This window comes from Anguilla anguilla, chromosome 3 (genome assembly GCF_013347855.1).
Source record: "Anguilla anguilla isolate fAngAng1 chromosome 3, fAngAng1.pri, whole genome shotgun sequence".
Taxonomy (NCBI): domain Eukaryota; kingdom Metazoa; phylum Chordata; class Actinopteri; order Anguilliformes; family Anguillidae; genus Anguilla; species Anguilla anguilla.
In genome coordinates, this window is record NC_049203.1 from 36711090 (window position 1) to 36855268 (window position 144179).

The 144179-nt window shown below is 38.2% G+C and overlaps 2 protein-coding genes and 1 pseudogene across 3 annotated transcripts; 2 read left to right on the forward strand and 1 right to left on the reverse strand.

Moving 5' to 3' along the window:
* The first annotated feature begins 23498 nt into the window (after positions 1-23498).
* Positions 23499-25207, forward strand: LOC118223195 (annotated as a pseudogene).
* A 24371-nt stretch (positions 25208-49578) lies between these two features.
* On the reverse strand, positions 49579-56020 carry LOC118222780 (nuclear receptor subfamily 4 group A member 2-like). The gene is made up of 8 exons (XM_035408615.1): positions 55866-56020; positions 55127-55225; positions 53900-54768; positions 53133-53262; positions 52689-52849; positions 51949-52151; positions 51602-51780; positions 49579-51482 (listed from the first exon to the last, which is right to left on the reverse strand). Exons 3-8 carry the CDS (start codon positions 54764-54766, stop codon positions 51226-51228), a joined length of 1797 nt encoding a protein of 598 aa, XP_035264506.1. The 5' UTR covers positions 54767-54768; positions 55127-55225; positions 55866-56020; the 3' UTR covers positions 49579-51225.
* Positions 56021-71167: 15147 nt separating this feature from the next.
* Positions 71168-112450, forward strand: gpd2 (glycerol-3-phosphate dehydrogenase 2 (mitochondrial)). Of its 2 annotated transcripts, XM_035409687.1 has the most exons (19): positions 71168-71304; positions 73166-73211; positions 74728-74834; positions 77469-77477; positions 78879-79050; positions 83152-83276; positions 84398-84495; positions 86739-86902; positions 96837-97001; positions 97867-98011; positions 98751-98944; positions 104045-104179; positions 104714-104889; positions 106453-106584; positions 106919-107077; positions 108491-108603; positions 108710-108788; positions 109355-109453; positions 111016-112450. In XM_035409687.1, the coding sequence occupies exons 3-19, from the start codon at positions 74733-74735 to the stop codon at positions 111139-111141; spliced, it is 2193 nt and encodes a 730-aa protein (XP_035265578.1). In that variant the 5' UTR covers positions 71168-71304; positions 73166-73211; positions 74728-74732; the 3' UTR covers positions 111142-112450. The 2 variants fall into 2 exon arrangements, with proteins under 2 accessions (XP_035265578.1, XP_035265580.1); XM_035409689.1 differs by lacking the exon at positions 77469-77477.
* Positions 112451-144179: the final 31729 nt, after the last annotated feature.

Here is a 144179-nt window from a genome sequence, read left to right on the forward strand (position 1 = left end):
ATGATATATCTGACATAATGGCAGCATTCTGTATACTGCACAGTCATTGTTTTATATATGAATATTCACATGTACTGCACATACACAGATATTCAGGAAATAAACCCATGATGTTGGATTTCTGCACTGAATTGAAGAACAGATGCCATCAAGAAGGATACATAATCATAAAGAAAACATATGAAGTAGAATATCAGACTTATTTTCCCCAATAGTGAAAGATGATGTTGGCATTTAGAAAATAAAGATGTGGTATGCTTCTTTCCTTGGGGCACAGGCTGTGATGATTGATGGGTATTCAGAGAAAATGTAAAAAGAAAAAGAAAAATGAATTTGGATCATGTTTTAAAGGAAGATTTAATGATTTAATCATTAAGGCAACTGGATTATTATTATCCATATTGTAGCCCTAGTAATGGCTAATACAGACAGCAAAAGAATGCATGCATATATGAAAAGTGAGCTTTACACTTTTTTGTGTAGCAACAAAGTGACCTTTTTTGATCATTCCCAGAGTTACACATAGCATATTATAGCTTTGCTGTTAAGGGGCACTTCTTAAAATGAATCAAGTCTCCCTTGGCTTTGTTAGCTTTCACAGGGTGTTGCCTCACTACCATAGCCTTCACCACCTGAAAAATTAACAGCAGAATTTGACTGATTATAGTGCCGCCGTTGCTTGTTCCATTGCCTGTTCTAAAAGGGATACTCAGCAGAACATGCATTTTTTTCCCGTCTCATTTTGCGCTGTCTGCATGAGTAATTACCCCCCTGATTTCTGAGATGCAATTGCATAGCTCCTACATTGGAAAAACCAAAGATTGATAGAGGCCCCTCTTCTAAAGGATTAGTTTTATGTTGTAATCCCACAGTGTAGGTCACTGAAAAAACAAAATGCTTAAAACTTTAATTTGTCCTTGTTTAAAAGCATGACATAACCATATCCCACAATGAAGACATAAAAGGGCTATATGTATTTTATTTTATTTTTAAGGTAATTTTGGTTATATTCCTGTGAAAATATAATAATGAACCTAAATGAATGTGTGTGTGTGTGTGTGCGTGCGTGCGCATGTGTGTCTGTGCATGAGAAAATGTGGATTTACAATTCACACTGCATACATACTGTAGGGGTAAGACAAAGACAAATGGCAAGGGCTCCCATCTCCATAGTGTGGTAAACCTTTTAATCATAACGACCAAACAATGAACATCAGTGGGGCAGTGGAGGAGGAACAGACAGCACAGAGATACCTTATTCCCCATCATGCCTTACAGGGATGAGTAATGCACAAGAGGTCACGGTATAAAAACGCTGGCTGAGGTCACCACAGCCATGCTTAATAGTTTTTCTTGTCAAGTGTCACTTTCTTGAAATTTTGTGCTTGGCCCGTTTCACCATTGTCAGTTGTAATCCCCTGCCTGACAGATACATTATGACTGGATGGTGATCGAGATCCATTGTGTTTTTGTATTGCCCCTACAGTATGTTGCACAAACACATAATATGTATACAGTGCATGTTATGTTTTTTTTTCCTCCTGTACTTGTCATTTCCAGTTTTTAAAATAACATATCTCATGTTTCGATTAATTGATTTCTGTTCTTTTAAGCACAGTACTCCCCACTGTAAGTTTAAAACCAAGGACAAAAGGCGATTAACAGATGTGGTGGCCTAATGAGGGTAATGATATAAATGTCAGCTTAGGCACTTAACCAAAAACATGTATAAACTGCTGGAAATACTTAATATAATTAGATAGCACTTTCATATGTAATTTGCTAAATTGAATTTATGGAACACCCTATACATGCATTAATCATAATCATATGCTTTTTAGCCACACCATGGTAAATGTTATTATTTCTCCTATTGTGGCTATAAATGCCGCTATATACCTCATACCAACCAGATTTTGGATATTTTTTATCAGTGTAATCAAAAAGAATAAACAGTATGTGCCTCCCTGTCTGATGGTGGGTTTTTCAGTTATAATTCCACCCTCAGATTTATTGGTCCTCTGTATCTCGCTACAGTGAAAATGACCAATTTATAGTTGTCTTTTTCTACTGAAATAGCAAGCATCTGTTGGTGCCAATGCATTGGTGGGGCAGCAAAGGAAAATACCATATTCGTATATAGAGCAATTATATGACAATTATGTTTCAAATTCAAAATTTAATGTACAAAAATGCCATGCATATATACAGGGCCGGCCCGTGGCATAAACGCTCTATGCGGTTGTTTAGGGCCATAACTGCTAGGGGGGGCCACAGGACCACCAGGGGGGACCACAGGATCCAATGTTTATCTAAGGTAAATAACGTTATTTTCGTAATTATGTTATTCATCCCCTATCACGGAATTAGTGGTATAAATTTAAAATGGAATGGCAAAAGAACATTGCATAACTATGTAATGTAAGAAGGATTTTACCAAGGGACCACCAAAATCCTAGGGCCGGCCCTGCATATAAAATATATAAAACAGGTTAAACTATACATGTCCTGGAACAAAAACTGCTTGACCACTCCACTCCTTGAAGTTCTCAAAATATAAGGGTAGAAATGTAAAACTACGAAAGATCAAAAGCAAAAGGTAAGCAGTGTACCCAGTGTCTCCAAATCTATTCAAAATGTCTAAATTATGCATTTCTGTAAATCACAACATAGTCATGTATTTCACTACAAATCAACTGTTTTTACTCCAGAAACTCACCCTTTAAAAAACTTTAAAGTGGGAATTACAAGCTTCAGTACAGTGGTCTAAAATATCTAGGGGTCAGAAACATATCCAAAATATCTTCAAAAATGTATTAAAATGCTTTTTGTCTATTATAAAGCATATAAATGAGCCCCGTATGAAGGTTTAAGATGAAACATATTTATTTATTTAGCGAATGCAAAGTCCTCGAGCCAAGCAATTGCCTCCTGATCTGCTGTATGGAGGGTGACTAATCCTCCTTTTAGTCTTTGGAGAGGGCAAGCTTCAATGATGTGTTCCATTGTTTGCTCCTCTCCACATGCACACAGTGGGCTTGGGCTGCTGCCCCACCTGTGAAGGCTGGCCAAGCAGGGGCCGTGGCCGGTCTTGAGTCTGTTGAGGGTTGACCACTGTCTCCTTGTGAAGTTGGTGCCAGGGACCTGTTGAGTGGGGTCTGACACCAGATGTTTGTTTGGGGCATCCTTGGACTCCTATTCCTTTTCCCAAGCAGATTGGGTGGTAAAGTTGGCTGGTGGGGTTTTCTTCCAAATTGGTCGTCTAGATGGGAGACGGGCAGTAGGTGGATTGAAGATGTCTGTGTGGATTGGTAGATGGGGGGAGTATTTAACCTTTTGGAGCATCCTTTGAGTAAGTGTGACTCGTCGGATATGTGGGGGGGTTATGTTGGATAGGACATAAACCCCCCCCCCCCACATATCCGACGAGTGAAACATAGGTATCAGATTTAAAAAGAATGCGAAAACATTGTCACACAATGTGGTACAGTACCTAAATGTGTAATTATTAACTCTCGTATGTATTTCTGTACTCTACAGTATTGAATGTTTTCTTGTATGGGGATGGGACGACATTAAAACAATATTCAACCATCCACCATCTTTTGGCGATGTTCCAGCTTTCACGTCATATCTGGTGCATGAAACACAAAAACTACTAAGCTACCAACGAATGCTTACATTACAGTGTGAAATATCCTCATTATAAAATACCACTAACCTATTTAAAGACACTCAATTTCAAAAATAACGTATATAACCGAATATTTTGAGAAGTAATACTTACTTAGCAATGATAATATGTTATCTGTGCTCAGTGGATAGAGGCAGAAACAGTTAACCAATGGTGTCATTCTCCTCTTCTGTCTTACTCAAGAAAACTATGTCAGCTAGGTCTATCAGAAAACATATGGCTTAGCTATGCTCAGAAGTCCTCAATAATAATAATATTTTCCAAGAAATGACAAAAATCATAGACAACGTTTTTTCGCCAGGTGCAGTGTCTATTACTGCTACCACAGAGTGAATGTATAAGGCAGGGATGGTGAGAGAAAACCTTTGGTTAGGCTGGGCTATAAAACGCTATTCCAAACAAATGGGCAACAACACCATAAACAACGTGTGGTATTACACACAGCTATTCTGGAAGGTACCCAGGTGTCACAAATGCGCATATATTTCACAAACTGATTGTCCAAGACAATATATGACCACTCAGACTCAAAAGGGACATATCTATGTGTAAAACCAATGGTAAGGTTGTATATTTATTCCATATTTAGTCCCAGATATTGACTGTAGAATGACATGGTATAATTTTAGAAAAAATTGTCTTGTTCATTTTGTTATTCAGTGAGCAGTGTTTTGACTGCGGTATTGACATATCTTAGGGCTATTGTTGGGTTTATCTTGTTGCTATGATGAAATACAATTTTTTAGTGGTGAGAGAATATTTTTACGAATCCCCAGATAAACACTATTGTCTATTGTGTCATGGATGGGGGGTGTCGTTGCAGATGAGACTAGAGGGGGGGGGTGCTTGTTAAATGAACGACTGGTGTGACAATGGTGGCGCTGCAAAACTCCGTATTTGGCATAGTTGTAGTGTATTGTCTACTAATGAAGCTAGAACAGAGAGTTTCTGTTTTCAATTCATAGTCTGGTTACAGGAGCAATGAATGTCGGAGTTGAGCAATCTAGGCAATCTAGGCGTGCCGACCACTAGGGGGATTGCGCAAAGTTATTAAACATACTCAGGAGGGCTCTATCTTACACCCGGCGCAAAGCGGCGCCAAGCACAACGCAAGTGTCTTTGCTAGTTTCAGACCGACGCAGTTGTCATTTTCCCGTCCAGCGCCCACATTGTTTAAATAGAAAATGTACTTGCGCCAATCTGAGCGCCCATGGGCGTGTTGGTCTTAAAATGAGGTGTGGTCAGGCGCATTGTTGGCGCATTGCTATCTTGAGGCAGCGGAAGGCGATGGTGCGATTGACCAACAAAAACCTGGTCTTAAGTCAATGGCGCATTTCACTTTGCGCACGAGCAGATCCGTTTCCTCTGCAGAGAAACGTTCTTTCCTACTACTTGGCAAATCCGCCATTATAATAGCAATCCACCAGGTGCAAGCGCACCTGGCTTTTAAAGGGAATGGGAGATGACAGTCTGATTGGTTTATTTCTTGTTACGCCCAAAACACACCTATGATTAATAAAAGACTAAGTACAACCCCTTTAAACCATGCGCCTTACTTTACGCTCAGATTATTCGCCGTTAAACTAGTAAAAGTGGATTTGGACACACCCTAAATGCACTTGCGCCATGCACTTTAGACCGTGAGCTTAGATCGTTAAAATATAGCCCTGAATCTTCCAACCTGGGTATGACAGTGAAATGAGACTTGCCTTGACTAGCAAAGGCAATTCTTTGCAGGTGCCACCAGGCCCTTTCACCTCATTCAGAATGCTGATTCTCATTTTACTTACAATCAGCTAAAACATATGCCATGTCACACAACTCTTCAGTGGCTACAGGTGTTGGAGCAAGTAAAATACTGGTATAGTCCTGGCCTATGGTTTAACAAGAGATACAGAGCCCTCTTACCTGCAAACTAATATCAAACCTTACATGTCTACCACCTACAACCTATATTTGTCATTTTGTACTGAATAAACATTAATAAATAGGTGGCATTCGAGGGCATGTGAAAACACTTTTCAAATTTTTGATCCTGAAAAGCTTATCTGTTATTGACCTGTATACATTTGTAGTTCTCAGGGGGCTGGTGGATGGCTGATAGTGGGGTGTGGGTGACAAAGCAAGGTTAAATATAACCATTGTTTGTTGGAGATTTACACAGACAATAGGCAGTGTTAAATGAGTACGTACAGTATATATACCATGGAAGCACTGTCAGATGTTAAATAAATCTATGGAACACTATTACTTTGTATATTGATTTACTGTATCAAAGATTAACCTCCATGAGACATGGACATAATTTTAGTCCAGTGAAACACCAGGTAGAAATTGACAGATGTGCTACAGAAAATGGGAAAATCATTACAAATTAAATTATAAGTGTCCACTAGCTCCCGAGAGCAGCCAAACTTTAATATTGCTTTACCATGTGACCAACTAACAACCTGCACAAGCTCTGAGAAGCGCATATGACTTTCCATTACAATAGATTTTTTGCAACCAAAAACATATTCTTAAATCAATGTGATCAGAAGTGACTCTTTAAATAAAGATGTAAATATGTAATTGTGGCCCTTTGTGCTGCAATGAAAAGGAAACCAGAATTTGAATTAGGAAAGCCTTTTCAAAAAAATATTGTACAGAAGACAATTTATAGAAGACAGCTGTTTTATGGTCATGCTGTACATTTTGTATTTATTTTATTTCAGTCAGGACCACTCATCAAAGTAAGATCATCAAAGTAAGATCTTTATTGACAATAAAGGCAATACAGTTATATTTGGCGGTATGGCTCAGTTCTGGAGCTCTCCCACCAACCACGCAGCCCGCGTGGATAAGGCCGGGAGGCCAGCAGCCAAACCCCCCTAGAGGGGTACACACAGAACAGATCCAGCAGCAATGCAATTTCTTAACACATAGGGATGGAGCAATGAAATTCTTAACACATAGGGATGGAGCTGGTGTGGTGTAGGGGATTTACAAAGCAACGTGCAGCAAGCTTGCATGCAGGAGGAGCAGGCGAATGAGTAGAGGGGGGCTGTTCAAGTAGACCGCCCTGTTATGTGAATGTACTGTGATAGGTGAACATCAGCTGATTCAGCCGGAGCGCTTGACTCTCGTGGCCTGCCAGAACTAAGCGATGCTCCATTTTTATTTTTACAAGAATAAAAAATAATGTAATGTGAATAATTAACTGCATTAATTATTCTTATTATACTCATTTGGCCAGATGTATGTGCATTAAATTTGCAGCACAAAATGCGGCCTCACAAGGGTATGTTGGTGCGTACGCAGTCTGCGTGAAATTAATGTCTTATTTACTAAGGCCACAGCTAATTACACAACCAGTGAATGGGACTGTCTACTAATCGCATTTTGTGAATGAAGCAGAGCTTAAAAGGTGCTGTTAAAAAAACTCCTGTTCAATGCATTAAATATCTTGATTGGTTGAAGGGAAATTTATGCTCCTTCTGGTGTGGCATAAGCGTGTATCCAGCTCTACTGACAGCACAGGACAAAATGTGAATTGTGATATTCCAGCAACGACGGTTGATTGAAATGATTCTCGATTGCTGGGATTGAATGGGAATGTTTTGTGGACCTTTCTAGGACATTGTTTATTTCTTCCAGAAGAGTAATTATTTATATGGCTGGGTGTTTGTCACAGAAGTCACAGGTGCCACTGATTCCATGTTTTTGTATCCTTTTTTGGTAGTTCTACAATTTTAGGGCTTTCTGTAATTGTCTGTTTTTTTATGGTAACTACAATGCAACGTGCAGTCAGTTGTTGCAATTAGATGTTTGACAGCACCTGTCAACAATCTTGATGCTTTGCGCTTCTTGTGCTACAGGTGCTCCATCAAAGACTCACGCCTCGCAACGTAGGCTACAACATCCAAATCTACTACCAAATATAACTTTAAAGAAATAAAAACTAACACACAGTAACCCTAGTTTTGTAATTTACTAATGCAGTTTGAGCATGCTGTGTTTTTAACTATGTTCTGCTGAAGGCAAAAAGCATGCTCTTTCCATGATGGAAAAAATAAATGCATTTATTCATATTTTTTACTAGCAGCAACTGCCCACAATTTTTTTTGGAACTTCAGGCACTACTGTTATGCATGCTACTTCAATCATTTCCCACTGCTGCACATGAGATCTATTGTTTAATTCATATCATTTTTTTAAATACTCAGTGATTTCTGCCTCTTTTTGTGACTGCTCTGTGACATTAGCCATGACAAACACCCTGTATTTCTTTTTTTTTTTGGTGGCTGCTTAATTTGTACTATTTAATGATTTCTTACTCTGGGACTTGAAATAGTGTGATTCCTGTTGCAAAGATTCTCTCTTTGCATCTTCCAGGCCTATACCTGTATCTGTGTGTTGCTTGCACATTGATTTACGCCTGCTCTTTAAAAGAGGAGAAATTTCACACAAAAATCGACCCTCGTTAATTGTGTGAACTTTCGTAAATTCAATGGGATACACCCTCAGCCACACTTACAATATCTCAGCCCGTTATTTGCACAATCTTCCTTTAAATCCATATGCAGTAAGGAGAGAAGTGCAGCTTGCGATGACTCATGGCACATGGCACACATACTGCGCATCCATCCCCACACACCTGTTTGATACATAAGGCGCACGTTTTTGGGTCGGAATGCGTCTGAAACTATTCATAAAAGGCTTAGTAAATTTGACCCATATATTCATTCAGACATCAAAATGAAGCAAAGAAGTATTCTTTGGCATGAATCAGCAGCCCATGAATCAGCATAAGGTATAATTAGTGATCACTGCATTCAGTTAACTGCCTCATTATAATTCACATTATATGATAATAAAGCATGGACGATTTGCATGTTAGTCTCCATGTCTCCAAAGCAGCTGTAGGGATCACCCTGTGAACACTAGCCAAACAGATGGACCAGTTCAGAAATGGCACAAAATATTGGGCCATTCCCCAAACAGTGTCAGACAAACAAGTACATTAGCAAATCAGCATACAAGCTATTATTAGCAGTATTCTCTCATACAATAAAGCACATTTCAAACTGAGATGATGTTTGCATACTAGATATAATTACAGTATTCAAAAGGAACTGTCACATGCCAGTGCCAGCTTTCCCTGTCTCTGTTCTCTCTTTAACTGCATTATCGGTGAAGCAGGTGGAATGATAGTGAAGCTGCTTCTCTCCCAGTCTAGTTCTGTCAATCCTGGCAGTCAGCAAGGGAACAGTTCAATATTTAAACTGGAGTGTACAACTTCCAGGTTGGCACTACTTGACCTTTGATCTCAAGTCTTGATCTTGCTATCTTTGTTTATCTGTCTTTGCATGTATACCGATTCTGTGATTTGGTTATTGGTTTTGCGTATTGGGTTTCATTGTCGGATTTTTATATTTATATTGTATAGTTAGGTTGGTACTAATCACAAATAATACTGTTTTTTACACCCCTGTACCCCTAGACCACTTAGGGGGTGCAACAGAAATGTGACCTTTTATATTTTTTGGTTTTGGGCACATGAGTGTCAGGTTGTCTGAGGTTAATTATTTGAAACTAGTTCAAACTTTGCAGGAACATTAAGCTTTCAGTTGTGCACACAATATAGAACTGAAATGCTCTTGTATCTCCAAAATGTGTTGTTTTACATAGAATGTATGCATATTCTGACTAAATCCATATAACCCATAAGTAATATATTTCACACACATATGGTGCTACTCTGGTCCCTATCGAACTCATATGTACTCTGTTACAGTTTTTAGAGAATTAAAGCTGGACATTTTACTATTCCATATCCCACAATACAAGATGCCCACTGTACTGCTCCTATTATATTTTTTGTATAATGAACACTGTTAACAGCACTGTGACAGCACCATTGGTGGTGGTTGAGGAGAGTTTCCCCCTTATAACTGTAAAGCACTCTGAGTGTCAGAAAAACATAGATGTACGGAAAGATGTACGCTATTGTTAATTAAATAATTTTCATTTTGTATGGTCACAAAGCAATACTGGCTTCTACCTCCATAATGAGCATCTGAATATCACACTCTGTGGACATTCTCTTCTTTGTTTTGCAGTCTGACTTCCCTGACAATGAATTGGAATGTCACATTAATTTGTATGCATATTGTATTCACATTGGGCATTCCATTAACCATTTATGGTCAATCGTGCAAATTAGCAGGGCAGGATAATACGCTCATGCATGTACACAAAATTTCAAGTTGATTGCAAGAAAATTGTATTTGGTAAGCATAGGTAGCAGCATTGATTGTTTTAGTCAGAATAATATTCCTGGATGGTTTCTCTGTAATGAACGTCCAAAAATTACTGGTTGTACAACATACTCTGCTTCCATGTAAATGCTATCATATCTATCAGGTTTTGGTAGGTGTCCCTCACAGTGCTTGGATCTTTTCTTCACTTTGTTTGCCTCGGTGGGTTCCCAAACTGCCTTGATTTATTGAGTTTAAGCTGTCATTTCCTAGCCCTGGTGAATGACTCAAACACAACACACAATAATACACGAAAAGTAGGATAAAATAATCCTGTCAGGACAAGAGAAGTTATGGTTTGGTGTCACAGCATTCAATCAATACACTAATTCCACAATTTATACTCTCTGCAGCAATGAAAGACAGAAACCTTAATATGGGATTTCTTGGCTCACTGAATAACTCTGACCTTCAATGTGTGTGTGAAAAACCTGGATTAGGGTGTTTTCTGCTTAAAAGGAATCGCCTATAAAAATTGGGAAGGAATTTTTGACATTTAAGTTCCAATCCAAACCCTACACTGATTAATTCCACAGAGTGCCACCTTGTGCACTCTTACTATCTTCAAGGCTATAAATCTCACTGCAGAGTGAATAGATGACATGAAATGTTTGGTACTTTTGTGAAATTCCTCTGCTACTTTCAAAAGGAAATTTATACCCAAAAGCATGTGATCATTGAAACCAGAGGTTGTCATTTATGGTGGTGCTGAACGGTGGTGCAAAACCTCAACAAAATTAGGACCAATCTGTAAAATTGACATGACGCTCAACACTAGATATATGGTTAACACACAATACAGATTAGAAGAGAGCCCATCACAGAATTAACTTTATTTACAAAATTTTACGAAATACGTGAATATCATAGAAAAAATATACAATGATAAAAATGTATTCAATGAGTTAATTTTGTGATGTGTGACGACCCGGCTCAAGGCCCGACACATGAAAAGACACGGACACAAAAGCTGAAGGAATAACGGATATTTATTTAAGAAAAACTAAAAAAAACTAATACTACAACCCAAAGACCTAACATGTCAGTATCAGTAGTCAGTGTGTATGTGAGTGGTGCTGGGTGCATGAGTGTTGTGTGGACCAACCAAGAAAATACAAATGTAGGAGAAGACGTCCACGCTGGCTGGAAGCAGAAAAAAACTGGTTTAGTCTCCAGCCTTTTTAAACACGGTCTCAGCTGGAAGCAATTAGGGCGGTCAAGGAAGCCACGTCTGGCTCCGCAACCCCCCCTGCTGACCAACAGAGACATCACACACAAAAGGTGAAAACAAGGGGGCGGGCGCCAGGCGTGACAGATGGGTCTCTTCTAAATAACCGGTATTGTGTGTTAAACCTACGTACTTATACCTTATGTATCTCATAAAATCACTGCATGTCATAATGATGGCCAATTTTAAACAAAGGCAAGGGTTTTGACTTAGTTATTTCACTTGTGCCTACTCAACTATTGCTTGTTTTATTTGCATAGACTGCGTTGTTGCTGTTTTTCTTGTGTTAATCAGATTAACCTACAGGGTCCAAGTTAAACTATGCGGTGGTGTACTTGGAACTGTACTTCCCTCTAGGGTTTTCAACATACTTGTTCCTGGTTTTGGTTATACACTTTGTTGTACGTCGCTCTGGATACGTCTGCCAAATGCCTGTAATGTAATGGTTTTGGACTATGCATGTATTGCAAGCTGGTCTCTCAACCCATTTGTATTTATTCAATTAATTTCCAGTATCCTAATATTAGTATTTGTTCTGTGACAGAAGACCTCCTCACATCAAATGACTGGATAAGTTTCTCAGAATCTATAATAATATACACTCACCAGCCACTTCATTAGGTACACCTGTTCAACTGAAAACTGTACCCGTTAACGCAAATATCTAATCAGCTAATCATGTGGCAGCAACTCAATGCATTTAGGCATGTAGACATGGTCAAGACGATCCGCTGAAGTTCAGACCAAGCATCAGAATGGGGAAGAAAGGTGATTTAAGTGACTTTGAACGTGGCATGGTTGTTGGTGCCAGGTTTGATTATTTCAGAAACAGCTGATCTACTGGGATTTTCATGCACAACCATCTCTAGGGTTTACAGAGAATGGTCCAAAAAAGAGAAAAGGCATTGAGTTGCTATGTTGCACATTGGTCCAAAATCTCCCATAGATGTTCAACTGAGTTGAGATCTGGTGACCTTTGAAGGCCATAGCATATGATTCTCATCATTTTCATACTCATCAAATCATTTAGTGACCCCTCATGCCCTGTGGATGGGGGCATTTTCATCCTGAAAGGGACCACTCCCATCAGGATAGAAATGTTGCATCATAGGATAAAGGTGATTGCTCAGAATAACTTTGTATTGATTTGCAATGACCCTTCCATCTAAGGGGACAAGTGAACCCAGACTATGCCAGGAAAATGCCCAACCCCCCCCCCCCCCCCCCCACAGTGCAACAGAGCCAGCAGACCCCCTCACTGTAGGGGTCAAGCGTTCAGACCTGTACTGTTCTCTTAGTGTACGCAACACATGCACTTGCCCACTTATGGAGAATAAGGTGAAGCATGACTCATCTGACCATACAACTTTCCACATCTCTGTGGACCAGTGCCTATGGTTTTTGCACCACTGAACTCTCCAATGTTCATTCGTCTTTGTAATGAGAGGTTTATGCACTGCAACCCTACTATAATATCCCTTTCTATGTAGTTGTCGAGGGACTGTTCTTGCTGACACATCTTTTTCTGCATTAGTATTGTCAGTCACCAGAGGAAGAGTTGCTCTTCTGTTTTTCCTTACATATGCAGGAGGAGCTTCACGGTCATCAAATGTGTGCTTTTGACCACAATTTCTGACCCTATTTACTGATGTCGTTCCCATAGATCCAAATGCAGATTTTGCTTTAGTCACTGTTCCTATGGAAACACTAGCGAGTTGAACAGTCTTTTTGACTGAAGCTTTTGCTCCTGTCATTCATGCCCCAATAATGAAGCCTCTTTCAAAGTCACAGATCTTTTCCTCTTGCCATCTTGATCCAAAATTGAGGTCAAATGGGCCTGCTCAGCATTTTTATATATGCCTCAGAGCATGATAGGTGTTAATTGGTTAATTGTATCATGCAGTACACCTGTATGGAAGCATCTGCATTTGTTATGTTTATCCACTCATTTATTCAGGTTATTCCTTTAATGTGTCACCCATCATGTTATTTAAAAGATTCAAATGTAGCAATATGAAGAACAACTAGTTACAGTATGAGAATCCATTCTAATCTGTCAAACATTTTACTCAGAAACAATAAATGGCAATTTAACTTGCATGTTGTGACACATATCAGAGAAAGGGTTAAAACAGCTATGATTTACCAGTCAAAGGTAAAGAGCACAAATGGTCACCCTGTGTAGTCATTTTTTCTTTGTTGTAAGTCTGATCTGCCTCAAAGACTTGATAGTGGCAGATATCAAACTAGACCCCGGTACAAGAGTCATGTCAGATTCTTGACATTTAAGTCCAATTATGAAATCATATTGACAAGAGGTGGCAATGTGACTGTGGAGATGGCAGACAGAGGGTGTCATTATGATCAATAAGTGCCTGTGTGTGTCAAATACCATGTGATTTGCAAGGCAGTGCTTTACCTTTACTGCTCATAGCTTGTTCTTCTGAGGGTGAAGAAACAACTTTGGTTCCACAGATTTAAAAATAAAAACGGTTTCCTTTCATTCCAATGCAGAAATTTTCTAAATTGAGAGAGAAATATGAATAATCCTCATATTGCATTTTTCAAAAGTAGGATATCTGATACCAGCACACAGTACAGCACATATGTATTTGGATTGTGACACAATTTTTAGCATAACAAAGCATTACAAAATCTGGAAACTTTGCTTTCTGCCATTATTACCTATCGTTGCTAACAGCTAGTGTTGCTATGCCACTGTTTGTAAACTTACAGGGTAGCAGTGCTTACGTGCTTTTATTAAGTACCCAGATGTGAGTTGCAGAAAGTTGAAACTGAATTGAAAGAACTGAATCTGAATTAGAATTTTTTCTAAGGCATACTATGCTGAATTTTTAATTTGAAAATATTATAATATAACTATGCTAAAGCATATCTATTATCTCAGTTTTTACACACGTTCATCAAATTTGTGCACCTTTTACTTTTTTTTTGTTATTATAAAATGTGTTTGGGACGTTTATGGGCGTGGTGCTCTTTTCTGTGTGGGGACGGGTGGGTGTGGCTACACAGCATGTCCCATAAGTAACCTGTTCATGATGTTACCCCAAAATCTAATAACAGACCAATATACTCATTGGTTCTTGCAGAGATGCACACGCGGGTCAATGCATATGCAAACCACGTACTTTAGATGCACTGAAAAAGGGAAAACAGTTATGACAATATGACAGTTGGTGATAACCAAGGGTAGGCATTTCCAATGGTGCTGAAAGATAAACATCTTATTTACAAAACAAAACAAACTTATGAGTGCTATTCTATACAAAAAGACTACAATCTAACAAACTAAGACATAGAAAAGGAACACAAAGAATGTACTGATGTATTCCCAAAATGCTCATATGAAAACAAGCCTTTCACATTACACGCTTCCTTTTCTTTGCCAAAATAAGGTCTGGATAGGAACAGGCCTGTAACACCCTGCCCCACCACCAAGGGACCCCCTTTTCTACTCCTCCAGGAAGAGAGAAACTGAATTTTATACTCTTCCATATACTCCCACATCTATATAAAAATATTCTTTACTTTCTCCTCCATACATGCTTGGGATCATAACCTCCCTATAGCACCTCATAAAAGCTCAGTGTCTATGTATCACATAACTCCTTGATATTACAGATATTTCAGTTGATACTATTCCCAGTCCACCACATTTATCGTATCATTCCAAGTTATTTACATGCACAAACATATAATGCTTTTTTCAGTCCATAATGTGGGTAATGGTCAGCTTAGGTTTCTGCCTGACCCAGGGGCACCTGTGGGAGTCCTGGCCAGGTGTATTATTCTCGTTCCTCCAGACTGCGAGTGTTGGAAGGGTGAAAAGGTTGTGAGGCTGTCCCACGGCCTGCAGGTAGCTGTGACCCTGATTTATTGTCTTTCCAGCTGCAGTTTACAACCTGTAATATTTACAACTCCACAGGCAATGGAATGGTAGAATAAAGTGAAAAAGGTGAAATTTGTTTAGAACAGTCAAAATCGCACCTTACAGATCCATTCACAAACACACATCGAAATACCCCAACCTAAATATAGACATATATATGCAGATATCTAAATGAAAAACCTACTCTTGAGGATTTAAAAAAATGAGCTATTCTTGTAAATATTCATGAGTGGATTTTTAACTAGACGTTTGGGTCTGGTTCGGATCCCTGCCAATTGCCTCAGGTCTCACTCTGTGTGTTAGTACACGAGAGTCACCTTCCCAAGTAAACAGTAAAGTGTAGGAATTCAACAGAAATTGTTTGAATTCCCAGTTAAACACATTCATTTTTGAGGGCTCAAATTCTTTCTAGTGCGGACACTACTGTCATAAGGGCATAAGAAGAAGACATCTTCATACGGATTTGGGATTTTGACTGTGTAGTTCATTACAAGAAAAAAACGGCATATATGCATGCTTTGGTAACCTCACAGACTTTAAAATATTGAACCAATTCTGTATAATCAACAAAAAAAAAATTTCCTTTTCATGGTTCATTTCAAATTCTTTAATTTTTTTAACTACTGAAATATTTAAACACTTGAAAAACCCTGTAGATATGTATTTTTTATTTGCCATTATAAATTAAATTAAATTAAATTAAATTACCCTAAGCTAAACAGCTTTGGTTAGAGAGCTAGTTTGGCTAGTTTATTATTAAAAATGCCAAAACTGATTCAGACACAACTCCTTTTGATTGCATGTACAGCCTGCCATTGTGTCATCGAAATAGAACTCTTTTAGTAAAAAATGTTTACAGATAGCAAAGCACATTCTGTATGGACCAGTATTTCCACATGGACTGTACTGACGTAAATAAGAATGTGCCTTCTAACAGTGTATCATCTATCAGTGTATCAAGCTGACAACTGCCTTTCAAGCACTGGTACCTCTAGGAAACCTTGAAACACACTTCACAAAGGCAGCGTGCTCAGCAGGTGAAAACCAAGGATGGCTTATCACCATGCCACTACATGATTATAACCCAGGTGGAAGGATGCCATATATGTAGAGGTAGGCTGTTCTCACCTTTATAGTGGAGTTGGCAAGCCCACTTCTCAGAGAATCTGCTACCCACCAGGCAGTCGTATGTCATGTAACTTTTTGTTTCATCCAAAATTATAGTGGTTAGATGGAGAGAAAGAAAAAATGTTTTTTTTTTTTTTTTTTTTCAAATAGCCAGTTTTAAACTGATCGTGTTTGTACTTGTCATGCTACCAACATTTATGCCAAAAAACACTATTTTCATTGACTGTGTCTTTAAACCTGTCATTATTACATTTTAAAGCATTAAACCATTGTATTAGTGAAAAGGTAAGCAACATGCATTTTGTATTTACTTCTGTGTTCCACTTACTTTCTTCATGACATATATGAATGTAAGTAATGTAATTCTGCAATATGGTATAAGTTTTCCCAGTGAAATAGTCTGACTATAACATAAATTAGACTTGCATTTGGCGTATGACTACAATACAGCCGTGGCAATGGTAATTTTTCTGTTGGAGGAAAAATTGGAAGATCATTACTGTCTTTCATTAGGGTTGCTGACAGATCTTTGAGACTATTTGTGTTTCTGCATGTCTTTGTGGCAAAATCAACTGATAAACACAACAACATTGTATAAGTTGTCATTCCGCAGATTGTTTTTTTTTTTTTTTTGCTGTATTACATAGTTAATTATCACCTACGGAATGGAGCTTGGTCTCTGTTTTTATCTCTCTGGCTTCATGTAAATATTATTTAGACCCAGTACTGCATTTCTTCCAGTCTTATATATTGTAGGGATTGTAAGGCAGAGGAGTTAAACCCCCTTCAGGGACATTGCAGGTTAAATATTGATTGCAGACATTTTTTAATTACTTCCTTCAGTTGAGCAATTTTGGTATTCCCACTTGGTATCCTGCAGATAAGCCATGTAGGATCCCAAACCATCAAAGACTAAAGGAGGAAAGCATTAACAAATGGACCCTTCTAGAATTGAATGTGGGGATCCATCAATCATACTGGATACATAATTCATTGATGAATGGATCAGGTGGTCCAAACAGATCGGGGAGTAATACTGGACCACGGCAAAAAGAAAAAGAATACGTAGGATGCCTCTAATTGCCATTTCCCATGTAATTTGTCTTCTGCACAAATTATGTACAACAAACAGAATATTACAACACAATGATTGTTACGAACTGTGGATGGTGAATAAAAATTCCCTGCAATGCCATAATTCAGAAAATATTGCATCCCTGAGCATGCCCGTCTGTTTCTCACTCTTAAAGGACCATACCAGTGTTACCACATGTCATTGTCCATTGTCAACATCGGCCACATAGTTTACATAAACCTCAACCAAAATTGCTTCATTTTTGAGATATCGTGTTTGTTTACGTTTTGTCCAGACATTCCCTGCCATTCATGTTTAAACGGTGTGAAAAAACACTCTACGAGACTTGAAAGTTGCTAGGCATAGATAATTCACACTTTTGAAAATCACTATGCTGTTGTATTACTCTAATACAAGCCATTCTGATTCGCGCATAATATCAAGTTCAAGATCGTCTCATTTATGCCTACACCGGCCTCAATAACAAGCACAAGCATCGAGGTCAACGATTGGCTGAAAGTTACACCTGATACTTGTGTCTTTACCGCTTCCTGGTTACAAAGTCCAATCAGTTTTGGCCAATGATGTCATTGCAATCACTCCCAGAGCAATTTTTAGAAAGTTTCAATAAAACGATAACATACGTTTAACCAGAGGTGGGTAGTAACGCGTTATATTTACTCCGTTACATTTACTTAACCCTCCTGTTCTGTTCATTTTTTAGGTACAGCAAAAATGTTCCCGGGTCAATCCCCATACAGGGGGGGTTTGCAAATACATGAAATGAACCATTTTCATTTAAAATGTTGATTACACTAATTAAGGCCAGTAGAAGAAGTTTCATACTGAAAAAATAATTTTAAGTATTTTTCCTAGATTTTCAAACTTTAAAAAGGGTCAATTTGACCCGCAACATAACAGGAGGGTTAAGTAACTTTTTGAATAAATTGTACTTGTAAGAGTAGTTTTAATGCAACATACTTTTCACTTTTACTCGAGTATATTTGCGAAGAAAAAATGTTACTTTTACTCCGTTATATTCGGCTACATTCCGCTCGTTACTTTTATTTTTTACCCATTTTTTATTCAATGCACGTTCTGTTTGTTTCATTCTCTCAGAGAGACTTCAGCCAAAGAGGCTGACTGGTCTTTGCTTTGGCTCTGTCACAGCCCCAAATGACTCCGTTTCACCAATCAAACGTAGCCAGTCACAGCACACAGAAAGATGAGTGGGCGACAACAATGGCTGAAACAACGGCGGGTAATTCATAGGAGGCAGAACACCCCTGGCCTCACGTTCAAACTATGTTTTACTTACAGACTACCAAAAACAGTAGTTACATTATGCGCTGCCTTCTTTGTCTGCCTAGAAATGTGGACATTTCAGCCTACAAGAACTCAACTTCGAACTTGAGAAAATATGTGGCGGTAAGTTGTAGGTTAGTTTTGGCTGTGGATAGCTAACTATTTGACTGAGTGATCATTTATTGTCTTGGACAATCCGTTTGTGAAATATACGCGCATTTGTGTACCTTCCAAAATAGCTGTGCCTAATACCACACGCCTTGTTTACGGCGTTGTCGCCCTTTTTAGTACAGTCTGGCTTGATTGACAATTCATTTATTTAGTAGGTAAGAGTATAAGCTTTCTAACGATGTATAACATGTCTAACTTTGCTATCGCGTTTTCTAGGTCAGCGTAACCGACATTTTTCTTATCATCGCATTCACTTATACATTCACTCACGAAAGGTGGTCAACTATTATTCGTAATTTCTTGGGAAATACTATTATTATTGAGGACTTCTGGGCATAGCTAAGCTGCATGTTTGCTGATAGACCTAGCTGACATCGTTTTCTGGAGCAAAACAGAAGCGGATTGAACTGTATTGTTGATTTACTGTCTCTGTCTCCATCGACTGAACAGAGATAAGATTTCATCATTGCTATGTAAGTAGGCTATTATTGTTCAAAATACTTCGGTTATATAAGTTATTTTTGAAATTGAGTGTGTTTAAATAGGTTACTGGTATTAATGTGGATATTTCACACTGTAATGTAAGCCTTAGTTAGTAGTGTAATAGTTTTTGTGAAGCATGCAACAGTCGTGAGCGCTGGAACATTGCATAGCATACATAAAGTTCGTTTACGCTAAACCGGAAGTTCGGCATCATGGGACTTTGGGATATTGTTCCCCAGGGCTCAGTCCTTGGTCCCGTTCTCTTCTCCATGTACACCAGATCCCTTGGCCCTGTAATATCTGCCCATGGCTTGTCCTATCACTCCTATGCCGACGACACGCAACTCTTTCTCTCCTTCTCCCCATCGGACACACAGGTCCGTGCCCGCATCTCCGCTTGCCTGAGGGACATTCAGAGCTGGATGGACAATCACCACCTGAAGCTCAACCCGGGAAAGACGGAGCTAATCTTTATTCCTGCTCTATCCTCTCCCCTCCTCGACTTTTCCATTTCCTTAGGGGACACCGTAGTGACATCATCACCCTGCGCCAAGAATCTCGGAGTGATGATGGACAACAGGCTGTCCCTCTCCAACAACATTGCAGCAGTAACCCGGGCATGCAGATTTTTCCTATACAACATCCGCAGAATCCGCCCCTTTCTCACCACCTACTCAACCCAGCTCCTGGTCCAAGCAATGGTTCTATCCCGCCTGGACTACTGCAACTCTCTTCTGGCTGGACTACCGGCATCTGCCACCAGACCCCTGCAGCTCATTCAGAATGCTGCGGCTCGTCTGGTCTTCAACCTCCCCAGACACTCCCACGTAACTCCCCTGCTCACTACCCTCCACTGGCTGCCTGTTATAGCTCGCATCAAATTTAAAACATTGGTCATAGCATACCAGGCAGTCAAGGGATCAGCCCCAGCATACCTCCACAAGATATTCAAACCCTACATGCCAGCCAGATCCCTCCGTTCTGCTACCTCAGGACGCCTAGCACCTCCCCCTCTACGCACCTGCACTTCCAGAACACGTCTCCTGTCTGTTCTGGCCCCACGATGGTGGAATGACCTCCCTGTGGAGGTCAGAACAGCTGAGACTGTGACCCATTTCAAACGACGACTGAAGACCCACCTCTTCAGGCTGCACCTCTCCCCATCCCTCCCCTCCCCCCTGTAAATGACTAAACTTAGGGTTGTAACTAGGCAGCTGTTTCATAGGTGACTTAGGCGCATCAACTGTCTTAACGACTACTTGTATTTTTATTTATTTTTATTTTTCCATAGATTGCGTTGTTGCCGTTCTCGTTGTTAGTGTTAATCAGTTTAACCATCAGGGTCCAAGTTGAACTGTGCGGTTGTTCCCTGTACTTGGACCGGTACTTCTCTCTAGGGGTTTCGTCATACTTGTTCCTGGTTATGGTTATACACTTTGTTGTACGTCGCTCTGGATAACAGCGTCTGCCAAATGCCTGTAATGTAATGTAAAAGTGCATCATAAGGTACAATAATGGTGCGACAAAGCATTATGTTTTCCACAAGTTTCTGTTTGAATTTGAGCAGGCTCCTCTTTGTTGTGATGATGAGTCTATTTTAATGGATAAATCCCCTGTAGCCTCATTGATATTTTTTCTGTCAACGGAGGGTTCACCCCAACAAACTGATGAGGTATACAGACTTAATAGAGTACAACAGAAAGCGAAAATCCTCCTCTTCTGACGAACCTCCTGTGTATTGTTTTATTTAAAGGGATATGGTTTAGGCCATATTTGAATTTGCACATGGCTATTTTATATTTTCTTTATTTCTATTGGACAAGCATTTACAATTTTATATTTTGGACATTTGGATTTTTACGTTCATCTTGCTCTGCTTATTTCAACATTAAATCAGATTATATGAAGTAACTCAGTACTTGAGTAGTTTTTTCACAAGATACTTTCTTACTCTTACTCAAGTAATTTGGATGACTACTTTTACTTCTACTTGAGTCATTATTATTTTAAAATAACAATACTTCTACTTGAGTACAGTTTTTGGCTACTCTACCCACCTCTGCGTTTAACCAGTAGAAAGATTAATTAAAAGTCAGTTCGAGCTAGCTCCAGCAACGTTAGCTAGCTACTAATATTACGCCGTTGATGATGTGTTGTGTAGCCTACATTAACGATCAAAAAGTTCTTTGTGTAGGTGCAATACATAAATGTATAGTTTTCGTTACCATCATCATTATAGGCTACATCTGTTCTATGTTTTATGGTTATAGTTGCAGTGTAGGCTAAACACTGCTATCGAGATGAATTAGAACCATTTATGGTTCTAATTCATCTGGATGGCAGTGTTTACACTGCAACTATAGCCTAACCATAAAATTTAGCTTAAAGTAATAATCTTGAAGATTTTAATTTAAACAAACGTATGTTAAGTCACTATCTATCGCCAAATTAGGTAACACAATGGTGATTGAGTCTATTATTATATTAATTTATATTAGTATTATTATATTAATTTATGATTATGAACTGGGTGTCTGTGGCGACATTCCCGGGGAAAATCAGAAGCAGTGCACAGTTAGTGACGCGTTTCCATCACCCAGCAGTGGTTGGTCCGAGAGGGTAGGCAGAGCTAACGCAACAGGCTCGCTCTTCAACTCACTTGTGTGTGAGCAGCGTACTGTTTTTTCCGGTCTCTGTTAGCGCTGCGCCTGCGAGTAAACGGTTATTATGGCCGAACAAAGAAAAGATCGATGACTACAGACAATGAAACTTCAAAAACAAGTGCAAATCCAAAGAAAAAGAAACAAATTTGACGTTCAGATGAGATGAAGGCAAACAGTCAAAAAAGCAAAGCGTCCGTCAGTAAGGAAAAACCAGAGTTACCATCGGCGTTGCCTTGCCAAGTTGGAGAGCATTGAATGAAGAAAAGGGACTGAGGGGAGATACAGATGTGGCTCTCTTTCTCTTGAACTGGTACGCACCGCTAACGTTTATAAATATGAAATCTACTCTACCTAAATTGTGGACCATTGTTTTGGGGTGGAATTGAAGATTGCCTGTTTGTTTGTCATTAGGTTTGAAAACAACGAATGGGACCGTTTCGGGGCTAATTTATTTTCTCTGTTAGCGAGCTAGCTACTGGACCATGTTAAGAAAGGCAACATTAGTTTAGACAACGTTGCGCACAATAGCCATCTCTTATATCAGGTAACATTACGTTAGCTAGCTAATGTAATTAACATAATCTAATGTCAGCTAACAATTCGAAAAAACGCTAGCTAACACTACCGACTGGTACCAACCTCGCAAACCGTCTCTCGAATTCAACGCTACCTTGTAATGTTTTAATGTAGCTAACTAACGTAACCGTTATTTACATTGCCATCAAGTTCATCAATATATTATAATGATCGGAATAAGTTAACCTAATGTTAGACAATGAATGAGTATGTACATAACGTTACTTTTATAACAACCATTTTTTATTCAGTAAATAGTAAGTGTTATAGTTACCGTCTCATTACCGTCTACCGAAGACATCATTCCCTTTTCGCTTTCATGTTTCATAACATAACGTAAGATGACAACAGGTTATTCAGCCCAACACTGCTGGTTTATTCCTACCACTAAAACTGTATTTAATGCTTAGTTTACCTAAAAGCTAGATAGTATCTAGCACTGTATCAAGCTGGGCCTTGAATACCCCCAGTGTTTCTACCTCCACTACATGTCCAGGCAAGCTATTCCACACATTGACCACTCTCTGTGTGAAAAAATATTTCCTAATGTGTACTAGTGACCACAAATTGTTATGGAGGCGTGGCCCAGGTGCCAACTGACTGACATCACACAGGCAACACTGTTTGGATCTCTGGGAAGTGAGGTGCAAAAACACACCTGCAATTCCCGCTAATTGCCATACGTGCCACCGAAGACAATGAGACGGAGATCTTTGAGATTGTTACTTTAAAGGGCCATTCCCAAGAGAACAGGGCCCGTATTCACATAACATCTTAAGGCTAAAAGTAGCCCCCAACTTGCTGATTTAGGAGAAACTCTTAAAAATAATGGGCGTGTCAGTCCTAATTTTAGGACTCCTAAATTTTTGGTATAAGGGTATTTCACAAAGTGTTTAGTGCTAAAACTAGCTTCTAATTCTGTGAAAACTCCTAAATCACTAAGACCAAATCACAAACAATCCGAAAATGGCTGCTGCCGGCAATCCGCCTCGTAATTGCGTCAACATTTTAGAAGCATTTAATGATACTGAGCTTTTAAAAAGGTATCGCCTTAATCGTGAGGGTATTATGATAATAGTAGAGCTAGTCAGGGATGCAGTCACTTCACCAACAAACAGAAACAACCCAATAACACCAGAGATCAAGGTTCTGACTACTCTACGCTACTTGGCCACAGGGAAAATGCAGCTATGCAGCGCAGACGAACTAGGTATATCTCAGCCATCTGTCAGTAGAATATTACATCAAACAATAAATGCCCTCTCCAGACCCCACCTCCTCCGACAATTCGTACGGTTTCCTTTCGATGTCCGCCAACTACAAAGAAACAAAGCCCGGTTCACGGCCATAGCTGGACTACCCGGTGTAGTTGGTGCTATAGATGGGACACATGTCAGAATTATTGCGCCATCACAAGATGAACACTGATTTGTCAACAGAAAAAAAAATCATAGCATCAACACACAGGTGGTTTTTGATGCCAACTACAATATTCTTGACATTTGCGCCAAGTGGCCAGGCGCAACACATGACTCCCGGATCCTACAGGAGAGTGGCCTGAGGCTTCTTTTTGAGAGGCATCATGTCCCAGCTGGATGTCACTTGTTGGGGGACAGAGGCAATCCCTGCAGGACGTGGCTCCTCACGCCTTACATCCACCCACAACCGGGACCTCAGTTCAGTTACAACAGGTAAGCTCACAAAATGCTTTCCTTTTTAAATTATATTGGTCACACAAACACCTTAATTGTGAATAACCACATAGGATAAGAAGTCTTTTAAAAAATGTTACATATAGAAACAATTGCCTGTATTGAACCTTTCAATATGTATTCACAGTGTCACTCAAGACGTTATATGTTTTAGAGCCCACAAGAAAACTCGCTGTATTGTGGAAAGGGGCATTGGGCAGATGAAACGCCGTTTTCATGCGCTACATGGGGAAATCCGGCTAACTCCAGAGAAAGCAAGCAGGATCACCACTGTCTGTGCCATTCTGCACAACCCGTGCCAGCAACGCAATATCCCACAGCCAGAGGAGTATGAAGATGATGATGATGATGATAATGCTGTTGACGATGACAACAATGTTACTGCCGCTGATGATGATGAAGGCAGAGTGGCTGTTCATGTACTACGAAGTGGATTGGCATACAGGGACCACTTCACCAATACTCACTTTGGGTAAACCATCACAACAACAATATCCTGCTGATAAGAGCAGAGAGTAATGTCACTTTTCAGTTTGAATAGTGCGATAGTGCAGTGTGGATACATGGACCCTGGCTTACCAAGCCATAATAAGTATTTCAATTACAATTATTGTAGCTTTACCTTGCATCTACACAAATCAGTTAAAACACATGTTGTTGTAATATAATATATTTATTCAAGAGATTCTCTGTCTTAAAGCATATTCAGTTTCTGAGAATAGTACTCCTCCTATAGGTGGAGGAGCCTCTCCTGTGTGTCGAGGAGCCTATGCTTTTTCATTAATAAACTAATTTTGAGCTCCAATTTCTGTTCCAACAGAGATGCTGATGGAGCAGGACCACCATCAGCTGCTGCAGGACTGGCAGGAGCAGGGCCTGGAGAGAGGGGGGCAGGAGCCAGGGGTGCAAGAAGAAGGGGGGCAGGAGGGAGGGGGGCAGGAGCATTGCTATGATTGGCAATAGAACTGTTGGCCCTAAAAGAGAGAGAGAGTTTTGGTATCCTATTTTGTCTAGCCTATGTATCTTTGTGAAGCATTTACAAAATTATTATTATTATTATTATTATTATTATTATTTGGAAAGTCATTGTAATTATATAATTCTGTGACTTTGATTAAACATGAGAATCATTAATGATAATGTGTTTGTGTCCCATCTAATTATATGAGGCAAATCTTCAATTAGAAAAACTTACCCATCAAGTTAATTCAGCAATTGCATTGCAGGGTCAATGCTCCCCTCCAGCCCCGTGATGCTGGTGTCTGAGTGCCCGAGGACACTGTACACCACTGAGGCAATAGGCGATAGAGCCTTGGGTGCTGAGCCTCCTCCTAATAAATGCAATTAATATTTCGAATTAAAGATTACATGTTAATATAATCTGCGACGACATGTATAGCGAGGTTCATTTATGTATAAATACATTTATGTTCATTTTTGTATAGGCTAAATACATTGAATGATAGAGAATAAAACATTGTCATCTAGTGTAGTTGAAAATAATTGGCCTACTGTCTACCTGTGGCAGTTGTTTGTCGCTTGAATTCTGCAATCACTGCCCTTGCCTGAGACTGCAAAGAATACCAGCACTTTTCACGGTCATCGGTGATTCTGGACAGAAGTGGGAAAGCCGCATTTATTTGCTAAAATACATTTTCCCACGCTTTCTTTTTGGTTTTTGAAGTTATCCCAACTCCTAATTTTCCTTTAATAATGCCCTTCCTTTCATGCACAAGTTGGGCAAGAAGGAAAAGCTGTTCTTGCGTCAACTTTTGCAGTTTCGTTTTCGTTTTCGTTTGCAGTGCAATGTAGCGTCACACGTCTTATTATTAGCCATGGTTATTCTAGATAATTAAAAGGCTGCTTATATGCATATCCACTAATTGTTTACAAGATACAGACATGTAAGAGGCTGCTGACAATTAGCTGAACATATACTTGACTAGTCAATATATTATTCTTGGTTTCATGTTTAATCAGTGACACTTAGCCTACATTTTTATTTTAAAATCTTTATTTGAATATGGCAACATGATACCTCTTTCTACAGTATTTCTATGCTGAAATCATATAAATTGTGCAGACATCTTTTCACTATGATGAAATCACTGACAGAGACCCATCCCCTATCAGCCAATCACTGTGGGCATAGTAAGTAAGCTTGTTCATGAAACATGACATCATCCATAGCAACGTGGTCAACCCCGCCCTTTCTCTTAGCTTAATATTTCTCCCCATTCCTTAGTAAAAGTTGGTCTCAGCAGCTTTGTGAATAGGTTTTAAGAGGAAACTCTTAACTAGATACTTTTACTGCTATTTGGGAGACCTCTTAGTGGTAAGATAAAATGTTTTGTAAATACGGGCCCAGATCTATAATGATGATGGTAACGACTATACCAAGAAAGTTTTTATCGTTAATGTAAGCTACACACATCAGCAACAATGTAATATTGGTAGCTAGCTAATGTTACTGTAGCTAACGTTAGCTCGAACTGTTGTTAATTTATCCTTTCTACTGGTTAAAAACATTTTATCGTTTTATTGGAATTTTATAAAACTCGCTCTGGGAGTGATTGCAATGACATTGTATAACGCCATTAAAGTGCAGCGTCATCAATGTAGTAACTAACTTAGCATTGAATTTTACACGCTAACGGTACTAATTTTAATAAAATACGCTTTCTCCTGGACACCCACCCGTACCACTTAACTCCTGGACACCCCCCACCCCTGCCACTTAACTCTCGGACAGACTTTTGAATGAATCGGCGCCTCATGATTGTGTTTGTACGAACGTCTGACCAAGCCAGAAGTAACGCTGCTGGGGATTGAACCCGGGTCTCTGGTGGTCGGCGAGTGCTTAGACCTCTACACTATCCTGATGGGAGTGGTCTCTTTTACTATTTTAGGATATAGTATGGAAAATCAGGTTAAAAAACTAAATCTTTTTTCATGACAACTATGTATTTAATTAGCTCATTTGTTTCATTTTAAAACCCCCAATATTTCTTGTGGCATTGGACAAGCACGCAATCTCCTCTTACCTTGTTGTACACAGTTTAATATCTTTTATCCTACAACAATTCACTGCATTGGGCACTGAAGTAAGAATTTTATTTAGTATACTACAACAAAACATTTAACATTTTTTTTGAACAAATTCTCTTCTCTGTTCTGTTGCTGTTGAAGGTTATTGACTTTTAATTGCAGAATGTGGAATGTAATGCTTTTTTGTTAGTTTTCTGATTAACGATGAAATGAAAAACATCTTTGTAATCAAGTCAGTCTGTTTACTTTTCAGGTGTTTGTTTTGAATGATGGAGTTACATTATGTTTAATAGACCCTATTAATCTTATGTACTGTATTGTAATCTCGCAAGTTTCATGATGTGACACTTTAACTTACCATTAATGAGAACACATTACTCACAAAGAAAAATATTGGTTTAATACTTGGTTCTTTCCAAAGCTATGAGGAAGGGCATGCAGTATTCTGTGGATAATTTTCTGATAGGTATTTATGGAGAATTCATAAAACTGTGTGGACATGGGCTTTTTTCAATGTCCATTAGAAAAGGGCTATCCTTAAACAAAAACAGATGAATAAATAACACCTCAAAGGGGGAATTGCATAGATTTTTACAAATTCTGCTCACATCACTATATAAATCCCTGTGATGTTTTCCAACCTCTTTATGAGTATTACATTTGCATACAATACACAGAGCAGAGAAAGAAACCAATCCTGTGGTCTCAGTGGTTATATAGTACTATAGGCTGGATAGGATTCTTGAGCTTTGCCTTTCATATAAGCTTGCTTTTGACCCAGAAAGCCTTGAGTAATCAGCCCAGCAGACACCAAGAATTTCCCATGTGTGGATTCTGATAAGTTGCAACACCTTTCTGACTGCAGGCGGGAATCCTATCACTCCCTCAGTTATCACGGCAGGCTACTGCTTCAAGAGCAATCTTGGCCCTACTCCAAGCTCAAAGAGTCCATCAGTGCCTCACTTCTCTCTTTCATCTGGGAGTGCACATAAGCTTGTGAAAAGTGGGAAATAAACTGCATCTGTCTTTTAAATTGTGATGCTGTCAATTATGTTGCTCTGTATTTAACTCTTTTTATATATAACATCCAAAACTCAAAATAATTTCTTTACCTACTTACATCTATGTTTCTAACAAGGTGGGGATTCTGTAGTCTACCAAATAAGCTTAGAGTGAGTTTGGGTCTTGTACAGGGCAAATAGTAATTCCCTCTGCTGACACACCATTTACCTGTATTATGAATGTAATGCCCATTTTATGAAAAAGAAAAATGGCATGTTCTGTTGAAATATAATTTTTCATGGCTTTTCCCTTTCAGAGAAATTCAGAGGCCTGCAGATATTTATTTTTAATAGGAACAATATTGTTGTTGGGTTATTAGTTATATGCAGGTGTACTGTGGGCTCATTATATAGCACATATATTGTTAACGCTATTATGCAGCTGCTGCATGGTTCATATGAGAAGGTCTTCAGGACTTCACAGAAAAGTGATGGCAAAATTACCTTTGCAATGAAATCAATGAAATAATGCATACAAATTTAGCAGCCAAACAATTATTATCTCTTTATTTGCTCTATTTTGAATAATTGAATGTCATATTTTTTGGGGTTTGGTATAGGCTGTGTCTGATATTAATAAAAATAACAGATTTTAATGACCCCAAAATGACTACAAAAAAAAAAAACAAAGCAAAAAACAGCCAACAAATTGCAAAATATGTTTTACATAGGATAGCAGTAAAAGGTTTACAGCTTGAAAAAGACAATCTATGCGGTAAAGCCACATCAGTCAATAGATTGTAATTTTTTTGTTGTTGCAATATCATATCAGTGCTTACCATGCCATTAATCAATAGGAGTACACTGCCATTCCAGAAATCAGGAGTGAAACTGCTCAATATGTGCCTGATCCTTGCATTATATTATAGCATACATGTTTTTTTTACAATTAACATGCTAAACTTGTAGCAACTTTGAATTGCATTATACGTATTTGCTGTTGCTTTCTCCAGTTCAAACTGTTGAACTTTAATTAAATGAAGACAGTGACAGGGAACACATTACTGACCACTGATTCTGAAGAAATAATATGTAGTAATCTTGTATACCAGTATGTTTCTTATTTTAATTTATGCTTTAACAAATTAATCATCAATAGAATAACCATAAGTTTAGTATTACTACTACTTAATTTTAGAGATATGAAGTTAGCTTGTTATGGGTTACCACCTAATAATTCTCATTTTAGACATTTAGCTAAACAGCTAGCCATGTACTGTAAGTGAACTAATTTTAGATAAGTAATTTTAAGAAATTTAGGGGCCCTAGGCCACACTAAAACTCATTGGTAAATCCAGTTATAAATTCATGGAACAGACTCAAAATGTTGAAATTAGAAACTTATTATTATATAAATTTTATCAATTATTCTTCAGATTTTTTATACATTTTTAATTAGCACCCAGCATTACTTGGATAGTGCTGACTGAAAATATCTTACATCTTATATCAGTGTGGCGCATTAAGATTTACTCCATATAATCATGCCTTTAGCCAGGTTCTGCATCTTGTCATCGTGTCCATGGCTTGAACTTGTCACAGTGAGTGGTTAAATGGGCATTTCTCAGTCAAAGGGTCAGAGATTCATATGGTAACAGCTGTTAACCACAGAACCCGCAGGTTGTAAAATGCAGTCCATCCCATTGTCAATTCTACCGGTTAAATATTCCAGGAGGAATTTCCTACAACACGGTGATACATAACAGTTGAGGATGAACCCCCCCAACACCAATATTGCTCTCAAATTGGCAGCGGGAGAACAAGGGACATGAAGGATGATTCGCTGTGGTAACCTATCCCTCTTGCCCCCCTGGGAGCCTGTTGGCCAGCTTTCATTCTCATAATTATAATAAATCTGACATTTCATAGATAATATTGATTTCTTTATTTTAGCATTTCACCACAGGTGACAGCATAGCATCAAGAATGAAATTTCTATTGATCTCCTGCACATTAATCCCTTATGTGTATGTGATCATTTTTATAAGACCTTTTACTGCACATAAATCAATATTTCATATTTCCAGCTATGCCAGAAGAGATGTCATATTTGTAAACCAAGACTTGACACCTGCAATTTCTTTCCTGTTCAGCAGCAACTGTGCAACACTGGTCGGTTTTGTTCATGGTAGGAGCAAGGATGCAGAGAGAAAAGGTAAAATGGAAAATGGAATTTGTAACATCCAGCTTTAGAAAGCCTGGAGCTGTGCTCATGAGCTTATGTGATACAAAAATAAATAAGTTGAAATTCATAATTTTAAAATCTTTTTTTTTTTTTTTTGGGAGGATCAGAAAATTTACAAAAAATAAATAATTTCCAGGAACATGGTGGTCCCCACTGTTATGCAGTGGCGAAACATAAGCAGAATTCCATACTTTTGGTATAACACCAGTTCAGAAGGTCAGATTAAACATGTGTGTATGTAATCAACTCAGATATTTAAGAAGACCCGGGTCTAAGCTGGCAGCACCCATGTATTTTTTGGTATCAGTAGTTAAAAGTGCACTGTAGACTTCTGTGGCAGAGAATCGACGAAAGGAGAAACCCTGACCCACATTATCTGAATTTTACAATGGAATTTCATGATAATTTTCCTGGGTGTTCAATGTCATTTCATTATCATTTTTATGTAGGCATTGTAGTGCTATCACAAATATAACCAGATTAAATAAAAAGTCATTAAAATCATTTAAAATATTATGATTATCAGTAATGAGACCTGCCTCGGAATGGATTTGAGGGGAAAGAGTAGAGGATGAACCTGCCCTAAGTTATTTTACAGTATTCCAGTATTAACCTGGATTTCCAGTACACTCCGAAAATACTAATAGTACTAAGTACTAATAAAATAATCAGATTTAGCCTTTTTGACTAGTTTTACACAACAATTTCGTTTGGAGCATGCTAATCCAAAATTCCACTGAAAATATGAATACAGTAGTACAGTGCTAATTCTGGGTCTGATATACCTATATCTAAAGTAGTTCCCAGTTCACTGGTATTTATGTAATTTAAGAAGGCCTGTTCATTAAAACCTTCAAAATTTCTCTTGGAGATTAGGCCTTAGATTTCTGAGTTTTCACATTTCTAACACACACTATAGGACAATGATCACTACTGTCAAGTGAGACAACACATGCAGAGTATCTCTCAGTAGTATTTGTTAGTATAAGATGAGAGGGACCTTTCTGGGTTTCTGAGGCTGGGCCTAGTAGGTGTTGTTATCAGATGTGACAGATTAGCACACATATTTAAGACCAGCAGAGGCAGAGAGAGGACCAATTCCGGATTAGGTCTCCCATAATTTAATAAACTGATAAGTAAGTAGCATTTTTTTAAGTGCACCAGTATGAGCAGAGGGAGCTCTGTAAATTACTTCTGTAATTAAATTAGTGTTTAGACTCAGGTCAGTTCTCACAGCAAGTAATTTGAAATGATTTGCAATATAAACTGCATTGAGCACAGATGATTTCTAACATAAACAGCACACCACCTCCTCTCCCCTGTCTGTTTGCTGAAAAATACATTACAACCTTCTATGCCAATTTCAGTAACTTATTTATGGAGTATTTAAATTACCTCCATCTGTGGTTTCCAAAACGTACAAAAATGTTCCAGAGGGGAAAAAACTCAATTACATCAATTAAATACATGGTTGGGTGTTTGTCATGGAGATCGCTGGTGACACGGATTCTGGGATTTTCGCCATTTTTTGGCATTTCTGTGATTTCCTCTGTTTTTAGTGTTTTCTGTGCCTTTTTGGTAGTTTCGACCTGAACATTACATTACATTACATTTATTTGGCAGACGCTTTTATCCAAAGCGACGTACAAAAAGTGCATTTCGTGGTCATGGACAACTATAAAACACAGGTTCAATAAGAAGTATTGTATTGTATTTTGTATTTTGTGCAGCTATTTCGAGCCAAGAACACAGTTTAGTTCACACAGTGAACACTATTCTGATCTAACCTCTGCAAAGCCAACTAGGCAGAAGAATAAGCTACAGTATTAGGACAAATACAAATTACCAAAAAGTGCTGGGATGGGGGAACATGTAAGTGTCATGAAAAAAAACATAGCCTACCAGGTTTATTCATAGCATATAGGCTAGGCCTATATCATTTAAACCATATTGCCAAATGCTGGGAGAAACAATGTGCAACAATGTAGATTTTATAATGTGCTGTGGGATCAAGATTCCAGTCCTTGACAGTCTGGGGTGTAGTGCACCCAAAACATTTGAGGGGGCACAAACTCAAACAGAATGTGGATTGCTTATAGCTAAGAGTGATAGTATTATACTTCCAGCAGTAACAAGACACAACCTAAAACTAAAACACACAAAATATTTCAAGAACATATTGTGGTATATGGTGGTGCTGTAAAATAGCAGTGGTAATTATATTTGGTTCCACTGATTCAGTTGACTCTGCCCAGTTGCAAGGACCAAACGGTTTGGAAAAATGGATAAAAAAAGATGTAGCCAAATGCAGCATCAGCACTCTAGTTTCTGTAATATTTTAACCAGTTATAGCATAATGTCTGAATAAATTATTACTTTTTTTACAGACACATAGGCTACCTCACATGAAAGGAGTTCTCTTGTATATCCTTAAAGCGAAATATTAATGATAAAGCACCAGACAGACCCACCTATTCAGCTATATTTCTTTGCATACAAAGTTTGTTTTTGTGACATCCCTAACGTTGTTGGCCATATCACATGAATATATGCTGCAAGTACAATACAAGCTTCCTTAGGTTATTGGTGAGCAAGTAAAATCATATTTGTAGTTTCATTTAGCAAGGCTGTCCTACATTCATTTGTTTAAATTTTTTGTCAACTAATTTATAGCTACTGGGTATTTAAATATAGAAAGTGGTTTGCTTGGATTCACAGGAGATTTGCGTTTGACCAAACAGTGATGTATAGGACTGTTAGTTTCACCCAACAGTTCCTGTTACCTTTTTTGTTGCCTCTCTGGTAGGGTAGTAAAATTTAGTTCAGAGAACTATTCATGGTATGCTTTGCCGACAATGGAACTGCATCCAGAACCCATGATCAAGGTTTCGTGGCACGGTACGGTACGATACAGCATGGAAGTGGAAAAAGGGCTTTTGTGAAACATTTCTCACGTTAAGATTACAATATCTGCACAAGATAGGTTAAGTAATAGTTATTTACTTGTGTAGAATAAAATACTTGTTCAGCTATTACAATTGCTATTATTGAATGTTCATTTTTACTAGAAAAAGTTACTTTTGTTTAGCCATGGTTCAGTATAGCCTTCTTGATTCACCCCAAATTATCAGTTTAATATGTTGCTAATTATATTTCCATTGACATATCAGGATATTTCCAATTGGAGTGGGAAAAAGTACCATGTTAGTAGCTAAATACATTGCTTCAACATACTCACAATCTGCCCGCCATACCAAAGGAAGTCGTTGTGGGGCCTTATATACATTTTCTTATATAATATTTTTAGTGGCTGTTCATTGACTGTTCACTAGCATGCAATGGGAGTGCTTTCAAACTGAACTGTGGAGAATTTGTTACTGTGGTGCATTGTTCCATTCTGCACCATGCACACACGTCCAATAGTGTTTCAAAAGTGTCTTTCAGTTCACTGTACTTAATTCTGCATTCTACATTACAATTACATATTCAGCAATGTCTGTCAACATTCACTGTTTCAAGCTGATAACTGAGGTTGAGTGAACAGAATATAGGCAAGGGCAAGTAGCATGTTACAGCAGCCTGATTGGTTGCTGTGTAAATATCATTTTCACAGCTGCAGGAGGAGAGGTGCTGTCACTTTGCCAAAGGTTAGAGTCTTGCTTAGAGACTTGAGCCTACCATGAGGCTGGCTTTACCATGATTAAATAATAAAAAATGTTTTTATTCTGACAGTTTTGTTATTATTCCATCTCATTAAAGAAATTCAATTGGTTTTCATAGGATTCCCTGGGCATGCAGGATGCCAGTTGATAATGCGGGTTTGTCTTACTTAAATTGCAGACAATGGGCATCAAACTTAAGTCCTGCAGAGCAGTGTACATGTTTTTTGTGATTCATTTAAGAGAAAAAGATCACCTTTTGGTCAAAGATCAATCTTAAACCCATGAAAATTCTTCTTTACAGTTACTTACTGTTGCAAACGATGAAGCAGCAAGAAACTTACCATAGCTAAATATTGCTAAAGTAAGGAATTCAGACACAATCAATAACAAATTCTTATTTTTATATTATATTTTGTCCTCAATAGTGGAATATTTGTCTGAGAAAAAATTATAATATTCAGCAGATTTTGTGACTACATGTTCATAATCTACATCATTTTTCTGTCAGTAACAAAGAACAGGCATGTGAACTTATTTCTTGATTGATTTCAATTCATTTATAATGCTATGACCTTTATAAACACGATTTCTCGAAATATAATACTCTTTTTTTTGCTAAAGGACAAACATCTCTTACTAAGCAGCTAGATTTCTGCTAGATTCATTTAAGCAGCTGCTTTGCTATCCTTTGATGCAATTGTACATGAACAAACATGGACAAATCTATTGATTCACTTCTCCATATCAAGATAAATTATATGTAAATACAGTATTTCGGGAAATAATTTAATAAAAATGTACATATTACATCATAGGCCTTGGAAGAATGACAGCAATTGGATTTGGCAGACAAGAGTTAGATATCTTTTGATCCTGGGGTTCGCATTAAAATCTAATTGTGTCTGACATCGAAACAGTCTCTGCTAGGATGACAATATCTTTGGCAGTTTACTCTCAGTATTAGTTCTACTCTTAAATGGTAAACTGACAAATGATGACAAGCATGTCCGTTTGGATTCATAGCCATTAATATATCCTTTGACAAAAACAGATGTTGAAATTCTGGTATTGCTCCCTCAACCATTTTAAAATCCTTGTTAATTCTGTCCTTCTGGTAGGGTAATCACACTTATAAGATGATTCACAATAAATTGTAGTAAAGTGTCTTCCTGAGATTGTGCTGGGTAATTAGATGTTCTTCAGTGCCGGTAACACACTTCCACACATTTATAGGGCCCATTGTAAATTTCCTCTGGACACCACTCAATCTGCACCTTATATCTTCTGTGCTGCTGCTCCAGAGACATATCACAGAGGATAGTGAGTCACCCACACAATCCCGCAACCTGCATGGACAGCACAGTGGGGCGGCCCTTAATTGGAGCTGTTCAAGGTAGTTAAGTAGTGCTGTCTGTGTATGGCCCATAATAATGGGCAGATAAGCTGACAATGGGATATGCGGGAAAGCTTGTGTCTCATCTTCCCCGTATTCTCTCTTCTTAACATGCCACTGATGTGTTCTTGATGCACCATTTCCTGGCAACATTGCCTGTCCCAAAATGCCTGTTTTTAAAAAATATATATCTCTAGTGCTAGATTGGGTGCTTTAAAATGTTAGGCTACACATGCTTTACGAGTGTTTTGATTGTGGTCCACTTTGTGTGTGATAGTGTATGTGGGGCTGGCAAGTGGAAAGAAGTGGCCACTGGCGTTGGCATTAGAGGAGAGTCTGTGTGGTTTTGCTGTCCTCAATTCACAGCATTACAAAGGCCCTATGTCTGAGATGGCCAAAAAGGAAGAAAGAAAAACTAGGAGAAAAGAAATTTGGTGAAAGGTAGAAAAAGCAAGAGAGTGTATTTCCTGGACAATATAAGTAAATCAAATGGAAGGCAAGCACTTTTAAGAATAGAGGTGCACTGTTTAACTTCAGCTATTCACCCTCCTCGAAAAAACACCACCCTTTGTTAGGGGCAATAGTTGCCCTGATAGGTTGGGCCGTATTTACTAAGGATTTTCAGGGTTTTTATAGATGCTAAAGAGACAAAAAGCATTTGTCCATATTTAAAAAGGTGCCGCACCTGTATCAGGCGTTACATTTATGGTAACTCTCTCCTATGTTTGTAAAAGGAGATAATCTTTTAAAATCTTTTTTAAAACACATGGCTCCTGTTTTTAGGAACAGTTGCCTGTTAGAGAAGTAGAGAGATTGTTACTCTTGAGATTGTTGGCTATTGGTTATGGAATTAAACAACTAGAAACATAAAAACGATGTTCTGAAGCTTTTACTAATGATATGTGTTAACATTTAAAAGTGACAATGCCTGCCCATTGCATCTATGGATCCTGACACCTGTCCAAAACCCAACTTCTCCAGAGATGGAGCGGTACAACAATGTCGCTTTCCTTTCCATCTTAAATACCGACAGTGCAGTTAAATGAACTCACTGCAGCTGTGCTCATTTACATAACTAGTTTTAGTAAATACCCCTCTCAGTTCAAAACATGACAATGTCAACAACAATGATGCATAATTTTGAGACCCTAATGGTAATTTGTGGCATGCTAAGTAAATATGGCCCCTTGTATTTTGTGTAGCCTACATCATGGTCAAAGTGTGTGCTGATGTGTATTTGAAGGGGTTGGGATATTGAATTGTATTCCTGCACAGGGCTTAAAAATGGCTAGGGCCGGGGAAGCATACTGTGCAGAGATAGACTACAGATAGACTCTTGGAGTGCTCTGCATTCTCATGTCTAGCATCTTTCATTATAGACAAAGCTGTGCCCGCTATGAGCAAGGCAGCTCTCACTTATAACACATGGGCAGAAGATATACTGTAGTTTTAAGCCCTGTTTGATGAATCTGAGCACAGGTCCAGAGGGATAGCATATCTTAAACCATGCTCTTTTACTTTCTAATCCTGAATTGATTTGATTTGTACTTGAATTCAGCTGCTTGCAAACTCAATGGCAAACAAGAGACTATTTACATAATCTCATTGCTGATGTGGGGCAGGTAGTACCCCCTCCGGTGAACAGAACCTTGCTGTATTTTTAAAAAATTATTTACCAAATGGCTTCATAGTGCTCAATATAATTCTGTTTGAACTGAAGGCAGATTGTTTCTTCTTTTTTTTCTTTTTGTTCCACTAGAACCTATTTTCTGATGCACCACTTGACAAGCTTATTTCAGTGTATGAGGGGCAAGTAGTTTTTGCTAAGGTTCTGCTTTGGTCTGAAAAGTATATAATCATGTATATTTAAATATCATAGATCATAAAGATCATTAATCGTATCAGGTAACAATACCATAAAACTAATTGTTTAAAAGTTTACGTGATTAGATTTTCTTTCTACGTGAAATGAGGCACAACTTGGATTATGTCTTGAAGCTAAAAAAGTATTAGGGTAAGAGACAGTCATTGATTTTGGACAAGCCAAATAATTTCACTTTAAGCGTGACATATATATGGTATATCCTTATGTATTTTGATATAGTTTTAATATATTGTACAATATTTCATTGCTGTATTTGTATGTCTTTCACAAGCGGTGTATAACAAGCTTTAAGGTTTTAAAGGGGACTGAACAGAATGGCTAATTGCTTAGCACTACCCACAGCTTTCACTGCGACAAAGCTGAAAGTGAAAGTGTTCATGCACTACAGCAAAGAAGCATAGTAGAGATGTTGCAATGTGGGTGGGGTTGGGCTTTGACCCCCTCCTCACACATTATATATGCCAAAGCTGTTTGTGGAAAATGGGTAACCCCCCTTAAAGGCATACTATGTAGGATTTGTACCTTGAAAATATTATGAAATAACCATGCTAAGGCATATCTACGTTGCACTGGCAATCTGTCTGTGCACATTTGCCAAATCCATGCTCCCCTACTTATATTTCTTCTTATACTGTAAGATATGTTTGGGGATGTTTCAGGTTGTGAAGCTCTTTTCTGTGTGGGGAGAGGTGTGTGTGGCTACAGAGCCTATGGGGTGTGATTAGGTTTCAGCGGAGCATTTGTAGCTAGCAAGCAACAACAATGGTGGAGGTGAAGAAATTAAACAGGATAGTGGAGGGCAGTGAAAGTGTTGGTGATATTAGAGACATTCTGGGTGAGGGGAAAGGATCAAGCAGGGTTTATAGGGCTGTGGTGTAATACCTATTGGAAACGGATTTGGGGAATAGGATCTGACTACTGCTCCACACTCCAGCACAGTAGGTGGCAGTAATGCACCTTTCATGAAGTTGGCTGCCAATGAACACCATCGTAAAAGAAGAAGAGGTGAAGCAGTACAAGTACAGTGAAGCAAACCGACAGGATTACAGGACCAGAGTCCACCTTGGAATTGTTTTCCTCGATGGTGGCACACATGCTATTGAAAAAAGGGTATATAAAATTAAAGCAGTATAAAAATGGAGGTGAGTGGACAGGGTTGAGGATGGAGGAGGAGGCTTCTTTGATTGTAAACACAGGACTACAGAAAGGGGAAAAATCCTGAATAGTATGCCGTTAAATCATAATAAATTCAGAAGATCTATATCAGTAAAATGGGAAAACAAACTGAAAATCCTACTTGGTATGCCACCCCCCATGTTTTATTGCCTGTTAAAAAAGACTCACAATGTTATGTGAATAATGACAGTAAATGCATTATAGAGTGTAACAAAATCTTGTTTTATTATAAATCAATTCCATTGATCACAAACAGTACTGGTTTTTCAATGCATTTTATGAAACAAAAGTCTTGGCTCTAAGATCTAAATAGCTCATTTTGTGGTTATACAGTCCAGTTCCTGCTTGTCATTGATTCAGACCAATCAAGTGGGGGGCATCTTGAATTCTCAGAAATAAATACACTTCTGTTTTACCTTTGGGAATGAGTCTCTATCCTTTCTAGTTCAGTAACCACTGAGCAGAACATTCACTACACTGAATCAGAGAAATGTCTGCCCTGAGAAAGGTTACCTCTTGGTCATCCTTCTTTACGGAGGAGATCACAGGAGAAGTACAAGTCACATACAGTGCAGTCCATATGTATTTGGACAGTGACACCATTTTTGTTGTTTTGGCTGTGTACTCCTTTCAGTGAAGACTCCTCAATTAAATTAATTAATACTAGGTTAAAGTAGAGACTGTCATCTGTAATTTGCTGGTATATACATCCACATCGAGTGAACTATGTAGGAATTACAGCCCTTCTTATATATAGTCCATTTTAAGGGATCACAAGTAATTGGACAAATGAACATGATCTGAAATAAAATTGTCATATTTAGTACTTGGTTGCAAATCATTGCATTTGCATTTGATGACTGCCAGAAGTCTGAGACCAATAGACACCACGAGATCCTGGGTATCCTGCATTGTATATTCTTGTATATTCACTGTAAATCTGTGACATTAACCGAATTTGATATAATTTGATGAGGTAAAGTGGGGGAGGAAATTGGATCCTTTAAGATTCAGTCCAGGAATATGCTGGATCACAATTAGAAAATAAATTCAAATAATACTATTTAGCTTTTATGGCTAGGCTGGAGCATTTGTTTCTGAGCTCATTGAAAATTAACCTGCTAAAATCAGTAAACCTGGCTTTAGCCCTTGCTATATTGCTCTCTTACTGTAAGTATTTTGACAGTTCTGTGGAATACCATGAATTTGTTCTTCTTGAATCCGTGGTGCCTTGAACAATCCTCTGTTAAGTATCTCTAGTACAAACAAGAGGACAATGCTCACATGTTATTTGCAAAGATGCCAGTGAAAGGATATCTGTGAGGTCTATTAGTCACTATAAGATCAATCAGTGTAGATTTTGACAGATCCTGTCAAAATGTGGGTGGTGGGGTAAGATATTAGTTGTGTCAGATTTAGCTCCTAGCAAATATCCTTTAATTAATCAGATGAATATGTCTGTCTGTCTCAGTTTAGGTCTCCTAGAATTACAAAAACAGAGAGTAGATTAGAAACTTCCTGAAGAGCATGTGGTACTGGTGGGGGGTGGGGGGGGGGGGGGGGGGGGGGACTGGTGTATCACCTTCAGAGAAACACCAATACAGATATATAATACAATACATTCAAATTGTTTAGAAATGGATGAGGAGAGTAATTCAGATACTTGTAAGATGAGTTTGACATGGATGGCCACACCACCATCTCATTCATATGCAACAAACCAAATCCGTGTCTCTGTTTAAAATCATGAGGGTTTCTAAAATTTTATTTGTTCACATATAAATTGTGCCTTTGCAGGCAAAAATGGAACATGGACCAAATTATTTACATCTACACCACTAGCTCATTGAACGTGGCTATAAGAAGTGGAGAGAGTGGAGACTACATTATTCTGATAAACCTTTATTGGGCTTATTCGCGTGTGTGGTCCCTATTTAGGACTATTTTCCTTGATGCTGTCCCTGTGTCTAGGCCTATCCCCCCCTGTATAAATAGTAGTTTCAAATGTAGTATGTCTATTGCAAGGGTTTAGAAACTCAGTACTATTATGGAGATGGTTTAATGGGAGACAAAAAGAAAAAAGGGTTTGATGTAAGTGATGGTGAGCTGTATATTTATTGCTAAAATACGTGTGCTAGACCTAATAGGGTGCAGCCCATCGTGACTGAACAGTTAAGATCAGTTGTCAGCATGTGGTACAGATACAGAGATACAGCACAACGATAACCTTTGAGCCAAGTGTGGAGCTGCCTAATATGACTGAACTTGGCATCATCACCATACCAGGGAGCAGGTAATGGTCCTGAGACAATACAGCAGTTGCCAGAGTCCAATATGGTTTGAATAAGAGTCTTAAAATCTTCTTTGAATAATTCAGATTGTTTAAATGAAATGTCATTCTTTCAAAGGTGAATAATAAGAGATGAAGCAGAGGATTGATGGTGAAGAATGGGTGGAATGGCAAAATTAATGTCCATACCCGAGCACCAGGATGACAGATAGCTTGATAGATAGGTAAGAGATGGCAAATCGACTGAAAAATGGGCATTCATATCCTTCGAAAAGCGGTGAGTAGTAGCCTACAATTAAAAGGGGACTGTGAAGCGACTTTAAAAACTGCGGTATTCTATGAACCCCTGTAGCCAGTGATGTGATAGTCGGTCTGTCACAGCACTCTGGCAATTTTTTTGCGCTTACAGAGGGCATTGAACTGTGAGGTAGCCAAGAAATAATAAAACACAAAAACAATGTATAATCTTGATAAATTAGGCCTATGTTGTATTTTCTATTCATACAATCGTCATCTTTGTAATTGACAAGTTTATCATCTTCATCATCACCACTTTACCTTAATCAGCACCATAATATCTTCTGAAAAATAATTTGAGAGCAAATTAAATATAACCCTTTTCAGTATCGATGAGTCTCATACTCGTTCATGCGCAGGTGTGCCCGTTTAAGCAGTTGCACGCACTGTGACGTAAAACCATGCAGACCAAACTAGAATTAAATAAATCTTATAACGTGTTCTGTGGGTTCTACATTGTCTTCTGTGGGGAAAAGATGGTGCCTGGAGAGTAAGAAATAAAAAAACCTTAAAAGTACTGTCCGAAATAATTCTATTTGGCCAGGTTAAATTTGTAGTTCTGAATGGACTTCAATGGGGAAATTTGCTTTTTGGCACCAGAGGCTTAATAAACTGCAATATCTTGAGTAACCACTGGAGTTTATGAGCTTCACAGAGAATGCCAATCCCTGGTCCTCTAGATTATATAGATCGGGTGCTGCTGACAAACTCTTTTGTAGACCATAATTGAACAAGGGGTTTACCACATCGTGGTCTGGTGGGGTGTCCTGTGCTGGCAGTTGGCGGAGCATTTGTTGTGTAATTGCTGTTAATGTTACCTGGTCTACCACATTCGGCTGCAAGTGTTTCTATAAAAATATCATTGTCTGAAAGGGTCTGAACTAGTTTACTGGCTCCATCAGCCATCGAGTACCATTTAATAAGAAGAGCCAAGGCATGTTTACCCCCTAAGCAGCCCATCAAATGGAGTTACTTAGGAGGACACAGCATATATTGGCTTTGTCCCAAACAGAGCCCTTTGGACTCACGGTCCATGGACTCAAAGACTTTAATGGTGTATTTCTTAGGATGGGCGAGTCCACAAGTTGACAAGGGCTTGAGGGGTATACAAAGGGTGAAATTGGACAAGACTTCTGACATCACTGAATATGTGACTGAGAGCCGGAGATACAACCTTACTCAAATTTATATGATAACAGAAGAGGCGAGTTATTCACCAACTGAACTAGGTTGCAGGGGCAGTGCACAGTTGGCTTTGCATCACCCAAGGGATATATGGGAGGGATTCAGTGGCAGTATTCATTGCTTGAGTGACCCCTGTTGTCTATCCAGGCTCCCCTGGCTTGCTCTATACACATGTGTATGATTGGGTCTCCTCCACCCCTGCTCTGTGTGGGCACAGCTAGTGACTGCAGTCTGAAAAGAAGCAACTGGCTGACACCACATGCTTCAGAAGAGAACCACAAGTTGTCTTCACTCTCCCCAGCTGGCAGCAGGGGCATATATGAGCATGCTTGTATGCAGTTTGCAAATTGGACATTATATTTGGGACAGGTAAAAAAAAGAAAAAAAAGAATGCTTTGGCTTAATGTTTTGAGTTAATGAAAACACATATAGAAAACATGCTATCCACTTGTGACTTTCTGTGAGAATCAACTGAGAATAGCTTGTGGATGTGCAAATCAGCCCTTAGAAATTCATTTTTTGAATCGATGATTTGATTAGACTGAATGAAATGTACTAGACGTTTTCAACTGTGGGCAGTACGATGGTGCAGTGGGTAGCACTGTCGCCTCACAGCAAGAAGGACGTGGGTTAGAATCTCGGCTTGGGGCTTTTCTGTGTGCTTGCATGTTCTTCCTGTGTCCACATGGGTTTCCTCTGGGTACTCCAGTTTCCTCCCGCAGCCCAAAGACATGCAGGTAGGCTAATTGGAGACTCTAAATTACCCATAGTTATGGGTAATGTTTAAAAGTTGATTAAGTTAGATAAGCAATTATATAAAATATCATATAGATCGTATGGTAACTTGATTAACTGAGAATGTACTTTTAAAAGTCTATATACGTATCTAAGTGTACACTGTTTTACCCCATGCCATGTTGCTGTTGCAATGTAAGCTAGAGGAGACTCCAGCTGTGGTATATATCAAGTGCTTTGGGGGATTAGAGGACCTCTAGGCCTGCATGGTCAGCCTTGATATGGACTCCCTGATCCTAAATGACAATTGGCTAAATGGAATCTTTGCATATGGTGATTAAATGGATCTCATAGGCTGGAATGACAGTTCTTTGTCTCTGAAAACTATATAAACTTATGTATTGGACTTAATATTTTTCAATTTTTGAAGACTTGTACCTCTTCCTGACCGGTCGTATTATTAAATTATATAAAGGAGCTCCTGACTCTGTCGTTTGTTATCTTTATCTTCAACACCATCATTTTTGTTAAAAAATTCCTACAGTAGGTATGAGTGTTTGAGTGAATGGTGTGTGTGCCCTGCGATAGATTGGCAGGGTGTATTCCTACCTCTCGCTTAATGCATGCTGTGATAGGCTCCAGCACTCCCTGTGACCCTGCTCTGGATAAGCAGGTATAGATAATGGATGGATGAATGGATTTTCAATTACTTTCCATTGTTTTTTATTAAACATTATCAACATAAGTATATTATTGCATATTATTGCAAAGAATACCATATGTGCTGACGCTGGAGTAGCATGACCCGGAAGGAGTGTAGCACAGTGGGTAAGGAACTGGGCTTGTAACCGAAAGGTCGCAAGTTCGATTCCCGGGTAGGACACTGCTGTTGTACCCTTGAGCAAGGTACTTAACCGAAATTGCTTCAGTATATATCCAGCTGTATAAATGGATGCTATGTAAAAGTTGTGTAAGTCGCTCTGGATAAGAGCGTCTGCTAAATGCCTGTAATGTAATGTAATGTAATGGAGTAGTGGCGCACCAGACCACAGCGCAGCATTACTTACACAAAAATGATCTGCCTGGAAGAACTTTCAGAAGGAAACCTTTCCTGTTATTTCATCAAAAATGTCAATATATGAAATATACAACACAACACTTTGATAAGCCAGAGACTTTTTGGGATAAAAATGCTATGGACTGATGAAACTGACAAGGGAAGCATTTGAATTAAAGAACACCTGGCCAACCATTAAGCATGGGCGTGGCTCTATTATGCTTTAGGGTTATATGGCAGCCAGTGGCACCGGAAATATTGTGCGGGTGGAATAATGGATTCAACTAAATATCTAGAAATCCTAGAAACTAGTGTCTCCGAGTCAGTCTGCACAGCCCCTAGACCTGAATATTATTAAAAATCTGTGGGGAGATTAAACATACAGCTTATGTAGTTTATGACCTAAAATATTTCTTAACTAGAGTTCTGCATGGAAAAGTGGATAAAGCTTCCTAAGGCAAGAACAGAAAGACTGTTAGCTGGCCTCAATAAATGTTTGGAAGCTGTGATTTCTGGCAAAGGAAGTGTTACTAAGTACTGACTGACAGGGTGCCCAAACCTTTGCACATGCCCAATATTTTTCAGTCTGTTAAATGTAACAAATAAAAAGTAACTGAATGGAAATTGACATAAATATGTCATGTTAAGTTTGTTCCCGGCAGAGGTTGTGTACTTTTCACTTCAAAAGTCAACAAAGCATGCAAGTTCACCAGGAGTGCCAAAATGTTTGCATACCACTGTACCATATGCATGTTTAACATACATACACTGTTTTAAACCATCCCATCAGTTTTAACCTGACTTAAATACTCAAACCTACAAAAACCTGTGAAAAATCCGCTTCTCCATGTTACTAACTGTTTGGAAATAAGGTGAATGTAATTTTAATGTAATGAAAAAGTAGTTCTGTAAATGTTCAAAAGTTAACAAAATTGTATGTAAACACAATATATCTCATAGTTGTCTTGTATCCTTGCCTGAAGGTAGGATTATTTAATGAGAACTGGAGGTAATACAGAAGCTGTTGGAGCAGTGGAGCTATACAACAAGATAACTGCCAAGTATGACAGAAGAAGAAAAATACGAAGAAATTCCTTGCTTGTGAGTAGGCTTTTTAGATGTATGCAGCTCTACTTTAGCTCACGTAATTGTAATATACTAGTCTTTTCCTTCAATCAGCTCAGCTGGAATACAGTAGAGGGAAAAGAAGTGGAGGCTGGCTGTACTCATCCAAAATGAGTACAGCCAGCCTCCACTTCTTAGCATGCTAGTGTTTGCCCTCCCAAATTGACAGGGGATTTTGCAATGATATTCCAGGCCTTTTACCATGACTGGACATTGAAATTAGGAGAAAATAAAAATGGGAGAATTAAAATCAGTTTTTAAGCAGTTAAAACAATTTAGAAAAAATGAAATGTGAATGTGAATAATTTGCTATATTAATACAATTATTTTGGAGGTTGACACTACCTACTGTGCAACACTGGCACACATACATTTGCTTTCTGATGTGCTTTGGCACTTAAATCATTTTATTTTTGGATTCTTATGCAGTCCTGCAAAATGGTTGATTAAAGGAAAGAAATGGTGCTCTGGTGATGCTCATTACACTAGTGGTGAAAACCAACCAGGCATGGTTTGTCAAAAATTGGAGGGCAAAAACTTTCCAGAGAAAATAAAAACATTAGAGTGAAATTAAAAGTGTGGCATTACCGCAATCCAAAATTTCTAAAGTCAAATTGCAGGACTTGGAAAATATTTGTGGATTCAGGATCATACACAGTGTATCAGTGAGTTCAGCATTTAACTTATATTGTGCAGAATGTCATTTATAGTGATTAAATAGGATTACTATAGTGCAATAGTTGGTTACATGTATTATTTCTGATCATTTCAGTAAAGATGTGGCAGAATACTGGTTAGGGAGCTGGGGGTGCACACCTTGTAGGTTCAAGGGTTGCAGTTAGGGCACTGCTGTTGTACTCTTGAACAAGTAACTTAACCAGAATTGCTTCTGTGTATATCCAGCTGTGTAAATGGATTGTATGTTAAAAAAGTAAACTGTGCAACTTGCTCTGGTTAAAATGGTCTAAATGGAAATGGCATAATACCTTTTGGTCAGGAATGTAACCCCAATATAACATAATATATACAGTATAAGAAAATCAGATTACTCTTATTGCACCTTTTACTGGTGTAATCTCACACCATTTGACCACCTGTAAGTAAGCTGTCATATTCATGTTGAATAAAACTGTCAAATTTATCCCTGTGTTACCTTTACAATGGGTCTTCATGTACTGGGCCGTTTAGAGGAGCAGATGGATTTGCACTTGCCTGTTAGTCTCAGTCTACATCCCCTCCTGAAGAAACAAAAGAAGTGTGAAGCTGATAAATGTAATGGGATCATGATTTTGTGATGTTGTATTATTTTGCTTTAAATTTGCAGTCCATATATTTTTCAGTCTGCATACACATAATAAAATTCAACTATGAACAAGATAAAAATGGCTTCAACTCAAAGTGGAAGAACTTGTTAGTTGTTGTTTCTTTATCAAGCCTCATCAGGTATATAGCCTACTGCTACATTACCACGTTCAAATTTGATTATTTTTTATTATTTCCATTTCAGTGACCTCTGTTCCATGACTGAAATATTATGTCATTTCACAAAATGAACTGAAAACAGTAAGCTTTTTAAAAAATTTTTTTATTTTTTATCAATTCTTCAGTTGAATTTAAATTCAGTTTGTGAATTGACTGAATTTAAAATTTTAAGTTTACCCCAGCCTGGAAGGCACTTAATCACCACACTTTGTGATAAGTTGTCAACTGAAACATTGTTACATTTTGAATAAAAAATAAAAATAATGATCTCGTAATATCACACCTTCAGAAGGGTATAGGCCTTTCAAAACCATCTAGCATGTGTGTCCATTTTAGGCAGTAGGATCACAAGCCTCTTTCCCACTCCCAGATTCTGAGCAACAGGGACTTGAACTATGAAACATGAACCATAATGCTTACAGGGTCTTTGATTGTATTTCCATTACATTTTCTCAAGCCCGTCTGTTCACATTCTCTCCCAAAGGTGATGTCTCTACATTTGGCATTATTCAGCTTAGACCAACATTGCATGCTAAATTCTCTCTCACTGCAGTGAGAACAAGGTTTGGAGGCACTAAAAAACTACTATTGTGTCTCCTTACAGCTAGTTATTATTCAAAGATCTAAAAATTAGGAAATATGAGTGAATATCTAGCAACAACAATATCAATGGGGATAAAAATCTATGATCATTCTGAAGTATTAAACACGGTTGCTCTGTCCCAACAAAATTATTGCAAACATCTAAGGATTGGTTTATTAGGTTCACTCAATTGTATCTGGGGCACATGAGAAACAATAACAAATAGCTCTTTAACCAGTGATGCACACTAAGTATGCCGCAAGAAGTGGGAAGCAATACTGTTTTAGGACACCAGCCAATGAGGAATTACCTATGGTGTATTTCTGCTGTTGTAATTTCCTCTCTTGAGCAGGACATGTGCTGTAACCTGCACCAGAATACGCAAGATATTCAGTTTTTAAAAACCTTCAAGCGCCTCATTAATGCGGCAAATATGAAACCCATCCGATATCTGTGCGACATATTTTATAAACAAATAAATCTAAAAATGACGATGAAAACGTTAAATCTAAAACAAAACTGTCCAAATTTTCTGTTTCGCACATTCATTTTTGTCGTTTGCAACAGTTCATACAAAAATCTAAATTTTAAAATTTGAAATCCTCGCAATCTGATTGGTCAGTTAGGTGAATAATTATACTTTACACGTAGGCTAAGCTAAAGGTTTCTCTACAGTACATATATAGTAATAGTGGAGCCTTGTCATTAAGACAAAACGTTACATCTTATTGTTCTAAAGTAAATTTGCTAAAGATTTCACTAAATTTTATTACCTCAACAGTCTTTGTCAGCCCAGTGTACAGGTGTTATTGCAATTTAGAGCACATGACTAGGCCCACCTAATTTCTTTCAGCATTAGTCATTAGGCACATATGCGCATTCCTGCTGTACATTTGGGGTCCTTATGAAACGTATTACGAAAATTAGATATAGATTCATGGTTAAGATAGTAAAGTAGCCTATACTGTAGCCTACCTATTAGGCCTATGGATCTTGAGGGAGCTACTTGAAATTTTTTTTTACAGTCCCGTTGTCGTACATACTCAAACATGGCTGTTTCACAAGTCATATTTGATAATATTAAACACCTAAAAGCACCATAATTTTGAATCCGAGAATCAAATAACATTGTATGGTTTCGCAGTGGGCTAAATTAGCATATGTGCAACTCCGATTTTTTAAATTCTTTTCAAATGAATTATTCCCGGCCCACACGCCGGCTACGCAGTGATGGTTTAGTTGAGTTTTCTTGTTTTCCGGTCCTATTGGGCAACAAAAACGCGCGCTTCAAGTTGCTTGTCGAGAAGCTCCACAAACAGAAATCGAAACAAGGCAACAAAAAAAATCCCATGTCATAATCGGAACTAAACTGCAAAATCTACAAAGCAGAACCTTCTATAACAATGTTCCAAGCGCATAACACATTTGCCTCTTTGCTATTGTCCAAAGTCCAAAATGTTCTCGACTCCATGGCTGGTTTTATCAGTCATTTTCTACCTCATGTGAAATTATAAAAATATTTTAAAATAATAATAAAATAAAAATATATAATGCATAAAAAATAATTTCACTCCACCCTTGACCAATTTTAAAAATCGCAATAAATACTTAATGCCAAACAGGACTAACAAGCCATTTGGCAATATAAATGATGGTCGGCTTACAGTGAGCCGATTACTTAAAAGTAGTTTTTCCGAACTTTTTATTTGCGCATTAACCTATGTAGTTTTATTTTTATATTAAATATCAAATTCGTGAATAACGGCACGAGTATAAATATAGAATAGCACTGGAAGGAACGAGCTATTTAAAAACATGAATTAATACATTTCGTTTTCTAATTACATTGATTATTATTGAATATTTTATCCAGCTAGTTTGTGGATAAATATTTTGCATTCTCCTTAAATGATGTGGTGGTCTTTTTAATACATATTATTTTTACGGCTCACATTCTCATTGTAAAAGAATGAAACATACATAAACATAAGTAAAACTTTAATATGACGCTCCTACACACGATACGGTCTACTGTTATATACTCTTGTTATTGTGCAAGCTCTATTTTTGTTCTTTTTATTGTATTTTAATTTTATTTGCTGTACCTTTTTTATGTTCTTATTGTTTCTGTGTGATACTGCTTATAGTGTGACATTGCTTGTTAGTCGCTCTGAATAAATATATCACCGTAGTAATAATACTAATGATAATAATAGTCATATGTACATACATACATACATACATACATACATACATACATTTTTTGGAAGTCCGACCCCTTCTTTGAGATTCTAGATATTTTATTTTGGAAGATTAGGCACCGGTTACAGTTTGTCGGATGTTTTTCTCCATAGATGTTCCTTATTTGGAATATGACACATTACTAATATGAAGTAAGTCATTCTATATAGCTTTTGCACTTACTTTCTTCTTTGATCATACGTATAGAAATTAGGCTAAAGTAACACAATCTAACTTTAAATGCATTTGCTTTCTCTTCTGTTCCTAGTAATGGACATTCATTAATTCGTGTTATTTAATTCACAGCAATCCCCAACTACAACAGCAAATTGGCCAACTAATAATAAGAAATGAAGCAAGTCAACTATTACATTTATAATATGTTTTATTGTAACTTGAACGATAGGGTTTCGGTTAAAATGAGCCTACAAAAAGCCGCTTGATATTTTGCCAGTCTGTTCTTTACAAGTACTCCAAAATGAAAAAAAAAAAAAAATGTTTAGGGCGCAAATATTATTTAACAGTTTTATTTGTAAACATTAAGTATTTCTTTCAAAAGGAGATATTTTCCCAGTTCGGCACCTAATGCATCGCAGCTCTGTAAAAAGGCAGTGGACTGCATTATGTACTGCACACATATTTATGAAATATACATTAAATACTGTTATAGATTTTTTTAAACGTCACTCAAGTAAAATAATATTAATCGACTAATTGCTCGGTTTCCGAGAAGACATAAAATAAAGACAAAGTGCCAGAAATAATCATGTAGCTCTCAAGATTATTTAAATTGCAGCATGCAAAATGTAGTTCTTGACAACTAAATAATAAATAGAAGATTTTATATTCAACAACAACAACGAAACATACAGCACATACAGACAAGGAATGCCGGACTGTTTTACAAACATCGAGTATGTCTTCTCGCTTATACAGATATATTTTCTTCACATTTGTGCAATACACAAAATTTGTCCAGAACTCCGAATCTTTATAAAATCTATCAGACTACATAGTGTCCGGAATATAATGTGTAGGACAGACATTATCTCCATTGCAAGTGTCTAAAGACATCCAACAACGTGCACTCCCTTTTTTGAAGACTTTCCTGTCTGTAATCCAGACAGAAACACACCGCCACAAACATAAACATAAGGGAAGTCAGTCATTTACGCGCTTCATACACCTCTTATAAACGGACGCATTGGACGCGTCACATAATTTATTATATATTAATATATAAATTGAATATATTACATTTAATGACGTATTTCCCAGACAACATATTTTGTTTGACAAATAGAAATACAGCTGTTGGAAAGTGCCTGACTATGTCAAGAACAGTCCCAGTTCAGTAACGCCGTTGCGGCCAATCTGTCCCCTAAAAAGGCCGCTCATTCACCAATAATATTAGAAGTGATAATGAAACAATACCATTCATTTGAATTCAGACTGGTCCTCCGCGTGAAATACTTTCTGAAATAGTGTGGAATCGCCTGAACACAAATGTCCCAGCTTTAACAAGCATATCTGCGGACGTTGTTTGATTTCGCTCGGAAATGCCATTGTCAATTATTTAAAAAGGCAATGTGTCTAGAAACAGTTTGTCAATTATTGCTGGTGGTGGAACCAAGTCTTCAAGCTTCAGGTAAAAGATACGCTGTAGACCTTGTGTGCATAGAGTGCGAAGTTCAGGGAGTTTCCCCAACAGTTTTGATAAGTAGTTTGGGCGAATCAGACCACCACAATTAAATGCCACTTGGTCTTTTAGACAATTTACAATCTTGTTTTGAAGATCTTCTACCCTCTTGGGCTCCTTTAGTCCATGTCTCTCTGTAATGAGAACATTTATTAAAGTCCCATTAGAAACGCGTTGGTAAATGTCAAAGACCTGTGGAACAAGTTGGCTGTAAGATTCAAAGGAGACAAATTAACTTAAATGTTCCTCTTACCTGTTACCATGGCAAGGGCAGCTATGCACGAGAACGATGAAATGTCTATATTCATGCTCTGGAGGTTGGAAGAAAACTCCACAATGGAGTCAATCCATTCCCCGAACCCTCGGACGCACTGGAGCCTGTGCAGAACCACTCCGTTGCAAAAAATGAGTTTACCTTCCGCTGGGTTGGACCTGAAATAAATAATTACAAAACGGTATGAACTGTAGCCAGAGTAAGACCTTAAGATTAAAAAAAAAAAACTCATTAGGCTACATAAGAGGTGAATTGTGTTCGACGGGGTGCTTTTATTTATTTCTTTTTACTGTTCTTGAAGTCAATAGACAATATCAAGAGCTTACCTATATGCCAGTCGTAGAACAAAAAGTTCCAGGAAAGCGGATTCAAAGAGGAGATCCTGGTCGTGTTTGGGGAGATCAGCAAACCCCGGCATCTTTTCCGCCCAACCTCGGATAATCTCCATGGATCCCGTCAGGAGATCATAGAATTGTTGGATGTGCTGGGTGTCATCTCCAGTCATTTGGTAGTCAGGGTTAGCCTGGAACTGGAATTTAATTTAAACATCACTTAATGAGGTCCTCTAAAATATATAACCCGTGAAATTACCAAGCCATTTTCTTGAAGGGGAGTCAGGGTTTAAAAAAAAAGAAAAAATCAATTAAATCCTCTTTGGGCATTATTAGGCTGGCTGTTTCAAGGCAACATAATTTCAAGTACGATGTTAAACAATCTGAAATGCCCACTTCGGAACAAAGCGGAAGACAATATAATTGTAGGCTACATTCCTGGTGCCCATTATTTGCTATAGGGTAAATATTTAAGTGTTAGGTTATCTTAACGGCAGATACACAGGGACCACTTATTAGACATTAATAGTAACATTTTAACATTCTCAGTAGCCTACTTCTATTTTTGCATATTAAAATAGTTAGTTTTCGCACAAAGTTATGCCAGTAGGCCATTGGTGTTTTCCGAGTTCGTCTCTTCAAACTAGGTTTAAATAAACACAAATGCTGTTTATAGTAGCCTTGTCAGAAACACGATCAAACAGAAGAGGATCTGGCGTATTAACCCGACTTACTTTTGAGTAGTCCAAGCCTGACATAGATGGATTTGATTCCACGTGGGCCCTCACTAGAGCGCCAATGAGACTAACTGGCGAGGGAGGTTGGGGCTCCTGAGGACTTTTAGGTTTAGATGGGAGACGACCTCTGCGACCCTTTAAACTGGCAGTCCGAACGACTGAAATAAAAGAATAAAAAATAAAAAAAACATGTAGGCTATGCTATTGTTAGGTAGGCCAACTATCAAGTTCTGTACGCTTTAACACAGTGGCGGTATCCGTTTGCTTAAGCATAAGTTAGCCAATGAAGATTTAGGCTGCCTTACTTTCATTTCGTGGGGCATACGATAGGCTACATTAATCAAATATGACATGATATTTTCCCATTAACATGTATCGCAAAAACGACAGATATGTCTATTTGAGGTCAATGTAGAAATTGCAACTAAAAATAAGTCTTACCTTCTTTCACCATCCCAACAACAAGGCACTTTTGGAAACGACAATATTGGCATCTGTTTCTGCGCCGTTTATCAACTGGACAGTTTTTGTTAGCCAAACACACATATTTGGCATTTTTCTGAACAGTGCGCTGCAATAAATAAATAAATAAATAAATAAGACAAGATAAAACTTTTAAAATAACAGAGGTGCTATATAAAGCCACACATGCGCAACAGAATCCAACCAAACAGGAGCACACAGCTTCGATTTTGTAAGGTTAAAATAATAAAATGTATGGGATAGTAAGTATGCCCGACATTTTATATTCAAGTAGCGGGGGCAGTAGCCATTCAGTAAATACAAATTCGTGTGCGTTCATATTTTTACCTTCCACTGAGACCATGTCTATTTGAAGTGATAAGCTTATTCAATCGGTTTTGTGAAATGAACAGACCACTTAATTTTACCACTGGGAATTTTGTTCCACTTGGTTAGCCAAGACACGGTTCTCTGTTCAAGCCAAATTATTTCTGATGGAAAGCGCTATCAAAAACGTACTCAGGTCCGCAATTATACACTATGGTTATATTTATCAGCCTAACTACAACAAATAAAATAATTAAACAACAAATTAGACACAGTTGGCTTTCGGCACATACGCATATCAGGTTTTGATAGTTTTTTTAATGAAAGGTTGTACAATTTCCTGTTTTCAGTGTTTCCTTTTTGTAATAATTTGTTTTCAGATACTAACAGTGATTTGTAACTGACAGCCAGGTGCCTACCTTAAAGAATCCTTTGCAGCCCTCGCAGGTACGGACTCCATAATGTTGGCACGCGGCATTGTCCCCGCAAACAGCGCACAGCCCCTCGTTAGAAGGCGATCCTCTCGGTTGAGGTGATGGAATTTGGCTGTCCATTAACTGGTGTCCATGTCCAAAATGAAGGGGGTGAGGAAATCCTATTCCTGCCTGCTTTCTGATAGCACTGGGCACACTGAAACTCTGACTGTCAAGGCCCCGATGAGCTCCTGGGCTATCAGAGTTAATTGACACGTGAAGAGGTCCGTCAAATCTCATCTGGCAACTGGACACTGGGGTTCCAGGAGGAGACTGTTTGAAGGAGAAAAACGATAGCCTGGACACCGGATTCTTGCGCTGTTCTATGATGTGTGTAGTCGCTACATAGTTCTGATGGAAACTGTGAATGGACCCAGAGTCATCCCACATATGGCTGGGCTGAACCTGGAAGTTTGCTGTTGCTGGAGTGTGGGGCGAAGACGACTTGTAGTATAATGGCCCAGAATGGGACAACATCTCTTCAGACTGAGATGGCAGATGACTCTGTTGGTGGTAGCCGTGCACATGGATATCCTCCACTTTGATGGAGGACTGTTCTCCAGAATGGGGCATCTGATACAGGCAAGGGGGCTTCACGTCGTAACTGCTGTTGTAGTTGTCCATGAACGTGCTGAAACTTGGAAGAGAGGTGGTGGCTGTGATCTCGGTGTTGGTTAGGTCCATGCTAAACTTAACAAACTCGGGCGTTAGGAAATCACAGCTGTACTCTCCAGTGGTGTGGTAGCTGTAGCTCTGAGAAGCGGGACTCGCTCCTTGCGGTGATGACCCATACTGAGCCTGAACGCAGGGCATGGCTGAAAATGAAAGTGGCATAATGATCATATGTTCATATTGCATAAAAAGCAACCTTTGAACAAGTCACACCACACAAATACATAAAACATGGTACTGTTAATGTAGTAATGGACTATTATAACCATACTGATATCTGCATTCAGCCAAATATATATGCAAATAAATTCCAAAGATGTATTGGCAATAAACACATGACATGTCAAGAGTAGAAGTATCACATATATAAACAAAAATGTAATCGACACAAGGGCATGGCCCTCTTCATGGCAAAATATTTTACTTTTTGATTAAAAGAAAAGTATATGTCAAAAATGTAACACTTTAACTTGCCCTGAGAAAAAAATAATATGTCCATACCTTCAACCAAGTGATTATTTTTCGTGACACTTGGATAGTGCTATTGGAGGTTGTTTATGGGTCAGTTTTAAGAGAGCAGCTCTCCTTAGCAATCTCCAACTAGAAAATGAAAAGAAAACACGAAACTGGAGGCTTTGTATGGGCTACTGTCACCGTCAATTAGCTAAACTTTTCCTTCTGCACGTAAGAGATAGCCTACACTCAGATCAGCAGCCTGGCTTTTAATATAAAAGTCAAATTATCTTTAAAAAAAATATGCAGTATTATTTAGTGTATGGAAAGAGTAGGCTACAACGCAAAGTTCTGTTAAGTTAAACCTGTTTCAATATGAAACGCAACATTTTCTAATTTATGTTGCGCTTAGTTCTAATAGTTTAATGAAATTGGCAGTAATAATACAGTTACCTACAACTAATATAGTTTGTTTTAGTTTATCAGGTAATTCAATATGGGGAAAAAATAGCGATTTAAACTGTATCAATCAATTCATAACAAATAGTTCACGTCAGCAATGTTATAGTTTACAGCAGTTGCTTACATTGTATATTAGGCTGTTGTACAAGTAGGCTATGACCAATCAATGCTGCAAATTCGACTTCTCTCAACTACTGCCCGAAGCATAATTGAAGACTTGTAGGCACCACCGGCAAAAATTCTGTCAAGCAAAAACCATGCTGAACCGTGGTGATCTAGTGATTCTGGACTTTTCAAGCCACAATGAAATGAATGAATTCAGTACCTTATATTGCCATCAAAAACGCCACTGACAATCCACGAAGATGCAGCAAATATCGTATTCTTCAATACACGCGTATAAAAACGCGCAGAGCTTATGCCCCAAAAAGTGTAACCAACAGAAGAAGACCGCCTTATTGCGTACAGCACCATATGCTGTATCGGTACAGACTGGCATTGTTTCTAATGTGCCTTTGTTTATGTGAGCTGCGAATACCTCAACCCACGTGTCTGAAAATGTTACGTCATCAGTACCGTCAATGATCAGCACCAATCCCTTTCACCGAGGGACTGGCTTTCTCAGTTCTGCCGGCCAGTTCTTTGGCACACAGTAACATGGAAACGGGTTGACTGCCGTGGAACCCAACCCTTCTTTCAAATAGTGTCATTTATATTTGTGGATAGATCGCCGAAATATGTGCACATGTAAGTTAAGATATATTCTGCATTTTAACATTGTGATGTCTATATTCATTTTGCACACCTAATAGCATGTCACTCCCTTGCGTTTCAGCATACCCAGCAGCCAGGTACGAAGAACAAAGTAAGTTCCAAAAAGTCTTTATTGGTCACAGTAGAGCATGATACTCATCACAATTCTTAGGCCCATACAAAGAAGACATAGTCCAAGTAAATTTTATGATGTACTTTTTTTTCAAGCCATTTCAAAAAAAAATAAAAAAATTGGCGGTTCATTCGTAGAGGTTAACATCTTCTACGTAATTGTACTTGCATCTGCACAAATGTATGACGAACGTTCTCGAGTGAGCTATAAAACATGTCACAGAAATTTGTCTTGTAGGCCTAATAGTCCATCTCGATGTTGCTATCGTTTAAACACCTATGTTGTATTGGTCACAGAAAAGTATTTCCTCACACACACACACGAATATGTGTCTGTTATTTTTGGTAAATGTCTAACAATCTGGGATCAAATATTATTCTGTTATTATTTCGTTTTCACAGACCGGGCTGCTTTCCACGTGTTCCGAGTTAGGCACAAGGGTGAGGGTCCATAGTATACCTTTTTTATTACTGCCGTCATTTACTGAGCTGCTTGGGTTGTGAGGGCACACAGGAGCCGTGCTGCCTTCAGTGAACGATTTCTTCAAGGGATGGGACGGGAAGGGGAAAAGCGATCGGAGATGGCAGAATGGTAGTGACGCAGAATACGCTGTTTTGACGCACCTGACGGCCTGTGCCAGATATAGCTACGTAGTCCTTTCTTGTCTGCTGTTAGTTCCTATTATTATAACTGTTTGAGTATGTTACTGATCTGAAAATTGTATCGCTGGCTGTCGGAAACAGAGTAAAGAAACATGGGGCTATTTTTAAAGTAAGAATGACTTTTATACATCTTACTCTTAAGAGATTATGATAAGGTTACACCCAGCCTGATTACAATAGTACTATTTTCCATTATACCTGTGAAAGATACAGAAGAAAAACACCCCTCGATCCAAAACTAAAGTACTTGGAATTGTGCACGAAAAAATAATGAAACATAATTAGAAAGTAGATCTTTCAAAATGGTGCACTTATTTGTCGTTTCCATATAGACATGAGTAAATGGTGCACTTATTATTTGCTTCCATATAGACAAGAGTAAATATATATTTGAAATAATTTCTACTGCTATTTTTTAAACTAATTTAACTCGTATCATAAACACAAAGGCTGTTTTTAATATTGGGAAACACTAATTTGGGTTAAACACATATGCATGGTCTATGAAATGCAGAACCATACAATGATACAATATATATTCTTTTGAAGGGCTTTTTACTCAAGCTCCTGTCCTAGAGGGATAAAATGTCTGTAGGTTTTTATGGTTCCTTTCAATTCAGTAGCCAATTTAGGCTTGAAACCAAGGTGTGTGGATTTAGTGCCCTGTATTGAAAACATCAATGAGAGGGTGAACTTAAAGCAAGTTACATGTGCTGCACATATACATGCAGTAATACAAAATAATCTAATTCTAGAAAAGTTACAAAAGTTAATACAAATTAGGCAGTCAAAGTCCTTTCCCAGGTAATAAAACAACAATTTTATTTGTGAATTGCCTTTGGATATTATACACAGAAGAATGAGGAAATAGACACACTTTTAAAAGCATTATGGAATTTAAGAAAAGGGTTTTCAAACTATTGGGGCGGCCGCATGTATGATGGGTTTTTTTTCCGACCATAATTTGAACCCCTGACTTTATGCTGTTAATTGTCATAATAGACACTTTTTATATTTTAATGGGCTGATGATTTAGCCCGATAGGGCCACATTTTTATCATAAATGTCAGTCCCGGGAAGAGTGTCATATTTATATCTCATCATTTGAAATCAGTCTGAGCAACTCATGCTTTCATTTTCTGCAATGTGCCATATCACACATGATATTGTTAGAATGAGGTTGCATTTTTAATGAATTAAACTGTAGGCTGAAAATTGAAATCAGTGATGTCCTAATTGCTGGAGTTATGGAAACTAGGACACTGACACTTCCATGTGTGGGAAACGAAGATTTCAAAGAATTAGTCAGATTTTATGAAATGAATGCATTCAAGGACATAATTAGGGGCTTAATTCATTGAACATTTATCCTTAACATTTTACTAACAGTTAAAAGCGTGTCTGCTTTTCTTCAGTTTGTTGAGTAAAAAAAAAAAAAACTCACGCACGACACTGAGATTGTGAATAAAACAATAATACTAAGATAAATTAGGAAGTAGACACACTTTTAAAAGCGTAACAGAATGCAGTGAAATATGGGACCTGTGGCCACTAAACACATATCATTACAAATCCAATGTGCTGGAGTACATAGCAAAAACAACAAAAGTCCAAAACTAGAAAATGATTGACTGGCCATGTCATTCACCCAAACGGAATCCAATTGAAAATGTGTTTCTTATGCTGATGAGAAAACATAAGGTAACTAACCCCAGTAACAAGCAGGAGCTGAAGATGGCTGCAGTACAGGCCTGGCAGGGCATCACGAGAGAAGATACTCAGCACATGGTGATGTCTATGGGTCATGGACATCAAGCAGTCATTGCATGCAAAGGATATGCAACAAAGTACTAAATATGACTACTTTCATTACATAACATTAATATGTCCCAAAAATTATGCCCTGCATAAAAAGTACTGTAATTTCTTCATGATGAAAACAAAGTGTGTAAAATATCCTTTAATAAAATCAGAGAATATGCTTTTTAACCACATTTGTTTTATTACAAATCTAAAATTGTGGAGTATAGATCCAAATCACATGGCAGCAACTCAATGCATTTAGGCATGTAGACATGGTCAAGACAATCTGCTGAAGTTCAAACCAAGCATCAGAATGGGAAAGAAAGGTGATTTAAGTGACTTTGAATGTGGTATGGTTGTTGGTGCAAGACGGGCTGGTTTGATTATTTCAGAAACTGCTGATCTACTGGGATTTTCACGCACAACCATCTATAGGGTTTACAGAGAATGGTCCAAAAAAGAGAAAATATCCAGTGAGCGGCAGTTCTCTGGGCGAAAATGCCTTGTTGATGGCAGAGGTCAGAGGAGAATGACCAGGCTGGTTCAAGCTGATAGAAAGGCAACAGTAACTCAAATAACCACTCGTTACAACCGAGGTATGCAGAAGAGCATCTCTGAATGCACAACACGTCGAACCTTGAAACAGATGGGCTAGAGCAGCAGAACACCACACCGGGTGCCACTCCTGTCAGCTAAGAACAGGAAACTGAGGCTACAATTGGCACGGGCTCACCAAAATTGGACAATAGAAAATTGGAAAAACGTTGGCTGGTCTGATGAGTCTCGATTTCTGCTGCGACATTCAGATGGTAGGGTCAGAATTTGGCGCAAACAACATGAAAGCATGGATCCATCCTGCCTTGTATCAACGGTTCAGGCTGGTGGTGGTGGTGTAATGGTGTGGGGGATATTTTCTTGGCACACTTTGGGCCCCTTAGTACCAATTGAGCATTGTTTAAACACCACAGCCTACCTGAATATTGTTGCTGACCATGTCCATCCCTTTATGACCACTGTGTACCCATCTTCTAATGGCTACTTCCAGCAGGATAATGCGCCATGTCAAAAAGCTCAAATCATCTCAAACTGGTTTCTTGAACATGACAGTGAGTTCACTGTACTCAAACGCCCTCCACAGTCACCAGATCTCAATCCAATAGAGCGCCTTTGGGATGTGGTGGAACGGGAGATTCGCATCATGGATGTGCAGCCGACAAATCTGCAGCAACTGCTTGATGCTATCATGATAATATGGACCAAAATCTCTGAGGTCATACATCTATATGGCATTACTGTGCTTCATTGTGCATAAAAAGCTAAACATGGTATGCTTAAAGTAAGCCATTAGTCATCATTCAAGTAATACTCACTTATCTTTCCATGTGATGTAATTTAGAGGTTTTCATATCAGTGCGTCAACATGCATTGTAAAAGAATTGTTTTCATAATGTTTTACACTGGCTTTCTCAGTGATGAACCAGTATTAATTGATTCATTCTGAATGTGTGATTTATTAAGGTATTTATGTGTAATATGTTTAATCTACTGTTATTCATTTACCAATTACAATTAAGAGTTTATGATATAATTAAGCAATTTAATTGACATTGCACAGTTGAATTACTATGAACCTTATTTATATGCATATTTTAATTGCCAACCATTAGAGGGGAGGGTGCTAATCAAGTGCAATCAGATCTGAGCAGTTATTTCCTAAGAAGGAAATGATGGACTACTCGGGGAAAATGTGCTTCAAAGCCATCGTATGAGATTCTTGGGAGGCTTTTTCTTTGCATCTGAGTAAATTCCCACTCATCAGATTTGGAAAAAAAAGTACTAGTATATTATGCATACTTGGAGCTGTGCAAAGTTGTGTTTGCAAAGTTTCCTTTACATCACAAACGCGCATCATTTTTATTGTCAGATTATTTGTAGTTGTGGATAATTACTCCTCAGTATCCATTTTTGAATTCTTATAACATTCACAATGCAAAGATCTGTAAAGTGGACAGTGCATCGTGAAAAATAAAGCACTAACTTTCTGAAGATTGTTTACTAGCTTTGACCACGGCATAACATGGAATTAGTGGAGGGTTTCACTACTTTACAAATAGCCTGTTGGTTTTTAATTGAACCCTGTTTCATAATTTAGGCTGCAACACAAGGGAATGAAGACATGATCTCCAATAAAATATGCATAAGAGATTCCCTACAGACAATGTTACCTCAGACAATTATGTAATTGCAGATGAAAAGACCCGCTACACGGCCTTTTGAGAATCAGAATCTCTATTTACAAAATGTACTCAGTACACAGGATATTGCTTTGACAGGTTAGCATTGGACAAGTACATGTACAAGGTCAGCACACAACATAAAACATTAAGCATTGCCTACGACTAAGTGTATGTCCATTGCACAGTAGCCATTCATTGCATGTAGGAAGGGTAGTTCACAATGTCCATTGGGTGAGGGGTTATTGCACAGAATGAGCACATTGTGTCCATTGGGACAGGGGATCATTGACATGGACTGCTTGGTTTCGTAGTGCAACTGCTTTGGGGAAGGAACTGTTTAAGTGACATGTGGTGTGAGTCTTGATAGCACAGTGGCACTTCCCAGAAGAAAGGTTCTGAAAAAGGTGGTTGGCTGGTTGTGACGGGGTCATTGGTGATTTTCCCCACCCTCCTCTTGGCCCTAGTGTTGCGCAGTTCCTTGAAGGAGGACAGCTGCTGACCAGCTTTTCTGCCATTCGGACGATGCGCTGGATATTGATCTTGTCGCGGGCACTAACTGAACTGAACCGCACGGTTATCGATGAGCTGAGGATGCTGTCTGTGAATGACCTGTAGAATTGAGTCAGGACGGGTTGCAAGGTGTTGAGCCTTTTCAGTTCACACAGGAAGAACATCCTCTGCTGGGCTTTTTGATGATATTTCTTTCCCACTTGAGGGTGCTGGAGATGGTGGTACCCAGGAATTTAGCAGATTCCACCACCTTCACATCCAGTGGAGTCAGCTTTCTGCCCAGCGGCTCCAGTCTGACTGTATTAGATGCAGAACTGTAATCTACAAACAGAACCCTAACATACGAACCCAGGTCCAGGTTGTTGAGGACAAGGTGTAGACTCTGGTTGACCGTGTCATCCACTGATCTTCTTGCCTTATATGCAAATTGTAGTGGGTTCAGAAGGGAGGAGGTAGTGGTCATGAGGTGGACAGGACCAGCCATTCAAAACATTTCATGACTTCCTTTGGGATGGGAACAATTGCAGAGGTCTTGAAGTGTGCCAGTACCTTGTGCAGGGCTATAGAGTTGTTGAAAATGGTAGTGAAAACTGCTGAGTGCAGTGTTTCAAAGTGCCAAGTGAAATTCCGTCAGACCCTCGTTCTTTTATGGGGTTCTGCAGATTGAATAGCCTTTGAATGTCTATTTCCTCAATAAGGGGGTTTGACTGATAATAGTGCTGCTTTCAGTCAGTGAATGGACCCAGGGCTGAGAGCAGAGGTAGGGAGAGGACCTTGCTAAGTGAGGTGGGGAGGTATTGGTCCTTTTGTCTTTCAAAGACACAAGTTATTGTTAATAAAAAAGCACAGACCTCCACAGACTTCCTGCTCAGCTCCTTGCGCAGTAAACTCTGATCAGCTGGTAACACGATGGAAGGTCTGGGCACCATTTTGGGATCAAAAGCTCAGACTGACATCATAATCACATGATCATGGACAGACTGATCACATGGAATGCGGACTTCCTGTAGACACCTGTAGAATGTGCCTTCCCGTACATCCTCATTGCCATTCTTCTCTTTGCTGCTCAACAAAAGAGAGCTACAGAAAGCATGGCCTCAAGGCACAGGCCTAAAGAAAGCTAAGACCTGCCTGTAAAGGAACACATGGAGAGTGTATAGCCTGCGCAGTTAACATATATACTGTATTACTTACATTACGTTATAGCCCGCCTTCCTTTTAACCAAGATCTGTCCATGCAATCTCCTGCTCTAACCTATACTCATTTGATATGTGATTGATTGATTGATTGATTGATATGTGGCCTGGTATATTTAGAATGTGAAGGTGCACAAACATTAGCGAGACATAGCTAGTTAATTTCAGTAGCTCTTTGTACACACCATTCCCCTACTATCCAGGCCATATTTAGCTAGCACCACATACTAAAATCTGATTCATATTTCGCTACAGGACAGAGGAGCTTTTGTCACCTGCACCACGTGTGCTGGTGAACACATGACTAGACACACAACACTAGTCCCCTTTCATTTCCTCTCTTATGTAGCCTTTTAGGATTTTAATGTAGATGTTTAGAAGTTCTTTTTTATTAAACCTCATCATCGGTCTGATTATTATTTGAATACATGCTTAAGCCTTAAGCCTTAAGTTCTATGAGCCTACCTCATAGAACTTACACAAGTTACATCATTGGTTATTATTTTAATATTTAACATGGAAACTCATTTATATTTCTGAAATCCAAATAAAATATACCCAAACTTTAGACAGTTCTACTTTTGGCGTTTTCACCGAGTTTAACATTAGCTAGTCCGTGTGCACAATGCTAGTACAGACGCCTCCAAAATTATGCACCAAAATCTGCATTGCAATACGGTCCGGTAGGTGACATTACCGGTCATATAGAAACGAGTGTAAGATAATGACTTCTTCTCACCAGGTACATTCATTTTCTTTCAATCAAAATGGTTCACATTCATCATTGCGCTTATACTGATAACTACAGTGGGTAGCACTGTTGCCTCACAGCAAGAAGGTCCTGGGTTCGAGTTCTGATCTGGCCCTTTCTGTGTAGAGTTTGTATGTTCCCCCTTTGTCCGCATGGGTTTTGTCCGGGTACTCCAGTTTCCTCCCACAGCACAAAGACATGCAGGTAGGCTAATTGGAGACTCTAAATTTCCCCTAGGTATGAGTGTGTGAGTGAATGGTGAGTGAATGGTGTGTGTGCCCTGCGATAGATTGGCGGGCTGTCCAGGGTGTATTCCTGCCTCTCACCCAATGCATGCTGGGATAGGCTCCAGCACCACCCGCGACCATGCCAAGGATAAGTGGGTATAGATAATGGATGGATGTATAGCCCTCAGACCTGGGTCAAATACAAATACGTATTTGTATTTGAAAATGTAGTTAAATACATATTTAATACCATAAGCAATGTGTGGTATTACGCACAGCTATTTTTGAATGTGCCCAGGTGTCACAAATGCGCATATATTTCACAAATGGATTGTCCAAGACAATTTATGAATACTCCATCTCAAAGTCTGAGTTTGCCATCCCCTCCATGCAAAGACATTTACGGACATTTAGGCTACTGTCTGTTAGAGGCAGCGCATGGGTTATTTAAAATTGCCAACATAGGCTACCCTTGCCCATAATCCAAATTCAACCCCTAGCCCCTAGTAGTTCCCCTGGAGTGCCCTCAGTATTATAACTCGCTGACATCACATCAAGGGCCACTCACAACAAACTCTGGGATACCCCCTGCAGTTTGAAGCCTACATTGTTGCTGGCTCACTCATTTCTGTTGTCTATCACAGAAATATTTCAAAATTGTATTTGTATTTTAATGTATTTTTAAAAGGCTCTAAATGCTAAAGTATTTGGTTTCCCATTAAAGTATTTATTTAAAGGAATGTAATTTTTACATAATATTTTGGAAAGTATTTGGTTTTCCATGAAATAATTTAAATAAATCAAATACAAAGTATTTCATTTGTAAATGTATTTGAAAATACTTCAAATATGTATTAACTACATTTTCAAATACAAATACAAATACAAATACATATTTGCATTTGACCCAGGTCTGAACAGAGCATTTTTGTATGCTGAAAACATGTTTTTCTTCAGATTAAAAATTACATTTGAAGTAGTTAAAAGAACTACCTGTAGTTGTCAAGAATTCAAGATACTGACGGTTCTAGTGTTACAGAGATTTATTGTAAAATTCAAGAAGCACCAAAACTAATCCTGGATTAAAGATAAGATACTTAGGCCTAATTGGGAATGTTATGTTTTGTCACCAGAAAGAAAAAGTTATTTACTGACAGAATGCTCACAATTAGCTAGGCCTTTCTGTCTATAAAATTATGAATAATAGCCTTAGGAAATGTGATGTGTGTGGCTTTCAGTTTGTCAAACATGACGAGACTCTTCCATCACTTGTATCCTGGCCCTCTGAACTATGTTCTCTGCAAGGAGCATTCATGTCCACACCCATTCATGATTAAATTATTTGTTTTCCACTGAAAACTGCTCCTATTATTCATTCTCATTACAAATGTGTACTAATTACAAGCTGGTAAGTTAGCTACCTAAACTAGCCAACTACTTACATTGATAATTAGTTTTGTCATTAAAGGCATACTGTGCAGGATTTTTGAGCTTTGAAGTGGACCTTACAAAGAAGTCTCCTACTCCAGCTGCAATGTTGCCCACTCACCCACTGAACTGTTCATTGCATCCACCCCACTTACTCGGACCGGACATTAAGCCTTGTACAGCTACCTTTGTACCTTGCATGGTTTCCTTTTGCCATTAGTGTGTGAGTGTGCATGAATGGATGAATGAGGGGCATTCATTAAAAAGCACTTTGACGTATGGCAACCCTAGCTGGACAGCTACAAGTAACGTTACTTACAGGTTCTACAGAAAACAGTCCAACTCAACATTACTTTTCATCCCCTTGGCGAATTTCAGCTAATGCTACAGAGGAAAAGCAATTCCACGGTTAGCTCTAGTTCTTCAAAGAGCCTTTTTTTGGCTTGTATTTTTGCTTCGCTGTATCTGAGCCATTACAGCGGCTAGCTAACTAGCAACCAACCCTCTGCTCCTCTGTAGCCACACCCACCCCGTCCCACGCCCAGAAATGTCCCAAATAGATTTTAGAATAACAAATACAGGTAAAGGTGCATGAATCGGGCAGAAGTACATAAAGGCAGCGATTCTCAGTGCATCATAGATATGCCTTGGCATGGTTATTTTCAAGGTAAGAATCCTGTATATTATGCCTTTAAACAAACCCGCAAAGTCATTGCCTGAATCATCCAGACCCTGAGTCACTGCAATATTGTTTTCTTGCATGTATACATTCCATGCCTGCTCATTTTTAGCTCAGGCCAAATCATTTAACTGTTTGTTATTATGGCTGAAATATAACTATTTTGGTGTGACAGATAATCTTACAATGGTGGGCCACCACAGTAAAATGCATACTGTAGCTAGGCTATAGGAAATACTGACATTGGATGTTCATCATCTGGATATATAAAATGTCAGTTTGAACTAGTTAAAATACAATTCTTGTTAAAATACAATTCTTGATATCAAGAATTTATATTTTTTCTAGTTTAAGTTCAATTTTTAATATCAAAAATGAAAAGCTCCATTGAAATGAATTGGTGTGGTTAGATGCACCAAACAGCAGAAGAATCTGATTGGCGTAGGAACGCCTTTAGTCTATGCCTTTAGACTACCTGGTGCTAGTGCAACGCCATTAATTTACTGATATCTTGCTTATCTGACTCAAAAATAATGTTTGAATCTTTAATCCGTGCTAACAGTTTTACAAAGAAGGAGACAGCAACTGATCCGCTGGTAGTGTGGCTCTATATGGATCACTATCCATCTTGGCAGATGCGGACGTGCCTCTGGCATGTGTAGCCTGCATAAATACAATTGTGTATCTTGCTACAGCACTAGAGTATAAGTAAGTGACTACGAGGTGCAGATATCCTGAGTCCTATGTGTATATTAGGACCTTAAAACTGCTAGGTGTGCAGTGGTAAGGGTCAAAGAGGAATGGCAAGATAAAGTCAAGATTATTGTACAGTGTAAATCATTAAATTAAATCAATGTAAATTACAGTGTAATTATCTGATTTTTGTTTATTAAGCACTGCTTGTTCAAGGGTTTTGGACAGAAAAGGTAGAAGCAATACAGGATGATAGTTCTTGACATCAGAGGGGTCTAGTCTAGAGCAGCTATTTACAGCTGCACTAGACGACCATAAAATAATCATCCTCTGAAGTTTTTCGGTAGCCGAGTCATTTTTAGTATTTTCTTTTGCCTACTTAACTAAATAATTAGTTGGCAGAAAGCGTAATCACCTTGCTATATTTGGTAGTCCAGTAGCCTTGCTAAAACAGTTGGCAACTACCAAGCCATTTGACTAGCTAGCTAACCCAAACTGGCAAATATTCTATCTGTCAAACGTGTCAGTCGTGTACATTCCGTAAATGTCTACCTGGGCCATGGTTCACGCATGTGACAAAGCTACTATAATCCCGATTTTGGGATAAACACTGCAAAATTTTCAGTTTCACAAAGCGAATTAAGAGTCTTAAGATTTATTTGCTGGATAACATACAACACACGATTACATCACACACACAGAATTTAACGAAATTAACCATCGTTGTAAGACTGGCATTTTGAAAGGAACATGTTTTTAGCATTTAAGAGACCGACAAGAGCATTTAAGACAGTGGTTCTCACAATCGGTCCTGGGGGCTCCTTGCGTATACTGGCTTTTCTCCATTGGTTTTGATGATCTACAAGAAAAAAAAAAAGTCTAATAATAATTAGAAATTCAATGTAGCCTACATTATTTTTGTCTTCATGCACCAGGTGGAAAACTTGCTGTACAAAGTGCGTTGTCATATTTACACGCCTGCAGATCAGTTATTAAAATACTTGGTAAATTTGTTAATCACCGCTGACAGTGTTAATTTTTATTCGGTAAAAAGTGACTTGCGAACGGTCAGCTAGCGTCACCCAGCAAGTGAACACCACAAACGGCGATGGAGTAGTAGCAGTTACTAGCTCATTAACTGACTGTGGCGAAAACCTACGACGATAACTTGCTCGGTTAACAGCAGGTCTACCAGACAGTTATATGAAAATTAGCCTATAAATCACCAGTAGCCTACACATCTCTGATTGATTGACCATCAGTGTAGTCGATGTTCTTCCCCTGTGGTTCATATTGCTAATGCGTGAGCTAACCACGGATAGCCTACCTAGCTCACTGGCAAGCTGATATGCTAGCTAAGCATATTCGTTTTGCTGAGAAACATAAATTGAAGATAACTGAACATAATTGTATTATTAATGTCATACATATAACGTGATTACATGACATAGTACAGTCACGGATGGAAATTAAACTCCGTAAACATTTTATAATATATTTTAAAACATAACGACAGACAGTCAGCTAGCCTCAAGTTCGTTCTGCAATCGTTCGTTCAGGTTGATGGGCTTTTCCGCACCGGACTGTCAATCACATTGTAAAAATCACAGAACCGCTTAACTCTATGGTTTTGGCTCCAAATCGACAACATGGCTGCGCCTGCCATTGAGCATCGAAACGTGTTTTAGAGACCCACGGAGAGTCAATGGGTGACGTCACAGTAGCTTTGTCCATATTTTTTACAGTCTCTGGATGGAACATGGCCACAGGCAAGAGAGGTATTAATGATGGAGGACAGGTAAGAAAGGAGCTCACTGGATATAGACTGGAGGACTATAGATGGGATTGGGTCTAGCGGACAGGTGGTTGCACGATGACTGGTCATGATTTGGAGTACATCCAAGTCTTCCAGAATATTGAAGGAGGTCAGTGTAGCAGTGGCTTTGTGCTGGGGAATAGGGGTTATGACTAAATGAGTGAAGGAGTTTCGGATACTAGCCACCTTTCCCTCAAAGTAGGTGAGAAAATTCCATCTATCCATCAATCCATTTTTTATACCCACTTATTCCTGGCCAGGGTTGCAGGTGCTAGAGCCTATCCCAGCATGCATTGGGCGAGAGGCAGGAGGACATTTCGGATAGTTTGGTCCTAGCATACCAGGCAGTCAAGGGGTCAGCCCCAGCATACCTCCATAAGTTCTGCAAACCCTACATACCAGCCAGACCCCTCCGTTCCGCTACCTCAGGACGCCTGGCACCTCCCCCTCTTCGCACTTGCGCTTCCCGGTCACGTCTCCTGTCTGTTCTGGCTCCACGATGGTGGAATGATCTTCCCGTGGAGGTCAGAACAGCTGAGACCCTGATCACCTTCAAGCGACGACTGAAGACTCACCTCTTCAGGCTGCACCTCTCCCCATCCCTCCCTACATCCCTGTAGTCTCTAATTGACTATGTAAGGTTAGGTTTGTAGCTATGTAAGCTGTTTATCTTAGTTTATTTTAGTTATTGCACTTGTGCCTACTTCATTATTGCTTGTATTATTTGCATAGACTGCTTTGTTGCTGCTTTTGTTTGTGTTGATCAGATTAATCTACAGGGTCCAAGTTACGCAGTCGCTCCCTGCACTTGGAACTGTACTTCCCTCTAGGGTTTTCAACAAAACACACTTGCTCCTGGTTATGGTTATACACTTTGTTGTACGTCGCTCTGGATAAGAGCTTCTGCCGAATGCCATAATGTAATGTAATGTAAGTTTGCCAGCACTAGTTAAAATTCTATTTCTCATATCAAGAATTCATATTTTAACTAGTTAAAACTGAATTATTGATATCAGGAATAGATATGTAAATAAAATGTTAATTACATCATATATAGACCAGAATCCAAATGACCAACATCCAATGGTCAGTGTTTCCCATAGCCTAGATGCAGTATGCATTTTACTGTAAATGTCCACCACAGTAAGATTATCTGCCACGCCAAAACTAACACTTAAATAATTATATTTCAGTTATATGGGCAAAACACTTGACGTTCCATGGATCGCAATTTTTGGGTTATTGTCTTCTTGAGAGAAGGTTGTCTTCTCTCAATAACCCAAGGTTATTGAGAGAAGACGATAATGCAGACTTGACAACTCAGGGTCTGGATGATCCAAGCAAGGACGTTACTGATTCTGTGAAATTCAGACTCATTCGACTCTTTCTCAGTTGTTAATTGATATAGTTTAATGACAAAATTAACAATCTGTGCTAGTTGCTGGCTAATCAGATTAGGTTACCAGCTGGTAGGCTAATTAGTACACATCTGCAATGAAGAGACTGGATAGTAGGAGCAAGACCAGTTTTCCCTGGGAAACAATTGGATAGCCCGTGGGTGTGGACATGGATGCTTCCTAGCAGGGTGCATAGCAAACTTAGAAAGCCAACTGCGAGCCAGGCCTAATCACCCAATCAGTATCTGACCTCACTAATGCTCCTCTGGTTGAATGGAAGCAAATACCCTGCAGCAATGCTCCAACATCTAGTATAAAGCCTTCCCAGAAGAGTGGAGGTTGTTATAGCAGCAAAGGATGGACCAACTTCATATTAATGCTCATAATTTTGGATGAGATGTTGGATGTCAGGTGTCCACATACTTTTGCCATGTAGGGTATAGTTATGATGCAGCGCCACAATCTCTTGAACATTATTCCACTCTCTCGAGGTTATTATAAAATAATTGGCTTTATTTTTCATGAGAATTTGATTTTTCAGTGTTTTTCCCTTTTGGTGCTTAGACCTTTAAGAAAGTCACAATGCAAATGTTACTCCTTCTTCACTGACTCATGAGAATTAAGCTCATTAGAACTAGTTTAAATGTAATTCTTGATATCAAGAATTCAAATTTTAACTAGTTAAAATTGAATTGTTGATATCCAGAATTCAAATTATCACTAGTTAAAATTGATTTTTTGATATCCAGAATTCAAATTATAAGTAGTTTACACAGAATTCTTGATATCAGGAATTCAATGTAGCCTATAACTAGGCTAGTTAAAATTGAATTATTGATATCAAAAACACTTTGAATCAAAGCATAAACAGCCTGCCATAACTATAGAGGGTGAGATGTTTCTGGACTTCCATTTATAGAAAACATGACTTCCATTTCATTTAATGTAAACTTTCTGTATCATGGATAATAGCAAACAGAGCATATTGTATGATTAGGCACTTGAAAATGTACAGTGGTTTATGCCACTTCTGGGTACATACCCTGTTTGGCAGCTCAGACAACTCTCGTTTCTCACAGAAAGACACGGTATGTGATTTAGCCAACCCTCAAAGACAACAAGGAGCTGGTGCAATGCCATAGGGTACGAGTACTTGTTTAATTGCTTAGTTTATCTGTGTATTAAACCATAATTATGATCAAATTACATCTCTGTACCAAATAAAAAGGGAGGAAAAAACTGGAACCGAGTCGCCTCAAGGGCTAACTGTAACGCCTCCCTGTTTTCATTGGATAGAATGTGTGGCCTTCTTATTCGAGTCGCCTTTCGTGATGTCAATCAAAATGCTCTAGCTTCCGGGTTCATCTTTCTGGAAAATTGTATCTAGCTAGTCTACCCGACTGGTATGTTGCTGTCACAAATATTGCTCTGGCAAAGCTTGTCGCTGGTGCATTTATCATAAGAGCGTCAAGAAAACTGTAAGTTAATGTCGTATGTAAATTTGTTAAAATTGTGTTCTTCTGGTAGCCTTTCAAGGTTAATCGGTTTAGTAAGATAGCTAGTTGGCTAGGAAGCGTTCGTTGTCCTGGGTAACCAAGCTTTGTTAAAACCTACCTAATTATGAAATTGAGTTCCTGGAAACGTTAATCGGCGTGTTATACACGCTATGGTTCGGCACGTGTTCGACATATAATGTAATTTTGGTGTACAGGAAAGTTGCTGTTGAATCGTGAACACTCACTTTCTCATGGGATTCATTATCAATGGTACGAATCACTGATTGTTAAATGCTGTCTATGTAATGGAACCGGTGATTGGTAACGTTTTAGATTTCTGTACATGGACACATTGTTTAGGTGAACATCAGGATCAGTTTCGTACCAGCATCACCGACGTTACTGTTTTTTAGTTACCGGCAGCTGTTGAATAATTAAAATGAACCTTATAGGGCTTAACTCGATTTTTTTGTAGGTGGCATGTGCGTTTACATGTCTGACTTTTTTCTAGGCCTATTAATATTGCTCGGAGGTACTTAAGTTTAGGTTAAGCTATGGGAGTGTAAAGTCATAATACGGGAGTGGTGTTGCCGTAATCATGTAGTTTGCAAGTCACCATTTCCACCATTTCCTTATACCTTTAAAATAAGGAACTGAAATCTACATTGGTTATCTTGATATATGCTAGATATATGATCATACAAATATTTGCCCATGTCAGTGTAGGGTTTACTAAACGGTTTTTGTTGGTGTTTTCTTATTGTCTTTTTCCTGGCATATTTTTTGCTCTTTTTTGGCTGTAATAAGCATACTGGCTATAATTACGCTTTGGGTAGTTCCAAGGCCCCACCCTTCCATACAGCTGCCAAGTGTGTGTTTTACACATTTTTTTTGTTTGTTCTGGAACAGATTAGGAGGGGGGGGGGGGGGGGGGAGGGAGGGAGGGAGGGAGGGAGGGAGGGAGGGAGGAAGGAGTAGGCCTTTAGGTAGGTTATATCTCAGTATTCTACATTAAGAGCCTGGTCATTAACCAATAAACTGTATTGTTGAAGTACCAGCTGCTACAATATGAAATGTAACCCATTTACCTTTTAGCTTTAAAGTCAGAAAAGCTGCAAACTCTTTTTTGTGGTCTTTATCTCTTCATTTCTTACGTTGTGATATAGCCTAATTCCTGCCCAATTGCCAACAAAACAATCTTGCTAGTATATAAACCTTTATACAAAGGATGCTGTTCTCTAGGAGGTCTAGGTCCATGATCACATCAAGCAATCCCTAATATCCCTAATATGAACATGTTTTCAGCAGTAGCCTATTTTATCTAACTGAACTTACTGTAAAACATAGTCTCTATGTGCTATTGACCATTGCTCAGTGTCACTATAGCCATTCTGATTGGAAGAATGTTGACTGGCTACAAACTCTGCTCCTTTAATACTAAGCTTGGTCAGAGAGGCTTCAATGCATGATTCACACTAATGTAGGCTATTTCATTAATTAATGGAATTTCAGTTCATGTCCAAAATTGATAAAATTGAAATGGAATTATCCCCCCAACACTGGTCACGAAGAGGGATGGTTCACATGCAGTATGTTGTTAAGATCCATAAACCTAACGGTTCCTTTGCCCAATCATTTGTTAAGTCTACCTTCAATTGTTTTTTTGTGAAAGCTAACTGTGGGATGTGGACCTTGACCACTGGGAATCCTTTTAAAGTTTAAAAAATGATTCATGCAGTAGCTCTCATAGCTGATGTTTAACGTGTTCAGTTTTTTTCTGAAATTTTTGTGAAGTTGTGTTTATGTCATGTCTAATGTTACCCTTTTCCCTGCTTTGTTTCAGGCACTACTGGAAAGAACTCTCCTTGCCTCCTTGGTCAATTAAAAGGGTAAGTATTTTCAAAGATTATTACCATTTTTATACAGTTCATTTGTGGCAGGTCTCTTTACATATTACCTGACATGATTTACATTTTATGCATTTTGGAGAACAACATTCTCCCATGAGCATTCCCCATTCCACCCCCCACTTATGGTTTAATCAGTGAAACCTTATTCCCCTCCAAGGAATTGCCTGTGTTCCCTTCCAATTTTAAAATTCGTGCATAATAGTCTTTAATGTATATTCAATATGCTTTAGTGCCTGATCTTTGAAGCCAAGGAACATTTCATTACTTAAATGCACCTTCACATAACACATTGTTAAATAGGTTGGAATGTATTGAACAGCATGTCTACAGCTCAAGACAGGACCTCTTCCCAGACATTTCGGACATACTTCTTCACAGCTCACAATGAGACATTAAAAAGGGGATCGAAACACTTGCTGAACAGAGCCAATATATCAGACAGCAATGAATATTTATGAATCTCAGTGTCATGACATGCTTTGTAATTGGCACCAATATTAGTAATGACTCCACTGGCTTCTCAGATTGCCTGCATATTCATGTTGGGGAGAAACATTTCCTAGTCCTTTTCTTTCCTGGAAATGTATTCCAAAGCTGCAGGTGGCCTAGTTGCCACATAGATGCAATCAGTTGCCCATTAGATTTTATGCTACAATTAGGAAATGAGACAAACCAGTAAACTTTCAGTCTCTCAGTCTCTGCAAGATTCACTTTTTTACAAAAGGTTCAGAGGGTATTGGAAAATGCCAACTGCATTGTATCAGTTGCATTATTTTGCTATGTACACATGCATTTGCAGAAACATTAATTTTACTGTGATGAATGTTGAGCCAAACTAATCTGTAATCTCATTGGTTACATTTTACTTTTTCAACTTCCTGTGATTAGGTTGTAGCTAGTGTGATGGTGTTACTGTATATATCAAATTTCTTTCTTCTAATACAGGTATGATCTTAGGTGACTGTTAGTGTTATGTTGTTGAACCTGCTAAGCAATGAGATCCTTTTTAAACATTTGGTCCTTGTATGTAATTCCGGAGAACACATTCCAGTCTATTTACAGAAAATCCTTCCGAGTCTTTGTAGCAGCTGTCAGAGGCCCTTGGAGAGGATGAGGGAATGACATGCCTTATTCCTTTTGGATGCAGATGGGATGCTTTCTTCTCTCGGTGGCTCACAATTTATGTTGTGGCTGTGCAGACACTCATAATCCCCACATTGTTTTGAAGTAAATGACCGTAGGTCTTGGTGTATGATCTCTTTATTTGGATCAGGTTAGGAAATTTGGAAATATTGTTTATACGGCAGCATCTTGTTCATATGAGCAATGTCATTATCTTACATGTTTTATTAATAAAAATGTAAGTAATATTAGTACATGTGTGATTTATCTGGTCTTGTACCAAGAGTTGTAACTGATACATAATGCATCCTTTATTTTTGCGTATTTAACTCTCTTAGTTGAATGGGGAAATTTTGATATGGTTTTGTTGCAGGGGACATGGCTTTCCGAAGGGCAGCAAAGGGCACTGCTCTCATTGGAGGCGGGGTTCTGGCCACAATCTATGGCCTTTCTGAGCTGTCACGGTACAGGAGAAAACAGGTAAGTTTCGAAAGCATATCTAACATTCCCATAATTCCATGTGCACATAAAGACTGGTGCACAGTAATGTCGGTGTACAGAAGGAAAAAAAAAACACTTGTAGGAATGTTAGCGTACAAACCCTGTTATATGAATACTGATCTGTCAATTGAGTTATAAGATTTTGCACAAGGATGGTCCAAGGGAAAGAAAGCAATGAATGGTCTTTTTTGTAGAATTTCCTGCATACAGAGAGTTACATAAATGATCGTGTGCCACGCATTCTATCTTCTGGCTTCACAAGCAACTCTTGTTTGAACTGTTTGAAAACACCTTTCCCTTTCTGAGCTTGCCTGATCTTGATTGTGGAATGTATGTTCACGTTTGGGCAGATTAAAGTTTGTAGTTTGGTTTTATCTGCGGTTATGTGTAATAGACCTTCACTTGAGATTGCTATAATCTCAAATGAGAGAACATTCTTCTTTTTTCTTCAAAAGAACATAAAAAGTACTGTTTTCTTTTAATATAAAAAATTTGTGTCTATTAATTTACCCAGTCATTAAAGACAACAGTCAACTGATTAATACGTGAGAGGTAAACTTTTTGCTAGCCATTGAAGGGACTGGTTTGAATATTTTTACATTTCTCATTGATATGCTAATCTAATAAAGGCTTTAAACCTTTTTCTTCCTCCAATGAGAGTGCCTTGAACTTCATTGAAGCAAGCCCAGTTTTGCACTTTCTGCACTGTGGCGCCCTTCTTTGTTTTCCTCCAGATGCCTTTGGCCTTTGGTTCAATGAGCACCTTGCTGTTTTTCCTGGTCTTCGGAACTTGATGATTTTCTCTTAAAGCTTTTTGTATGAGCACCCAGTGATCGTTCCATTTTTTCTAATGATAGGCCAATTGAAAGATGAAATGAAGCATTAAAAAACAGCTAGCTCACAATAAAGCCTAGGTCAAAGTTGAAAACACTCCCAGGTGGTTAAGCTGCTTACTGCCAACAAACAACATGGGTTAAGCAAATAGATACTCCAGTATCAGGCGAGGATCAAACACAAGCAGAGCTTTTCACACAAACAGGCAGTTAACTAGGATTCAACTTGTCAGACAAACTAGGATCAGACAAGAGCAAGTTTTTACAGTAGTAACTGAAATTTTCCAAATGGTGCACAGATAGTGATGAGGCAACTCCTGTTTCCATACTTCCTGCATCCATGGGCACTTGAACTGAATAGCCCAATGTTTCAATAAATTAATTTATGGTTCAGAACAAATCTTAAAATTCTGTTTTTATTGTACTCACGGTGTGATGGGTGTTTGTTACTCCAGTCTGGACCCTCTGTATTTAATTGGACCTGAATAAATTAAGGAATGAGGGTCACTCTGTAACCTGAAAATGTCATAGTAACACCAGGGTTGTAACACCTGTCACTGAGAGCACACTTATAGAATTTCTATTTTGAGTTTGGTCAGTTAACTGATCAGTCACTGTGGTATATATTTCAAGTGTGTTTTCAGGTCTTTATACTCTACGAGGGTCAAACGCAATCATATGCTTAAGTTTACATGTTCTGGCAATCTTGTGAATTTAACTTCTATATGTAATAGGTGAAAATAGGCTGCAAGGGTGCAGTGGACTATAATACAGAGTAAAATAAAGCCTTCAGTTTACATGATATGCTGTAGGGCCGATGGCCATGTTCTTGTGTGTGATTCAAACCTACAGCAGCACATATCCATTTAAAAATCCTTATTTCGACGAAATCCCAGGGAACAGGTGAATGTTGGCATATGAAGATTCCATTGCTATAGAGATTAGTTACTTGATCTCTTAATTAGGCACAAAGGCATGGTTAAGAGCAGCATATATTAGGATTATATTATGTATTATAGAAAATGAAAGAATTTTGTGAATACAGTGGCTGTTGTGTTAGCAGTTATAACAAGATTGTGGTGTATTGCGGTGTAGCCTTTAGCATTACATTTTTATACATATTAAGCTCTATTCACACGGGACTAGTATTACCTGGGGACCTCATGTGATTTAGAAATTACCGCCCCACGTCTGTGTTTCGTGGGGCGCATTCGCACAGCATAAGCAAAGTCTGTATTTTACTTGAATTTACTTACATTATCCCCCCGGATATGATTGAAAATGTCAAGGCTCTGCTCTGCATAATAGTAAAATACGACCCCAAATCACCGAGATGCCGATTCGCACGGGACTAATATTATCACATGACCTCTGTGTTTGACAAAATATGGTAGGTAATTTGAGGTGGAATTTTTACTTTACAAATTACGGACATGATCACAGACGACCTCCGCAATTATTAAAAGTTCCTAGAGGTCCCCAGGTAATACTAGTCCCGTGCGAATAGGGCTTTAATTTACAGAAAAAATGTGTGTTATTTCAATGTCTGTAAATGTTCTGTTCTAGACATTTTCTAGACATTTTTCCCCAATGTAATACCAGTGTTCCCATATTTTAAAGAACAGGCAAGGTGGATCTTTTTCTTGATTGACCTATTTAACTGTCAAAAGTACATAGAAAAATTATATTTTTAAATGGCCATTTGGACTCAAGGATATCTTGACTAATGTCACATTCTTTTATTCTGTGTTTTGGCGTGTTCTGCATCATCTGAATGAAGCCAAAATGGGTAAGCAAATGCGTAAATGTATTTAAAAATAAAATAGAAATATGCATGCTGCATGCGTTTGAAAACTAATCCCTAAAAGCATGATTCTAATTGGAAATGCGGAATTGTTTGTGTCTTCTTTCTGCCAAGGCCATGTTAGTGTTCAGGATGAAAACTTTGACTGTTATTCATTTGCATGATATTCACTGATGCTGTGGTGTACTTTACATGATTGCAGGACAGCCTGGTTCTTAAATGTCTGTGGTGTTAAGATATGCACGTTCTTAGAAATAGACACTAATTATTAGATCTTGTTTGCTGTTACAGTCTAAATTGCAAATGTCTAGGTTCATTCATGGATTTGCAAGTCTAATGGAGCAGTAGCTTGGAGAAGATTGATGTAATCATTTAGAGTGAATGCTTAATACAAAATGCTGAAAAAAACATTTCATTATTACTGAAATTCCTAACATTTCTTTTCGCTGTCTTATGCCAATTATATTCTTTTGGGGTTCATTTTAGGCCTTTATTTCCTGCCTAAATGGACGCTATACTAGTGTTTTATTTATTTACAAAGACAGTGCTATTTGGCAATAGCATGACTGAAACCCTTTTCTAACTACCAGTCCAGTTTTATTGGTTTTATTCCATATAATGGAACTTTGCAAGGCTATTTGCAGGGCTTTTAATTCCACATGTTAAACACTCAATTAACACTTCCACTGTTTTATTTAGCTACTGAGGGAATGAGCTAATGGGTGAAAAAGCAGGGTCCCAGCTGGGCTACAAGCCCACAGCCATCAGTTCCGTGCTCTAATCTTGTCTAGGAGACATGCACGAGCCTCAAGAAGCTTCATGCCACTGAGAATCAGACTATACACTGAACCTGTAAGCCACTCTGGTTTTAATAGAACCTCCTTTCACCATTTTAATCAAACTTTTACAAGATAGAGAAATGTTACATGCACTAAGAAATCGTGAAACTAAATACATTAGACATAGTTACTATGTATGCTTTATTTGACATCTGTGCTTATCCGTAGTGTTTATTGAGCTTATGTCAATGGTTATGTTTTCCTACAAATTACATTTGGAAGTCTGCTTATTGTCAGGGTCTTGCCATTTCCATGGTGTGCATGTTGCTTTTCCTTTAGGATGAACACATGCATGTGCTATGTGGATTTACTGATTTATCTACTTTTGTGTTTAGATTTGGGAGCTAAAATAAATTGGCATTCTGTTTTTTCATTGTGTAATCTGACAATTGTTCAATGATTTCTCTTTTTTTTTTAAATCAGTCACAAAATGTATAAAGACTTACATTTAATTATTGGTGTGCACATTTATAAATACTGTTAAGTGGAGTTAATACAGCATACAATTATTAAATGAGTGACTTTCTCATTTGTCCCGGTGGTCTAGGCTCAGCTGGCAAATGTGAATGCAGCTGAACAGGCAGAAATGTCTTTCAAAGATGAGCTTCCATCCAGGCAGGCCCAGCTCTCTGCTCTGCAGAGCACAGAAGAATTTGATGTCCTGATTGTGGGAGGTGGAGCCACAGGGTCAGGTTGTGCCTTAGATGCTGTCACTCGAAGTGAGTTTATCTTGATACACATTGATTTAAAATTTGTGTTTCTTCTTCCCTGCGTTGTGTTCATCACTGTTATCACTGTGGAGTACCCCATGGCTCTCTATTGGGCCCATTTTTTCACTTGCTCATATTGCTTCATGTATGTACATGCACAAAGGTAAGGTGAGTATATATAAAAAATAAAAGGTTGACCGATAAGAACTTTTCAAGGCCGATACTGATTCAGATGTTGAAGACCGATATGCCGATATCAACCGATGTAGTTATCAACATATAGGCAATATATATTTGCTGACATATAGCCAAATAGAAAATTATCATTCTAGCGCAGCACTACGAAACTATCTTTACAGCACTATGGAGCTGCTTGTGATACTGGTAAGTGGTGTCGATCTGCAATCCTTAACAACAGGTATTAACAAACAGGTGTCTCTCCCAAGTTATAGGCAATACAGTTGGGGCATGTGCCCTCAAATAGAATTTTGGGTGAAACAGGAGTGAAGTAGAACAGGTTATAGAGGGTATGCATTGATGTCACTTTCCCACCGGAATACGCCCCCTCAGTCGGGACTGAATGGCAAAACATGCTGCCTTTAGTATAGGAAACTGCAAAACCGGGAGTAAAACAAACGATTATCTGCTTAAATTAAAGGCAACTTACCAAAGAATCAGTGGTCCATGGACATTCAACAAGAAATCGGAGCTATCTTTTTACAGACTGCCGAAAGCTAAAGAAAAGAGAAGCGATGCATCGTTGCAATTCGCGGAAACAACTGGAATCCAGGCACCGAAACGTAGATTTGCGGTTGTTATTTTGTGTCAGGTATGTTGGATTTTTGGGTAAAATCATACCTTAGTATTAGCTAGCCACGCATATAAATTATTATCTAACCATCCCCCCTTTGTAGAACACAAGGCTCATCATCATGGATGTTTTTTAATAGATGCTGACAAAACTTTACAGTTACACAGAATATAAATGAAAGATGCTAAATATTTAATTGATGAGTAGTCAATACAGTAGCCTACATAACTAAAGGTATGATTTTACCCAAAAATCCAACATACCTGACACAAAATGACAACCGCAAATCCACGTTTTGGTGCCTGGATTCCAGTTCTTTCTGCGATCCATTTGCTTCTCTTTTCTTTAGCTTTCGGCAGTCTGTAAAAAAGATAGCTCTGATTTCTTGTTGAATCTATTTGTACAATCAATCGCACAACAGCTCTTTCCAATTTTAGATGTGTTTTCAACATTCAAGCTGAACATTCAAGCTGAACGCTAACGCTATCACTCAGTAGTCTTTCTGCCACTCGGTGGGTGTAACCGCAGTGACTTCCACCTACTGTAACGTCATGTGCATACCCTCTATAGCAGTCTTACTATTCAGAATTAGTGTGTGAAATGTTGAATTACGTGAATTAGCACATGAATTACTCCAGATAACTGTACTTAAATTATACAAATTATCAACAAATTAGATGCATTAGATATTTTGAAATACAATTCACAAAATTACTACAAATATGAACCTTTTGAATATAATAATTAGAAAATGTACATTCTGTACATCCAAGCCATGCATATTCGTTCTTTTTGTATATATTTAAAATCCATATTTGAAAAGATGAATTAGCCTACACATGCCTGAAATATGTCCTCCGTTTTTGCTTTCTCCTTTTGAGGAGCAACAGACATATGACATGTATTAAAGCTGCTTCTTCCTCCATTGTCCACTGAGTGTCAGCTGTCGCAGTAGTGTTGCTGGAGTGCATTTATATTTTTTGCTCACGACATCCACAATCACTGTCTGGTGATAACAGAACATTCATGAACGTTCTGCAGTTTCAGTTGAGCGACACTCTGTCGCTGGTCTAGAAACCAGCCTTATCATATTAATGACGTTGGTTGGTCTGCGAAATTTTGTTTGTTAAAACTGATAGGCTAGATAAAGCAACAGGTCTGATTTAATGAATAATTTTTAATGATTTTTTTAAAAATCACAAAACAGACAAAAAAATCTACAGTGTTTTGGAAATAAAAAATATCTGTGATTATTTGGATTGAATTGACGGACGCGTAACAGTGTGGTAGTCTCAGACAGTCCGGCGATGGTCCGACCCTGTTGGAAGTCTGGCTTGTGAGATGGTGTGGTTAACATTAATATTGCCAGCCTTTATTGATATTTATATGAAAATGTCATCCATGCTCCACACGAGCCAACCTTAGCTGACTAATAATGGCAGGGGTCGCGCGAGACAATGACATAGCTATCGATTCACAGATTTTCGACTGAGACTTTGCGGTAACGCTAACCTATGTGTAACCCAAATAAGACATTATCAGGTCTTATTTGAGCATTTGTAAAATGTGCCTTTAATTGCCAAACTCCATTAAAGTGTAAACAAATTACAGCAACTTCAACATTTCAGTGTTTTTTTTTTTTTTTTTGTATGTGTTCTGCCTGCTACCTAGTTAGCAAGAAGGGATATTCAGGTGCAAGCTAAGAGGATACTCTTGTGGTAGAAACTAGCAATTGTTCCAAGTCACATGGCCCGGGGTTGTCATGGGGACAGTGAATAAGCATAGTATCGACAGAATAGTGGGCACGAGGAATGTACAACAGGAGTAAACGTAAAAAAATAAATTTTAAAAAAACCTTAACTTAAAAGCACCTAATACCTATATGGTATGAAATGCAAATATTGGCCCGATATACTTGTCAATACAATTTATCTGTTGACCTCTAATATATCTGTTGACCTCTAATATAAGGAGGTTTTGTATTAAATCTGGGCATGTCACCACCTCCGTCAACAGCCTATATGAATCTTTGGTCCCCTTCATCACCCTCTACCCACAGCAGTGTTCATCAACATATATTACATAAAATCTATATTTTTGTCATTTTTGTCAAATGCTGTATTTTTCATCATTGGTTCAAAGTTTTTATTTTGTGTACCGGCATTACAGAACACATTGTATGAAAGGAATAAAAAGATTTTTAAAAGAACGCTAAACAACATTATTTGCATATCGGGTTATTTTGCAAACGAGTTCACAATCTGACTGATGAATCCAATTTATTTCATTGGCATGGCATGTCATGCATTTTGCTGGGATTTTGAGCGGCACGCTTTTTGTTTCAGTCTCCTTTCACAGCTTCGGATGGATACTCTCCATCCTGATGTTGCGTAAACTCAAATCCATTGTGCTAAAGCTGATTCCAAACCCCTTTCCACCAGTTCAGCCAGTAAGCAGTGGCAGAAGGGAACTCTGCAAGAAGGGAAGCAAATTTAACTTGGAGGATTTGACTTATGGAAAGAACAACGTGCAAAGCCCAGTCACCGAATCTGAAAGACGACACTCTCGGTCCCCGATGAGGACTCTCTCCCACCGCTCCCATTACACCCTTAATCAATTATCTATGGTGCTGGGTAGAGGCTTCCTTGATCTGTTTTTTTTTCTTTATACAGTTCAACTGCCCAATGGTTGAACAGTGGAGACTTGGATACCACCACATTCCCTCATTCCTAATCCACATTGATTATTTTCCTTTGTTCTTTTCAAAACTGGGATTTAAAGCCTCTATCCCTCAGAGAAAGCACTGTGGCTTCTAATGAAGGAGGGATAAATGAGTTGGAGGGGATCCGCCTCAGTGTTTGGGAAATGTGACTTCTTCCTCATTGCAAAAAGTCTACTTGCTGACAAAAAAATCTGGATTTGTTGACAATATGGTTTATGCCATGCAACATTACAGGAAATATACTCTAATTTTAGATTTTGCTGCATTGCTTGTGCTTGCATTTAATTCTTTGTTCATAGTATTATTTAAAGAGTATTTTTTTACTGAATCATCCATTTTGAAATGTCTTTGGCTGAGTTTCACTGCTTGTTTTTCCTCAAAATGATGCTGTTCTTCAAGCTGGACTGTAAGAATCTAGACGTTTCTCATTTGCATAGGCATACCCTGATACTCTCCCGATTGTGGTTTGTTATTAGAGGGAGAGAGACTCATATGAAACCTAAATATTGCACAGTCCTATAAGAGCTGATATTCAGGTGTTTATTTAACTAATGCTTTGATACCCCCCCTTCCCCAGATCTTAAAACTGCCCTTGTGGAGAGAGATGATTTCTCATCTGGGACCAGCAGCCGGAGCACCAAGCTCATTCATGGAGGAGTCAGATATCTGCAGAAAGCCATCATGAAATTAGATTACGAACAGGTAAATGCTCCATTTTTCAGCGTATCTGACACTTATCATAGGAATTCCTAGTCTGTCTGGTCATATTGTGTTATTCTCCCTGTGTGTTCATCTTTCATTCAAAGGAGCGGAGTTCTGACAAGCTTGGCTCAATGTTTTTTTAAACGACTTGAAAGAATTTCAACAACTTTGCGGCGAGAGGGGTGAGAGGGGCATTAGGGTCATCATCAGGATGGAAATTAATACTGACAATTATGTCAAAGTTACAGCCGGAATAAAGCATTGAGGTGTTCTTTTTGCCTTTGTGTTGCTAAAAAGAGTCATGCAGGTTGAAATTAAAATGTCATGGTTTTCCTGTATGTTTTATGGGACTGGAGGAATCTCATTAGTTTAGTCCTGTTTTTTCCTCTACGATGTTATTTTCCTATCCACGTGAACATACCCGGGTCTTAAAGGTACGATTTGGAGGGGACCAATTAATGTGATATCAGGCAACATCATAGCACAGTCAGTGGCAGTGCAAGATATATTTGGATCTGTGTAGGCCCAAGAGTGGATGAAGATGAAGTGCCACGTGATTTAAGAAGGGTCAAAGAAAATGTGGTTATTTAGAGCTTGGATAATTAAATTATTCAGGTACCTCTGTATAATCATTTGATATTCAACCTAGAACCATAGGTTATTTTGTTTACATTTATAATAGAATGTTTTAGCTATGCCAGTTATTCTATATGTAGAGTCGTCATCGAAAGCAGGGATACTCAAATTTGACTCTCAAGGTCAGTAGTACTGGTGGCTTTCTCTTCTGTCAGATATATACAGTTGGCAATACGTCATAGGCACGTAGGAGGAGCCCTGCAAGGGGGAAGCAAACCCACGTCTGCCATTGTTCTGAATAAGGACGCATCGTAGAGAATAGCTATTTTAGTATTTTATTATAATAAATAATAAGGTACAGTATTAAGGTAGGTCAGCTGCATTGTTCTACTGTGCAGTTATATATTCCATTTGTATGAAATGATTGGTGAAAATTGTATTTTAAAGGCACTTTGCCCAAGTCTTTGCCTAAAAGTATCTGAAAAATGGCTAAATTCCACATTGTAATTGTATGAATTCATCAAAATATGTGTCTGTTTTTCTAGTATATGATGGTGAAAGAAGCACTCCATGAGCGTTCCAACCTTCTGGATATTGCACCTCACCTGTCTGCACCTTTGCCCATTATGCTCCCAGTGTACAAGTAAGAATGCTGAATTAATCTGTTTAGACCATGCACTCAGTCTAACTTGAGTAAATGTGGAAATCAGGAACCCTTTCAATCTTAATCTAAATTAAGATTTTGAAATGTGAACAAGTTCAGCTAAAACTTCTGAAATCTTTCGAATATCGCAGCATTCTGTGAAGCCCAGTGAAGGTGAGGCTAAAATGTAGCATAGTCCAACTTTACTGGCACATCATCCCCCTACTCCCTCAACCTTGTGCAGACTTGAAGGCTTCATTTGCGTTATGCCACCTTTTATCATGAGCCTTAATTATGCATGACATTTACCATCCTTTCTGGTATTTAAAACAGTGTACAGGTGTGTCTCATTATTGATGGCTGCAGAAAACCTTGAGTGGCTCATATTACTCTGCAGTGTGAATCCAATTCCCCATCCAGCAAAACACGTGCACACACATGCTTGCACACAAGTGCGCACACACATACACACACATACATACATACATACACACACAAACGACTCAGATTTTGGGCATCCATACTTAATCCAAAACTTGATAAAGAAGAGCATGGTTTTGGACTGTGAATCAAAAAGTTTATTGAATCAGGAATGGCTTGTTGATGCATTTCAGACATTTAGATCTTAATCAGAGAACTGAGACAGAATGGTGGGCATCATTACTGATGTAATGTGAGTCAATCAAGTTATAATCAGAGACACCTGCGAAACAAATGCTATCAAAAGCACTTTGATGCATTATGCTATATTCTTCAGTATCTTTACATATTCAGAGCACTAGTAAATGACACCAGTAAAAGACATGGTTTATTATATATATATAATACAAATAAACCAGTGTCAAACCTGAGTGTTCATAGGCAAAATATTCCTGTTGCAGTGTGACTCAAAGGTATGGTGTCACATTTTAGGACACCTTTGGGCTTTCATCTCTAAGTCAGACCTTACTGCTTCATCACTCATTCACTGCTTTGGCATCTTTGCTCTCCCTCGTTGCATTCACCTCTGCCTCTGCTAATGATAACACACCCATCTCAGCCCTATAACATGTAGGCTGCTCTTGCAGGCCTCTAACTCTTGGCTATCAGTCTGTTAGCTAAATGCTCCCTCAGCTGGATAGAACCACCAATATTTGGAGAAGGAAATTGCTGATTCCCAACAGCTTACAGTTGAATTAATAAATTATGGGAGGGTAGGTATGTTCATTGTTTGATATGTTGAAAAATCTTCTGCCAATTTTCACCTGTATCCCCTTCTTCTACCTACAGTAAATGTCTTTGCGAGTTCACTCAAATCTCCCTTAGTCTTTTTGTTAAAGAGATTACGTATCGCATGTCTTTCCTCATACTGATTACATATCATAGCCGGATCCAATGTAATTACCCTTCTTTGCACATTTTCCAGAGTTTATTTATCTTTCTTGTAGTGTGGTGCCTTAAACTGCAGACAGTACTCTGCCTGACAGTGTGGTCCTTCAAAAACATTGTATGACATCAGACTAACCTCTCATTTATACACAGTACCTTTGCTGTGGATCTTCAGAATAATACTTAGGTCCTGATCAAGGTTTATCAACTCCTGTTCCCAAGTCTTACACTGTCAAAGTAGGGATAGAATGAGAAAAAACAACAACACATTTAAGCAGACGATTTCTCACAATTTAAACTTTTAAATGATTAAATTTACAAATTTAATTCCATTACAGAAATACAGGTGCTCTGTAATGTTTATTCATTTGGTACCATTGCACTGTTATGCAATGATATAATTAGTTGTATTAAACATTATCTGACAGTATATGCTGTTACACATAATCTCACAATCATCGTAATTTAATGTATGTCACACCTTTATACTTGGACCTTATGTGCTCACATCACTTAGATGTTCTCATCAGTGACAAATGCACCCTGCCCTGTCATTTATTGCTAGGTTACAAAAGATCTGACAACTGGATCTAGGCAGGGAAAATTGGAATTGCCATAAAACAATAAAAGAGAAGCTGGTGTTCTTTTTGTTTGAGTTGTGACTGTGACTGTGTAACACGTGATACATGTTATAAAATACACACGGGACATTTTCTGCATGGACACAGTGACAAGGTTCTGTGATGCCATAGATAGGCAATACTGGTGACCCTAATTCAAGCTCACTGGAACATGTACTGAATTGGAAGATTAGAATGTGTAAATGTTTCTAAAAAGCTAAACGCTCATTTGCAACTTTAATGTAAATGTTTAAGGTGGTGGCAGCTTCCTTACTACTGGGCTGGGATAAAGATGTATGACCTAGTGGCTGGGGGACAGTGTCTGAAAAGCAGCTATGTCCTCAGCAAGACCAAGGCCCTGGAGCTTTTCCCCATGCTAAAGAAAGACAAACTGGTTGGAGCTATTGTCTACTATGATGGTAAGTTTATGTTTACACAAATGCTTTCATATATATATATTAATACATATTTATTTGGATTTAAATATTATTTCTTGGAATCAAATGCTAGCTGTTGCAATGTTTCTAGCGTCTCTGACCACCCATTATATATATTCAGATATATGTATTCAGAGAAGCCACTGTTTGTATTTGTATTCAGATAAAACAGATATTGGCGTGAAGCAGAAGTAGCTGTGGCATCATGGAGAAACATAACTTGACAGGCAGTCCCACTATTATTATTTTTTTTACATTCCGATTGTTGGAATATTAAAGCATTATTGTTCTGGAAATACCTATTATTATAATGAAGGATAACAAGAGACTTACATTATGTTACGTTATGTTACATGTAAATGGCTAACAATGGAGCTAACTATTTCGTGGCACCCTGGCAAATGAGCTCTTGCCCTTTGCAACAGGAGAATATAGCCAAACAGACAAGACAATGAAACTTTTGTAATTTTGTTGCCAATATTAGATGCAATTCAAAATGATAACTCTTCATGTAGCAATACACATTTAAAAGTATAGCCAAGTACTCAAAGTTAACTACTGAAAGGTTAACAGTACCGCACTGATGTTAGCTAGCTAATCTCCTCGCGGTCACACATCAGACCCAGTGGGAAAAGAGAAGGCACATTTAGGCCTAGATGGCTGACAATAGAGCGAACTGCCAGGGAAGCAAATAGAATAATGGGCAATCCAACTCAGAAATCTCTATACTAACATTAGGCTACAATTTGAAATAATTAGACTATTCATGTAGATAAACACGAATAGCCTAGCTAAAAACCAAAGGCTTGCAAACTATTAGAAGGCTGACAGGATAATGTTAATTTTAATGTTATCTCCTTCATTTCAACAATACAAGATCCTTTTTGGTGCCATTTTGCTTCTGAAATGGCTGTAGAATCCCTCAGAATTGTCAGGGCACTTTTGAAATAGCTTTAATAGCTTTATCTACTCAAATTGTGTTTATTTCCTTGTTAAATGGCCTGTTAAAGTAAGCCCAGATGCCAATTTTGTGAGTGGAACTCCCACTGTGTTTACATTGTGGGCAGAAAGTTTGAACTCCCTACAAACAAATCCCACCTCCTCCCATCATAAGTCAGCGTTAGTTATGAAAAGCAAGTTATTTTCAGTCTGCTTTAGCTGTTTTTTTTCCCTCCTGATTGTAGTTATATGGATAAGTTTCCAAATACAAATAATGTTGAAGAAATTTGGAAGGAACAAATATTTGTGCACATTCTCATTTGCTTAGCCAAATATCGTATTCGGAATCGGGAACATCCCTAGTGAGCTCCATAATGTTGAGGACATTTTTTTTTTTTTTTTTTTTTTTTTTTTTTTTGGTTTGGCTCTGTACTCCACCATTTGAGATGTGTAATGACAAACAGTTCCCATTTGATTACAGTGCACATTGTCAGCTTTTATTTAAGGATGTTTTGATTTACTTTTGGTTTCACCATATAGAAAGTACTTATTATACTTCTTATACATAGTCCCCCCATTTCCAGGCATAACATTTGGGACTTATTAATATTATGTAAAAAAAAGTAGTCATGTTTAGTACTTTGTTGCATATCCTTCGCATACAATGACTTTCCCTAAAATTTGCGACCCATAGGTATCACTAGGTGCTGAGTATCTTCTCTGGTGATACCCTGCCAGGCCTGTACTGCTGCCATCTTCAGCTCCTGTTTGTTATGGGGGCTAGTTGCTTCAAGTTTGTCACTTAAACATATTAGAAAATGTTCATTTGGATTCAAATGACTTGGCCAGTCAAGAATTTTCCAGTTTTTAGCTTTGAAAAACTCCTTTGTTACAGTATATTAAAGATCATTGTCTTGCTGTAGGATGAAACATTGCCCAGAGTGTTTGGAGGCATTTGGTTGAACTTGTGCTGATAAGATGCTTCTGTACACATCAGAATTCATTCAGCAGCTGCTATCAGAAGCTGCATCATCAATGAAGGCAAGTGAGCCAGTATCTGTGGCAGCCATACATGCCAAAACCATAACACCCCCTGCTGCCATGTTTCACAGATGAGGAAAAACCTAGAGTAAAGACTAGATGCTAAAAGCTCTCTTAACTGCACTGAGGAAGCAATTGAACATACCTGACTGAACAGAAAGACCTTTGACGCAATTTGTATCAAACCTTATGATGCCCTGAAATGTGGGGAGTATTTATAAAAAGTTCTGGAATTTCTACTTGATGAAACCAAAATGTACAAAAATACCCTTAAATAAAATCCAAGAATGCTTTACCCGCAAAAATTGTACAGAGCCAAATCAAGAAAAATATGTCTTTGTCCCAAAAGTTATGGCACTCAATGTAATTACACATGGAAAAAAAAGAAGAAGAAGAAAAAGAAAAAAAAAAAAATATATATATATATATATATATACATCAGGGTTTCCCCCAGGAAAGTTGTTAGGCCCGGTGGCAAGTATCTTTTGACAGGGCCCGGCGCGTGCCGGTGGCCAAGTGTCTTTTTTGACGGGGGCCTGGCGTGGGCTAGCGACAGACTGATGGCAGCATGAAGGTAGGGCCCTATAGTTTCTGTGATAACAGAATCACGAACGGAATCGCCTAATTGAGAATGTAAAAAAGCTATAACACAGATTCCATAGGGCTCTACATTAAGTCAGTGCTAAAAGCTGACTGGAGATTTGAAAATATGACTACGTAATGTGAATGTTGTTATAAATAAGTCATTTATTCAACACGCATTTTAAAAAATCAACAACTACTTACAGCATAGCGTCTTACAAAGAATCTGACAACAATGTACAGTCTTGGAATGCTGTGTTTTCAACAACAACAAAATAAATTAAATTAAAATAAATAATATCAAAGTTTTTGCACTCTACAAAAAACTTGTATTCAAGTCCTGATTGGCTACTGAATCTTACAACAAGCCTTGGAATGCTGGGCACACTTAAACATTTAAAAAACTGTCTAAGGTTTTTTGTCTTTTACAGTAGGCTACCTTTCCTCCTTGACATTATCCCTAAATGGCACCAAGGACGTATCTGTGTTACTGACTGTTTGGCTATCTAGCTAACTTAGCTACATGACCACGTTGTCATAAAATTTTCCTGACCGTGAAAACTGCCTGACTTGTTTACATTTTGGGAAGATGTGGCTCCTGTGTAAATCTATTGTTGTTTCTATCTCAGCACTTTAGACACAAGCAATATCGAAAAAAACCTGAAATTTCTTCTTACCCTGAAGAGTGCCTGCACCTCAACCGTAGCGTTTTTTACCCAAAGATGGTATTTCTAGATATAGCCTAATTTTGCCGCTGTGTTAACATTTCTTTGCCGGTCAGGCGCTCTTCACCGTAAGAAGAAATTTTAGGATTTTTCCGATATTGTGTCGAAAGTGCTGGGAGGGAAATAACGATGAATTTACTCTGTAGCCACATCTGTCCAAAATGTAAACAAGTCAGGCAGTTTTCACGGTTGGGAAAATTTTTATGACAGCGTTGTCGTGGACATCAATGTCATCAAGCTAACGTTATTAATAAACAAGTGAAATCGTTATTTCGTTGGTGATTAATAAGTCATGTAATGTTACAATATATCGAACGTTACATTCATGCTACTAGTTTAACGTTACCTACGCACTGCTTAATTAATATAAAAAGAATGTACTTACCAACGAGATGAAGTTATAATGCAGTTTGTAACGAGGTTAGTTAGCCTACTAAATAAGAAATGGTGGCTTGCTAGGTAACGTTAGCTTCTGATAGTTGGAAGCGTGTTGAATGCAGAGACTGTAAAAAGGTTGAATGTCACTCCACGCACAATGAGGGTAAAGAACACTGATCTCAGACCTGCTGTTTTCCTATTGCGTTCACGTTTTAACCAACAGATGTCGCTGGTGAGCTTTTCAACCGAGCCACCCCACTGTAACTGGAGTTTAAAAACATCTTAAAAATACATTTTAAAAAAAATTCCCCGATGCTTAGGGCCCCCAATGACGGCGGGGGTCAACTTAGGCCCGGCGGGCCGCCGGGCTTGCAATACACTGGTGGAAACCCTGTACATACATACACACACATACACATACACACAGTAGAACCCCAGAGATTGAACCGTTTGGAAATGGAGGTCCTTCTGAGCTCTGAAATTTTTATTTGGTGATGTATTGTTCTAGTTACTTGCAAAAATAAAAAACCCAGAAAATGAACTATCCCTTTAATATTTATTTTATTAATATTAATATATGTATTGATGTATGTATTGTATAATACTGAGCTTCAAAAGGCGTAATTTATTATGCTACTTCTGGGTTCATACCCTGTTTGGTTGACTGGTCAGTCCGTAACTGGAAGGTTCATTTCTCCAGTTTTTTTGGAGATGGCATCCCAGGGTAAATAAAATGTAACACGGGAAGTAGCCTGTGGGTGTTCAATTCAAATTATTCTGCAGTTATTATGTCTGCAGGCTGTGTGCCCTCAGTGCTGGCATTGGAAGTACAAAGCATATGCTGCCCGTTAGTCAGTGTACATCGCATGTTCTATTTACTGAGGGTCTTGCCTCTGTAACAGAAGACACCAAACTATTCTTCTCTAGGGCATCTGTCAGAACCAATTCAGTGATTTGTTGATGTGTGGATTCCCTCATACAATGAAAAGGCACATTTTTTTTCTGGGGAATTTGGCTGCTATCTGAGCTATGATCTGTCAACTTAAATCATGTAGCAGTATTATGTGGAAAAGTGGGTGCTGCACTGATGATCCTTATTTTTTTCAGTTTCTGAATATTAAAATATATTTCTGCATTGGATTTCCTCTTGTGTAAAAATATTTTTTTAAAGAACAGAAGGAATACAATTATGGCCAGATATAATTCTGCCGCTGTCACGGAGAGATAATCACGGCCGTGACATTTTACATTCTAAACGTCTGTATTGGATATTGGGCTTTGGCTCTTTGAGTTTATTTTGAGTCAAATACCTAATTTAGTTTGAAATAAAATATATCTATGATACAGTATGAACATACAAACATTCATGATCAATGATGGATATAGTTTTTATAGAGTCCATGCACAAATGCATTTTAAAACTAAATGTACAAATAGGGCGGGAAAGCATTTTAAAACTATTTTTAATTTCATGGAGTGTCAAATGTGTAGTTAGAAATGTTTCATGTACAGAATCTCAATAATACGCTCTTTGAGAAGACTAAGTTTACCCCATAAATTGTAATTTGTTGTAATCAAAAATGTTTTTCAAAAAAAACGTGAACATTACAGTGCCATACAGATGTCAATACTGGCTGAAATGTATGCCTATTCAGAAATGTGTAATTTTGGTACCATGAATAATCCAATTCTGTTCCTTTCACAAGATATCTCTTACTTATTGACCTAATATTTTTGTAACTAACTAAAACAACTTTAGAAAATTAGGAATATGCTCTTCTGTCTTGAAGAATTGCTGTATGTCTCAGTCAAAAATAACATTATTGTATTTTGGAATTTAATATATTGGTTACACCACCTGCATATAGTGTAATCTTACAGCACTGGCCTGCTATTTATTTTTTGCAGGCAAAACACACACACACACACACACAAACACACACAATTAAGCAATTTAAGCTTACTACTGTGATGCACATTGTGGAGGCTGCTGAAATACTATGAGATCCTGTAGTGTACATAAAGATTTTATTATAAGTAATAGGTTTAAAAACATTACACATGTACAAAAACAAGATTTCACTGATTTTCAGAGTTACAGTGAATGAAATAGAATGGATATTCAGCAAATAAATGGGAATTCTGCAACAAAATGAGCAGAAATAAGAAATATCATGTTTAAGTTTTTACTCAGATGCGGTTGCGTTGCTATGGTTACTGAACAAAAACATTTCCAAAATGTCTTGAAACCTTTTTATACATAGCCCCCCATTTCAGGAACCATAATGTTGGGGACATATTAATGTTATGTAAATGAAAATAGTACATATTTAGTATATTTTTACTTTGTTGCATTTCCATTGCATGCAATGACTGCTTTATGTCCATGACCCATAGACATCACCAGGTGCTGAGTATCTTCTTTGGTGGTACTTTGCCAAGGCTGTACTGCGGCCATCTACAGTTTTTCATCTTTGAAAAATTTGTTCCTTTAGCCATATGTTTGGGATGATTGTCTTGCTGTAGGATGATACACCATACAATGAGTTTGGAGGCATTTGAACTTGAGAAGGTAAGATGCTTCTGTATACTTCAGAATTAATTCTTCTGCTGCTATCAACAGTTACATCATCAATGAAGACAAGTGAGCCAGTATTTGTGGCAGACATACATGCCTGAACCATAACAGACCACCACATTTCACAGATGAGGTTGGGTGCTTTGGTTTTTCGACAGTTCCTGTTGGCCTTCACACTCTGCTCTTGTCATCACTCTGATACAAGTGAATCTTGGCCTCATTTCTCATTTGTGTTTGAGACTTTTTATTCAATATTGTGAGAATTCTTCAGTCATAAACTGTAGAGGTCTTCCTTAGCCTACCAGGCCCTTTGCAATTACTAAACTCACCAGTGCTCGCTTTCCTCTCAATGATGTTTCAAACAGTACACTTTGGTAAGTCTTTGCTAAGGTTTGCTATGTGTCTCTGCCAGTTTTCCCCCCCTATTTCTCAGCCTCATAATGGCTTCCTTGACTTTCATTGACACAAATTTGGTCCTCATGTTGACAAACACCAATAACAGACTCCAAAGGCAATCAAAAGCCTAGAATCAAGACTAGATAATCAAGACTCTAATACCTGCGCTAATGAAGCAATTGAACACACCTGACTAATCAAACACCTGTGAAGCCATTTGTCCCAAACATTATGGTGCCCTGAAATGGGGGTACTTTGTATAAAATGTGCTGTTATTTTTACATGGAGAAACCAAAATGTATTTTTTAATGCCCTTAAATAAAAGCTGAGAATGCTGTGTACTTGAGCCACATGTGAATTGTGAACATGTTTGATTACAAATCTAAAATTGTGGAGTACAGAGCCAAATCAAGAAAAAAAAATGTTTTTGTCCCAAACATTATGGAGTATACTGTTTTTTTTTCTTTTTTTTTTCCTTTCTGTCTTTGGAAGCAATTCCCAGCAGCATGTAGGATAATGACTGCATCTCCTGCTGTACCTGCCACGATTTAATTGGACAAGTCAGCCCAGCCAAGCATCCCTGGTTCATGGCTGGGAGACATGAAATTCATTGTCATTATTGTCCCTTAAATTTTGCAGCATTTTGTCTTGTCGTGGAGTTCCTCTCACTCCACTGAGTTTTCTACCTCTGGGAGGTACAGATTATGGCAGAGGTAGGGGTGGGGGCATGTCTGAACTGCATTCTCCTTCAGGGAGTTCTTACATTAAATTGCCAGTGCTCACTGATGCTGGTAATTCACTCATAATGAACATAATAATCATAACAATAACATGGATGATAATAATGCTGGTAATTCATAATAATAATTACTTATGCGCACACTCATAATAATAATAATAATAATAGTAATAATGATACTAGCATGTTAATGTGTTGTTGTTATACATATTCAGTATCTTAAATGTAATGATTATGAATATATGCTAATGATGCTATTAAATATTCTATCCATGGATCTGTAGTAAAATGTTCAAATCAATATTCATTGAATAATTTATTGTTAGCATTTGAATGGTCTGAGTTAAGCTGAAATGGACATGATGCCTTTCATGCATCTGTGTTCTCTCCTATAGTTTTTAATTGATCTGATGACTTGAATTAAGACTTCAGACATGAAACTACAGCTCAAGAAAATCCTTATGGGAGAAAAAACTGCCATGAGTCAAGGGACCCATTTGCATAGCAGCAAGTGAGGTCTAATGTCCACTGTAAATCTCAGGTTCTGGTTTCCTGAGAGATACAGTAAGAATTTTACCACTTTAATACTGTGAACTAGAGTTAAAGTCATGAATGCGTTATACAAGCACACATTACCAAGGTATGACCTTAAAAAGTCATAAACCAAAGGAAGAAAAATACACAAGTGGAGTCTATATGCTCTGTAACACAAGTCGGCACTGTTACTGTATGTCCATTGTTCTTTATTAATTTTTCTTTCTTTTTTTTGGCAAGAATAGCTTCAAGCATGTCATAGTGTTACCCAGACCATGGTATTTTTAAGCCCCTGGTTTTAAAAATTCAATTGCAATTTTTACTGCAATGAGGAGACACTTTCTATACTAACCATGGACTGAAATTTCCTTGGCAATCTTCAGAAGCTACTCAAGACACCAAAATCAAAAGTGATTAATCATCTTCAGGTTAGCTGGGGTTTCCAAGCTATAAGCTCTTCAATGCTATACATGCAAATCACTTTTTAATAAAACTTTGGTTTGTTCATTTTTAGCTTTTAAGTCCTTTAATGTAGATCACAAAATATATGACTGTCCCAGTCTGAATAAAAATTTCTGGTATTGTAAGGCTACAAAATAATAAATTCATAAATCTCTGTATGAGATATTTCTTCTGGTATGGTATCTTAGGTTTTAAGAAAGCATTGTCCATTCTCACAGGTCTTCATTCATTCATTCATTTATTGTTTTTTTTTTTTTAAACAATTGAATGTTTGCCATTCAAAGCTCTTTTTGATATTATATACAGGTACATGCATAGTGTTGTACAGAGCAATGACATGCAACATCATTAAAAAATAAAGATGAAAAAAAATTACTATTGGATTTTTCTAATTCAAGAAGTGCTTCAGCACAATTCTAATTAAAATACAGGTATACCTAGGCTGATTAATAATTCTGTAAAACAAAAGAATCAGTCAATAATAAAAAAGATATTTCAGAATAGCTTACCGACTGCCACTAGCTTTGTTTTCACTTGCCTTTTGTTCCCACTTATTAGTGGATGTCACACAAACATAAGCTGAGTCTGAATAACCGAAAGTTGAGAGATTCCAAATTTTTACTTGCTTGTCTGGAATGAGCTTTAATGTGGAAAAAAATGAAAGACACAGACTTGTGGAGGCTTCTTAATTATTATCATTCTTATTATGAGCATTTAAACCAGAACTGATCAGCACCCTCAGTCAACTGAGTGCAGATCTGAGTACTGAGTGTATAGATAAGTGATTGAGCAAATTTTTTTATTTTTAAAAAAAATGTTATTCTCCTTTTTTGTTTAGCATTTTTTTAGTTTTTTTTTTTTGATAAAGGACAGAATTGAGACACGTATATCAATACTAACTCTACCCATGTGTATCAAAGGGCTGCATAACATTTTGCCTATAGAAGTGCTGGCTGAATGAATAAGGGCTTGTTCTTGTTCTTGGTCTGAGAGTGTTGCTTTTTCCTTTTGCACTCATGTCTCTCTGTTGATCTGTTTACATTTCGCAAAGAGAGATTGAGTTTTCATCAAAAAGGGCAATGGTCTGTAGTCTGATTGTTTAGTTTTATGTGCTTTGTGTAAGATTTGATCACTGCTGAGAATTTGTGTAGGGAGGAATACGTTCCCACCACTGTACATAATTCACTGTGTAAGAGAGAATAAGGGACCACTGTGTGTGTGTGTGTGTGTGTGTACATACAGTAAGAGTGAGGGGTACTGAAAGAGTGTGCATATTTTTACTATGCCCTGTAAGAATTGCAATGCTTTTAGCCCCCCAGTCCACCTTTCTGTTCCTAGCACAGTCCGCTCCTTAGCAGTTTGATGCAGGCCAAGGGGCCAGCGCGACTAAGTGCGCTCTTCGTGCAGCCAGGCCGGCCATCCTGCTGAAAGGGACAGATGTGACATATTGGTTCCGACACTCTTCCGTACCACCAGTCACTGACTGTGGGTGACTCACGTCCTCTCCTCTGCTACCCCCTCCCCACCCCCCGTCCGCTGCAGGACAGCACAACGATGCTCGAATGAACCTCACCATTGCGCTCACTGCTGCCAGGTATGGGGCTGCCATAGCCAATTACACTGAAGTGGTGCACCTCCTGAAGAAGACAGATCCCCAAACCGGGAAGGAGAAAGTCTGTGGCGCTCACTGCAGGGACGTAATAACAGGTAAATTACTTAGTTACCCATTTTCTTTTCTGTCTCTCTCTTTCTCTCTGTGCTTGTACCTGTCTCCGTTCTCAGTGGAGGGGGGCACAAGGTTTTTTAGTACCGCTCATCAGTGGTCCTTTCCACATAGTTGTAGCCTTTTCAGTATTACACTTTAATATTTGATAAACCTTTTATGGTGTTTCAGAGTCTTAAGATCTGGTCGAAATGTAAAACAGAATTAGTGTACTCTAAATGGCCTTACTTGCCTTTTAAATGTCATGAGCAGAAATGGCTTTGGAGAGGAGGGGGGAAAAGAAAAGGACGGCATTCTTAAGTATTTCTTGAATAACCATGACTATGATCTCTGCGTGACTGCCCCCTAATGTTTTAAAGCACAGAGTAGTGTTTTCTAAAGAGATTCTTCATTTTGGTCTGCGACAGTAAGATTAGTTAGGCCACAAAATGTAATTGTGTTTTTATTCTCAATCAATAATTTGTGTCTTGAAGGACATCATCATTCAGTTTCTTCTTAAGGTGTTAAAATGTAGAATTAGAAACAGAAAACTCTTTGGACAGATGCTGTCACTAAACGCTATTTCCCCATGCCTGGACTATATCAAGCCACACCTTTTCTCTTTCTTTTGTCGAGATATTCTTAGAATTGTGTTCCTTAAGACTCCTTGGCAGTCTTGATTGAATCTAGGCCATATGCTCTCAATACTGTAAAACCATTTCAAGGTATGAAAAGGGATGAAAAAAAAATGTTTCTACAAACAAATGGATGATCTGCATCGCTACAGAGATGTGTTGACTGATAATGATCAGGGTTGTCATGGGCACAAATGAAAGGCGGCCAGGTGATTTATACTGTGTTCTTTCACAGGTCAGGAATTTGACGTTAGAGCCAAATGTGTTATCAATGCCACTGGACCTTTCACGGACTCACTGCGGAAGATGGACGAACCAAACATACCCAACATTTGTCAGCCCAGCGCAGGGGTTCACATTGTCATCCCGGGCTATTACAGGTAACAAAGGAAGCCTCTGTCAGCATAGCCTTGTCAACTCATTTCTGCCCTTGGCTAATTCAGAACAAAAAAGGAAGAAAAACAACCTGAAGTTCAGCTTAGCACTTTTGTGCAGATGGTTTAAAACAGCCATGGACAACCAAGGTTAAGGGTGTAGTGTGACTCCCTTCTGTAGTACCATGACTCTGTCTGCAACATATTAAGATCCAGCGCAGGGTTAAATCAGTTTAGTCAGGCACATAATGAAACCAGTGAGGTGATTAGAGGGCTTAAGTGCAGTGAAAACTGCGACAACCGTGTTCTTGTTGCAGCATGGAACCGCTCGGCCGTGGTTCAGAGTGAAATAACAAGCCTGATGAATTCAAATTAAAGTAGAAGGGCTAGTTTACTGAACTGAATATTCCCCAGATACTTGCGTAAATGCCCATCACTGTGTTCCGCTTTGCCTCCAGTCTCCAAGTTTCCCTTTGTCACTTGAGTGCACTGGGAAATCACAGTTCCTCGGTGGGTCTCAGCATTAAGTGACTCGGTGCTGTGTGCGTAATTGTAAACCAGCATAGATGTGTAAGCACTGGCGACAGCTGCAGGACTGACGCGAGGATGGAAATGAGCAGAATTAATCTCCAGGAAGGAGCGCTGACAGGACCTTGATTATGGCCAGTCTCTCGGTCGCACTGGTCGTGCTTTTCCAGAGAAAGATAGGCTAATGCGGCCCTCTGGATTACTTCCCCCTCCGCAGCCCCGATAACATGGGGCTCCTGGACCCAGCCACAAGCGACGGACGGGTCATCTTCTTCCTACCCTGGGAGAAAATGACCATCGCCGGGACGACAGACACCCCCACCGATGTCACCGCCCACCCCATCCCCATGGAAGAGGACATCAACTTCATTCTCAGTGAGGTCCGCCACTACTTGAGCCCAGATGTGGAAGGTGAGTCAGTCTTTTTTCTGTGCACTTTCAGCTTAAGGAAAAATTATATAAATATGTATGCAAGTAAGAAGAACTGCTTGCTGTGGCTGGTTATCTTGCCCAGTAGCACCTGCAGGCTGGGTCATTCTGACCTTTGTTTCAGTTTATGAGTCTTACTTATGTATTGTTTGCTTATTAGTTAAGTATTGATACCACCTTTGTGTGATACAATCCATCGGAATTGCCTCACTTGAGTACTGTATGTCTTTGCCTGGATGTTTGGTCTCTTAATAGTGGGGATTGAAAGGCTTTCCTTTTGGATTTATTTCAGGGAAGTAGTTTGGCTGTTATAAATCCTTATCAAATGGAAACTGAATAGGTGTGTTTTACTCTTTAAACGTTTCACAATACGCTTGCTGGAACATCAGGCCACTAGTTCATGTAGATCTTCATGTAGGTCATTGGCATGATATAGAATATGTTTTTTATTGAATTGAGTTCAATGATGTCAAATATACATTTTAAAATCATCTGGTAATTAGGCCAGTTGACACGTTAAATAATAGTTCTTTACGCGGTTGTTTTGGCGAGCCAAAGTAGGTAGTAACCACTGCCTTGACATTGTTATACAATCATCAAAATCTCATAAGTAGGGACACCAGTTTATCTAGTGCAGTATTCTGAACTGTAATTCAGTCATCCTTCTGGCTGATAGCAGGAGGTCCGTTGATCTTTCTTGTCACATCGCCCCTGCCCAGTTATCAACATAAATTGCAACATAACTGCAGATGATGACAGACAGCAATGTTCTCACACTGCCATGTGCTGATTTCTTTGCAAGGACCATAGATATTTGGTCATTTTCTATAGTGTTAGGTGGTGGAAAGTAGACAAAAATTGTTAAATACGACTCATAACATTTAAAGGCATACTATGCAGGATTTTTACCTTAAAATCTATAATAATATAATAATAATCATGCTAAGGAATATCTCTGGCTTTACACACTTTTGCCAAATTTGTACACCTTTACCTGTATTTGTTATTCTAAAATGTGTTTGAGATGTTTCTGGGTGTGGCGCTGTTTTCTGTGTGGGGAGGGGTGGGTGTGGCTGCAGAGCTAACTAGTGAAGAAGTCCGGATACAGCAAAGCAAAAAGACAAGCCGACAGAGCTTGTTCAAGAACTAGAGTTAACCTTGGAATTGCTTTTCCTCAGTGGTGTTAGCTGAAGTTAGCCAAGGGGATTAAAAGTGACATGGATTTGGCTTGATTTCTATTGCACCTGTAAGTAACATTACTGGCAATGTGAAGCTGGCGATAATAAGGACTTTTGCAAGGGTCAAATTTAAAGTTCCAGCAACAAAACAACTGTTACATTCAACATAATGGAATTAATTGAATTACAATCGAATCTGCCTTCTTACTGTCGCTCACGGTCAATCATTTCACAGTACTAATGTTACCTGGCTATCCAGCTAGCTACATTAGGTGGGGTGAGGAGGAGACTTCTTTGATTGTAAACTCAGGCTAAAAAATCCTGCACAGTATGTCTTTAAATAGTTTGCAGCTGTGTAGACATTAAAAAAATGTAAAGCAAAAACAGATGGAATAAAATAAAATAAAAATGAGAGTATTCAATTTTGTGAATAAATCTGATCCTATTCAGTTGCTTAATAGCCTCCTCTGTCATTCTTTGGTGGTTCTTACTGTAAACTTGTTCATAGGAAGAGACATCTTTCTTCATCAGCGGATTTAGTTGGAACAGATAATTATTGTTTTGTCTTTTACGCCATAATTTGTAATTGCTTTATCACCTCTGTCCCAAAACTCCAGAACTGTTGTGCAGTTGTTAGTGTGTCAATAATTTGTAATCTGCTTGCTTGGAAGTACAGTACTCAGCAAAACCTGGAATTGCAGGGGCTAGTTTTATGGTCAAGCCTAAACCTTCCTGCATCACACTCCACATAAGCAACTTTCTCCTCGGACAATGCTTGGAATTTTTTTTGACTACTCCCAAGAATCTGTCACCTTTTGGAAAATTACCAGCCTGAAATGCCACTCATGAGTGTAAGAATGTGAGCATTACATGTTAAATGAAACATATCAACCCTTTGAGGATTTCATTAGCCTATATGCTGTAACTTGCATTATTAAGACTTGCACTATTGCTTTTATGAGGGTCACAATTGATCACTAATTGTATAATTAGATGATTGCAACAATCTAAAGGCTACAGTGACCCCCACAGGGATTTAGCTGGTAATGCAAGTTGAAATCATTTTGGGTCACGGGTGCTAAACTGGTGTCCCTACTCATTAGAACAAATGATCTGTGTCAGCTTGCCTTTCAGTTTCTCCAATTTTATTTGAGCCACATTTTTTTATTTCAGTCATTTGATTATTATGGACCTGAATATGTCAACTGGACGCATGCATTGTTTCACATCTTGTATGCCAAATGTATGCAATATGTAGGCTACTTCTTTATATAAGAAGTAGCAATTAGTCTTTTGGATTTTATCAAATCAGATCAGAGCAGTTATCATTTTATGAATCACCGACTGTGGTTGCTTTCCCATCGCAGCAGCATTGTATTGAAGTTGATTAAAAACATAGCCGTGGTAACATGGAAAACACAGTTGTAAGTGAATACATTTTTCAGTACACCAGAATGAATGAACAATGCCTGTTTATAGCACTTTAGGCATTGATGCTGGAACCACACCTTATTTACAGTAATGATAAATATATTGTGGTTTCACTTTTTTTTCCCCCCCGATTTACAAACACAAGACGTATGGTTGAAAAAATAAATGAGCCGATAAAATTTTTGTGCTGGCTTACTACAAATATTCATTTAGACCAGAGAATGGAGACAGAAAGAAATTTCTACTTTAATAATGTAGCCCTTTGATTCAATATTAATAATCTCTGTCTGCTGTACACACGCCTATTTAGAAACTGATTTTATATTTCTCTCATTGGAAAAAGTTTTACTAAATAATTTAACAAAAATTAAGGTTGTATGACGTTTTATTTTTTTCAATTTTTAGGTCCCCCGCAGATTTTTAAAAATTTTATTTCTTCCAGCTCTGAGAGGAAATGGGCTTAGCAACTGATAGACAAACTTGTCTAAAGCTGGGAGACTTTATTTGAAGAATAAAGATAGGTATCTTTAAAAATGCAGTGCTGTTGATTTAAGAACAGCAGTCTAAATTGTTGTTAATTCTAATCAAAGCAATAACTTGATTAGTTGATTGGTCGGCTCTATCTGCTTTCTCACCTTTACACACTGTAGCTGTTCTCCCGCCGTGCTTAACAAACAACAAAAAAAAAACAAAACCCTTGCACAAACATGTAAGGTAGAATTTACTAAGGCTACCTCAAATCACCAGTTGTACAAATCCTTAACAGAGTGCAGATCTCCAAAGGGGAATTTACGTGTTGACATACATTTTTATGTGACAATAAAGGTTACTGTGTAAATAGAGCTTAATTTTATATAAGGCCAGTGTAACAAATTTGAGCTGTGACCAAGTATTGACTTGCCAATTCCAGGAAATTAACTGAAAAATCTTTTCTTTGAAAAGATGTTCTGAGTGATGAAAACTGCGATTCCATACTGAATGGAACTTAAGCGCTCATTAGGAGTGAACATCAGGCAAAATAATGCTGAAAAAAGGCTATACCTTGGCTATGTGCCAATTTAAATGATAGGAAAAAAGAGATCAGTTATTCTTTTGATTGATTGACAACCCTCCACTCCATATTACTATAGGCAGTGTCAAAGCAATGGCTGCTTCCGCTGCAGTCAGAATGACAGGATGATTGTTTTCCACCAGTCCCCCGCCCCCCGGTTAATGATTTTGACTGCAAGGGTGATGTGTATGCAACTTGCTCTTCACTCTACAATAGCCACAAATTGTCTTCATCAGCTCAAACCAGTGTCCCAGAGCTTCTCACCCTGTCATAAATGTATTAATGATGCCCTTTGTTAATGAGCTTTCCATAGTTTTATTCAGAAATATCACAGTCCATTACAGTGGCATATGTATTTTCGCAATCAGTATACATCATCGTATTAGTAATTGATTCTTTATGTCACCAAAATATAAAAAGAGTCTCCAGTCAAAAAAAGGAGCAACATAAGAATGCACTTCTTTTCAGGAAGGTGTGTGTGCTGTGAAAGGTTTGGCTTTGATATGGGACAGAGAAATAGAGGCCTATCAGTCTGCCTCTAACAGAGAGGGGTTTCTGTCTGAAGCAATTCCCACAGCCTGTTTGTCTTTTCAACATACAGTGCCATTAAAAAGTATTTGCCCCTTTCTTGATTTCCTCTTTTCTTGCATACTTGTCACTGAATGTATTCTAGACTAAATATAATATTAGACAAACTGAGTAAACACAAAGCAGATTATTTAATCATATTTAATTTAATCATTTAATTTATCAAACACCCATATAACCTCATGTGAAAAAGTAATGGTCCCCTTTGTTACTCAATAAACCAATTAACCTAATTTAATTGATAATTGATAATTTGATACAGCTGATTGAAAACAGCTTGGCTTGATTGCAGCCAGCCTTGTTGAATCTAGACTTAACTCATATTGAACCATAACATCAGTGTGAAGTAGTCACCACAAAGTTTCTATAAGTGCACAAAGCCACGGTCAAAGAAGAGGTGAGATGAGAAAAGTATTGAAATATATCAGTCTGGAAAGGATTACAGAGCCATTTCTAAGGCACTGGGACTCCACCAAACCACAGTGAGAGCCATTATCTCCAAATGGAAAACACTTGGAGTGGTGAATCTTCCCAGGAGTGGCCGACCTGACAGAATTTCTCCAAGGGCCCAGCAGCAACTCATCCAGGAAGTCACAAAAGATAACAGAAAAGGATCCAAAGAACTGTAGGCCTCTCTAGCCTCAATTAAGGTCACTGTTCATGACTGCACAACACAAAAGAGACTGAGCAAAAGTGGGATTCATAGGAGAGTAGCAAGGCGGAAACCACTACTAACCAAGAGAAAAATGGCACTGTGGTTGTGATAACAAGGGAAGATGAACACTTCAATTTGTGGTGACACAGTTGTTTCTTCTTGCATTTATAACTTTCCAGTTAGAAGAGGGGACGTCCTGGCAGCCTGGAGTGGAATTCGCCCGCTGGTCACAGACCCAAACTCCAAAGATACACAGTCCATCTGCAGGAACCACATTGTCAATGTCAGTGACAGTGGACTAGTCACCATTGCTGGTAAGGTTCTGAATGAAGCAGACATGGTTTTCTGTGTTTTTCCTTAGAGTTACATAGTAGGTATCAGTATTTATATTTTAATAACCTGGAAAACAAAGCCATTTTTTATTATTTTGTGATAAAGCTGATAAAGTTCATGATCATTTGATCCTTCTTTCTTTTCCATAAAAACTACAAATGTAAATTGTGTGAAACCCCTCACAATGTTGGGGACTTCACTTCCTGCAAGCCTGCCTAATATTTTTATTAGGGATTCAAAACTTTGTTCTTTAGTATACATCCCTACTAAACTGTCATATTAAATTTGAGATTACTGGTACATTATTTAAGTGTTTGTTGAAAAAAAAGTTATTTCTTGTACTTCAATTTCAAGTGTAATTTTAACCAAGTTATGATTTAGCCTGTACCACTTTCCAAAATATTATCTTATCAAAGTTATATTCTTTTGCTTGTATGATGTATCATAATTAGTAATGAACAACAAGAATCAAACGTTTTGACATAGTTAAGATAGAATGTGGCTGTTATTTTTAGGTGGGAAATGGACTACCTATCGCTCCATGGCTGAAGAGACACTGAATGAGGCGATCAGTGTCCATGGCCTGAGGGCTGGACACAGTAAAACCATAGGCCTGCTGCTGGAGGGTGGTAAAGACTGGACGCCCACCATGTACATCCGCCTCGTCCAGGACTACGGCCTAGAGGTTGAGGTGGGCTCGACTTTAGTGCTTACTACTATTTTCTTCATGTTTCAGAAAGGCCACTGGAATGGATCTGTCTGAGCAGAAACACCAAAGGAAAGAAATGTTCAATGTTCCAAGCCTTTAATTCAGCCCTCTATGGGAAATTGTGTTGGAGTTTACTGGGTACACAGCAAGGATCTTGTGTAAAATCAACTCTGATATAGTACTCTCTGCTCTGGTAGAGTACATATCATCCCTGCTGCACTAGTAATTGTGCTGTGTATAACAAACAGAACAGTTCCTATGGGATAGGGTGGGGCGGTATCCGGTATCATTATGAGGATGGTATTGAAATAACTAACGATATTGTTATGTAACCTAGAATATGGTATTACCAACACTATTCTGGGGGTTTATGTTGACCAACGTGTTGTCCGTTTGTAGGAATCTTCTTAATAACAAAAATATTCTAAATAAATTCTTAATGCATATGAATTTTAATTGCTAAAAACCAGGTAAGATGAACAGCCACTGATGTCCTGTGAATCTGGAGTATTAAATTATTATTACCAGAATAAAATGTGAAAATATTGCCATTATAGTATGTATTATACCCAAGAGTTATCCCTCTGATGTGAACATACTATCTAACTGAAAGGATTAGCATTTGTCCCAAAATGGTAAAACTGGCTAAAAAAGTACATACCTGATCAGTTACCAGCTTGATCAGTTCCTGTCTTGGTTTAATTTTAGTCTGCCACTCCATTGACAGTAGTTTGTGCATTCTCAGATCTCAGCGATCCAATAAAATGGAGAACGCCACTGTCAAAATGATTAAGTATTCACTCACACCTTTGCCCTGAATGAATTACATTTCAGATGGATTGCAAAGTGATGATGTTCGCAGTGCCTGTGCAGTGCCTGTCACAGTGGTCTTATGCTCCTGACTTCAAACTTGTCATGTTAGACCTCAAATGAACTAAAAACAACCTACAAATAACAAACAGACAGTAAAGCTGTTGGTGAAAATCTTTTAACCCCTCATTAGAAGGGAAAGTGTGAAGAAAGCACAACGTGCCATTCTGGTGTTTTCTGAATGTTTAAAAAGGTCAACATGCTGATATTCCTGACAGTACTTGACCTTTAGTGAAAAAGTAATATAACCATAGGAATTGAAATAACCCACTCTTTGTTTAGTTCTGCCACATAATGTATTACAGTTTAACCATGCGGTCTGTGCTTCTACCCATGATTTGACTGCATAATCGACTTAACCACTTAAAACTTTCTATCATATCAAAAATGAGAGGCACACAACCTATAGAAAAAAATTGCTTCCCTTGACAATAAAAAATTGTTCTCCTTTCCTTTCAGACAGCTTTCACTCAGATAAAAATTAAAAGGTCACTAGTCTGTAACATGGAAAAATAATCTCCTAGACTGCTGACGCATTTATTTATTTTAACCTGTTACTTTTAGGTAATTACAGTGAGTAACTGTCCTTTAAATATTGTAAAAAATGTATATCTATTCAACATCGCCAATCTACATGGATTTCTGTCCCAGAACTAAGACACATTTGATCCACAGGTTGCCCAACATCTGGCGTCAACATACGGAGGGAGAGCTTTTGAAGTTGCCAAGATGGCACATGTCACTGGAAAGAGATGGCCAATAGTAGGGAAAAGGCTTGTGTCTGAATTCCCTTACATTGAGAGTGAGGTATGCATTCTTCATTATTACATTCATTTGACTGGCTTACACAGCCAAATATATAGTATATTCATTGCATATCAAAGGATAAATATTGTATTGAGAATTTACATGCTGAAAACACAAGTACGTTGTTCAATTTCGAGTGGGAGGTTCCACAAGGTCCCCACTGTACGTGAGAGATGTTTGCAGCAACAGCAACACACAATCTTACCTGTTGGTAATGATTAATTTCCCTGTATTTGTCATTCGGCGTCAAAACCGACTGCATGTACTTTTAAATCAGGTGTTTTTCTAAGTGACTGCTGGCATTGCTGCGCTCGTAACGGATAGTCGATTCCAGGTGCTGTATGCAATAAAGGAGTACGCATGCACAGCCACCGATGTGATCGCACGCCGCACGCGGCTCGGCTTCCTGAATGTGCAGGCAGCGGACGAGGCCCTGCCCCGCATCGTGGAGCTCATGGGGAAGGAGCTGGGCTGGAGTGAACAGAAAAAGAAGGTAACCAGCATTTACTGCTCCCTTTTCTATTCGGACTCAAATCAACGATGTCAGTTCCTGCTAGACTGAAATAATGTGGTACAGTGGGTAGGGAGCTTTTGTGACTGTCAGGGTCAATATCACTGTTACATGTTACATGATTTAACAAGGTAATTAATCTGAATTACTTTTAAACATTTAGTTGTATAAAGGGATGATGCTTACATATAAGTGAGGTTAACATTGCTACACTGTGTGAGGTAAAATAAATGATTGTTACAATAAAGATGTATACCTCCAGTCTAAGACATGTTTCTACCACTCCATTCTGCTGCCACTGGTGTCGTTTAAAACACGTTTGTGTAACCTTCCTCTCAACCAGACCAGATTTTTAAACAGACTAGTGCTCTTGTCTGTAGTTTGGTTCACTATAACAAAACATCTCTTGTGATTGTTCTCATATATATGGGACACGCTTTTGTTCTATTCAGTGGCCTTTTATCTGCTCTGATATTCAGTAGATGGGGGAAGTTTATTTTTTAAATTTTATATATAGTCTATGGCTTCCTGTCTGATAAATGGTTCTGTATAAATAGAATAATCGTGCCTGGTTTGGTTTTGATAGTGTTAGGTTCTCAGGAGTTCACTTTCACATTTAAAGTGATTTGAGCACAATACCGCTGTTCCCACCCATCCCACTGTTTTCCCTTGAGGATTATTGAACTTACACCCAGTTCAGGTTTGCCTTTAGGCTTGCATTCTTCTGACATGTTGACAATACTTCTGCTCCATGGGGCGGTATCAGCAGCATCACAAAGGGTATTTCTGAAAATGAATGTTCTCATAATGTAGGCTACTTCTTTACTATTTTGAACCAGGGGAAAGCAGTCCCAGTCGAGAAGACCAACTGACTGTCCTGGTTTCAAATTGCTTGATTAAAGTCCTTATTTGGATTGAAAGTTGAATCACCTGCTATTCCTGATGCAGATCAGTTTTTAAATGACAGGGATGTAATTCAGCTTACCCTGTGCTCTGTCTGATTGAACAGTTGCATTAATAAGAGAGCCCTTCATTAGCATTTATGCCCTCTACAGACACCATTATCCAGGGCAACTAACATTGGTGGCATTTTGCAAGTATTCAGCTGGGTGTTTGCTGAAGCAAACTATATATCTATTATTAACATTGGAAAGACGGTGTAAATTAAAATAAAGTGAAGATAGACTGTGCTTTCTCCTCGGGCTGAGAAATTTATCACATTAGTTCTTCTGGTCTCCTCTCATGGGGACAGCATATGGTAGCTTGCAGTAGCATCACTACCTTGTAAAAAAATTTTAATGGTGCAAAAGCAGAGACCCAACCTCTATTTGTACTCAAAACCATGTAGTATCCCAGTTACAAAGCTTAACTGCCTCTCCTTCACATTTCTCACAGGAAGAGCTGGCCACTGCTAAACAATTCCTGTATTGCGAAATGGGTTACAAGTCCCGGTCAGAGCAGCTGACTAGCATGTCTGAGATCACCCTCACGAATCCCGAGGTTGAAAGGTAAACCGTTTATGCTTTCTCCTCAGCCTGTGAGATTCTTTACGTTTGCAGCCCTTATCTGCTGTCTCCCACGGTAGCTTACAGCCTTTAATTCCTGTGTCAACAGGTACAAGAAGCGATTCCACAAATTTGACAAAGAAAGTAAGGGATTTATCACCACTGTAGATGTTCAGCGGGTGTTAAAGGTATGGATTTTCCCATTTATGTGTTTCCTTAGTTCTCCCACTGGATCACTTGTTATTAGCATGGGGTTAGCGGGCATTTTTCTATATACTTGTATAAGACACACTGGGACTTCAGGCTCTGTCACTCCTTTAATATAATTGAAATGTTTTCTGACAAAAAGATCTCCTTTTAGCTCACCTACCATGGCTCTGCGCCCCAAAGCTCTAGGGCTCTTTGACAGCTTGTCCTGACTAGGAATCAGATTTAATAATCTTAGGCAAAAAGTCATACAGTGAAAAATTACCATATCAGTTTCTGTACTTCTGTACTGTATTTCAGGTACTCAGTGTCTCCACTTTAAATGACAGACATCTGCATGCTGCACGATTCACACCATAATGTCCTTTTTGTCTCCCTCCCACTTTGGTCAGTTAATGGCATTGAAAGAAAATGTTGGATTTTCTGTCTGCATTGCACTGTAAACTAGCTGTAAACTGTTCACTAGCGACTCCTTTAAAAAATGTGTCATCAGCTCTTCCTGATGTGAGATATTTATGAGATTGCTGTCGACTTTATTCTATTTCAGAACATCGGCATCCAAATTGACGAAAACTCGCTACATGAAATTCTCAACGAAGTTGATCTGAACAAAAACGGACAGGTTGAACTGAACGAATTCTTGCAGGTAAGCAAATCCAGTCAAGCTGGTGTGAAAAAGCAGTGTCCCGATGTCTTTGTATGCACAGTATAAGACACTGCATTTCCTAAGTGATGTAAAAAAAGAAAAGAATGAATACTTCTTGTTTGCTTGGTGTATCTACAGTTTAAAGTGGGGTAATTGCAAGGAAATCCACTGGCATAAAAGCACAATTAAAATGACTTCAGAGTTTACCTATTTTTTCTTCTTACTGTGTCAATGGGTTCAAAAAAAAAAAAAAACATATATATCTGAATTATCTACATAATGTAGAATTGTGCTGTGTAGTGGAATTGACTTCAGAGGCTGGCAGGGTGATGTTTTCCAAGTTGCCAGCTCTCTCCTGCTTAGTGACAATGATGAATTCAGGACACGACGCACATTAATGCTGGGGATTTCCGTCGTTGTCAACCCACTGTGTCAAGTTAAACAAACAAGATGAAGGCAGAGGAATTGATCATTTTCCCTTCTGAGATGAGGCCTGCGTAGCCAGTCCCCGGGCTGCCGTGCAGTGCTGCTAGTTCATGATGTGCTTTTTAGTTCATGCCTTCAGTTTGAGCACTGTTAAAACTTGTGCTTAGCGTTTAATAAATAATTGCAACAATTCTTCTTGAATTGTTAAATAACTAGTGCTCTTTCTTTCGTAGTATTATGACTTATGTTTACCCTCAAAAATAATAATAATAATAATAATTAAAAAAATAATTAAAAAAAAAATATATATAATTTTTGTACACAATATCAGAATTTATCATAAGCCTGAAAGCTTTTTGGTATTTCGCCATGAGGTCATAAGTTATATTCTACCTTTTGCAAAACACAAATCTAAATGGAGTTGGGGAAGAAATTTTCCCAATGAGTGTGAACTACCCTAGGTTTTGATCAGTTCTTCCGATCATACAGTAAGTTATATTTGGGACGTAATGAATAATCCATAATGGCTGTTTTGTATTCTTAAGTCAGTGATAATTACGTTCTAAGATGCTAATTAACCACTAATCAATAAGTAACTAATTAATATAACTAATTATAGTGAGAGCTTCACTGTATTCTGGGCATACGCGGCCTTTCGTCAATTAGAACATACATTGACTGACAATTAGAGTGGCCAAAAGAACCCTCTCTCTTATTTATTAACTCACTCGCATGCAAAAACACACATACAGGTGTTCATGCGCGCACACACACATACACATACACATGCATGCATGTGTGCACACGTACACGCAGACTGGAACTGAGACCAAGGGAGAAGAAAAGGCAAAAACAATGGAAGTTTAAAGCTGCTGGGAACAGTCTGGGACCCATGATAAAACTGTTCACAATAGACATTAAAATAGCACTCGGTTAATTTCTGCAACAAAAGTGGTGAATGGATACTGGAGGCTAACGGACGTAGTGGTATGGCCAGAGTTGATATCTCTCTCTGAAAAATGTGCAGTTGTTGGTGTGCCTAAATACTAAAGTAGGTAAACTTTGAATAGGCTTTTGTGAAGCGGGAGCCTTTCCATTCTCAGTGGCATTTAAGATGTCGCTGGATCTCGTTTCAGCTCATGAATGCTGTGAATAAAGGTCAGGTGTCTGACAACCGTCTGGCCATCCTGATGAAGACTGCGGAGGAGAGCCTGGACCAGAGGGAGCCTGTGTCTGTGGACCGAAGTGGCGGAGGAGTGTGAGCCCAGCAGTGCCTTATCCAACAGTCACCCACTCTCTCTGTAATTTCACTGCTCTACTGTTTTCTCTCAAAGTTACTGAACTTACATAGGCACAGCTGCTTCTCTGAATGCACACTCCCTGTTTTTCCTGAATACGCACATCCCTGCTCTTTTGACTGATTTCCCTTTGATACGCACATTTTTACCTTCCATGAGTACTCACCTGCTACCTCTCCTTTTATATGTTATTTGAATGATTCTCTGCACTCCATTTATTTCTGCTGTTTTTCTTATGTTTTTAAATTACTTTTGCTCTTTGTAACAGACATATTTCATATTTTTAATTATAAATATTTATCCATATTTGAGGAATGTTTTTGTTTCTAAGCAAGCACATTTGAATGTCATGTATGGAGCTCACACTGTTATAAAATGGCTGAAGAAACTTCCTAAATTTTCTTTACTGTACATGCCAGGTCAAAGTCACTGTGTGTTGTATTACATAATGCTGTGCCATTTTATACATCTTGTGATATTTAGTTTAAAGCAAAACAATCTCAATGCTACTATTTTTATACACCAGTGTACTTGAAGCACTTCCAAGAGGTTCCTGTCTTATGACCAGTATATGACCATAATGTTAGTGCTTGTATTCAATATGATCCTCCATTGGAGAACTACTGTATTTTTTATTATTTTACATTTTTTATTTGACCATTTTAAAGTATCAACGTATTGTAAATGCATACTTTTATAATTAGTACACTGAAAATAGAGTCATAAATGAAAAATAATCAGACTGAAACAAACTCAAATCCTAGACAGTGGATGGCATGTGATTAGTTCTTGGAATCATTGTGAGATGATTTAAGCATGCTTAATAGAATTAACTTTTGTTATTTATGCTGCCATTTAATTTCTGTATCTGTTTTTATTAATGTTTATTTATTGCTTGGTGTAATCGTGACTATCTTGTAATAAGGGAATATAGGTGCCTTCTTTCAGTTCCAATTTCACAGCGTCAAGGCATGAGGCAAGTATTGTCTTATACTAACACAGACCTCATAAATTTTAAATTTGCTTGGTAATGACAAAATTACCAAGCAAAGCGGCAAAATTTATGTTTGCAAAATGCTTTTAATGCATATTCTTTGGTTCATTTTCATTCAGATGCTGATTATCGTGTATTATCTTCTGTCAGTTCATTCTTCACATTGTTAAAAATCTTAAGTAAATTGGATTAAGGGGAAATATAACGCATGTACTTGGGTGAATTATTTTCAAATGTAAAGCTTTAAATAAAAGCTTTTCTTTACAGCTGTCACCTGCATTTGTGTCGCAGCAGTTTGAAATTTTTGCTGAATTGAAGATATTAAATGAGAGGTGTACAGGAGGCAAATAATGGCAAATATCGCTATGGGTACATGAGTACGGACACACACTGAAAAAACAGGATAGGATATTTGCTATTGTAATTGCAGCTGCCATCCATTAGAGGAGCAGGTATTTCAGCTGATTGCTGGTTAGCCTTCATCCATTGTAATTTTGCGTCATACATATGCAATCTGGGTGTTTTGTGTTGCCGAAACAATCTGCAGCTTAAGTGAAAGTCCGTGGATACTCTATCAGGTTCTTAAAGCAGTTTTTTTCTTGCTGGTGGTGGTGGTGGGTGGGGGGGGGGGCATTGTGCAAGTGTGTGCGTATTTGTGTGTGTGTGTCGGGTGGGGGGGGGGGGGGGGGGGGGGGGGGTCGGGGGGGGTTGGGATGTTCTTGGGGAGGTGGGGTGGCTAAAAATTAAAGGTATACCAGATTATATGTCAGTGTATAGCTGTTCGCCATGCTGTTTTGGTCAAGTAGCTTACACAGAATAACTGGTATAGTGTTCCTACTGTTGAATTCCTTCCATGCATACCTTGCTGTGGAGGGATATCACCATTGCCAAAATCCCTGTCATGATTCCCCTTGCTTGTAGTAGTTGTTGAATTTTTTCCTATTTATCTTCAGCATTTACCTCATTAACAGTAGACAGCTATGCTGTAAGTATCTACCTTGATGGCTAGCTTTTGCTTTGTCTGCCCATGCATCTTGTATACCAAACTAGTATTGTCAAGTCATTTCTGCACACTTGCTTGGGGTCAAAAACACCTAACAGCCTCAACGTATTTATTGACTGACAGAAAGAACATAGTTTCTTTTGGAGTGGTTGTAATATGTTGTCAATTTCTCTGAAACTTCTCTAAATGCTTTGACACATTCTCTGTTGTTTATATTGAATACTCTTTGGATATTTGGATCTGTTGTTTTGCCTGCACCATGCCTCTGCTGAGCCAGTGTTTGGTATTCACTTTTCAGTTGTTTTTGTGTGTGTAGTGATCAGGCTGGGTATCAAAGTTCAGTACCTTATTTGGTACTGACCAAATTACTTGGTTACTACCGACCACCGAAACATATCAGAAAGTTTGCTTCCACATGGTGGTACTTAATTAAATTTTTAACATTCATGCGGCCATGCATTAATACAAAATACTGACTGCAAGTAACTTGGTTCACTAGCTGTTTAGTTTTATCATTGTGTGATAATTTCTAATCACTGGCTTGGTGAATAATCTACATTCTACCTGAAAAAAGTATGCTGATTCTTAAACAAAACTCTGCTGTGATTCAGGATCGTTAAATATTAATCCTGCATATTAAGATAAATCAGTATAAATCAAGTTTTCAAATGTTTTCTGCCTGCATGCTGTGTACTCTTTGGTGATGCATAATGTATGCAAAACCCCAAATATTTGAAGATAAACCCTGCACCACTAATATTGCTTTTTGATTAAATTAACATAAACTGCAAATTAACTTAACCAACATTCATACACTGACAAAGGTGTGTTCATTTTTCTTGCTTTTGTTTAGTTTTGAAAATGCACCACATTTTATTTCAGTTTTATGGATAACTTTAGGTGTGATGCAATGTCATCTTTCAGTTTATTCTCATTTTCTGAGCTGCCACAATTTTTAAATCATTAAGTTACGTGTTGTGTAATTTGCTGCTAATTATTCAGAATTACAGATAGGCGTAAATGATGTTAAACTTCAGAACATAATATTTGCCTGATTTTTTCTGATGGCTTCATACTTGCAACCAGGGAACTGAGCCCAAGTTGTGTCATTACAGGCAGGTGACTGGGCTGTTGCATTTCAAAACTGAAGCAAGAAAAGCTAATGTGATTGAATACAGTGCAGATAATGTCTACTACATTCAACGTCAGTGATTACCTTTCAGCTGGGAAGGTAGCTCTGCTACCATGCTATGGGAACAGTGTGGTTCAAGTGATAATATTCCCCAAGAAATATAAATTTTTATATATTGAGACAGTAAGCAAGCATAGAACACTACCATTCCAGGGCCAAGTTTCCTATAGAGGCATTCCATAACATCCCAACACATACAAACAGCCTTCTGTGCAATCACATCCACCCCTGTACTTTGTCTAAATGTGTTGTAATTAGGAGCTAATAGAATTTCACTCACGAATGGAAAACCTATATTTAATTTCTTAACAAATGAGCTGAATCCAAATTAAGGAAGACCTCCTTGTTAGACCCTATTAGCCTATTGTATAGTTACAAGGTTTTTCACAGCATATGATGACCACAGCTGCTCTGCTATGCTCTGTTAAAGCTAACAAATTCTGTCTTCTCCAAGGTGGTCATTTTGTAATGTGGCTTTCCAGATGAATCAATGATTTCAGCAGCAGTGAACTAATAAGTAAATATTATGCAACTGGAAGTTTCTTCCTGGGGTTAAGCGGTTGTAATTGGTTACTACTTATTTGCAACATTGCTACTAATTTGATCGTTTGTTTGAATAAAAGAAGTTAACTAATATATAAGATAATTAGTATAGACTAATATAATTCACATTACTACTCTGCTCAAAGAAGCCAGTAAAATGATTGCTAAAAAGCTCACTCAGTTCACTGAATACAGTCATGACTACAGCTGCATTACTGGCTGAAATCCTGTGCCACCTACCATAGACAAATTGTGCATTGTTCTGTTGCCATGTCAGCAACAATCAGCACTTCCAAGGTCAGGATTCACCTCCAGACTGCTCAGAATTATCCAGCATTGTTAGGCAGGATGTGCCCTTCACAGCCCCGTTTTTTTCAAAATGGTGTGTAATTTGGGTCATAAATGGGGTATTTTGCAACCTATGAGACACTTAGTTGCCTTAATTTGTGACTGACTGATTTTGCCCAAATTGGCCACTCAGTTTTTTGTTTTGAATATGTAGCTTTAAAAGTGCGTATTTAACCTAACATGGATTAGAAAAAACACGCAATAGCAGCCACAAACTTCCTTCTCAGGCTCAAAACTCATATTGAAATAGTACCCATTCGGGCCAGTAGGTCAGGCTCTACTTGCTCCAGGTCAATTTCCAATGGCCCAGCTGCCAAAATAAATATAATCACTTTTACAGAACTGGTAAATAAAATAAAATAGAGTAATATGTACTCCTTATTAAATATGAAGAACTCCTTATTGTCGAGCCCTGGTTAGATATTGATACTGTCTGTATGTAACAAACTAGCTAACCACCTAGCTCTAGAATAATAAATAAAGGAAGCCTATCTGTTAAATAGCATTCCTTTCATCAACCGTACTTAATTTTTTCTTTTAGCACTTGACAAATAACAAAATGCAACATGATCGTAATGTTGTAATGTAACTGATATTAATCTTTCTCTGCTTATTCATCAACATTCCCCATTCAATGTGTCACGTTTTCTTCTTTATATGATCAGCATAACATCTGGAGTAGTGTTTAGAATTCCCCCATTTAGAAAAAAGCTGGTGGTCAAGGGACGATGGTAAAATTTTTTGCAATAATGAGGTCTCTGTCAGCACGACCAGGCAGTAGAGTTACATCCAATCGGATTTCACACTTTTTAAATTACATTTACCTAGGTGCTCAGTATTGCTACATGATTTTTAATGAAAGTGTCTGGATACTTGGTGAAAATAAACACTTAACCATATAACAAATCAGTAATGTGCTGCTTATTTTAAATTGTATTTTCACTAGTAAGTCAGTGAACACACTGCCGGTGCAACTACAAATATGTTGTAACACACACTTTCTTGGCTGGCTTACATGCAAGGAAGTGATGGGCAAACTTTAATGTATTGTCTAATGTGCTGTCGTTTTAAATATGTACACCAATACAAACATAAAAGTAACTGCATCACAGCAGCAATTCACATTTACCATTTGTGACCAATGGATACATTTCATGAATTAAATATATACCAATAAAATATTTTTCCACTGGGATTCCCACTACCTCAGAGTCAGACAAGAATGCTGTCTTAAACTCATTAAATATAATTTCCTACAAATCAAAGCACTATCTGGATTCAGCCAACATGGCACACCCATCAACATTGATACATTTGCCTGAAAGCAAATGACAGCTGAGTGTTGTTCCCAATTGTCCAAGGCCAACACAATAGAGCTGCACTGTTGTTTCCAAGTGGAGGCTGATACCACCCACTGGAGTATTGACTGACAGCACTCACTAGCTTGTCAGCAAAAAAAAAAAAAGGAAATTCAAATATTATTTAAAAATGCATTGATTACAATATATGATCATCTAAATTATTTTATTTGTTTCCTCTTTAATTTATTATTTTCACTCATTTAAATATTTGACAGGTTTAGACATGATTTTTGTAACTGCTGTACCCCCTAATGAACAAGACTGTTGCACTTGACCAAGAAGACAATTCAAGTGGGGCAAAATGTGTTTCAACAGCGCAGGGGTCTGTGCCAACAATCATTTACATGTATGCATCCAGTTGCATGCTCCACATAAAACAGAAAATTGGCGGGTTTATGAAAGTGCAGGGAGAGAGGAAGAGAGGGATGAGAGTGAGCGAGGGGCAAAGACAGAGGAATACACAATTTGAATGGAATGTACATTTTTATCAATCCCTGGCACCGTTTAGCTGGCAAAAATTAGCGGCGGCGTTAAGGGAATAGGGCCTTGGCACTAAGCGTTCACTAAATCCTTGCAAGAAGAATATCAGCATTTCTCAGATGCCACTTCCTGACACCCAGTGCTGTAGATGAAAACTATGTCTATTGTCCAGCGTGATTGCCTGAATCAAACTGATTTACTGCAAATCCATCTGAGCTTTGATAAATCTATTACAGTTTCATTTCGCTGATTTCATTAACGCGAATAAAACTGGCCATGCTTTCTGCATAACTGCCTTTTAATGGCTTGGCCCTGTCACCTGTCTCAGTATTAATCCCACTGACTTATTGCTCCACAGAGGGAATGAGTAATGGGTATTTGAATGTGATCAGCACAGTACAATGCAATTAAGAGACCAGTACTGTTCTGTGCCTTTAATCCTGAACTAATTTGAATTGCAGTTTGATAGCACTGTGAATCCTGCATAATTATGTTGGGTGCATATTAAACTCTGTGACAAACCGGAGAGGCCTGTGACTATGCTCAGTGATCGGAAGATGTGGTAGGAGACCAGGAGTCAGTTAGCCCCAACTGTAGGATGCCCGATGAAGTCTCAATTACTGAAGGCACCAATAACCGGTGCAAGCTGGGAAAATGTCTTCATTGTAAGATGGTTCAAATATAGAACTGAAATACTTTATTTTTCAACAAAATATTTGTCAATTATTAGTACTACATACTATTAGTACTATTCATACTTGGTTTTGTCAAGTTTTGTGGTTGTTAAATATCACTTACATTTAGGAACTCCGATAACAAGCAACTCCAGGCCAGATCTGTACCGATTCCGGCCCAGCAGTTCTGACTTCAGGCCAGAATTGGCGTAGATCGCTTGCTATCTGGGAATGTGGTCTGCAGTTTGCATTTTGAGTCATTTTGATCTCTGGGTTACATTCTGATGATTCTTAGCAAGAATGGTGCCTGGTATCTAATTCTGTTACAGCAGTTACAGACCATCGTTGGACAGCATTAATGAATTACAGTTTTTGATTCCTTTTACAACAAACTGCTCGGTTGATAATTAAAACTCTAAAATGAATTACATTTTCTGCTGACAAATTTAGACATAGCAGTTTATGTTTTTCTAATGTATGAATATCTGTATGTAACTGTCAGGTGCAATTTCAGTTACTTAAAATATTTGGCATATTGTTTTTCTGTCCTTAGGATTTGATGTGGGAAATATGGAATAAAATTCTCTTATTGTGTAACAAACCTTAAAAAGAGTAGAACCTTACAATATAGCATTTATATTTGTTGTAATGAGAAGAGATACATATGTATTTTTGTTAAAATTTTGAAGTTACACTGGTGGACCATTTGAAAACAACAATATTACATTTGGAGATGATAAACAAAGATGTAATTTACGGCTGTAAAACAGACCATAAAGAAAAAATATACTATAAAAAGAAAGAATACACTATCACTTGTTCTCTGATAACTGGCTTTGAATTAAGATGAGAACGCATAAACAAATCTCAGAGAGTCTGTGTCTTTCTGATAATCTGGGGAGAATGAGGCTACCGCCAGTTGAGAATGAGGGGGAGAGACAGGGCTGCTGGCTAAATTAAGCCATTGTGACTCAAAATCCTCCCTTAATAATGTTCATGCTGTCTACAACTTCATAATTTTCTGCTGAATGATAATTACTTTATTCAATCGAGTTCAAGGTTTTAGTGAAAGCTAGCATTGATTGATTAACTTCAATTACCATGCTTACATTTGCATAGATAAAAACTGCTTTTCAATTTGTGAGTGGCACGCGGGTGGAAACCCTGCCTTGATATTTGCATTTCAATGTGAACGGTGAAGAATAAAGGTGGATGAGAGGTCTGATCAGTGCTAAGCTCTTTCGCTTGGTTGCTTTAGCATTTTTTCCTCCCGATAAACACTTTTTGTTATGATGTTGGTGTCCTCCCGCCACTCGGAGGGAGCCGGGGGTGAGCACTGTTTGCCGGCTGTCTCGACGCTGTTGGGGGGATCGAGGGGGGCTGTAGCACAAAGCTGTGAAGCGCAAACGTGTTTATCGTCGCGTGCGGAGGCGCACCAGACTTGCGCTACCGCGCTGCGCGCATTTATTAATGAGTACCGAGGGCTTGCTGTGAGGACGGAGGCCCTTGTTCACTGCCCACAAAGGCTTTAAAAAACAACAAAATAAAGATTAGCAAACTGACACTGTGATATTCTTTTATTTAGCTGAAAATGAGAAAAACATTTTTTTTATCGAGAATGAGGAGAATATGAGAATATTTGTTTTGTGTACAACAAATACATACAGCTTAGTCATTTTTCCTCATTTACAAAAAAAAATTTCACAATATATCATTCTCTGTTTTTGCATTAGGAAAGGCATGAGAATAAAGTGCAGTTATTTATAGTTTTCACATATATAGTGCATGTTGATAATACACACAATCCTTTATCTCATCAGTTTGGTGACCTACAATTTGATATTTATAATTTCTGTACATCATGTTTGATAACATCTGTTACAATTTAATTTCTCCTGTAGTGCTGAAAATAAAGAATGGCGCATGGGCGAGTGTATTGGACGAATGCACATTTAATTTGCAGGGCTCTGTGTGGGTTGCAGAGTTGACACGTTAAAATCAGGGAGAATAAAGGAGAGAATCTGCCTCTGACAGAAACTGTGGAGAATTTGTCTTCTTGCATCACCGCTTTGCAACAGGAAGCATGCAGGAAGGATTGCAGCTAAAGTACGCACCTCTCCGATACACTAACCTGGGAGCCAGCAACTATTTGCCACACTACAAGCTGCACAGTATAATGTACAGGTTATTACCAATTGGAGGACAGATGTACTGTATCTCTCACTGATGACCTGTTTTCTTGACCTGATTTTTTACCTGCAATTAATTTGCCTTCAGGGGTAAGTTACTGATATAGCCTCAAACAAAATTTCATATAGATACAGTGAAGCAAATGGCAGTTGCAGGATTTTCCATTTTAACCAACCTTTATTATTAAATATCATAATAAAATTTAAATAATACATTCTTTTTTACCAGTAATAGAATATGATTTGTCAGTTGGGAAAAGCTGGGAACTTTCCATACGGGTTTTTTAGGTCTTAGGTTATTATGAACACAGAAGGCTCAAGACCATCCAATCCACATTAGGAAAAAGCCCGTATAATGGTTGACTAATGGTCTGGCTATATGTACCAGAGGTGTGTAGTCTAGGTGTGGAATTTCATGTCTTGGTCTCAAAACCTCACAACACAATATTAATATGGTCTGGGTCTTGGCATCAGCACTCGGTCTCACAACCACATTCTTGGACAAGACCATGTTCTCACTCCAACATGCTCAAGTTCATAATTACACCATTGCACAGCATTAAGTGCTTACAAGCCTTTTGCCTGTGTGTTTGAGTGGGTCTACTGCATGGTGACAAAAATAAATGGCTACAGTGTTCACCACACTCACCTAACTGCAAGTTATTATTTTAATATCATTAAGCAACACCCAAATTTTGTAGAGTTTGATGAGTTCATGAATATCAAGATTAGTATGGTTAGCTTGCTTTGAAAATATTTCGTTTTTTTTTGATGGACTGACAGCCATAATCATAAACAACATGGACATATGAATGGTGTGGGTGTTTCTGTATGTTTTACCACAATTTGATATTATAGAGTTTTCTTACAATTTCAATCACTTTTTACTATGGCAAATGTGTGTTGCCTTGTTTACAGCATGAATTGCTAATTTTTCATGAGGCACAATGTCTTCCACCCATTTTACTTATTATTTAGGCCTGACAACTTGAAAGCTGAAAAAGATTGGAGTTTGGTGATGAATTGGTGGTTATAGATGAAAAGGAGTAATTAACACACAACCCCCTACATTAATTGTATAATAGTCAGGTAGATTGAATTGACCAACGGCAGACTAAAACTGCTGCTGCAAAATGCTGCAAATGTCATTGTGGTCCCATGAAAATAGCTGAAAGCCATGCAGTAGAAAAGTGACCCATTTCATAACTTACTAAATATTAAGCTCACAAAGAACATTAAGGCAATTTTCATGGTCATTTTAATTTGTGCTTGTGTCCACATCTTATTCTTGTGTGCTACTATGTGATTTCCACAAAAGCTGGAATTCATTCCAATCATGTTATAGTTGTCCTTCATTTTGCACAGTTCACTTTACCATGTGCTGCTTTTTGTTGTAACACATCAATATTGTTGAATAATGCATGTCATGAAAAAAACACTCCTGGAAAATAATTATTAAATGATTATCAACTATCAACACTCCCAGTACTGGAATCACCAGTAACTCTCTTTACAATTCATATTTCCAATTAACACTTTTTAAACACTTATAACTGTAATAATTTTCAAATGCTCATATTAATGAGTACTTATTTTCTCACACATATTTAGAAAATTCTCTGTAGTTGTTTTTAATGGAACAAACAGTATTATTTATATAAGTAACAGCAGTTCAGTTGAAACCCACACCGATGGTCACAAGTTCAGTTAATTACATCTCACCGTGCTATGCTGCTGTTATTCTAAAAATGTTTGGAGATAATACTGGATTGGTAACCACAATGCTAACACTTGGCATGAAAGCAAGTGTTTTGACAGCCAATCGCCAAATGGTAAATATAATACAGAATACCTTTTCGTGAATATAGATTTTTGTTAGTTTGTCTTTTTTCCATATGATATGTCTCAACCTTTTTAGGTCATCCTACCACAGCTGTGTCATTTGGGAAAGTTTTTAGTATGACTATCTGCACATTTTCCTTGATTAGTGTTAACTAAACACTGTATCTTTCAGTAGAGAACCTAATTAATTTGCATGATTTTACACTTAATGGAATCTTTTTGATAAATTAGACTTCCATCTTTGTTGGTATGGCACTGAATAAAGAACCAAGTGTCAGTGTGTGTACAAAAAAAAACAGAGAAGTACACCTGTGAAATATGCAAATGCATTAAGAACGGTAATCATCATATTTGTTTATTTTTCCATTTACAAAGTTTAAATTTGCATTGCGGTGGCTAAATTAACTTGGAGTTAATAATCAGTCTGCCAAGCTTAACAAGCTTACCCTTTTATTTGTTAGCTTAAAAGGTTCCTTTAACCTGGTGAACTGCATCCTCAAATACTTCCTTTAAAGTACCTAATGACATAATCACATATTGCTACCTTGAAGGGAAATTCCCAGGTGGTGTGGTATATGATTAGGTTGTTCACTTTGGTATTTAGAGATGAATATCTGAAAATACAGGTTCCATTACCGCAACCGAGCCTTCTGCATTTTATCTAAATTAAAGTCATAATTAAATTAATTATTTTTCAATAATTAATTTACTAAACACTGAAGAGTTACAGTGATTGAATGATTCATACATTTAGCACTCTATTTAATGTTTAATGTGCAATGCATTCAATAAGTTAACATTTCTTGCTTTATTTCTATCCAGAAATATATTTGATGCATAAAAATATAATCATATATGCATTTGGGCAGAGCCGTCCCTAGAATTTTCGGGGCTCTAGGCAAATAATAATTTGGAGGCACCTCCAAAACATTGGGACCTTCTGATTTTTTAACACCAATCTGTCAAAGGAAGGTGAGAAGGTGGGGCCCTGGGTGCAGTGCCTGTTCTGTCTAGAGGAAACGGACGACCCTGCATCTGAGTGTTTACTAGAAATGTAATTTAAGTCTGATTTATATAACCACATACCTCAAAATGAATGAGGCAAAATAACTTTAAAGGCAAGTGTTGATCAATCTAAGTTAGAATGTCTGAAGTGCATCTTCAAGTGATCCCTGAGGCTTCCTGCAGCTACTTCTGCTACATTTGACACGAACAAAAACCAGCTTCATGCCCTGCATTCTGAGAATGTTTTTTTCTATCACTGCACAGTGTTGAAAATTATGGATAGGCATGACGTATCTGTATCACATGTTCATTACTGGTGTCTTTTCATTTGCCTAATTTGACTGGGGGGATCTTGCTGGGAGTCTGAGATGACAGATGTATGGATTGCGCTGTCAAGCCTCCATTTCACTGCTCTCTCACTCACCTATTATTTTCAACTTTTTTCTGTTTTTGCATATGATACCTAGAGTCCTCCAAAGCACACAGAATTTTCCAGAACTAACAATAAAGACATACTGTACATATTCTGTTGTGTCACTGCATTGGTGGCTTCATTCAGAGACCTTTACCATTTTAACATGCAAAAATGTCAAGCTGGGTAACTCTGAAAGCAAATCTAAGCAACAAAAAAGGTATTAAAATGTTAAATATCATACTAAAGCTATGGAACATAAAGAAATTTCATGTGGAAGTTATTTCTTTGCTTGACAAATTTTTATTTTGTTTATATTTTGCTTCTTTGAGTTGGCACACATTGTGTTGTTAACAATGCGTAGCAGGGAAGTCCCTCTGCAGGAAATCTAAAAGACTATCTGACAGGAAAGGAAGGATTTAACTATGGGTCTAACTTTTTTAATTTAAGGCCTGTGCTTGAGCCATTTTCAGCTCCTGCTTGTTTCAGGGACAAGTTGCCTTAAATGTTCTCTTCAGCATATGAAACACATGTTCATTTGGATTCAGATTGGATGAATGACTTAGCCAGGCAAGAATTTCCCAGTTTTGGGCTTTACAGTATGTGTGGGGTCATTGTCTTACTCTAGAATGAAGCACACAGTCAAATGAGTTTGGAGGCATTTACTTGAACATTAGCAGATAAGATGCTAAAATTAATTCTGCTGCTACTATCAGCAGTGGGCCAGTACCTGCACCTATACATGCCTAAATCATAACACCCTCACCACCATGTTTCACAGACGGGAGAGGGGGGTGCTCTGGATCTTAGGAATTTCCTTTTGGCCTCTACACTTTGCACTTGCCATCACTCTGATACCAGTGAATCTTTGTCCCGTCTGTACGCAAGATCTTTTTCCAGAAATATGCGGGCTGTATCAGGTGCTTCTTAGTAAACTGTAACCAGGCCATCCTGTTTTTACAGCTAACCAGAGGTTTGCATCTTGCAGTGTAGCCTCTGTAGCTCTTTTTGTGAAGTCTTCTGCGGACTGTAGTCACTGACACATCCACGATTGCCCAGTGAAGACTGCTTCTAATCTGTCAGCCAGGTGTATTGTGGTTTTTCTTCATCACGGTGAGAATTCTTCAATTATCAACTGTCAAGCTTACCCTTTTATTTGTTAGCTTAAAAGCCCTTTGCGATTACCGAGCTCAGTGCTTTCTTTCTTCTTATCAATGTTCCAAACAGTTGATTTTGGTAAGCCTAAGGTTTGGTCTATGTCTCTGACTGTTTTTTTTTTTTTTTCTTGTGAAAGTGAATTGTGAATGTGAATTGTTTGATACATACTAAAAAGAGTACAGCACCACATCAAGAAAAAAAATATGCATCCGTCCCAAGAATTATGGAACTCACTGAAGAAAAAAAAAAACTTCATTTTGAACTTCGGAAAAAGGAGAGGTTTTCACACAAACAGCTGTTTCTTTTAAATGTTAAAACATATACGTATGTAAATATCATGAAATAAAACCTAATTCAAACATGTTCATGTCTGATCCTTGCAGACAGATTGTACTATTACCCTAAAACTGACTCTCTCTTATTTTTTTCTTTCAGACAAGTGTTAATGTGTGAATTGGATTATACCTTTTTTGTAATGCTATTCCAAGTCACTTCATCTCTGATTAAGTTTTCTTGCCCAAATAATTGCTACAGAACAGTGCTAACCAACCCTCTTCCTGGAGATCTACCATCCTGTAGGTTTTCATTTCAACCCTAATTTGGCACACCTGACACTACTAATTAAGAGCTCAACAAGATCTCTTGCTGTTGAATGAGGTGTGCTTTGTTAGGACTGGAATGAAAACCTACAAGACGGTAGATCATAAGTGCAGTCCATCTCCAGGATCAGGGTTGGTTACCATTGCTCCAGAATCAGCGCATAGTTGAGGCATAACTTCAGCACAATATGAACCTCACTCTGAGGGTAGGGGGATTTATTCCCCCTTTGGTAAGATATACTGAGAATGTTAAACAAAGCAAACGGATGCATAAAATTGAGGAGGCAGAAAGTTAAGCCTTGGTTATTGGTCTTCCCTTGGAAATGGAAGAAATAAATGGAATTTAGCCTCAATTTATTCCTCTGTGAAAAAAGGCATGCTTTTTGCAATTGTCAGACCCTGTTTACCTTGTGAATCTACATATAGCTCGCTGATATCAGCGGCATTGAGCAGATTTGAGCCTGGCTCCCTAGAGGTTTAGGGCTGGGATTATGCATGATGGATTTTGAACTATTGCCCCCTCTGTAATTGAAAGACCACTGCTTGCTTAGGCCCAGCTACTTATACATTTGTACTCAGTTTTGTAGGGCTTCAGAGAACAGTCATTGGCTGGCCAGACTGGCCTTCTCTCAAAACAGCAATCTCCTCAAGGCAGAAGAACAGAATCTGGTTTAGTCTCATCAGATAGATACCTGATATCATGCTTCTGCCGTGCTAAATCTGAGTGAATTATAAATTAAATACCCATCTTACTTGGTCTGTTCCTATGTCACTCTCTTGCTTTCAGCATTATAAGTTAATAGCATCTGCATCGAAGCCCTGGAGTCATCAAATGTACAATTTTGCTAATTTATCCCATTGAGAGATTGACCTTTCAGAAAGTAACTATTTATTTGTGAGTTAAACAAGACCCAAGATACCCCATAATCTTGTACTAACAAATAATAGATCACTAACGAAAACTGTGTGTATACCAAATTGCTGTGTCAACAGTGTAAAGGATCATAAAAACTAAAAAAAGAAAACAATGCATAATTGGGAGCTAGAAGTAAATTATTTGGCACTAATAAGCACATTTATTGCTTCCATATATAATTTTTTTCCATGATTTTGGAAGGATTAATAACATGTTTTTACCCCAGTGAAATGTTCTACATTTTAAACACAGTTGCAGATTTTTATGGAGTGAAAAAATGCCACATGATGCTTGTAATTTCCAGAGTTAATTTCCAGTAGCTAGTTACATACAAAGTATATTTAAATAATATTTGTGAATTTGAATATGCTCATCAAGACCTCATGATTATGCATTACTTTGCACTTTTATGACTGACACAAAATTCAGGGAAAAATGCATAGAGAATGACATTCAATTTCATTGTTGACATACCTACATGGTGTTGAGTGTACATTTTGTAAAAATGTCCACAGCATGTGCATACAATAAACAGGTTATGGAATACATTTTTCTCCTTTTAACCACAAAAGTGTTTATGGTGGCTCATGATTCAGGGTCTTTACCATTTTAAATGAAATACCATGCTGTGTAACATGTGTAACTGAACTAAAGTGTCATTAAAATAGTAAATATCAAAATAAAACAATTCATTAATTATACTTACATGATTTTTTGAGGGATATATAATTCATTATGGTTAAGAAATTATACGTATAAGTTCTTGATTTGTTGGAAACATTTTCATATTTTTGTCATCTGGTGCAGCCAAAATGACAGCATAATTTTGGATCATGTCATATGACGATCCCCATGTGGCTATGGTTAGCTAAATACCCCTGTAAAGGACCCTCTGACTATAAGGGTGTTTTTCATGGTTCAGATAGAGGTCAGCTCCCTCCCCACTAGAACTAAACTAAACAGCTGGGAGAGGTGATAAAAAAGGAATATATTGTAGGAAGTGGAAAAATGCCGAGGCTCTTTCACTTCATTTTGAACTGCTTCAAATATCATTGTGTTCCTCCAATGTAAATCTAAATCTCATGGCCCTAAAAGCCCTGAAATGAAGGGTAGCTGTTGTATTTGTACTGGATACATTAACATGCATCCCACTGGCAATTAATAAGACAGACCAACATTGTAGCCTACTTCCCAGTCACACTACGGTCTTTGTGACTCAGGGCGCCAAGACAGGGGGTAAACAGAAAAGGAATGCTTTTACAGCTGAGTCAACGGGTTCAGCATTGTTTGTGACTGTCTTCGTTTGCATGAGGGATCAGTAACCACGCACTAAAATGCATTTGAGTATGGAATTATTTTGTCTAGATATTTTTGCAAGAGACAAAAAACGTTGCTAAACCAACCTTCCCATAACTATGGACACTTAGACCTTTCAGCACCGATACAAGGCAGATACAAGACAGGTAACTGCAGCTTGGAGTACACTGAAAATGGTCTTTCAGTTGTCATTTGTTTCATATGAGATCACTTGATCATAGCAGTGATTTCAACCCAGGCAGTACTTTCAATACAGTTTTTTCCATATGTTTCTCAAATAGAAATGATAAAAATTTTAAGTCAGCATAAATTCTGAAGTCAAATCAGGGTCTAAGCACTGCTCTGTTTTACAATGTTGTAACATAATGTACAAATACTTTTAGTTATAAAAATACCTTTCCCAGTTTTCTCGTGTGCCAATTAGCAGCCTGCCAATTTTTGACGGTCCCTTGAATTTCCTTTAAATTAAGGTTAATTGTTAAGAAGTGGGCAGATGAGCATGGAGTTCTAGTCAATACCAACTGACACAGTAAAGGATATTGAATCTGACAGCAATGGGAAGGAGACTAGTAGTGGTGGCCTAAGCTGACACAAAAATCCTACATAAAGGATCTGACCGTCTGTGATGAGGGCACTTAAACATTGAAGCTGAGTATTCACAACCTCTGACTAACTACATGAAGAGGGTGTGAACAGGGAGGGGGATAGAAAATACAGTGGAATGGAGCTGAAGTGTAGTAAATGGTAAGTGTTGAAACTTACCATTGAGCCTCCTGCATCTTCTTTAAAGTCCAAGCAACAATTCCACATGGTGTCAGGAGATAAGAACCTGCGAGAAGACAAACAAGAAATAAATGAACATAATTGATTCATTAGAAATGCTGTACTGGAGTTACCACAGGAATGTCTCCGGCTTGCTAACTGGTTCGTAAATGAAAAACAAAAGAGAAAGTACAGAGAAATGTGAAAATGTAAAAAAATTATTAGTCACTAAGACTCCCTGGTAGCTTTCATTTTGAAGAACTGAGCTCCTGGGCAAAGTGATTGAGATGCTTTGAGTGATTCAGACTAGCAGCAGGGCTAGCAGAAAGTGATTCAGTTTGTCAAGTTAACTCGCTCCTCTGTAATAGACAGCAAAGCCGATGGTATTTTAAATCATTTTTTAAATACCATTGTCAGGCCATATGATGCTGTAACAAAAGTATTTAATGAACATTTTGTCAGCAAACACAACGTAATACATGGCAGAGAAAAATTCAATAGTAGATGTTAGCTGCAGGGAGAGTCAGTGGAGAGTTTTATTACTGATGTCCACAAGCTCACTGAACATTGTAAATATGGCGATTTACAAAGAGAAATTATTAGAGACCGAATCGTTGTTGGTATTAGGGAATCAAAGCTTTCAGAGAGGCTTCAGCGAGACTTTGAACTGATGCATGCAACAACAATGACGCAATCATGCAATCATTTCAGGTCAATCAGCAGGAGAATATCAGCAGCCACTGCTATTACAGTATGACATCACAGAGACAAAAGTTAATGTAGGTTAACGAAGATGCAATAGATACACACAGGAAATTGAAACAAAATGTAAATCAGACCATGCAAGAATATACTGGCCACAGCACCAGGCGATCAGACAACTGTATAAGTTGTGAGAAAAAGCCAGAAATTTGTGGAAATTCACCACTCTGCCACCAGAGAGGCAGAGTGCAGAAAATATAGAATTTTTTTTTTTTAAGTAAGAGAAAATGTTCCCCAATGTTTTCTCAGGGTTACGGAAACTACAAACAAGGTAGCTACAAGACAAAACTGGTTGATGGAGCGATTCCGTATACATTCTCAGCTCCTCAACGTGTCCCTCTACCCCTCCTAGATACAGTGAAGGCAGAATTGCACAAAATGGAGGAGATGGCAGTAATCCAGAAAATTAGAGAGCCCACAGATTGTTCCACTGGGATAGCTGGGGTCCCAAAACTGAACGGCAATATCCAAATTTGTGTGGACCTGACCAAACTCAATGAAAGTCTGCAGAGCAAGGCACTTATTGCCTTCATGATACACTGGCACAGCCAGAGGGAGAAGCGGTTTTCTCTAAATTAGATGCAACATCAGGCTTTTGGCAAATACCTCTATACAAAGACACCGAGTTACTGACGACTTTCATCACTCCCTTTGGCAGGTACTGTTTTCGGCACTTACCCTTTGGGGTTTCATCAGCTCCAGAGAATTTTCAATTAAGTATCTCACAGATTTTTACGGGAACTGAGAGAACAGTGTGCCATGTGAACAACATACTGGTGCATGGAAAAGACATAGCCGAGCATGATAAATGGCTATATGAAGTGCTCCACAAGTTTGAAAAGCTGGCCTCACCCTACATGAGAAATGTGAATTTGCAGTGGAGAAAGTGAAATTCTTGGGACATAAGCACTCTGTGGATTGAGGCTGATCCAGACAAGATTAAGACCATTACTAACATGCCTGCCTGACGGAATGAAGTGAGACTCTTCATGGGGATGGTGAATTATGTTCGTACGTTTTCACCTCACCTGCCAACTCTCACAAAACCCCAAAGTCACTTACTGAAGAATGACAGTATTTGGACATGGGACGTGCAGGAGAAGAAGGCATTTGAGGTCATCAAAAAGGAGTTCAGCTCACCTGCAATTCTAGGTCAGTACAACTCCAAAAGGGAAAACATAGTGACAGTGGCTGCTTCCTCTAACAGGCATGGTGTGGTGCTCCTACAACAGCAAACAGAAGGTGGGAGGAGACCAGTAGTGTATATTACCAGGAGTCTGTCACCCACAAAGACTAGATATGCCCATACAGAAAAAAAGCGCTCACTGTGATGTTGACCTCTGTGCATCTAAGGCTGGGGTTCACAGTGCATACAGATCAAAAGCCATTGGTATCACCGGCTAAAGCTCTAGGTTACTTGATGACTTACCTCTAAGAATCTTTAGGTTTAGGTTTTAGGCCTGGTTATGACTAATGTGCTTTGAAGAGTGCTGCTAGGACCTGAAAACAAATCAGAACAACACATTAAAAAATTAATTCAGCGTCTACATTGATCACATCCTGCAACACCGACCTGCAACTGAAACACAATTAGAACAAATCCAGGAGGCATAAAGTGCAGATCGAATCTGCAAACAATTGAGGAAAGGTTGACCATCACTCAGTAGAGACGTTCCGGATCATCTCATGCTATATTAGTCTGAGAGCTCTGACATCCATATGGTGGAGGGGGTCCTGCTAAAAGTAGAGAAACTCCTGATTCCAGGTCTCATGAGCAGATTAATAGTGGTGAAGCTCCACCAGGTCACCAGGGCATGAACAAGTGCATTGCAAGAGCACCACCATCTGTATGGTGGCCAGGGATCACAAAAGAAATCCAGGAGCTAGTGGAAGGATGTAAGATCTATCGTTAGTATTCACTAGCCAGAACCAAGCCCCCTGTTGAACACATTCTTTTCAGAAAGGCCTTGGCAGGAAAAAGCAGAGAATATTTTCCAATGGACAAATTGCAACTACATAATTGTGGTGGACTATTTCTCCAAATATACTGAGGTTGCAAACCAACCAATGCTCACAACTGCAAAAACGGTAGAGAGACTGAAAGTCATTTTCACAAGTCCCTGATCGTCTGGTAATGGAGAATGGGCCATAGTCTCATCCTCAGCCTCATCAGAGTTTGCAAGCTTAGTTCAGGACTATGACTATGACTACAAACATGTAATAACCAGTAGTCCCAGACACCCCTAGAGCTGAGAGGGTGGTGAGCACAACCAAGTAGCTCCTGAACAAAAGTTTGCTGGCTTACAGAGCTACGCCGCTGGTTCAGGGGGCATCACTGGCCCAACTTCAGATTCATTGGAAGGATTCCTCCACAAGAACTCAGACTAAAGTGGCTGGATCTTGAATCCTTCAAAGAGAAAGACAGTAGAATGAAGGAGAAACAGAGGAAAATGTTATGATCGCAACTCTGAAGGACCCAAATGCAGAACTTGGACACAGATATATCAGGAGAATCAAACAGAGATTTATTGGTGGAAGGTACAGAATCAATGCAGTGGACACGACGAGGGGCGAAGCAGGAGCTGGAGGAAAGGAGCCGGGGCGCAGGGAGGTAGCTGGGTGCCAAAGTTGGTCCGGACGGGGCGGTGCAGGACGGATCGCAGCGGGGAGCTGGCGAGGAGATTAACCGGACAAGGAGCCGTCACCGGGCTGGCAAGGCGAGGACTGGGCTCGACTAGACTGGACTGGACTGGACCAGACCGGACCGAACTGGACTGGGCTGGACTGGGAGGCCGGCAAAGGGCGAGCTGGATCCGCTGAGCTAAAAACGGGAGAGGGGGTAGACGGGACAGAGACAGGACCAGGAACAACCAGGTGAAACAACAATCTGGCGAAGATCTGTGGACAAGCCGAGAATAAATGCCGGAGTGAAAGCATGCGGAATGCGAAGAGGGCAGGTGAATAAAATCAGCCTTGATGCCAGAGCAGGGGGCGAGAGTCCGCCTACACTGCAACAAAGAACAAAGATCGTACGAAAAAGACAAGATACGTGAGGCTAACAAAAACATGAGAAATACGAGGGATATGACAGAAAACATTTTAAATAAGATATTGTGCGAGAGAACATTCCTGGCACCAGGACTACCATTTTTATTTCCTGGACTACATATGAAAATCGAATTGGTTAATAAAAAGTAAGTGTATACAAGTACTGTTGCTTACATACCATGCTCATTTTATCTGTTCTTGTCTCCTCGGTCCTCGCCGAACCCAGAAATCTATTGAGGTACACTTTCAAGGACATTCCAAACTGTTAAATGCTCCTTGAAGGAATTGCAAGGAGCTAGGAGGCTCCTGAAGGATGTTTGAGCAAAGAAACACAAGTGCCATTTTTTTCAAAATGTGTGACGTATAACTGATTGACCTGTGGATCCACCTCTCCTCATCTGCCAAGTCTGTACTTGACATGGCTTCAAACTGATGCTTGAAAGGGAAGGGATTTTCCGTTTGCCAAATACACATTTCCTTAATTCCTCCATCCTCACATCCTTTACTCACAACCTTTCCTTGCATCCTCCATTGGGTGGAGCTAAGAAGCTAGGAAAGAATGTGAGGAAAGGATGCAAGGAAAAATAAATATAAGGTAAAAATAAGTGATGAATGAGCCCAAAGCCTCTCACATCAGGTTGGCGCTAACACGTAATCAGAAGTGCAATCACAGTACAATTACAGTTACAATCACAGCTGTTTCTAGAATTAAAAAAAAAATTGTTGAGCCCACATGAAATATTGAAACTTTTCCATGCTCTACTTTCACTGTATCTATATTTTTTAAATTTCCCTGAACTCTAGTCAGGAGAACGTACACAATAGCAGGGAAAACATAAAAGCCTCTATTTTCTGGCTGGTTCGTGGCATGTATCAAGCCATCACACGAGTGAAGTGGTATTTTCATCATGGATTTCGACATGCTTGAGCCTGTTTGGTCATTTGGGGACTTGCCCTGCCTAAAAATACTCCTCACCAGCCTCAGACCGCTTCGTCAGCACAAAAGGTCAACCATCAGCCATAACCAACAGGTTTGCAAATGCCTCCAGATGTGTGTGCCTCTCGCCTGCTTCTCCTTCAGGAGATTAATTATAGTAAGCCAAGTGAAAGCTGAAAAAAAAAACAGAAAGAATCCAGCATGATTATTTGTGGAATGATCTACTACTATTTTTAAGCAAATAACTTAAAATGTAAACAGAAACAAACTTATAGAGATCTCACCAAATAAAAACCTCATCTTTTAAGCAGGGGGTGTGAGCAAAATGCAGGCAGCATGTTCTTGTGAAAGGATATCATTAATCATTGGTATAATAAGATGACAATGGGTCATGGCCTGTAAAGTGTTTACCTCATTATGTTAATATGCTGGAGAGGGACACATTTCTGAACTCCTCCCTCCTGTGAATTTTCCTTTCATGACCCGACACAACCCATCCAATGAAAAAGGCATGAAATATAGTTTATGCATGTGACCATGTATTTACAATGTATACATGTATTTACAAGGTTTAAATTACTTTTATAAAGAAATAAAAATATTTCAAAATTGAAGTATAACACGTCAGTAAAATATAGATCACTGGCAAATGCTGTGCTGAAGATTAGGATTGGACTATTATATCATAGAATAATTTAATTGCATCCCACTCCCTCATCTTAATAAAATGAACAACATCAGGTTTAAATATCTATACGCAGCCCAATAACATAATATGTAAGGGTGCTTACATTTCCAGAGGGCACTGTATATGAGGTCTGGGGTTTTGACTGTGCATGACCATATTCAAAGATGGTGACCTTTAGTCGCAACAGTTGCAATTGTAGCGTAATGAAGAACTGTCATATCAGAGGAGTACAGTGAAGTACTGAGACAACTATCACATTATGAAGATCAATGCTATGCCTTGAGAAAAATAGAGAAAATTAAATATTTCACAACTGGCCCACCCACCAAAACCGTTACGTTACAGGCATTTAGCAGAATCTCTTATCCAGAGCAATTTACACAACTTTTTACATTGCATTCATTTATACAGCTGGATATACTGTATACTGAAGCAATGAAGGTTAAGTACCTTGCTCAAGGCAACGTTGGCAGCATCCTAGCGGGGATTCAAATCTGCGTCCTTTAGTTTCCAAAACCAACTCCTTACCCCTTATACTACACTGCCACCCAGTGCGCCCACACCCTTCAACACAGTGCATACACCAAATCAATTCCACAAAATCAGTTGAAATTATCCAGGGCTCATGGAGAAATAAATACATATTTCCTAAATAAACAGGGACCAAAGACATGCAGTGATTAGCTACTAATATCAGAGCATTCAATTTTCAGTATATTATAGTATAATTCTCAAGCTAGCCTGCCCCTCAGCTTACCGTCTTATTACCTCTGCTTATTTGTTCAGAAACTTTTGAAAGCTACTTCCGCATTTTGTAATGAGTTTTATTTGGCTGGCAGCTAGAGAACTCGATAACAACTGCCTCTTGTTTCTAATTTTCTGAAAGTTCATCTGTGTTTCCTGCGATGTAGCTACTTAGCTGGATTCTCCCCAAAGACGTCAAATATATCTCTTGCTAACCTTGTTTCTCCGGGTAACTATTTCTCCTCACAACTGAGAATGACCTCTTCTCAACTGGTGCATGAGCTCAGTTGATTGCACCTGAAGATGATGAATGTGTAATTGAATCTCGTAAAGGCTCTGGTATTTAAGTTGCTCTCCTTCATTCTGCAGCATGTTTTGATGAGGTTCTGTGCCAAAATGTAAATGTGATGGCTAAAGTATTTTTTTAATCATGAAAGTAAGAAATAAAATCAGAAATATTCTATGTAATTAACAAGTCCACTCAAATCTGTTTTGGTGTGGTGCCACTTTTTTCTTAATTTTGTTTAAGGTGCTTAATTTGAATGTTCAGCTGAATATCCACAAATAAAAACATTTTATTGGGAAGGGCATTTAACATTCTTTTCTCTTGAAGTTTACCAAATCACTTTAGTTTACCAGTTGTGTCTTTGCAGGTTGTTAGATAAAACTTCCAAAGCAATTACCCAGAAAACGCATTGGGTGTGTAATCTCTCCTTTTTCATCAATTATGAAAGACCAACTTAAGTATTGGAACACAAAGGGAGTGTGCCACAAAAAATTGCAGTGGGAAACACCAGAGACCTTTGTGGTCAATAAGTTTCACAGTTTTTCCACAATGATATCACAATACCTGGCTAGCGAAGCTAAGCGCATTGGTGTGGCACTGGCAGATATGTCATCAGGTAAGTTATGGTCTGGTGGGTCATACCCACATAGCACCAAAAGTTTGGCACGTCTGAGTGTTCTAGAGAAGTAACGATAATGACCACAGACTCACTTCTTTAAAATAACTTCTGTGCCCTCTTATCTCATGTAAATACAGATAATTCAGAAACACTTTTTTCTTTATTTTTTATTTATTTATTTGCCTCCAGTCCCAAAATTAGGAAATTATATTATTACTGGTTGATATCTTTGTCAACCATGTCACACTTTGATCAAACAAAATGTATTCATTGTTCATAGCAGGCAACTATAGAAGTACACAGGTAAACACAACTTATGTAAGGATAATTACATACTATGTCAACTTTTATCAACATTTTTTCTTCTTTTGTTTTGTTATTAATGATTTTGTTCTTACTACCATTTTTACCATTTGAGGCTGAATGTCTGTATTTTTATCATTTAACATGTAAACCCTGCATTATATTATTACATGGTGCATTTCTACTCTTAAATCTAAAAGATGGAAAGGCATTGGAAAAAATTAGCAGGCTAGCTACACCTACATTGAAACAACTTGCTAGCTAGCTTACCAGCTTCCCTCTAGCATTTAATTTGTTGACTGTTCATGTTTTTCACCTTTTTCTGACGAGGATAAATCCATCTCCCTACAATAAGCAATATTAACATTACAGTTCAAAAGATTACTGTTGACAAAATACTGTTAACACAGCATAAAACATGTTCATAAAAGTGTACCAGATTATTCATATCAAAATACAGAAGCAAAGGTTTCTTGAATTATTGTAGGAAAATATGGGATATGACTTTGGGGAAATGTTTTTTATTTTTTGAGGTTAAGTTCATACATGCACATCCAATGCTTTATGAAGGTAAAGGAAAAAAGGTGTGGGTTGAAATGTTGATTGTGTTGTTGTGGTAATTAACAATCCATTTAGGGAGCAGTCATTTCAGTGTGCAGGCTCCAATTTCCTTTTTACCATACTACTGGAATTTACCAGACAGAACACACCCATCACTGGATAGTTAGATATAATTGTTGGTGTTTAAATACAGTACAGTGAAAATGAATCAGAAAAGGTGTATTGTTGTCTTCATAATTACTTAAATGTGAGATTCAATTTGGAATCTACAGCTCAACAGTAATTTTGAATATTCATGTGTTTTCAAATATAGTAATCCATTTCTTTCATGTAATAAGAGCAGTGTAAGAACTGTATTTAATCTATGTACAAACAAGCACACTTGACACAACAGTTTCTAATCCTCAATTTCAGTGCTAATGTCATCATCATCTGTCTAGGAGCTCTAAAGTTAAGCCGTTTCACACAGATGCAATGACTACAGCACCACTGAACTGGCAACACATGACATGTTGGATCATCACACAAGAAACCGGCGTGTGAGACACTATTCTCTGAACATGTCTTGGGGCAGCAGCACATTCTATGTAGCATGCACGTCTTTTTCTAATAAAACCATAATATCCCCACGTGTAAGCAGCACTTGGATCATTACAGGCACAGCTCTGGAGTACAGGAGAAACATTAATCACCAAAATATTAAGCCTTATACATTATGACAGCACATTAATCCAGATGGCTAGGAGGGCTCCTGGGACCAAATATTCCTCCTGAATTTTCAAGTTTGATAATCCTTATTTGAATATTTTTAACACGCACACACAAAAAAAGAATGGAACGTATTCAGAGAGAAATTAAACAGAAAAACCGGGCTTCTTTGTCTGTAACACCTACAGGAAATTCTACACTAGGTTGTTAAATTGTCTGATGAATAAAAAGCTCAGGTTTATATTTTATTTCAATTCTATTTCTAAAAACTGCTACCTACTCAGTGTACTTTCAGTATGCAGCTAAATATCATCTCAAGGTACAGACGAGACCCCCTCCTTGTGTTCTCTGTTAAGATGTCTGACTAGTCCAACCGTCTACCTGTAGATGGGGGAGAGAGAGAAAATGACAGAATACCAATTAGGAAGCTTTTCCCTGCTGCACCCTCAGAAAAGCCAGGCTCCACTAAAGGTCAGCATGAAATTTGAATGACAGGGCTTACATCTTTTACTCATAATTTTTGTGTTTGCAGTAGAATTCTAAGCAATTCACAGCATTAAAGGCCTTAAGTGAGAACAGCAATTAATTGTAATGAATAATCTAACAAATCTGGTTGACATATGGCCGCTAATACTCCTCCTTTCTAGTGGGAGCAGAGGGGGGATTAGATTAGCTGAAATGAAATCTGGGAGCACCATGCCATCTGCATGTACAGTGAGAGTTGGTACACGTTAAACAGGGAGGTTTCCGTCACATTGCCTACCCTCCCACCCCCTTAGCATCAGCTGCAGATTTGGGAATTGTGTTTTCCTTTCTTAATATTGAGCCAGCTGCCAGTCAGGAGCAAAATCAATATAGCAAGGTGTATAATTCATCCAAATCACAGCCAAAATCAAAGGAACTGGAAGGCAAAACAAACACAAGATGTGTAGAAGTGTAGTGCAAACATTTTCCACAAATGATACCTTGTCTCACCACCGAAGAGATGGCTGGCTTTACCCATTATGTAGATTAATGCGGCACTTTGTGGTTTCGCTGTCTTTACTTTGTACTTCTGAGTTTAAAATTCTTGCCATTTGAGAGTGGTTGTAATTGTTGTACACTACGTGAAATACACTCAATGAAAAATTGTTTGCCAAAAACTATGCTCTTGATGTATCATGGTGTGTAGACCTGCTAATATAAGTCAGAACTACATTATGACACTGTGTGCGCATACAAGGGCCGAAACATATCCTATGTATGTACGCTAACGCAGATGCATCGCAAAGTCGGTTTTCATTGCGTTCTAAAATGCGTCACCTGAAATTCTTAACGCAATGCAAGCACAAGCTGCGGTTTCAAGCGTCACAGCGAGGGGCCTTATAGCAGGTGACAACAGGATGAAGCCGTTTTCTTCGATTTTTGCTTCTTTCCACTTAGTCTTTCACAACTGTCCTGGATCGCCCCCGTCAGGACTCAGGTTTATTACCTCCACTTAGGCATTATGAACGCATGTCAAGGATGTGCATTGGCCTGGCGTTGTCATTTGTGTTTGCGTACTTGTGTAGGGTGTGTTTCCGGCCTAAGACTGTTTTGTGATGTCACGAATGAATTTCACTATACAGTACATGCCTCTTCCAATTTGACAATGTGAGTTTAATGAGAAATTATGTGTAAATTAATTTGCCAGCAGTAGAGATAAACTGGGAAAGATTTAGAGATTTAGATAGAAGTGTGCATTACACTAAGAATTGTGTTCAGTGTACAGTATGTTGGCATTGGCCAGCACTCCCATGTAAAACAGAGATTTTTTTACCTTGATATCGCCACCAGTCCCAATACCATTTCACATGTGGACTCCAATCCCCATGTGCTCACCAAATACCGAATTTTGTACAGCTATGTTACACCATTATTGTGTTGTGGATACCCCCTAAAAAATACTTTTTTCTGTTTAAACCTTCCTGACTCTGACACAATACCACTCATGCATTCATTGTCTTGGTTGTGAATGTGAGTGAATGTGTCGTTCTCTGCTCCGCTATGCTATTGAGCAACTGAATGACCGACACATTTATACAAAATGCTAGCTCAAGCTAGGGCTATCTAAACAAATTTTTCACATATAATCATACACAATTCATTCATTGCAATCATGCAATGAAGTTGATGAAGACTTTAGGGTGGGCATTAAATTATGAGTGTTGTAGACAGACAGTAGATAGTTTTTCACTGAAACTGACACTTTGAATAAATGGAATAGACTACATTACAGCTGGGTGAAATGTAACCAATTTGTGTGCAGTGCCTGTCTGAAGAAGCTACTTCTTCAAAAAGAAAAATACTGCACTTTGTATTTCTTTAACTACTTTTTCAATTTTGTGTTTTATTTTGTTTTGCACATTTTAGTGCTTTTGTCATTGTACCTACCTGTAATAATGCCGTGATACATTTTCTGCTAAGGCTATATAAGAAAATTACTAAAATAGCCTATAGAAATATAATGTAGAAATATAACTGCATAATTTGATTCAGTTGTGTTAAAAAAATAGTTTTGCAGCATTTGGTTTCGTAATATTTATGAAATTAGGTCGCTAGGGTGCAAATCAATGCTGTAATGGTAGGAAGTAAGTGATTTGGAGCAAATGAATTACGAAGTACACATAGTTATTTTTGGGTACTCTGACCATTGTGTTTGCGAACATGTTCCTCCGTGTCTCATAGCTATAACATGTTGAATCCAGTAAAGCCAGGGCAAAAGCATATGGCCAGCCAGTTCTGTTCACATTAGGTACCATATTGTCTTTGCTGTCTATTAGCTAGGTAGCTAATTACAGCTGGGATGACTAACGTTATGTTTTTAGCAGCTAGGATTTCCATGGCAACTCTGACATCTAGCTGACGAACTAATAAATCATTTGATATAGATAGTTAGCACTATTGTTTCAGATCATATTACTAGCTAGCTAGCTAGATGTAAATGTATATAACATTACATATATGTTGTAAATGCACATTTTTTATGTCTTAGCCTAGGCTAATTAATGTTGTTAGGGTAGCTAGTTTTATGCTCATCATGAGAAAAGTTAAGTTACATCCAGGAGTACCACTGCTTCTGTTGCTACTGTATTGTCACCCAGTAAGCTATCCCTGTTTTTGGCTACCTAGCTGGACAGATGACATCATCAAGTATTTGTTTCTGGAAAGTATAGTTTAAGTTACTTTTCCATTAAGTTTTGTGTGACAAACAACAATTGTGAATTCAGTTTTTTCTTATAAATGGGAATAAGAAATGGGAAATTCTATTACTGTACATTTCATCGGTGAAACTAAAATAATTTAGTGAATGAGAAATTTAAAGTTTCTTGTGTGTTGCTGAATTGTAATGTTGTAATGTGGTGGGTTGGGGGATGGTAAATGTTAACTGTGTCACAGTATTGTCATGGTATTGAATGCAGGCTGACAGGCACATTATGTTAGGGAGGGATATTTTTCACACCTATACGCTATGTACATATATGTGCGGTGTTATAGAAAATTTGATTTAAACATTTGATTAACTAACATACTTGTTTTAGGATGATGTTTTGAATTTCATATGGTAAATTTCCAGTTAATGTTACTTCCAGAGCAAAAAGGAAATTGATCAAAAAAAAAACATGTTTAATGTTTGCATTTGCAAAAGGCTTCGAAAGACAGAAAATGAAAACATCAGTGTGCTTTCCATCAAGGTGTATCAGCACAGATCTTTGATAACTGCTACAGCCCTGGGGTAAGTACATGCTGTTTGAAGTACAGTAGATATATACAGGGCCGTAGTAGTTGTCAAACATCTGTGCTGAACTCCTTGATGGAGAACAGGCTAGCATTGATGCTAGCATTAGGGCTAAACTATTTAATTTTCTGTCTTTTGAGGTATTTGGCAAATGCTAAATTTTCCATTAAAAAACATAGTTTTTTGTGATTAATACATAAATATACAAAAAAAAATGCCATATGATGTGCTGGAGATCCATGGGTGTGCAGCTTGGACACATCTGCCTAACTCTGTCTTTATTGTGGGAGAATCATAATAAAACACAGACAAATTACTTCTCCCACAGAGAGCAGGTGTCAGGTAGCGCATCAGTCACATTACACACAGGTTTACTAGGAGGTGTGGCCACTCCTGTAACACCATGGCAACACAAATAAAGAAACCAGAGATGGTTTACCACATATGTCTGACAAAAAAGTTGAAAAAATGAGTAATCAAGCTTCTCCTTCAAATATGTATTTTCAATAGACAATTCATAATTGGAGCTCATATTTAATTGCAAGAATTGAATAAAGACTGGTTTTCCACAAGGTGCTGGTGTCAGGCAGGCCTAATTGCCAATGAACAGGTCTTAATTTAAACCAGGGGGTAATTATCATGCAAAGCATGCCCACCCAGAATGTTTGCATAGCTATCACAAGCGTTTTCATAAATGATGCTTTAATTAGTCTTAATTAGAATTTGTTTAAGTCAGCAGGGAATGCAGGGCCCGTGAAATGATGTATGTAATAAGCATTGGGGCTCACTCTAATTTTTTCTTAGTTGGGGAATAGAGCTGACAAAATCACATCACATTAAATTGATTCAGTCAGAATTAAAATTCTTATGGTATTAATTATATGGGGAAAGATCTCATTAGCAGGCAGCGCGATGAGGGAGAGGTTCTCTGTGCCAGAAGATATGTCGGCGCTGCCTGTGCTGTACACAAAAGCTATTACGGTCCATAGACGAGAGGGAGGGAGGGAGGGAGGGAGGGAGAGAGAGAAAGAGAGAGAACGAGAGAGAGCGAACTGTCTGTGGCAGAAGTGGGCTAACATTAGTATTAAGACCCTTACTACAGCTGTATATAGGTTCATTCAGAGGAATTCAAAAAGAGGAAATGTACTGACCTAACCAGATTTCATTTTATATAATGTGTCAGAGTGGGTGAAGCTGTATTCCTTATAGGGCATACTGTAACAATCTTTGTAGATGTACAGTGCAACAGATGTGCAGCTTCAGGTAGACCATACAAGAGGGGTTCAGTGTAGTTATGTGATAACTCCAGCCTTCTGGAAAATAGTGTGTGTGTGTGTGTGGTGGAGGGGGAAGGGGGGTGGGGAGATGAGAATCTAGAGTGAGAGTATATGAAAATGTAAATATTGGTTACTTGTAAGCAATTTCTTTTACCGGTGCACAAAATTAGAAAAAAAAATCTAATAATCAGTTTTTTAAATAGATAAGTCATAATTTTCTAAATGACTGAAGCCTAAAGCAGCTACAACCCCTGTTTTAGGATGTGCTAAATAATGTCCTATTCATATGCTCGTTAAATGGTACAGAGAACGCATATTCCAGTCTCTTTAAATGTGATCTATTGAATAATATTTTCATATATATCCCATTGTTTCTAAGAGCCCTTTTCTTTGATTCAAGAGAAAATATCATATGCTTTAATATTCTGTGTGAAATCATAAACATGAAAGACAAATATGCTACCTGTTTTCTGTTTCTAAGGTGCTCTCCTTCCAAAATGAATATATTGATTAACCAATTTATTAAAAGAGGCTCAAGAGAAAAATAATCTGGAGTGTGGGGTAGAAAAATCGCATCAAGCATCGAAGCCTATGAAAATGGTAATGTTCTGGAAACTGGCCCCCGAGCGGTACAATTGCAAGCCATCGTTTCCAAAGTTACAAGGCTATTTCTCTCCCTTTTATTAGGCTGAAACATGCCTGTTCTGTGGGACCTGAATAAATATTTAGGGTGAGCACACAGTATATCATTTTTCTCCACAGTTGGATTGCATTATGATTTCCATGCAGACCCAGGTGAGATGGGGTCAGGTGACACAATTAAGCAGGGCTTGGAGGCAGCTGCAGTGGGGGTCTCTTTAACCATGCTTGGCTGGTTTAGCCATCAAAACCTTCCTGTATATGCACCATAAAAAACATTGCATATGTCTTTAAAATGGTATTAAAATACTGTTGACCCTTAAAATTAGAAAGTAAATGTGGGACAAAATGAGATGTATGACTGAGTCCAGTGAAATTTACTGGTAGAAGCCCCTCTTTTCTGAAGGTTGAAGGCAATGGCATCGCTAAGCAGTGGTTTGGTTAATATGAGTAGGACATAGTAGTCATTTTGTGTTATTTATTCATAGCATCCTAATTTTCTTATGTTAAACCATTGTTAAACCACTGCATAAATGAGTGCAGTTAATATTCTCAAGATGTGTGAAAAGCAATAGTTTTAATATAAAGCATTGAAAACATTTTAATTTGCTGAGCAGCAGTGTCACATTTATGTCGGTTAATTGATCTTATGAATAATAATAATAATAAGAAGAAGAAGAAGTAGAAGAATAAGAAAACCCCATGGTTATGGCAGCACCTTTACAGGTACAAACTGGTCTCACCAACAGGATCAAGCTTTGGGGTAAAATTAACCAGTTACTGGGAGTATGTTACCTTGAACTATTTTTCATATAAACCAGGTGAATGTTCAATCACGATGAAGATCCCAAAGCATGAAAAGAGATGGGCAATGGTATATATTTTCATCAAAGCTTTATAAAAATGTCTCTTTCATAATGAAGTAGTACATTGTCTGGTTTAAATTAGCTCCACTTATTGATACTCAGCAGAAATTGAGTTCACATTGAATATACAAGAGCAGCACCACCTCATTCCTCTTTGATCTTGTTTTACATTAATAAGGTATAATTGATATATAGTATTGTCTCAGTTTTCATTGCCTTAAGTTCATAAATAAGCCCACATTTCTATGTAAATCAGCTGGTGTGCATTCTCATTTTTGACCACTATTTTGAACCAAGCTTATTAATTGCAAACAAATTCGCCAAATCAGAGCATGCATCTGAGTTCTTCTAGCTTGTTTCCTTTCATTCCTGTACTGCTTGAATTGGAAGACAGTTATACTCTGGCAAGGGGTGGGATATTGGTCTTTCTATCCTTTATGTTAATTTCAAATTAATACATTGTTTAATAGCTTGTGTTTTGTAAATTATAAGTAGTCAGCCTATATTCAGTAATGAATGTATGATTACTCTAATCAGTTGATTACTCCAATTGACTGTTTCTCATTTGATAAAATTATCTAATCTTAAAACCTGATATAGTTTGTCTTGACTTTTTGATTCCGCCAGGTTACTGTTGGACTGACTATCAACGAATTTTGGCAATTTAATTGATCATTGTCATTTTCACTAGTAAATTAAATTACATAAAATATATTTTGAATGCAGGTTAAGTGAGGGTTCTAGCATGCAGTACTGCTTGTGTTCAATATTCTGTGCTGAACATTTTAACAAAGGCAATGAACTGCTGGATTCAGAACTTATTTTTACTTAATCTTCACGTTCCCACAATGCACTGTCCAAAACAGCTCACCAACTTACATTTCGCACGTTGTAAACTCACTTGAGAAAATAACGTTTATCTCCTACAAAATTTCCCTTATGGATCCACAGGATTCTTTGCAGCTTGCTGACACCACGCATACTTTTGCCGAGTGCTTTGAACGGTTGCCCT

Bases quoted from the DNA above. Each gene is read 5' to 3' on its own strand.
- LOC118222780 (XM_035408615.1), bottom strand. From the start codon at position 54,766: ATGCCCTGCGTTCAGGCTCAGTATGGGTCATCACCGCAAGGAGCGAGT. The intron at 53,263-53,899 runs GTAGGCACCTGG...TATTTATTGCAG, and splicing joins GCTGCAAAGGATTCTTTAAG to CGCACTGTTCAGAAAAATGC. The intron at 51,781-51,948 runs GTAAGCTCTTGA...TATTTATTTCAG, and splicing joins GTTCTACGACTGGCATATAG to GTCCAACCCAGCGGAAGGTA.
- gpd2 (XM_035409687.1), top strand. From the start codon at position 74,733: ATGGCTTTCCGAAGGGCAGCAAAGGGCACTGCTCTCATTGGAGGCGGG. The intron at 104,180-104,713 runs GTAAGGTTCTGA...TGTTATTTTTAG, and splicing joins TGGACTAGTCACCATTGCTG to GTGGGAAATGGACTACCTAT. The intron at 106,585-106,918 runs GTATGCATTCTT...AGTCGATTCCAG, and splicing joins TCCCTTACATTGAGAGTGAG to GTGCTGTATGCAATAAAGGA.